Below are 108672 nucleotides of genomic sequence, written 5' to 3'. Positions count from 1 at the left end.
AGTTCGTAAGTAAACAAAACAAAGTCGTCAAAGAAAAGTAACAATTGCGGTTCTTGTTTTGTTTTAAATTGGTTTTCAACCCGAAAAGAAATTACAACACCCATTGATCAACAAACCAAAGTCGAATTAAAGAAAAACACGTGTTTGCAGAGGTTTTATGAGTCAGTGAGACAAACAAATGGCGAACAATTTAAAGTTTCTTCACTTAAAGCCATTCGAGCGGCCATTGATAGATTTTTGAAGCAAGCACCTATTAACAAGCCAGGGTCTATCGTCGGTGATTATGAATTTAAGAAGGCAAATGATATGCTAAATGCAGTCTGTAAAAATCTGATGAAATAGGGAACAGTTCGTCCAGTAATGTTGTTCATAAAAAAACTCCCATCATAAGCGAGCAATTGCAAAAGCTTTTTGAAAGTGGTCAACTGGGAAATGCAGATACAAAAGATCCTAAACAATTACAGCAAATCGCGTGGTTTTACACATACCTGTATTTCGGGAAGAGAGGAAGAGAAAACCGACGTAGTCTCACTCCAAAGATATTTTATCCTCCGCCAAACACCCCAGGGTAGACGATATTTTGAGCTGCGAGGAGAGTTTCCGGGCGCGATTTTGTCGACAAAAAACCACCAACGCGGCGTAAACGACAACACCGACGAAGCAGACGGCAAAATGTTTGTCAACTCCTTTCCAGAATTTAAAAATGGAAAGGACTTTGAAATTAAGCTTAGTTTGAGCTTAATTCATTTTTTCTTCTACGGTTTGCACGTTTCTGAGACTGCGCAATGTATGACGAGATCACTGTGTAGCTTTGTTTTAATTGATGAATGAACTTTGGTGAATGAACTTTGCAAATGCGCCAGTTTGTCAAAGCGCGCGCGATTTAGCATGCATCATTGCACGAATGTATCAAAATTCGTGAAATAAAAATATTTTTCTGCTTGATAGATCGATTACTGAGGTATGCTAAAACAATTAGACGGCTCGCTCTCGGTTTCTATCGCCTTTGATAGTTGGCTCGGGGCTTCGCCCCTCGCCAACTATCAGCCGATAGAAACCTCGAGCTTGCCGTCTAATTGTTAAATAGGCAGAAGGTGACCCATTCAATTTTAAACTGTCGCTCATATCCCTCTCATATTTTTGGTATGGCGTTGTATTTCGTCCTTCACTCGTTGGCGATGTACGGTGCAGTTTGAACTTAAAATCTGGCGGTAAACAACCAGATTGATTTTTTTCCACCATTTTGAAGAGAAATACAGATAGATTTAAGATGAATGTAAGGGGTGCCGATATAAAACTGGAACCGTTCCGAGTACGAGGAAAACTTTATCATTTTGGTCGTGTAAATGGGGAGTGCCATGCTCCCAAAATTTAAGGTGCCGTGTCATTTCTTTTTTTTGGGCGTGTAAATGGGGTTTTAGTGACTAACTTGTTATTAGGAATTTTTTTTAACTTCGCCGGGATGAGATGTAGGGAGGGAGGGTATGATAGCAGGTTACTTAAAATTGTGTAGACCAAATGTACACCGCATTTTCTCCATCTTAATCGACTTTATTTACTTTAAAGCTTTACACCTTTTTTACGAGGATCGTTTTGGTACAAGGATGCCTCATTTAAAATACAACTTTAAATATTGGCGTCACCAATTCCCCTCCCTATCAATTTCTTTTCATCTTAAATATTATAAACAGACTGGCTTGATTATATAGCAATTTTAAATACATTATTTTCTCTCGTATATTTTCTTTTATATACAACTCCAAAAGGCTATAATCTAAAGTTTTTCGTTACTATCGCTAAGTTACAAAGCTTCATCTATATCGTAAAGATCAATAAAAGTCACAAGTGCTGATTCCAAAAGCCTCAACAATTAACTACAATGATCGAAAAAAAAAATAGTTGATACAGATCTTAAACCGCCCTGTTGTTCACACAAATTATCTTCTTCTTCTCAGTTCAAAAAGTAGTTTCCGATCATCAACATCTCTCCGCCCTCGTTGCAATGTTCTTCCACAAGGAAGACAGTTTTTCGGGAATGATTTGCAACATTGTACGAGGGAAGGGGAGGGCACATTTGAGTGAGCAGGCCGTGATTTCCATTTCATGTAGCGTAAAATAGGAGATCAAACTGTAGGTGTAGCAACATTTTTGTAGCTCTCATTATAGCTTAGTTTTACACAGTACACGTGATAACCGGGATTACTTTACAGACAGACCGGCTAAACAAAACCAACGCGATCGAATGCAAACGAACAACTCCATCTCCCACTTTTGTTACAATCAATATTAAGTGCTGGACAACATTTCACTTTGGAATGAGACCGAAATTCTTTGTTTCTGTTCTGAAACGCTATGGGCCCGGTTACTGACGCAGTCATGCTATTTTGATTCAGTTAAGATGTTTGTGGTTTGCGAAAGTAAATGAAGCGTCTGGAAAAGGTGCATCTTAATACCTTTGTATTTAAATGAACCTATTCACGATGCACGAGTCAGTACCTAGCTAGATTCAAAATGAGTCTATTTGCCATTTCATGAGTCAGTACTTAGCTAGATTCAAGTCTAGAGGCTCTTCTCTTTAAGTACCGGAGCTCGTCCCTCTCGTTTAAGACTTCATTATATAAGGAGTTAGTATATGTTTTGAGTCTACGCAGTGTGTCCAAGATATTACTTGGGTCCAATTCAACTTTTATTTCGTTGTCATATTCGTCGAGCTCGTAAAATTGAGCATTGACGCTCCGCCAGCTACTGGTCAGCCGTGACCGTCTCAAGTTCTCGGTCTGGGACTGGAGCTTATTTAATCCAGGTGAGCCACAGCGGGCAGCGGTTGTATCACTGTCAGTAGGTGAATATCGAGTCTTGCTTTCCGCTGTTTCAGCTTGATCGGTCATTCCACATAATCCTACCGAATCATTATCGTCGTCGCGTTGTTCAAAGTACAGTTCCTCTTCGTAGTCGTTTTCCACGTAATACAGGTTCATTTGACTTTCTCTGAGTTGGTCTCTCGTGTCTTCTAGCTCCACGCTCAGATCTTCTTTCTCCAACTGAAGCCTCGCAACCTCATTTTCGGAAATCTCACGTTTTCGCTTCTCGTTTTGAAGCCGCTTCTCCAGAAGAGCCACTTTGTCTTCCAGCGATTCCAACTGTTTTTCTTCCTTGTTTCTTCTCTTCGGCGAGCTTGTTGACTCATTTCCCTGCTTGAGGCTTTCTTCGCTGTCATATTTCGCGAATGATCTGAGCCCTGCGGGTTCATTCAGCCTTCCGAGGGAAGCACTTTTCCACAGTTTTTCAAGCGAACCCAATTTCTTATTCCTTTTGCGCGAAAGAGTATCTAGGTGGTCTGCACTTCCAAATCTACGCCACCCATTCTCGTGTTCCCATTCTAAGTCCTCGTTTCTCGCTATAAGCAGCCGATTGGTACTTTGAAATCCACGTGGCACTTGTTCAATCCTCGGTGAACTGTCTTCATCTCCACTTGCTCCGTTGTCCGCTTCCACTTCCTCCTCTCGTGGTGAGCAGTCTGCCAGCTCACCTTCATCGCTGGGATTTGAGTCATAATCAGCGAAGAGCCCTGAGCTACTGGAATCACTGAAGACAATGGAATTTCGTCTAATCTCCTCGAGTTCGTTCTTAGTGTTTCTATGACGTTTCTCTTCTTCAATGAGTCTGAGTTTCAAGGATTGTCTCTCATCAAGGTCGTTTTCAAGCTCCGATAAGATAATGCTGATTTCTGCAAAGAAATTGATATTGAATGACTATTGTTCTGTTTAGTAATCCTGTTGTACAATTCTCAGGCCTCTGGGCGCTACAACGTTTCTTGTATCTTAGGAGAGTTACAAATATACAGTAGAACCCCGCTAACTCGAACTCTGAAGGGAAACGAAAATCTGTTCGAGTTAGCGGGGTTCTACCGTCTCAGCAATCGATCTCATGGCGATTTGTTCAGTTAGATGCCAACACATGACATGCAAGATGAAACTGTGCCGATGTCAATAGTACTTTAATAATTCATTCGTGCAGTTTTTGACAATGATTAACAACCTGTTCATTTTCCTGTATATCACCAGTGGCGGTCCCTTCTAAATTAACAGAAACTAAGCAGATTTGAAACAACTTTTTTGGATCCTTCGGTTGAATAAGATTATTGTGATATTGCTGGAGAAGATAACAAGTCAAAGTAAACAACCACTTGTTAGCAGCTGCCATCAATGACTAGCATTGCTTAATTGCGTTAAATCTTTGAAAAATGAGTGAATTTAATATACTCTGAAAACGCAGCAGGAAGAATTTGAGACAAACCTTATTTCTTATTTATCCAGCTTCTCATAGAAGGGTGTCCTTTTTAGGTAGAACTTGAAATCACGGTAAGTTATATTGATCTTTCAGCCGTTCAGACACGATATGAGCTTGAATAGTTCATTAAGTAGATTTCTGTATATTGCTGTAATTTTCAGTAAGAGAGGAGAGCTCAATAAGAGGCAATTATACTTTAAAGTGAAAATTTCCTTTTCAGTTATTTTGATAGGAATTTTCAGGTTGAGAATTCCCGTGCTGAGATCTTTTAAAAAGTGAATATCGAATTTTACCAATTTGTTTTGATCAGCAGTGAAAGTCTGCTGTAAAAGCGAATCTCAAATTTCACGATCAGATATAGTAACATAAACTTTGTGGTTTCCTTGTTATCAGTTGTAATGGACCCTAAATTCGCTATATGGGTCACGTCCACTTGATTAATTTACCCAGTATCTGAAGAACATTTTCAAGCGCACATTTAAAAACGCTCTTTTCGGGCTTTGACTCACCACAGAAATTAGAGTACATCCACAGAAAGAGCGGTGTAGTCGATTCCTGTTTACTTTTGTTAAGATTTCATCACCTTTCAACTTATACACTTAATTGGCACGTACAAATGGCAGACGTGAAGAGACAGCAAAACACCAAATCCAATACAGTATTTCTCTTCACATTTTGCGTTGAAAGTTTTTGCTCTTTTTCAGATATACAAACTAAGGTTTTCAATTTCTAAATATTGTCAAATTTAGCGAAAAGTAGGCAATAGGTTGCTATATACTGCTAATTGAGTAATAAATGCAATAACGGGTCATGGGGCCATTGATTCGATTTATCAAACGTGAGTTAGGTCAGACGCCAAGTTTTCGCAATCTTCCGTACGTATCAAGCCAGCGATGCAATAGGGGCAGCGTCCTGATATGTAAATAAAATGGAGGTACTGTGATCTGAACAACTTTTGTACACCATTACTCATACCTTCCTCATCGTAGACATCATCTCCGAGCAGTTCCCTCGCCAAAAAATCTTGTACTTTAGATTTCAGCAATGCCTGCAACAGATGCCTAAAGCCTTGTTCGCGCCTCTTCATAATATCTACAAAGGTCGCCACTTGGTTCTCCCTACACGTTTTGCGTTTCTCCTCACGAATCGCTTCTACGTCATCCTCGTCTAACACACCAACGTTTTCAAGGTAGTTTAAGAGTTTTGACGGCTCAAGGCATTGCTGCAGCCTTGGGTAATGTCGATCTATCACAGCACAATCTCTGAGGTCCATTGTACCCCTAAGAAGACAAGCAAAACAGATCGTTTTGTGAGAGAATAAATCTTCTGGGAGATTTATTGTCGACTCAAATGATCAAATGACTTAGAGGTGACGCAAGTCACGTGTGCATGATATGACCTGGCCTGTCTGTTTTTGTCACCTATCTATATCAGCCCTCAGAAAAAGGGGGGTGGGGAAGGGGAAATAGTCCCTTCAAAACTGGATTCTTCAAGACGTTTCATAGTGTCTAATTCGACCAATTCGGAAAAGAGTCCAGGATGCTGTCAAATGTACGAGAATGATGAGCAAACGTGACGGGAACGCATTGCAATCGGAAAAAACAAATTAAGGTATTAAGCTCCCTGTCAGGGGTCTTTTGTGTCTAATCTGTCGTGCATGACCTGTACACGAGCCGCTCGCCGAGTCACCTCAGACGGAAAGATAACCTTAACCTGTCGTAAATGATTTGTCTACGTTTGTTTCTGTTACTTAGAAGTTCAAATTTAGTGACTGCGTCACAAGATGTTTTTGTTTTGTCCCTATTTCGAGTTAACACCAAAGGTCTAAACCGGCGCAGTGTCTAGTGTTGTAACTGGTTTTGTGGCATGTACAGACGGAATTTTGAGGTATCGGGACTGACTCAGTAGTGAGGATTATAAACAAGTGAGGATAGCGTGGTGAATTATACAAGGGTGTTCTTTCTACTTTATGAAGCCACAGAGACGAAAGCATAACCTCCGGATGAACGAAGCCAAAAACCGCACTCTAACAATATCATTAACACATTCACGACGAAGATTGAGCAATATCACGCAAAGCATTTTATGCTTGGAAAGAAAAAACATGGATCGCCGGGTTCTTATCTTAAGTTTTTAGTCTTAGTTCGATTAACAGGTGTAATTGTTCCGACTTATACTCAGAACTACAAATTAGGCCGGTTGTGTCGCTGAGAAATGTAGAAATAATTTCTGATGAAGGAAATTATCGTGGCCGAGTGCACTCAAGAAAGCCGCGCAAAATGTTTATCAACCCTTTTAAAGCATATCTTAATATCAAGTGAAAACAACTCGGTCTTACCACCCAGGTTTGCGATATCTTCTCCACATTTTCAGTGAAGCTTGGATCAGACATAGCAGACCAATATATGATGCTGTACAAAATTACAATAAGATTCATAACAACTAGCCAACAATGGATTCTGAAGGACACGCTATCATATCAATTTCAGAGAAAGATTCCTGATGTATGTTGCATCATGGTTTGAAAAAAAATGTGTAACTGAAACGATAAGAGAACTATTAAAGCCACTTTGAAAATCGTGATCATGACTTCTTGAAGTCATCACTGGAGTCATAACATAAAGAGACGGAATCCACACTTACCTTACTATACACTGCACTCTTATGTGGTAAATCCGTGTGGAGTTAGCTCTTATATGTTCTTATCATTCAGGCTTCTGGCCAAGTTACGTGGTGATTTCGAGTGCGTTACGTTAATTCCTAATCGACGCACATTTAAGTGGTTTCCTCTTGTTTTGAAGAACGAGCGGAAGATTTTATATTCCACGCCGCCACAATAAAGGAACTCGAATAGACGGACACACCTGAACGAAAAAGGAATTTGAGCACGTGTTTCTCGAAGTAATTATTCTTTTGTTAACCCTCGCCACCTCTCACTTACTAAAATTCCAAACGGTGCAGTTGTTAATAAACAAAACAACAGGGAAGTCGTTCAATAAATGCGCAAGACGTGACTCGACTATAGCCCATAAAAAGATTGAAACAAATAGCTCTGAACTCAGAAAAATATCCGAAGAAACGTCCGAGAGGAATTAAGATGAAAACTAAGGTCATCTAAACTGAAGGAATGGTTTTTAATATACCTTTCTTACGTATACGGTCATTTAAACCTTGTGAATGAAGTTATTTTCTGAAACTTCTTGCGGTTTATCTGGTGTCCGCGCCCTTCCACGGTTGCTGACGTCATCTTGGTTGGGCAAAGCAGACTCGGCTAAAACTGCAGTAAAAATGTTTGGGTTTTGGCCGACTTTGAACCTCTCTAAATCGGCTCGTATTTCTTGGATCTTAACAGCAAAAATGTAATTTAGAAAGCATTTGTTCTAAAATTATCTGTGCCAGATATAATATAATTATAAAAGAAATTTTAAAACGTCTTTACAAACGCATCTTATCAAAACATACAAATTACCAGTTACCGTAGCCTGCGAACAGCAGACGTATTTCCGGTCGTGAAACTAGAAACTTGAGCCGAAAAAAACGGATGCCCTTGCAGGTTACAGTTACCCCGGCGAAATCTTAGTCCCAACATGACCCCACCAAATGAAGATGGCGTCCTCCCACGCAGTCGCTGTTAGGGGACTCGTATACGAGTCCCCTAAAAACGACTGCGGCTAGAGAAACAGTGAAAAGGTGCTGAGTTTGAACGTTTATGCCACCAATATTTTCATATATAAAACGAACGTTTTAGTTTTGAGCCATAATTTAATGATTTTGGAGACTAGTTTCTTTACAGAACATCTGCTCTTCTCGCCACTGCTAATTGTACGTGGCATTTACATTTTGGGACATTAACTACACTGTGCCGTTTCAACTTCAGACGATCAAATCAAATAAAATTGACGTGAAAACAAGACAGTCAATTTTCATTTCAATTACTGTTGAAACCTGATTGCCGTTCCTACGAATTTAGCTCCTTGAATTTTCAGCCACACCATAAAATTAAATGATTTGAAAAAGTCTAGAAGTACTTAAAAAAAACACGAGTCATTGCGGCCACGTTTATAGCAGTCACTCACAGACGCTCTTTTGGCTCGTCACGCAGAGCGCAGAGTTCTCCTCTCTAAATCTAATAAGCCTTCTGTTTGAAGGTCAGGTATTTTTTAATCCCTCTGCCTATTAAACCGGCCCATATATTAGAAAACACAAAACAAATACTTCAGAACTTAACTCAGCTATACCAATGGTCAGATCATTACTCACTGCTCAAAGTTGGTCTATAATTTAGGGCGGCCACATCAGATTACACCTCTCCTTTCGGAGACCATAAAATAGAGACCTTAGCGCCTGGGCACTAGCTGTCGTTTTATTCTGCTGTAGCTATATATTAATTACAAGAAGAGATGTTACTTTTATTTGGAAGGTTTTCACTTTACGTGACCTCACAATTTTGACATATCCCATCAGTTACATAATGTTATAAAAATAAAACGTAGTTCGCGTTACTTGAACTACTTCGCGATTATCCCAATACACGGTGAGTTTGTACACTGTGGCCGAAATATCCAGGAAATAAATTCAGGAATGGCGTTCAATTTAAGAGAGAGAATGACAAATTCACCTTCTTGTGCTCACGTTCTCCACAAAACCGACTTTTACAAATAATATAAAATCCCCAAAATGCGAATTTACATAATGCGTACAATTCATAAACCTTACATCATTTTACAGAATGCAACACAGTATTAAACAAACGCTTCTACTATTACTTATTGAACAATATAATAGACTTTTTAGAAACATCTCACAAGCCTGCTGATATGACAAGCTCAAACATTTTACAAACTCCCACTCGACTGAAAAACAATTGGGCTTCCACAGACCGAAGCAAATTGTTATTGACCACTATTTCAATAGTTTTATTTAAACAATTTAATTGAATCGACAACTATTTAGCGTTTCCAAACACGGAAAGTTTAGTTGTCGATAACCTGTATGTTTTTAAGGAACCTGGAAACTTGTTTATAGTGCGCATGTGTACATCGTGCAGAAAATGGCGGTCGCTCTTGAAAAATAGACCTTAGTAATCGATGACTTACTCACACAAAGGGCGAAAGTGATTTGTCGATAACAAAACTGATGCGTTTGTTATTGACAACTAAAGTACTTTTTTTTTGTAAAGGGAAACTGCTTTGTTCTCGACGACTTTATTTTTCACCATTTGTAGTAGATAACTTGACAACTTCACACACGAGATGTTTTGTCATCGATAACTCATGTTTTGTCATCGACAACTAAAAAGTTATCGATACAGTTTGCCTCAACTGTGGAGGCCCTAAATTGCTTTACGCTTACTAGGATCTATTTTTAGCCTAGAGCCTAGAGGTAGCCAGTGGTTCATGAAATTTTCTTTGAATTAACAATTTAAGGATACTTTTGCAGGTGCATGTTTATCCATGAAGATCTTCATGGCGTTTACTGGTTGTTGATGTTACAAAGTAGCATGGAGTTTATAGGCGCGTACATTACTGTTTGCCTCACAATCTGACATGTTTTCGTCTTCCGTTGTTATATAATATCCCATTGAAAGATTATTCCCACCTACAAAGTATAGGAACTTGAATGACACACCTGAAGGTATCCGAGCATATATGCGGTAATTGTCCCATTGTTAGCCTCCCACATCCACTTGAAATTTCAAAAGGTCACTGTTTATAGTCAATATTATCAAAACAACGAAGAAGGTATTTAACAATGAAGTGCGGCAAACAAGAAGCTACTCAGCCTATAAAAAGATCTTGACAAAAGACAGCTATAAATAAATGTTGATAAAAACATCAAGAGGAAGACTACGACGTGAAAGTAAACTATTGCAGGCTAGAATGTCAAGTAGGTTATTTTCTGAAAAACACTGTGATGCTAGCGCTGCTGCGGTGGGTAGTGGAAACGAATGTTTAGGTCAGTATATCAATAGAGTTGATAAGTGCTGACATTTCGAGCGTTAGCCCTTCGTCAGAGCGAATCCGAAGGGACATAACTGACGTTCTCGTTGGCGATCTTAAACTCATTACATTTCTGTGCAGTTCTCTGGACCGACATGATCAAATCCACGAGAACGTCAAGACACGCCATGAATTTTTCTTTTTGTCTATGCCAAATACTCGCCATTAATTTGCGTTCCCAGGAGTCGAATACAGCGCCTGGTTTTTTCGACCACTCTATAAAATCAAAATTATCTTAAATAAAAAGATCATTAGTATCAATTTCTAGAAGCCAGGGTTTCTCTGGCAATGCCTACACATATTTCTTGAAGGCACTTCTGTGGAACCTGAAGCCTACAGTATCAGAAACGTTAAAGTTCAAAATGAGCACTGAATCGCAAATTTCACGGAGAAAATTATTGTCTATTGTAACCTACCGATAAATTTCCGCGCGTTCTCATTGGACTCATTGGACATAATTTTTCCACGAGAGAAACAAAGGAAGAACGTCATAGTTTTAGGTCCTAGTTGTTGAAATCTAGCAGTCACAGTTGCATGAAGCAAACTAACCAGCTTGCATTATTTCGCTTCAATCACGCGTAGCCGTCACTGGGAATGACTCACGCATCATTTGTCTTAGTTAAAAGCACGCGCGTTAGAGAAATTCATCAGAGGGTTATAACATAAATAAACTCCTTTCCGGCTTGCTGGTATATTGGATGATAATGCCCTCTGCGTGAAGATTGTCCTCAGACTTTCACAGCATTTATTTCAATGCATGGTTACACTTTAGGAGTTCATCCACAGATTCAAAAGTTGGAACTACCTTGTGCAGAATAATAAACAGCACCACAGGAATGTACCGCCAAACAGCTTTGAATTGTCACACTTCAGGATTTCTACCACAAACTTTCAAAATATTCTTTCATTGTTCCTCCCAAGGAAAAAGCCCTGGGGTGGGGGAGGGGGGGGGGGGTCATCGACAGAATCAAAAGTTAGAGCTACCATGCACAGCTGAGAAACAACATCATGGGAAGGGACTGTTCGGTAGCATTCATTGTTACATTTTAGAATTTCATCCAGAGACTGAAAATTAAGATCAGTACAACCACGTTTTGCATGACTATGGGACTGAGGGGTGAAATAATTATTTTCGCTCAACGTTGTCAATATTTCTGTCAAACATGAAGTGTAATACAATATAGTTTATTAGTTACTTCCAAAGGGTTCTCAGAACTAATTTACAAATATCGACTCTGTCAGATATAAAGTGTCCAACGTTTTCAGTTGATGAGCATTTCAGGACATAACTGTCCAAAAAACTTGAGTCGGTTATACTGCAAAGGAACTAAAATCAACGGCATATTCATAATGATTGCTTATCATGTCCTACTATTACCTTCAACGTGTACATAGTAAACGAAAGTAGATCTTTGCCTATTTCAGTGTAGGCCTAAGAACTAGTGAAAACCTCAAAGAGAGAGGGTTTTGGCGACTCTGTTCGTCTGGCAGTCCTGCTCACTAATTTTGTCATTAACTACAAACAATGACTATTCTTCTCAAATATCCTTCTCTATTACTCCTTAAGATCTTAAGGATTCTTCAAAACTGATTTAACTGTTTCGATAAAGCTTCTAATAAAAGTCGTGTAGTCAGTACGTTCTTCGGCTTTGCCGTCCAGAGTCAAAGCTGATGAATTTGGAGAACGTTTTTCACAGCTACTAAGGCTCAAGTATGAACTGACGCCTCCTCGGTTTCGGCTTTCTCTGGCTCATCTTTGCCGCTTTCCAGCACTTTAAGAAGTTCATACCTTAGTTCTTGCAGTTTCTCGTTTATCTCTGCCAACTGTGCCAGCAGCACTTTAGAAGACATCTTTACTTCCCGGATGCCACTGACGATACGAACTCTTAACTGAAACTCCACCACTGACTCCACTTTTAAGGGTTTTTCATCGATTTTACCCGTTCCGACTGGCTTCAAGTCGCCATGTTTAGTCTCCTTTCTGGTATCTTTATCGATGTCAACTAATGATCGCTTTGGTGTGCTGGAAGTAAAGCCGGTTTTCTCATCACTGAAGGGAGATGATTCAGATGTGAATTGCTCGGGAAGATCGTCATCAATGCGTCTGCCTTTGCGCGATTCGTTCACTTTATTTCTCTCTCTAGCAGAGCTCATCTTCTCACCCCCTTCTCTTTTTGTCATCTCTAGGTGACTCTTGCTTTCCTGCTCAAAGTTTTCTTCCATGTTGGAGTCGAGTTTGGGAAACTCGCCAACTTCTTCTCCAGGATCCTCTTGATGCTTGTTTTGAACCTGCGCTCGCTGGCTGTTACCGGGAACCGTGTGTATAATGGATTCCTTATCCTCTGGAACTTTGTCTTGACGATCATCTTGCAGTAGGCCTTTCTTCTCTTGGTAGGTCGATATCATTAGTTCTTCAACGTCAAATTTGTCGAGTGATTCTTTTTCTGTTTCGTCTGTCGTCTCTCCGATATCAGCAGTGGTGGAAATCCCTGTTGATACCACAGTCTCCACACTCTCACCCTCGGAACTTGTAATCTCTAGTTCCTGTATTGTCTTGGTGTCTTCTAGAGTCACTTCCTGGCTTCGCTCAGATTCTAAGGATACATAGTGCCTAGTTTCTTCTGTATGGAGTGTTACACTTTCTTTCTTCCCCTCTTCTGCTCTGTTGGAAGGAGTATTCTCTGCATCCTTGCTGGGTTTGGTTGATGAGGAGACAAATGACTCTTCTTCAAAATCCAGTGCTTTGACTTGGCTGCTCTCTGGAGATGTGTTTTGTTCAACGATGCTCGTTTCTTTTTCAATTGGCTCGTTTAAGACTTCGTGTTGCAATTTGTCATCAAGGCTATCTCCTTTGGGCGACGAGTCTTTTTCATTCACCCGTTCTGCTGCCGTTTTGTCGGTTCCTCCATCTACAATCGACGTTGGCTGAACGGTGCTCTTGTTCTTCGGTTCTGACACACTTTCTTGCAGGACAGCGTTTTGTACTTCTGTTTCATCACTGGCCTTGGAATCACTTTCTATCTTGATTAACTCGCCTTTTTCATTAAGATTAAAAACTTCCTTCTTGGAAGCTTCTGGTTTTCCCGCTGTTACCGAATCTAGTGCTTTGACTTGGCTGCTCTCTGGAGATGTGTTTTGTTCAACGATGCTCGTTTCTTTTTCAATTGGCTCGTTTAAGACTGCGTGTTGCAATTTGTCATTAAGGCTTTCTCCTTTGGGCGACGACTCTTTTCCATCCACCCGTTCTGCTGCCGTTTTGTCGGTTCCTCCTTCTTCAATCGACGTTGGCTGAACGGTGTTCTTGTTCTTCGGTTCTGACACACTTTCTTGCAGGACGGCGTTTTGTACTTCTGTTTCATAACTGGCCTTGGAATCACTTTCTATCTTGATTAACTCGCCTTTTTCATTAAGATTAAAAACTTCCTTCTTCGAAGCTTCTGGTTTTTCCGCTGTTACTGAATCTATGGATCCGCTTGACTCCTCAAGCGAAAATTGGCTTCCACTTCCTTCGAAATCATCTGAGTCCCTGCTTTGCCTCCTTAGGCTGCCCGTGGAGCCATGCTTTGAACTTTTGGACTTCTTTCCACCGACTCTGAAAAAACCAAACTTTTTGGATTTTGGCGAAGACTCCTGGTCATTCCCTTCAATCTGGGTTTCACTTGCAGTGGCACTGGCAGTGTCCTTTTCCAGGTTCTTTGATTCTTTTCTTGAACTTTTTTCTTTCTTTTCTTTTTTACTTTCTGCAAAAGTAAACATAAATTCATACATACATGCAAACTGACTTTGTTATGGAGTTCATTAAAATGGTAGCAAAAAACATATTTCACATATTTTGAATAAATCCTTTAATCTTCAGTATCTACATGCATAGCCTTCTCATTGTTCTCTTTATATTTCTTATGCTATCAGTTGGGATATTTTCACTTAGCCTGTGAACAGGTTCCCAAGTGGAGTATAGGGCGAAAAGAAAAATTGGCAAGCGGAGCGGAGCTCGATTTTTGTCTTCGCCCTATATTCCACTTGGGCGCCTGTTAACAGGCTAATTTCACTAAAAAACAATTGTAATTGTAATTGGTGTCCATGACCTGTATGGTCCATGAAGTGGTGATAACTAGATTACTGGTCACTATTGGTACTTAAAGTAGGGACCCGTACACTATTCGGGAATTCTTTTCTAATAACAGGGTCATTTTTTCGAAAACCGAGTATTAGGCTGAAAATTCAAAATCACGTCATAGAAACTTTCTGGCATGTTACGTTTTCAGAAAAAAATACGTGTTTTGTTGTTGCGTGTTAAAGAAAATGGCGGCTGTGATGAGCGACATCAGCGAATCCCGAACCAAAAGATAATTTCCTTTCTTGTCTTCTGTAAGTTTTGCTAACATTTTAAGCAGAATTCTTGTCCAGCATAATCAACATATAGCCCATAGCGGTATTCCACATGGACTATATTTGGTCGTCAATTATTGACGCCTTGAAAAATGAGGGTACATTTTTAATGAGAATAATCGGCAAACTTCAGGAATAATCTGGAGAATAATAAGGGGTCACACAAAGTATACGGGAATGGTATAATTGGCGCGAAAAAAAAAACATTAATGTACGGATCCCTAGCTTAAAGTTATCAAGGGGCAATGCACCTACTTTTTAGTGCCACTATGCACAGCATCAATCAATCAAAGGAAACGTCAAAACAATGGTCCAGTTATCGGTTAAAAATTACTCTTTGTGCACTTAAACTAGCTTTAATCGCTTTTGGCTACAGATGGCCAGAATGGAACAGGATTGCACGTTGAAAAAATTGGTCAGTTTTGTCCAATTTTACTTATTTGCACCAGAACTGAAATTGCTATAAACGGATTTTGGTTTGTTCTCGAGGCTGTGCGAGCAGTTTTGAAATACGTGGTGCAATTTGACCAAAACAATGCAAATTCTTCTTGACAATTGCTTTACCTCATCCGCATTTCAAATATATGTATTTCACGTGTTTCACTTCCACTTGTTTGTTCAGGCTTTCTTTTCGTAGATAACTGCGATGAGCATTCACTTATACATTTTAAGCTTTACTGTCAAAGCAAATTTGATGAGCCAGTAGAGGAGGGGCAAGAGTACATTCTCCACTATGTATAGCGTTTGTTGTCCTTTTTTATATCGGCAGAATTGTTCGATGAACTATAGATAAAAATAACCTTTTGAACGTTCTGTTTCATCTTAGATTTTCATCTGCTTCTTACCTTTCTTTGCCTTGTCCTTCTTTTTGGACTTGGCAGATAGCGAGTCAGATGAACCTTTAGAGTCTTTTGAGCTCATCTTCAGTTCTTTTGGCAAAACTAATGCGTTTTTTCCCTTTGAATGTCACACAGCGCTGGTACACAAACTGTAGAAATAATAAACAACGCGTGTTTATTAGATGAAAGCATACATCAACCCTGAAGACATGTATAGAGAGCATCGTGAGAAATATGTGAGGGTGTTAGTTTCTAACAGAACTGTGGTGCTAGATTTACAAGTCTGTCCGCTGTTTCCATAGTAACACACACCTTTAACATATTTCCCAACCTTGGTTTTATCATAGTTAATAAAAGGCAATGGTTATGAAGCCTGACAAATTTCTTTGTTATATGTTTTTGTTAGAATTTTTAACCTTGACAGTGCACAGACGACAATAGATTTTGAAATGTGTTGGAGCAACTGACCAATAGAACCAATAGAAACGTTCCTATTAAGATATTCAATTGTAGTGTGAACATTCAAAGAAAGGATTGTGCACTGTCGTGGCCCTTCCAACATAAACTGCATCACCATTGTTTTCATGGCAAAGTTTCATAACCAGTTCCTCAATTATCAACTGCCTTGATTAGGTAATTTGGCCACCATAATGCGATTCGATTCGCTCTGACGAAGGGCTAATAACGCTCGAAACGTCCGCTCTCGAATCTCTTTACAATGGCCAAATTACCTGATCAACTCAGTTGATAAAACCAAATATTGAGAAATATGTTACCAGGTTAGAGGTTTGCGTAGTTATTTAACGACGGACAAAGACATCCAGGCAAAAGAAAAGCAATCTCTGAAGCCAAAGCACAAGGAATACAGAAAAATAGGAAAGGGGGAAGGCAACTAAGGAAACAAAAAAAACAAAGGAAAACAATGTCACAAACAAGGAATGTGTGACTAGGACTTCGTGACACAAAGGAACGAACAGCTAAATAATAATAATAATAATAATAATAATAATAATAATAATAATAATAATAATAATAATAATAAATAAGATCTTTCAACAGGGAGCCCACGTCACAAAATGTGGTTTTCAGTGAGGCCCTGCATGAATCTAACGTAGGAATACAAAAAAAGAAATTACAAATATAGCTATCTATAAATAAAGAGTAAAAAGGTAAGATTAAATAGAAGAAAGATCCTCACAAGCTTGAACGGGATTCGAAGCGATTTGAAAACAGCTAAGCTTGAAGCTAGTGAAACTGAGCCAAAAAAGAAAGAGCAAAATACGGACGGCCCTATGCGCCACCTAGGCACCAGGGGACAAGTAAAGTAATAGACCGCAGGTTTGCAAGGATTTTTGGAGGAGGTCAGATTCTTTTTTAGCAGGTTTGCAGGTTCTTACTGTCGATGCGCAAGTCTCCTCCCCAGGTTTACTCGTTTTGTTGAGTTTGCAGGGGGTGTCTATGGTGTGCTAGAGGAGTAGCTTTAGCTACTGTGGTGCGGTGTTGTGGAACAGCTTAACAATTGAACTGCGGCAAGCTGGAAGCTTTCTTTTTTCTAATACTGAATCTAACCCGGCTTTCATGTAACGCAGTTTTATGTTATTTGTGTCATACTTTGTATTTAGATAGTGTAGATGGATGTGACTTAAATGAAGTTACAACATCAATGTAATATATCTCGAGACGATTTGTGAGAGGAGTACTCGAAAAAGAGCTTTACAGTACCCGGGGTAAGGAGGGGGGAGGGTTATGTTTCTCCAGTCCACCCCTACGTATAATTAATTAACGATTTCCCCAGTGAACAAAGCAGCTACGAATGTCAGAAAACTGAACCAAAACTATCCAGGATAACGCATATAGGTAGGCAAAACAAACTAAATGCTTTTGTTTATAAAAAGGCTAAAACAGTGAAGCCACAGATACTAAAAACTGCCGTAAAGCAATAATAATAGAGTGATTCTGACACATCAAATCTGCCCTTGGCCTCAGAGAGACCCGGGTTGTTGCAGAGTTTTCATTTGATGCCGGAGGCCGGACGAAAAGTCCGGTTGCTTGCTGTATCATGTCTTGTACTTTGATCTGATGATTCAGCTTTTGGTTCTTTTGAGGACCTTGATGAATAGACTAGTTTAATATTTGAGAGTTTTGAAACCCAAAGTCCGAGGACACCTGCAGATATACAGCATTCGTTATCCACTAACATGCAATTGAAAAACATTTCGCTATCTCCCACACAACCGTATAATATAGTTTAAAACATGGCCAGGAAAATGATTTCAAGAAATGATCAGAGCTATAATCTAGGGATATTAAAGTGCTTCTCGAAAACAACGTTTTAGAGGGTGTAATCTCAGCATTTCTCGGGGGAGCATGCCCCCGTACCTCCCTAGCAAGCTCGCACCTTCAGCGTGAACATCTCTGTCTGGTGCTTTTTAGGATAGATCCGGTACGCTGAAATATTACCGAAAGCCCTGGTTGTTGTCAGATCTAAAGGGTAACTTAAAGGGGCACTGTCACGGCGATTTTGCTGTATTTTTGTCCAAACTGCTCAAATATTTGACGAAAAACCTTTTCGCTAACATGAAATTACTCTTATATTAGAATACCGGAAAGAAAATATTAAGCGATTTCTCCAAGGAAGAACTAACTATAATCAGTTTTAAGCGACCTCTCTAAAACACACAAGAAGAACTTGAAAAATATGGCCAATTTTTTTAAGTTGCCATCCATTTCCATCCCAGCCATGCGCAGCCAAACATAATTAATACTAGTTTCTGTGCACTAGCAGGGTTATTGTTAACAAAACTGAACTATTATTTTAACGATTCCACCGATTCAAATATGTTTTTGGCCTATCAAAGTGACACTAAAATAGGTGACACTGCCCCTTTAACAAAACTAGTTTGCGGATGCCAATTTCTTGACGATATAATATTTTACAAACTAACTAGTGAGCAACTCTGCCGGTATATTAATCTTCTTGGTTCAAGTTTGTTCTACTGATAACAATTCCTGTAACTATAAAGTAAACAACTGGTCTGAAACATGCCAAACTACATGTGCGACTGAATGCAGCTTAGGGCGTAGCTGCCTTTACGCGAAACATGTACTGAGTGTGTACCAAATTTAAGTAGTTTATATTATTTTCCGGATTTACAATCGATTAAAAGGAAAACTGATATCGATAAAGGGAAAAGGCAATGTTGTATAATCTCTATCGACACCGGCATTTTTTCGTTTCAGTTCAATACTGTCGGGCGTGTTATTTTTTTACTGTCTGTTTAAGTCAGAAACCTGTCTTTCAATTTTGTTCCCGTTTTCAATTGTGAGGCTGTGACTATTTATTGCTCAAAATTCACTGGATAGTGATTTAGAAAAACATCGCTCTTGAGATAAGAATCCACGGCCTATTGTACTTGTACCAACGGTAAGAATTTGCTTGAAAATCGGAATAGATTTAGAATTGCGTTTACGGCGAACGGCAAACATAAGTTTCGCGTTTACGTTTTCTGGAAAAAAAAAGGGAAATAGATGAGAATAGTGGAATATAATTCTGGTCTTGCATGATAAAGGAAAGCTACTCAATTTTACCGAGAGACTGATAAACATGGTCACGTGGTCATTTCTGCCGTTTGCGTTTTCCGAAATATGTAATGGAAATCTGACTACAAGAAGGAATTGGGTGTTCGTTTCAAATCTTTGCAACGTGATAAAAATGCAATGAAGAAAAATTGAACTTCCTGCCTAAAATATCTTCTCTCTACTTACATTCTTCCAACTTTCAATCAATCTCAGTCACCACTCTCCCACAATTGATCACACTTCGCAGTTGACAAATAAGAATTTGTCTCCTTCGGCTAAGCATCGGATTGACTTTGTGCATACTACAGAAAAACATCTTGGAGCGCTACGCGCTTGGAATATTTATATGCTCCTAAATTTAAGAGAATGAGTGAGAGTCGGACCAATTCCAAACTACAACTAAGTGATAGCTGACATCTAGCTTGTGGCCATAGCTAATGACATGAAGTTTATTGACATACCTTTTGCCATGTACAAAATGCGTGCCAAAAAAAATACAGCTTGAATTCCACAGAATAATAGTAAACTCAGTCACAACTATTTTCTTGAGTGCATGTAGATAAAAAGAGGCCAAAACTACCAAATTTCTCCTTTAATATTTATTCGGCGCTCTTTATTTGAGGCCTTTCGTGTAGGCTAATACAGCTTTGATCTGTTCGGAAACTTTAGCTGGAAATTTAAGTTACAGAACGTTTTAGGAAACGGAATTTTATTCCCCGAATTTACAAGATGTTATTGGTTCTACGAAAATGCTAGCTGACTCCTCTTTTACGCTAATTGGTCGAGTCCAACAATTATCACATAAATAGAGCTAAACTGCCTCTCGCCACCGAAAACCCGTCGCGTGCAAAAGTATTGATAAACATTCCTGTTTTATGTCACCTTTGACAAAAATTCGTCGGGCCCTGAAGTAGGAAGACTCCTCCTTTGAAGGTCGGTAAGATTCAAATGTCCAAATTTGGAGGACAAAAAACGGTATCCGCATTTGTAAACACAAAATTTGCAAACCTTATAATTATTTATTACTGATTTTTAAGTATCATTAATTATTAATTAACTGTTATTTACCTAGTAAGAGTAAGCCGTTTAACAGAATGACGGTCGGCTAGAGCGCTTATTCCGCCAATGGAAAAGATGAATTGAAGCACTCCGTCACGGCACCCAACGAGAACATTAACAACTGGCCACTCCCGAATGTCGTTGTCTGTTTTCCAAGATCATTTTCAGCCTTTCAGTGAGATATTTTGTGTACCCTAACACAGCTTGAGCTGTTCGGATTCTTTACCTGAAATTTACTAAGTCCCAGAAAATTTAGGTAAAGATTCTTATCCTCCAATCGAACTTTTTTTCTTGCTGTTCGGTTGGCTTTCCGAATTTGTTAGCTTACCTTATTTCACTCTCTGGAAGACATTTAATTTTTCGAACGGCTTTGAAAATTAAAGCCCTTAGTCCTTCCATGTTACAAAGGTTTTAGGTGACCAAACAGCAAACAAAACACTAGTGAGTTTACTTCACAACCCCGTTCCAATTTCTGAGGTGATTTAAGCCTTAAGAACAAATATTCACCGAAATAAACAGCGTCGTGTGTCCCTGAGCCGAGACCTATACACATGTCAAAATGTGTCACTTATAAGCTTTTATAAAACCACGTCTTGTCGCATACAAGCGAGCAGAAGATTGGAAAACTGTCAACATAATTTGCATTTTTTCTTGCGCATTCTAACACCTCTGAGAAAGCATTAGTACAAACATTCTCCAAGAGCTGGTCTTGATATTAATATTTTGAGCGAATCAGTTTTGCGTTAAATTTTTCTTTTTCCACAAGTTGCAAATCCTAGAACTCTTTGCTCCACCCCGATTTTATCTGCATCTGAACAGAGCAGCTTTATAATTTTTGCAATGAAGACGTTCTTGTGCATTTGTCTTTTGGCATATTACACATATTCTGCCCTCAGTGGTGTCAATTAAACGAATGTTTGGTTTATCAACAGAGTTGATAATATAAAGTAAATCAGGACCACCTTAGCCCCAATAGTGACCAGCATCTAATTTCTCCTTACAATGTCACTGCTTGATTAAACACACAGGTTTTGTTTCAGTCTTGACTACCATTGTTATTCAGTCGTGGACTTAAAACAATAGCCCACTCGCCCAAAGTGCGCCATTTTCAAACTCAGCAGCCACAAGCAGTCTTCAAGTCGAAAAGAACAGAGGTTCTCGTTTACCGATTTTGAAAATTAAAACGGGTTCTGTTCTAGAAAGGCCCCATCTTTCTTTTACCGCGCGTCAAAATATGAAAGCTGATGAAAATATTCAGAAAATCGCTGTCAAAAGTGGCGTCTATACTGAAAACGACCGATTTTTCCGAATTTTCGAGTTTAAGAAACAGCCTTTATACTTCCTTATATTCCTTCGTTTAAGGCTTAAAGTGTTCATACATCATTCCTTTCCAAAAAGCCGTGTGTCAAAGTTAAGATTACAACTTCTGAAAAACGGAAAAGCGTGTTTTACCAGCCCTACTTGACCAATTTCGGCCCTTTCTCTTCTAATTCTGGGCTATTCAAAGCGCGCTCCCATTCAAATTTCCCTCTTTGACGACTATGAATAATTAATGATGTCCAGGCATTCTGTGCGATGTGAGAATACAAGAAATGATCACCAAAGATAACATTTCTTGATGTCAGAACAAATTCTCCCAACCAGTATCATAAGAAATATGGGAAGACTGAAGAGTAAGGAGAAAGTGCATTTTGATAATGGTTAAAGAGATTCGAGCGCTGACGTTTCGAGTGTTATGTATCAGTCAATTCCAGCTGTGCCCATCCCCCCTCGGGCAATAGTGGGGCATTTTCCCACACTGTCCATCCCGGGGGTCGGGCATTAGCCTTCCACCCAATTACCCCAGGGCATTTGACCATCTCACTTTTTTCACCCTACAGCATTGTCGCTTCCTTAATGACAAATTCATCGGCAAATTATTTAATACAGTAAGTTTCTTATTGAATACGTCTAGATAGGACATAAAAAGGGACGCTAGAGCTGTAAAATGACCTTTTTTTGCACTAACTACGGGAAACAAGACCCATCTAGGATTAATTTGGCCTGAATTAGCTTAGATTTTACTAAAAGTAAGACGAGAAACGAAGAAAATAAAACATTTTTGACATGTTTGAGCCACCACCCCGGGGCATTTGAACAACTCTTTTGTCCCGGTGGTGGGACATTTGCCAGTTTATTTTCAAAAAATCCTAATTCCCGGGGGTCGGCCCAGGGGAGGGGGGCGGGATGGGCACTGTTGGAATTGACTGATGCATTAACCCTTTTTCAGACTGATTCGCTCTGACGAAAGGCTGATGACTTTTCGGGGCTAAAACGCTCGAACGTCAGCATTCGAATCTCTTTACGCGGTACGGTAGTCAATTTACCTTTTTTTTTGAATGTGTAATAAAGGGTAACGCCAAGCACTTCAACCGAAAGGAATTTTTATTGATTATTTATTCATACAACTCACAACTCACAAGAAAATGTGGTTGATAACATCAGGAGTCTACGAAATTGTTGCGAGTTTTGCTTTCTCCTTTATTTGTTTGTTTGCTTGTTTTAAGAAAGGCACAAGACATTCTCCCTTTTAGTTGGTACCTTTTTTGTCCAACATTTCTTCCTGTTAAAGACGTTGCAACTTGCAGGAGCGCAATAACGATACAAGTGGAAACACATCGGAGGCAGGGTGGCCGAGTGGTCATAGGAGTGGACTTGGGTCCCGGAGGTCCGGGGCTCAAATGCCCTCTCTCACAAGTAGCCCGATTTGTTTGATGGTAGTCCCCCGTTTCAAATCCTCGGCCACGCTTTGTAAAGAGCTCACTGGTAAGCCTCCCTGCCATGCGCGCCAAATGAGATTTTTAAAGATATCTATGTTTAGTTTGAATTATTTTTAAGTAGATCTACTCCTTTCAAAACCTCTATTTTCACTGGACCCTGATAACCTGCAGCTGCATTGTTTTTTTAGGCCTGGGAACATTGTTCTGCTGGTCGTTCTTTTGTTATTTCGGCCAACCATGTAGCACGTTGAAAACGTGCAGGTCGCACCTTATTTCTTTCCGTTTTTCTTAGTGTCCCCAATTAGCATCTAAGTGCTAAAAAAAAGTTGACACCGCTCTTGTTTCCTTTTTTGGGGCGAGTTAGGTTGGCGGAAACAAAGGCATGCGACAAAAAGGCGTTCATCTGAAAGATAATGGATGCTGGTATCATGATATGCCAAATAAACACAACCAATTGGTTTACGTGCGAGCGAAACGAGGAGGAATGCGTGACGAGCCTAACAAGCGTCCAAGTTACGTAAGAGGCTGCATTTTGAAAAATCTAAAATCAATCAGTCAATCCATCCGCCAATCTTTAAATCAATCATCTATTTTTCGGAAGCTGATCGGTGGCCTTCTGCCTAAACATTAGTGTTGAAGATTATTTAAGGTACTCTTTACGTTATAAAACGTAACGAAGTAAAAATAAACAAATAAACTTCTCTCTGCTGTAGCAGCTGTGGGCTATAAGGGCTCGCGCGTGTTCGCGTATTTCGTTTGTTTTATACTTGAACCCGAGGAAAAATAAGGGACTTCTCTTGGACTTTGGGTTTAAAAACAATCGTTCAAGTGATTCTTAACTAGCCTCTTACAACTGCTGTGCTTTTATTCCTTTCAGTATGTTTATCTTTTGCTCAAGCAACATTCCAGTAGATTTGATTTCCCCACGCCAATTGGTCACTGAGTGAAGTCAAAAACACGCAATATTCAGGGTTTAATTACATTTCTTTGTTTACAGTTTATAATGTAGACAAATGTTTTGAGGTCAGTGTGAATACTTGGTTGTCAAAATTTAAAATATCCAAGAAAAGAATGTTAAATTAATTCAAATATGCTTATAGAGTAAGATTAACTGTGTCAACATGCCACTTTGTCAGGAGAAGTGTCTGTAGCTGATACGCGACATCAGTTGTATCAAAAGGACCTTTTCCTACCTCAAATAGGAATCGGTTTCTCTTGGATATTCCTGCACAGTAACTTATTGCCGGTTATCTTGGAATCCAGGTTTTCTCAAACAAATTTGTCTCCCTCGAGTTTTCGTTTGCTGTAAGTCGCGATGAACCATGTCTAATGTGTCTGTCGTTCTACGGCAGACAGTAGCCGCCGATTAGCATGCATGTTGCAAATGCATGTGTTTATTAAACTCCCTAAGATGCAGCCAAGCTCCGCGTTACACGAACAAACGATGTGTGCACCCTATCAGCCTAAGTTACTTTAGGTTCTCACTTTAAAAAGTAACCTTACCTTGTGAAGAACTCTGCACTGATTCGCAGATGGCGCGTAGCTGTAGCTGTACTGTGTAATAAATGTATACACTGAACAGTCTACACCTCAAGGACCCCTTGCTACATGTAAATGAGTCTAAACACAGTAAATCATCACCTCCTCGCTTGAACAAAATGATCAGGGACTGTTTCTATTTCCTTGAATATCTATCGAATGTTTTCTGGAAGAATAATCGTTGTAAGAATTCACCGCAAATTATTCACACGCAACTTGATATCAATCACTGAAGTAACTTCTAGACAACCGAGTCAAAACAATCCGATACGAGTTGGACCCCTGGAGTGGGTAAAAGGTTTGAACAACCATTTGCTCCCGCGCAAACGGTTTCCCACAACGGGGGGAGGGGGACTTCGGGTAGTCCTCCGATTTAGAAGGATTTTACATTTCAAACTGATGCCCTTTCCAGAAATAGGCATTTTTGTTAATACTGGCTATTCTAGAACTTAACTCGATCTCAAAACCTTGGAGCCCATGCATATGCAATGGCCCCGTTTTATAAACATTATTGAATAATTGATGTCATTGATATGTTTGCGGCTCTTCTGATCATACATCCGATCCAGAAAAACTTCGGTAAGTTATGTTTCTGTGCTGGTATTTTGAAACTGCCGTGCGTTTGCAATAGTCCAGAGGTAGTGAATCGATAGACATCGAATTTAATCACCAGTTACTATCGATTTATATATCTGCAATCGATAACAATCAAACTTTTAAAACAGAAGTTTTTATAATCATTACTGATTGTCAAAATCAATAACGATCGATAATCCATCTTGTCATGATTTCATCGATAGTTTGCAGTCTTATTTTTCGATTGTGTAACCCCATTCAAGATCAGGGGTCGCAAGAACGTCAGATCGTTGGGCGGTACCCACCCAGCTAGAGCCCATAAGTATAAATTTTAGAGAAAACTTATCACCTTGAAAATGTGTTAAATTATCGTCATTTACCGAAACACGTGCACACGTATAATTAGAAATCATCGAGGAAGCATCGATACATTCGGTTTTGGGATAATCGCCCTTGCAGAAACCTTGATTTTTCATTAAATCTGTCAAATGTTTCGGCTCTCAATTGTTTCGTCGAGATGATAGTCGCTAAAGAGCCTTGAAATTACATTTTCAAAGACCTTGCTGGAGATGTTTCGCTTTCACGGCTGCGCTCACTCTTTCCAGAATTTTTAAGCGATCGAGAAATATATTTTATATAGAAAAATAGTACGGTTTTGTTAAGTAGTAAATAAGTATTAGCTGTCCGATCAGACTTGCATTTGGTTTTACGTTTTAGCAAATACTGTATTGCACTTATCTGAAAATAGAGGGTGGAGCGAATGGGGGAAATAACGTTAAACAAAGCAACAGTTTTCTCACTAATTTGGATATGCATGAGCATACTGTGCCCCATAGACTTGCCTCAAATCGTCTTCGTATGCGCTGAAAGTGTGACCAACAAGCGACAAAGTTTTGCGCCTGACTGGACTCCCACGAAAACAGACTTTGAGAAAGTCTAACTGTGCCAAATCGTTTCCAATTATCTTTATATGTTTTCTAGTAAAATAACTTGGACATCCGAGCACTTTTGTTCCCATATTTAAACAAAAGGACTATTAAACTTTGGAATCTTTCCCTGACTGAACGTCAATATCGCACCATTCGATGGCATTAATGATCCCCTTCTTTAGTTCTATCTCATATCGGAAGCATACAAACTACTACTACGAATAATACAGACTAGTACTGAATCAGGCATTAGTTTGCATCGGAGTCAACAAAACACACTACTGAACTAAAACATGAGCAGCGTCAACGGTTTCTCGTTTGCTATCAAGTGAAAAGTCCACGAGCAAAGCCTCGTGATGCACATGTTGAACGTGGGCAGTGAGGCAATGTGTCACATTCCTGACATCCATTCTTAATGCTCGGCTAGGTGCCTTAGTACCGTATGGTTCCATTGGCTAAGATCATGTTGATCTTGTGGCAATATTGCAGGTATCGGCCAACTTTAGATGGCTGAGTATTGAGACAATGGCACCGGCTGCCATCTATTAAATGGCGTAGTATTGATGAGCAGCCAGGAAAGATTCCAGAGTTTAATGGTCTCATGATACAAAAATAATAGTCGTTTATTTTCAAATCTGAGGTGAAAAAAAACTGGGTCGTCTAAGTTATTTACCATGAAAAGACAGGAAATTGGAAGAGAATTGACATGTACAAGCATGACGGTCATGCATATTGATCGAGGTGTCGAGAGGCATCTATTTGTGAATTTTTCCATAGTTAATGATGGCCATTTGAATGCTGCATTCAGTTTCATACTGAAGAGTGTCAACATTCATGCTGTACTGTAATTTGAAATGATTTTTGTGCTTTTCTGGTATAAAATTCAGTAAAGAGCATTTTTGGAGTCACATGATTGGTCGTGAGTTTTTTATGCAAAGGTTGAGATTCCTAACTTGTATAACTGAAAGCGACGCCGGGGTCCTGAAATTATGGCCACACGACTTAATTTTATGATAATCGAGACTAACAGTCGTTGTCTTTCCATAGCTACAAGGACATTGCTATAGAACATCTCACTTTTGGTTTAGTTTATAAGGATCTTAGGGAGACAGCCACTTTAGTTGGATCTGGACTATCAACTGCAGTACTGACTGAAAAGCCCGGGGGGGTACTCCCCTATATGGGCTATACGGGGACGTGCCGCTGGATAGGGTATGGTTTTTGGCCTCTCTGTCCTGAACAGGGTATATAATTTCAAACGAGTCTGCCCTGGACCCGTCCTAGACAGGGTATGGTTGCAAGACCGTCGTCGAGTATTTGGCAATCCGAAATCAGAGACGTTAGTCTGTATTTATTTTAGTGAACAATGCTTCACGTCGATTGAGTCTCCACTTATGGTTCACCGCTGTTAATGCGAAATTTTGGGATTTTTCGTCATCACTTCTAGGTAGTGTATTATTTTATCTGTTGCGATTGGTATTCGCGTTTCAATGCGTGGAACATCACGTCCGGTAACTGACAGTGGGCCTTTAAATGTTATTACTAATGGCAATAAACACTTGTGTGACACAAGAGCTATGATGTTGTCCTTTGTCCTAAATAGGGTCTTAAAATAGAGGTCATTGTCCTACACAGGGTAGGTATTTAATCTTATTTTCGTCCTAAACAGGGTCAGGGTTTCAAACCCCCAGCGGCACCCCTATACCCAAAAATGGGTCAAGTGCCCACCCCCCCTCCCCCGGGCTGAAAAGCTCTTCACATACTGTAGTCGACATTGTTTTAATCACGCCGAATGCATACATTGTGATTCAGTGTAATGAATTCAATATAGCAATGCGTGCAAATAAAATAAGTGCTGGTCGACCACGACTGAATTAAGTTCGATGTTTGAATCAACTGTCCAGCTAAAGTCGAGCTCGATACCACAGTACCTACCTCGTGGCCTAGCCGATCGCACCCTAGACACTTGAGTCTGCTCGCGCGCGGACGAAAGTGACAGCAAAAGGGGTCACACGCAAAGATTGTGTCACGCGAAACATCACACCAGTGAACCAACAATATCAAAAAATGCATTATGGGATTAGGGGATCCCCCTACTTTCCACGTGCTTTTAAGTCCCGTCGAAATGCATTTTACACAAACGTATTGAGCTTACAAAATGAGTATTTCGAAGTATCGAAAATTTATCTTTTCCTTGGGTCAAGAACTATCAACGGAAAATTTAAGTTCCTTGAAGTATTTATTACGAGACTTGCTGACAACGAGCCAAACTGAAGGCATCAACAGCCCTACAGATTTATTTGTTTTGCTTGAACAAAGGAATGAGCTTGGCAGCGGCAACTGCCATCTTCTAAAAGATCTGCTACGACAGATCAAGCGGCAAGATCTGGTGAGAAAATTAGAGGATTTTAATAGAAACCAGATCGCTGAACATAACCATGCTGAAAATGACGAAACTGTGCCGAGGAACGGATCAGTTCGCGCTGTAAACACGGAAGACGTGCAGGATTGTGTTGACGAGGGCGAGCAAGCTTCAGTGTCTGAAAGTAACAACGAGAATGGGTCGCGCAGTATCCAGCTCGCTGGACATAACCATGCTGGAAATGATGAAATCGTTCCGAGAAACGGATCAGTTTGTGCTGTAAACAAGGAGGAGATGCAGGATTGTGTTGCCGACGGCGAGCAAGCAGCTTCTGCAGGATGTTCTGCGGTGTGTGAAAGTAATGGGTCGAGTGGTGAGTCAACATCATTGCTAAACTTTTCAGAACACATTTTGATTATTGGAGCAGGGATGGCGCATGCAGTGCTAAGAGCACTCGCCTCCCACCAGTGTGGCCCGGTTTTTCCTTTCCCGGACTCGGCGTCTTATGTGGGTTGAGTTTGTTGCTTGTTTTCGTCCTTGCTCCGAGGGTTTTTCTCGAGCCCTGGGTACTCCGGTTTTCCTCCCTCCACAAAAACCAACATTTCCAAATTCCAATTCACCCTGGAAAACACGGTCACCTTTGAACGAGTTCCCAGAGAGTTCTTTGGTGCTCCGTGGGCAAAAAAACTACATTTAATTTACATTTACATGCAAATTTTAATAGGAACGTATAAATAATGACAAGCCAAGTGTGACAGACAGTATTTTGAGTAGATTGGTTTTCCTTTGTGTGAGGCCACTTGATGATTTACGTCACTGACTTAGAACAATAGACTATTGTTTTCAGTTTAGTTTTGTCTATTTACTTATGTAAATTTTCCTCATTTTCTTGATAATGATGACAGGATGTCATCGAAACGTCGAAATCTCTCTGCGTTAGTTTTTCTGATTAATTTAAGATTGGGCAATGTTATTTATAATGAAAGCGCTCTAGCTCTGTGATCGAATTCTTTAATTGAACACGTGAATGAAACGATATTTCGGATCATGTCTAAAGGTATTTTGCTTGTTTGATTTTCATACTTAGAGGAAAAATAGTAGTTGTGTACGCTTATGTAGCAAAGAAACAGGAGTTAGAAATATACTCATGCTATTAATAATTAAATGACGTCATTCCATTTTTAGCACACAGTCACGCGATAATAGACAAATTTCAGTTTGTCACGAAGAAGTTTAAATATAGAAACGTTCGGCCAGAGAATTTTAACGTACCACGCTGTCAAAATCATGATTACCTCAAGTGTGTTAAGGCTTCGCTTGGGTGATAATTTGTAAGAACTGTATAGTCAGTATAGTCAGTATAGTCCCATGCCTTTATTGCATGAACCAACTGATATTTTCTAGAAGAAGTCTCTTGTCAGGACTCGTCTAATCTTTCTGAAACTTGGCATACACAGTTACTCGGTGATCGGATCAACATTTTCAGCTTACACCTGGTCTTGTTCTTCTCTTATTTTGCTCTTAGTAAAGGCATGCATCAGTTACATCAAAAGTTTGTTAGGGTCGCATCACGTCTGTCGCTTGCATGCTTAACATCGGTCTCAACCAGCGAATGGTAAATTCAGGGGGTGCTACAAGCACGGTTTTGTCTTATGTTAGCAAACACCCCTTTTCGAGTAGACCCGAGTAGTCGTCGAACACAGACACCTTGCTACCAAACTGAGGCAACGCGCGCCAGGTTCCTCTTACTAGACCACAGAACAGGCGTTGTTTCTGTGAACGTAGCCTTTTTTTTTTTCGGCTTTTTGCCCTCCTCCCGTTGCGCGTGATTCGCCCTCCGCACTAACAATATTAATAAAATAAAATGACTTTTTAGTTATGAGAATCGGAAGTCTTGCGCTACGTAGTACATTAAACTTCCTTTGACATAGTCTCAGGCATTTCCAGGCGTTCAGATAGAGTGTGGAGCGGCGAGAGTTGGCGCGTAAACGAATGAAGATTGCGAGTGGGAAATAACGAGAAGGGATTGGCGAGAGGGGGAAATAACTCTCGCCTTCTCTCCCCATTCTTCTCCTTGCTTTATTATTTGTGCGCATTTTAATTCTTAAGATTTTGAATTTATAGGGAGTTCTCCTGGGGAAATTATGTCGGTACAAATTCAGGTTATTGTTTATTTGTCAATGTTCTTCTCACACTAGTGATCGCGTCTTCATTTCTCTGTTTAGGACGTCAAGTGATGCTAAGGGATGTCAGTGCTGACATAATCGAGAAACTGGGCTTTCTGCTAAATCCTACGTTATGTGTTAAGAACTGGATTTATCTGGCTGGAAAGCTAGATTATACTTATGGCCAAGTAAGTAATTATAGACTATGCCCAATGCAAAGCACTCAAATGCTGCTGTATGACTGGGCCACAAGAGAGGACGCCACCGTGTTGAAGTTGGACCAGGTTCTCATGGACATTGGCCGAGCAGACGCAGCAAAGGAACTGGAACTGGTTTTGGAATCTACTTCTTCTCGCTCTACCCCAGTGTAGGAGGCAAACTTTTCATCGAGCAATGCGCAATGGCTTAAGTTTTATTCGCCAGTCGCGAACATTTCCTGTGCAAAACAATGTCTTAAAACAGTTTCGACCGAACGACAGAAAAACATTAACAATTAGAAAATTTCTTTAATTAGGTTTTTACACTTATGATTAGTGTGCATGAAACTTTGCTAAATCATTTTACGATTTATTAATAAATTATAATTTTTTAAACGCACGGTATGTGAGATTTCGCAATAACAGTTCAACGAATCTCATGGCCAACTGTTAATATATGAAGGGTTGAGTGTTGAATTTAATCAGCCTTCAATTTAATCAAAGAACATTACGTTGTTGTTGTTTCATATACTCCAAAGCATGTTTTCCGCTCTTTTGATGACTCGATAGTTTCGCCTTCTTTTTTTGACAACTAAGCGTAAATCAGCGTGAAAAAAAACAAAACAAAACAAACAAACAAAGAGCGATGTTCTCTGTCTGCTTTCTCTACAGTTTCAAACCGCGCAAAAGTATCCCTGTGTTAGTAGGCACCACCCATAAGAAACCCGAGTATCTCCAGATGCGCAGAACGTACTTATACGCAGTAACAAAAGTATGCACCGTCCTTAAAGTTTTTTAAATATTTCAGTTCTCTATTTAGACCAGTAGACCAGCAGACATCCTCTTCCTTTTTATATAAGAACATGTTTTCTTTATCAGACTGAATTGGTTCTGATATACAGGTGCTTTATTGGCCAACTTTCAGCCTGATGTTCTTAATCCACTCGTTCTTATATAATATTTGATTAGATCTTTTACAGATCCTGCGTATACCTGCAGCATTTTTGTTGTGCGGTTCCTTGCTTATTGTTTGCTTTTATGTTTTGGACCGTAGATCTTTTTAGATCCGATATGAAGAACCTTTTAACATGGTTTGGCCATGTACCTGAGAAAGGAAAGTTTTGCTTTTCTCATTTAACTTATTTCGACAGCGACATGATATTTCAGTTCTTTTGTTCATTGTTCGTAGTCACGCGCTATGACGCGGACGGATGTCTGAATTTGGGCCCATCCGAAATCGGCTACCACGTGCATTTGGTAGACCACTCGACTCGCGTTGGTGTTCTACTTTTTGCTGTGCTACACCGTGCTGACGAGAGCCAATCAGCTCGAAACAGCTGTCCACGATTGCCGCATTCTGTTGATTCTCGGTTTGGTCTCTATCATGTCGCTGTCGTATGCCCAGCTTTGCAGAAATTTGAGTCCGGGAAATAAACTCTCTCTGAGACTTCAGCCAGAATTAATTTTTGTTTGTAGGAACAGAAACGAAGAAATATACTTCTTTTTAAACTATACCGTGGGGCATTTGAACAGCTCGTTTCTTCCGTCCGTGGGTATTTGGCAGTTTGTTACAAAAGTTAAAAGTATGCTTACAATAACTGAACGCCGGGTTTTTCCCCGGGGGCTAGGATGGAGAGACCGTGTTCTTGATGCTTTTCTCTAATCGTCTGAAAGAAGAAAGGCTGCGGCTTTTTGAAATATACAAAACGGCTTTCCAACTGCCGAACTGATGTAGTTACGCCGCTAAAAGTGACGGGGGAGATCGTACCTTTTAGGGGTTAAATTTCGTGGTTTGGCGTTACCTTTAAGGGGTAAAAAATTGTTCGGATCATCCCCATGCCCACAAAACAAAATTCTGGTACCTTTCAGGACCGGGTTCTTTTCAAAATTTCCGACGATCACCCCCGTCACTTTTGTATGGGAATCCCCGGCCCCTCTCCCCACCCCTTGGGCTAAATGGCTTCGGGGGCAAAACTGTACGTTTGCCCGAAAAATAACGCCATTGAACGCTAGCTAAAAAAGGATTGAATCACAATTTAAACCTTTCAACGACAGTGTACGTTGCTTTCTTTCTATAGTGAAAAACAAAAATATTCTGTTACAAGTAGGTGGCATGATCGTCGACGGTTGAACTCGGACGTACTTAACTGCACTGATTCCGCATTTCAGAGATCAAAGGAATTAATGAAAAAGCGACTTAACCTTTTCTCGTTTCTAACCCCGTTATCGTTGTCACAAACACAACTGAGACCAGAAGAACACTCAACGGCGAGTAGTTCCTTTAATTTTAAAGCCCTTGCGATATACATATAGACCATAGTGCCTCCCATACGAATTTATTTTTTTGAAGCCGAGATTTGTTTACTCCAACCCCACTCTGAACCCACGTCGTTTCTTGGCGTATATGCATTTTTTGCATAAGATTTGTACAAAATATGCCAACCCGACCAAAGTTCAGTTAACTTCCGTGGACAATTTATGGAAGAAAGATCCAGCTTGTTCAGCTCCAGACGCTAGGGAGTCTGCGGTTTACTGCCGTGTTGTGATTGCTGTTCACGTGGTAACATTTTAGTGATAAACTTTCAACAACTGGATACTCAGTCTTTTCTAATCTCTTAAGCTGTTCTTTTTAAGTGGAGGTTTAGTGCCACGTAACAAGAAAAGTACATTTCCGAAATTTTTTTCGTTCCTTCACTAATCTAGTACATCAAATCTAATCCTTTCCTGTTTACCAACGGGGCATTTTTCGCAGTAAGAGAGAAAGTCAATTTTTTCAGACTTGTTTTTTTTTTATCATGGACGCTATTTCTCTTTATTTTTTAACGTTTCTTTTAAATTCTGCAGGGAGAAATTGGTTGGTAATCAGACATCTCGTCAGGAAGTACTCACTGTTCAGTTCAGTGCGTTTGTGAGTCTTAGGTCCCGTTCAGACTAGGTGCTCTTTCCGGTGCTCGGGCACTGGTACTAGTCTGAGCAGAGCTTTTTGTCGGTTCCCGAGCAATAATCGCGGCACCGTGCCCGGGCACGGGCACTGCCTTCAAGGGTAGTACTCGGGCACCGTTCCTGCGCACGGGCACTGGTGTGAACAGGATTTTGCCAGTTCCCACGTTTTTCCTCATGCCTCCTTACGATACAGCAAGGAAAATGACAGGCGAAAATTGACGAGGGAGAAACACGATTGCTCCTTGGGCACCAATGAGTCTGTACAACGTCCTTTTTAGTTGCCGAGCACAGAGCCCTAGCACGGACACCTAGTCCGGTCATACAGGATGAACATGCATGTGCATAGTCACGTGGCAGTATTTGCATACCGCCTTATATTATAGCGCACTGACACGCACACTTTTGTATTTAGTCACGTTCAGCTCAAGGTGACGCCACTATAGTTCACTTTTCCTCCCTCGCAAATCTTGGCTCAACACGGTAAGTAATCTGTACTATTCTGTTATTTTATATTATTGCAGAATAATGTTAATTTTCTTCCATCCAATCCACAGCGGCGCAAAAAGTTGCCCTGCTGACATTTCAATAATCTTCGTATCTTCTGTCCTCAGCAATTTTTTCCTCAACACGATTATTTTTACTAGTTCTTAACCTGTAAATTTGCGTTAAAGGCGTGTTCCTCACTACGTTAATACGGGTTGACTGAAGACAAGTCAAGCTCAGTAAAAGATCGATTTGCAAAAGTTGGCGGCTGACCTGCCGTTGAACTCTTACTACATGCGAGACATGATCGGAAAGCCGATATCCTCTCTTTCTTTTTAAATGGAGCGAAATGTGCTTACACAGTATATTTTCCAGTTTGCGTAACTAATATTGGAAATAAAATAACGGTAGGTTTGTAATCTTTTGCTCTGATGTCTTATTCGATACGAATAACAGTTTTATTTGATTGTTTTTCTGACTTAACGAGAACTTTCTAATTTTGTTCGAACTCACCGGTATAGGGAATATGGCACACGATGAATTTGTTGACGATACAAACATAAATATATTTTCTTCGATTGTTGAACGTCGCGGACGAAATTAAACTTTCTTGTGTTACAGTTCTGGAAAGCTGTGAAAGACAGGCAGATGTGTAGTACTGATTGATATACGCTCATATTTATCGATATATATAATATACATAGACAAAATGTGCTTCACAGCCAACGTGTAGTTCACTGGGGCGAAACAACGAGTTGTCACTAATATTAGTTGACCTCGTGATCATGACAACGGACCATGAAGGGCGATATATTCTGAACATTTTTTACTATTAGTTCTATTATTTCAAAACCTGAACTGCTTTTACTTGTGAAACGTTAGAAGAACCATTAAAGATTTTCAGATTTCTAACCAAGTGTTAATTTGTGCATGGTCAACGTAAAATTCTTTGACAGTCACGTGACAGAATCATGTCTGGCTGTCTGATATATTATCTTAGCAGTGTTCGTGTTTAAATTTCAAGTTCTCGTCCGTTGCTTATCAGAGTGAAGCGGAAAACGTATGTAAAGACGTCTGTGAGCTTTGAACAGCGACAGACAATTGTGATGGACTTATCACCAGAAAAAAATACAGATCTCCATCTCAATAAAGTGATCTTCCAGTTTGCTGGGATGTCAATAACGGATGCAAAGAAAGCTTTAAAGTTTATTTGGAACGTTGTAAAAATCGAGAATAAGAATATCAGCTTATTCAGTTCACTAACAGCACGTTAAACGGCTCCAGTGAGCCTGATCATTGAACTGAGGCCCCATTAGTGGGCTCGGGATATCCCGTATCCCTTAATATTTTTGGCTTAAATATCCCGTATATCCTTATTATGGTCCGGACTTGTGTCTGACGCTCGATATCCGGCGGATTCACTTTTCTCAATATCCGGTATCCCGGCCCTGTTGTAGTTCCTTTATCCCTAAAAATCTGCCCAAACTGAATATCTCGTATTCCAAATAAATGAAGCCTTACCGCCGAATGTCATTGTTTTTATGTCATCTTTAAAGACTTTAAATATGGCGCAAAATGCTGAAGTGGAGTCAATCGATAAGTTTTTGTTTTGGCAGGAAAGAAAGACACTTCTGTTCCCACATTCGTGAGTCCTTGATGCAGGCTGTTTTTTCTCATTACTGCCTTTACTACCGGTTATTGAATGTTTCCTTTCAATCCTGTAGGGAGAGTTTGCTACGTCATCAAAATATGTTCATGGGGAAGTAGGCGTTCATTACAATCCACGCAAATCCCTGATTCTCTTGTTGAGTTAACCGAGTCATTCAGGTTAAACCTGCCGACTGCTCGCGGTTCAGTCGAGTACCGGTACAAATTTATTTAAACGCGCCCTTACTGATACTCTTGGTGGGAGCATTTAAAACTCAGCGTTTGGTCTTTAAGCCGGCCAATATCAACAACAAGGTGGGTAATTTAGTAGAAAAAAAGAGGTTCTCAATGGCTCAGTCCGGTTCATTACATGGTTATTCCAGAACGTTTGTGCTCGACTCAATAAATTTACACAGCCACAAACATGTCTCTCATCACGTCCGGTCCGAAAATAATTTACTCCTGTTTTCGACTTGTTTCAGTTTATAAATTCCTTGTAACGGCCCCTTTGTAGCTTATGTTAGGCGACTGAAAGTTGTGTTCTTCAGACTACATTAATAAAGACTAATTTTAGTTTGATTTAATAAGAAGTTTGCGTATTATTTTCTTCTTCCCGGCCGGAGTGCAAAGTTCAAAACTGTCTCTGAAAGCCGACTATTTTTTGTGCTTTACATATCATGACTCATGGCATTGGAATGTGCTTATACAAGCACCTTTTCAACTATGCCAAACGATGGACAATTTTTTCCTGACTAGTCAGATTGCAATTAGCCCTGCAGGAGTATCAGCCCGCCAAATTATGATTTATATAATATTCTTGGGTTAGCAACTCTTACGCACAGCTAATACAGCAAGGCAAGGACGGTGACTTCTTTATGTTTTATTCAGCATAAATCAACAGAGTTCAATAACAGTTGCAGCCCCCCGGGGGGCATATATAAATGGCAGGGTGAAAGTTGTTCCTTTCAGGGGGAGGGGATTGCATGGCAGTACAGTGTATGGAATATAATGTATGGCGAAAGGAATGAGAATTTGTTCGGGGTTTCTTTTTTCTTAACAAGCCGGACACAGGCGATGCATATTTTCTTAGATCCAGACCGGAGTGCTTTACATAACTAAGTTGGTGAAGGCGAGATCTAACTCCTCTTTGTTTAAACACGTATATTATTTTAACGCCTACTTCTAATTTATGCAAAATCAAAGTTTACACTAAAATTAGCATAAAAGAATCACCAGTCATGGTTCGTTGGCCCATTCTGATCATCTCAAGCCAGCTTTGAACTCCATGATGCTGCTTTATAGATGAACCAGTAAAACAAAGGCGAATATGTTTATTCATTTGATGAGAAAGTCGAAACAGAGTAATATGAGGGGTTAATACGCGTAAAGCGGGTGTCAAACAGCATCAGACATGAGAATCAGAAATACCAGATAAGACAACAAAAGGTCAGCTGAAATGAGGCCAAATTACTTCTAGTTTCTGGCCTAACACGATCCAATTTGTGAGTTAGAATTCGAACTGCGGTCAGTAAATAACTGAAAATATACGCCAACCATGTCTCCGTGGTTCTTTTCATTGTAAAAGGAAACAGGGGCAACTCGGCAGCCACGTGAGTCCTTAAAATATAAGGTTAATTAAGTTGTCGCATTGATTTTTGCTTTCAAAATCTGTATAAAGTTATTAATGAAAATTATGGTGAAATTAAAATGGAAAAATGCCTCACCTAAATCTTGCGAAGACGCTTTCTTTAAACTAACAAAAATAGTGCAGTGCGGAAACGATGATTGCCTACGCACGTCGTTCGTTTCCGCATTAGTCTGAAATGTCAGCTCAGACTATTTTTTTCCGCATTCCAGAGATCACACTGCTCAAGGTGGCATCATAAGCACGCCGACAGAGCAGGTGTGTATTTGGTTAACGTGGATCGTGGCACGATCTCCCATATACTTTATAACCCATGGTTTATATCAACACGTTTCTGTTGTTACGTATATGGCGAAGGTTGTCCGCAAAATACAGTAAGTAGCTTTTTATAGACCCCTAAGGAAAGATACTGACACTATAGCAGTCTCTTATACGAATCTCTTCTTTTTTTCGTTCATTTGTACAAAATTTCTGGCACTACTTTTACAGATCTTTTCAAAGCGTATTCCCTTCAAGAGTTAATTTAATTTCTTGGAACAATTTAAAACAATTTTTGGGAACGAAAATCTTGCTAATTTGCCCTGGAGGCCCTTAGAGTCTTGTGACTTCTTGCGATGCCATGGTTGCTGCCTCTTTCCAATTTCCCCTCACGACTTAGCGCTTTCCGGCTACAGCGTCACTGCAGAGTGTCCAATTCTGCGGGAGGGTTTTCTAGCCTGCGAACGCAGCCGTATTTCCAGCACCCTAAATGTTCTCACGATGACTAATATATGGCGTGTCATACCAAAACAAAACGGTTCCGGTGATAATCAATCTCTTCCTGTCAAGGACTTCCCAATCGGAAATTCTTTTAAACATGTTTGTGCGCGCTTGTTAGAGGTCATGGTGGTGGCCCTAGCCGCTTTCCACACTGTTTATAGTTTTGCAAATATTTTATGTGCAGAAGTGAATCCTACTTTAAAACAAACCCGTTCTATTCATAAGTTTTCTACGCTAACCGAGACTGAATTTAAAACACAATCAACTTTACGTCGACGGAGAACTCGGGGAGAAAGGCATGGACAAATCGAGAACTTTTGTTTCAGCTTCAAATTTCCGAAATCTGTTGCATTCGCTCCCTGAACCGGAATTTCCGGTATTTTTTAATTAAATAGTATATTGGCAAACAGAATCAAAATACTGAAGCTGCATTCAAGCATGCAGTTACTGAGTGAAATAAACTCACCATGAAGATCACGTATCGCACCAAATGCTGACACTCGGAGTAACTTTGTCGCTTTCATTTTGAGGGTCTTAAACTTTAAGTTCATAGCTTGCTGGGGTGGAATTGTAGTTTTAATTTGGTTCAATTCTGAAGAGAAAGTCTATCAATCAGAATTGAGTTCTAAAAGAAATAAAAACAGTTTAGTTTTTCTTCAAGGTCCAGGCGTTCGGAACAGATTCGACAACTTGAAGCAGTTTATCACCTGTGCAATTGTATGGTTTCCGAGCTAGGCGCCAGGAAACCTGCCGGCTCCCCTGCAAAGTTGTGATTGCAAAGCCCGTTACTTCCTATAGGAAGTGAGATTTAAAAAGACGCTTTGTTCGCCGCGCTATTCCTTTCAAAGTTTTCCATTTCAGGCGGAAATCCCTGTCATTCTTATTTTCAATGTTTCAATGTCTAGAGCCTTTATGATCAAGGTGCGGTGACGATAATAAGTAACCTGTTGGATTTGAATAACTGTGAAAACCTGTGGAGGTTAGTTTATAGCAAATATCGTATTATGTCTCAACATTTAATCCAACCAACTCCTCTCTTTTCATTACGTTTGGCAAAAATGCCTTAGTTTGATGATCATAGACAATAGAACCCAAGATAGAGGTTCCATGAAGTTTCCTTTCACTGGAACACCACTTCCCTCGTGTGCGGGCCGTTCTATTGCTAGAGCTGTTTACTTGTAACTGGCCAAGTGGAAGAACGTCAAAATAATTAACTCGGTTTCTATTGGGACCATTTCTACTTCAACCATTTTTCAGTCACCTCACTGCGGTGTGAAAAGAAACGTTTCAGTTTAAACCAAGAATTCAAGCGTTTCAGCCGGGTTCAGTCAGGGTTGAAAAATTTGGCTAACCAAAGCGAAAAACTCAACCAGCGAAAACAATTTTAAAATCCTAATAGAACAGAACATAAGTAATTGGCCTGCGTGGCACTGAGGTTCTACAAAGCAGGAGGGAATCGAACGAGCGAGGTGAGCGTGGCCGCGCGGGGAAGGTGCCAGCACTACACGTTTCGTATTCTCGCCACTCATAGCTTGCCCTTCTTCCGGCCTCAGTATCGTTTGTCTGCCTTTGTCTCAGTCGCGGTAAATGAAACATTTGTGGCGTTTGTACTGTATGAAACATTTTGGAAGACAAATCTTTTGTAAGTTGTACTTTAAACCGCTCGTGTTTCAATGTTTGTTTGTAACTGCCAAACCAGGAAACACGAAGACAGACTTATCGCTGTAATAGATCATTTAACCACCCACAAAGAAATCGTTATTATTGGGCTCAACCTCCGTTCCCAGGGCGTTTTCCCTAGCTTGCGGGTGGAAGCGAGGTTGTATAGGGCTGTAAACACGTTGTGATGAATAATTCAATCTTTATTTTTTACAGTTCTGCCGCCGCACCACTTTTGACTATCACATGATGTTGGAGCGGATACTGCTGACAATTGCCTGTTTACAAACGCTATCAAGTAAGGAAAATAAGCTTAATCTGTATCTGTTTTGGGTAAAGGTCAAACAATTCTAAAGTTTTTGGTCACATTGCAAAATGGTCTTAAAATGAGTAATTTCTCGCTCAGAGAGCAGAAGCCAGAAACATTGACCAGTGGAATGGTTGAACCGGCGTAACTAGAGGTTGGGGGTGGGGGGAGAGAAAGGAAGACCATGTCCCCTCCTAGGGTCCAGTCCCGCTCGTTAGTCATTCCTCCGCCACTATGGGGGGGAGTCTGTTGGAAAGCCTGTGGAACCACAACAGAAATAATTAACGACTCGTAGCCTGCAGAACAGGCGTGATTTTTGGGGGGGTTTTCACGCGAGCGGAGCGGAGGCAAGCGCGAATCACGCACGGCGCCCCTCGCTTGTCTCCGCTCGCCTGAAAGACGCAAAAGATAACGCCTGTTCTGCAAGCTAGAGAACCCGAAAAGAAGTGGATTTGGCCTGCTTCGGTTTGTGGTCGCTTGTATATTCTTTCTATCGGCTTAAAAAAATAACCTTTGTTTCAATAAGCCATCCGTGGAACTAGTTGCCCATAAGGTTCATTGGAAAATATTTTGTTGGATTTTTTTCGACAACCAAGCCATTGGACCTCATTTCGTGAGCGAGCATAAGAGTGTCAAGATTTACTGAGCCTAGGCAAAAACTTTCAAGCCACCTTTTTACTACCGATCGACTACACACGCAATTGTGATCCTCTAAATCAAAGTATAATCAATTGAGATCGATTACTCGCCATTACCAGATTTCTATCGGCGACACTGATTTGGACAAATATTTCCTTCCTTTTCACATCACAACAAAGCTCTAGATTTCTTATACTTGAGGCCACTTGCAACGGTCTTTGTCCAACTTTCCATCTGCCAACTTTGCTTTCATACGAAAATTTGTCCTTGTTTTTATATTTCTCTGCTACTGGCCCAGCCAGACAGGCCAGACGGGTGCGGGGGAAATGGCTTGACGAAAGTTTTCAAGAACGGCTCTTGAAAACTTTCGTCGAGCCATTTCGCCGGCACCCGACTGACTGCTCCCAGGTCTCCAAGGATACTAATCGCCAAAACTGTGTGCAAAACTTTGTTGACCAGTCACTCTCGCTCGACTTAAGACTCTGATCACGTGCGCCGGTCACACCATTTTATGACGTCATTCGTGTGTCTATACTCTGATCACAAACTCCGCTACACCAATCAAAACGCGAGTTTTACCCTGTTCAAGTTGTTTTTAAAAAATTAGAATAGAACGTACCGTCGCATCTTAAGAATTAAGAATTATTTGTCTGAACGGCGAATTATCAGCCAACATTGTCTTAAAGACCAAAGATTCAGACGCCGAGAAGAATATAAAATGGCTTCCCTTGTCTATGAGGCGTGACATGCATACTATTAATTTAACTTTCAAATGCTTGAAGGGATCCCCCCAATGTTTAAAAGATCATTTTAAGGCTTTTAGAACTATCCACAACACGAGGGGAAGTGGGAAAAACTTAATGCTTCCCAAAGTGAGAACTGAGACTGCAAGGAAGTCTTTATATTTTAAAGGATCAAAACTTTTTAATGACATTCCATATGAAATGAAGGATCTTTAATTACTTTTAAAGTTAGTGGCTGTATTTAGGATTCTTAGGTTCTTTTCTTATGTGCAGGGCCCTTATTGATATTAGCATTTTATGCTGAAGATGTCACCCTGTTTAAATAACTTATTATTTATTTATTTATAAACATTATTTAAACAGAAATTCCAATTCAGCGTAGCTGGTTTAAATGGAGATCTGTATAAAATAATAAGAATAAATAATCAAATATAGAAATGAAAGCAAAAGTCATTCAAAGAGTTCATGAAGGTGAGAAATTAACTAAGGTGATTTAGATGTTTCTTGACTCTCAGTTTAAAACATATTATTATTATTACTATTATTATCATTATTATTATTATTATTATCATTATTATTATTATTATTATCATTATTATCATTATTATTATTATTATTATTATTATTATTATTATTATTATTATTTATTACAACATCAGATGTCAGTTAATTCAATATTAATTTAACTGCTGCGACTATAGTTGGTTTTCATTTTTTACCAGTACTCAATACTTTGTTCACCATTTGTTTATCCTAGATGTTGTGGTTCAAAGTGCGGCCTTATGTCCAGGTGATATGATCACAAAACGTGATAAAGTCACCAGAGAGTATGAGTGTGTTCCTTGCTTGAAATGTCGGGCAGGACATGGCTTGTCGGTCAACTGTGGTGACGTCATAACTCCACAAACACCGATAGTATGCCAACCGTGTGTTCTGGGTGAAACGTACTCTTCTGCAAACGAGCCTGGTGCTTGCAAGGATTGCGAGAACTGCGGCAAGTATCGAGAAACCAGTAAAACTTGTACACTGACTTCAAAGGCGGTGTGTGGCAAATGTAAAGTAGGGGCCTACCCAGATAGCCTGCTGTCAATTTGCAAACCTTGTTCTTATTGCTGTAATGATGGCAAGGACATTGTTATTCCCGCATGTCAAGTCCCTGGAGTAGCAAAAGGTATGCAGTGCACCTATCTGCGATCGTGCCCTAAGACCGCAGCAAAACCGGACTCTAAAACAAGCCTCAGCACAGCCTCAATAGTGCCAAGTCGTTCAGCAACGGTGACATTATCGACCCCGTATCCCACAGCAACGACGATAACTGCACAAGGAAATCGAAGCAACGAAGAGCAGGGAACTCAGTACCGAGGGGAACAAATAAAAAGCGATGCCACATTTTCCCCATCGCAAATGGTTGGCGTTATTGTTGGCCCCGTCTTAGGGGCATTTGCTGTGGTAGGCTTGTTAGTTTGGAAATTTAAACCTAGCATCAAGCAAGCGGTTAAGAAGATACACAAGGCAGCGCCTGGTGATGCCGAGATCGAGAGCGGGATCCCGTTACAGCACCTACAAAGTGAAGACACTGGCAGTGAAAAAAATGAGTTACAAGCACAGTTGGAGCTCGGAAACCCTTTAGAGCAACGACAAGGTGGAGCTGAAACAGATGAGTTGCAAATGACAGTGGCTCTCCCGAATGGAGACACATCCTCTCCCGTCCAGGAGAGTGGAGATAGTCCGGAGCCTCTTCCGGTGCAGGACACCCAGCCACCAAACGGTTTGGATGGACCCGGTAAGGTCTATCCGGTGCAGGACACCCAGCCACCAAATGACCTGGATGGACCCGATAAGGTTTGTCCGGTACAGGACACCCAGCCACCAAATGGCTTGGATGAACCCGATAAGGTTTGTCCGGTGCAGGATACCCAGCCACCAGGTGGTTTTAACAGAAAAGGTAAGAATCAAGATTGAAATCGCTTTCAAGTGTTTTGTATTTTTTTGAGTATTTAACTATCCAAAAGTGTAAAAATAGCACTTTAGTACCTCGGGATGATGGGTGTGTGTGTTCGCTCTGACGAAGGGCTAACGCTCGAAAAGTGAACACTGGAACCTCTTTACCGTGGCCAAAATCCCTTTTTTTTTTTTGTAATTGAAAGACTTTTATTGATTTTTCAATAATAATTAATAGATACAACAATTACGATCACTCACTACAAACTAAGATACAATCGAAGTAAGCCCTCTCGATGAGTTTTTTTTTTCTCTTAGGACAACCTTCGTCAATATAATATGTTTAAATAAACAAAAAATAAAAAAAAGATATAATCAAGAAACAAATAAAGCTACAGACTACAATACTCTAACAAAATATTTTAGCTCGGTTTAATTCAAAACCATTATCAAAAACATGAATAATTTTACATCATCATTGTTTGATAATGGTGTTAAATTAAACCGAAATATTACGTATCTTATAAATCTATCTCCTGGTTGTTGACTCAAATTTTGAGTACTGCAGGATGTTCCTCGGAGTTTCTTTCGTTCTTTAAAACTGTTGATAAAACCAAACATTCGTATCCAAGATGTTTATTTAGTTTATCAACACCAATAAATTTTAGACGCCTTTTTCTCGTTGTTAAAATAAAACCTCTGCTATGTATCTTTTCAGATTTGAAAAGTTGCAGTTGCCGTAAAGAGCCACGTCCGGCAAACATTGGTAATGAAGCCCACAGGCACACCAATTGCAAGGTGCAAGTGACCACTAAGGAGACAACCAAGGTCACGCACTTTGTTACATGTGATTCTGAGCACGACCACGCGACTATGGTATAGCAAAGAGACAAACTGAAATAGAAGATCAATTAAGAAATGACTAGCTGTAGTTGCTAAGCCCTGGGTATCAGAGGTTTTTTCGCGAACTTCTTGAAGAGGATGTGCAAAACACCATGGCCTATGTGTGTCTCGGATGTAGATTGTTAGAAGTTATCGATTAACTTACTTAGGCCTAGATCCGGAAACAGAAAAAGAGCAGGGATGGCACACTGGTGAAAGCACTCGCCTCCCACCAATGTGGCCTGGGTTCGATTCCCGGACTTGACATTATATGTGGGTTAAGTTTGTTGTTGGTTCTCATCCTTGCTCCGAGAGGTTTTTTGTCCGGGTACTCCGGTTTTCCCCTCTCCTCAAAAACCAACATTTCCACATTCCAATTCTATCTGGAATGTTTTTTAAGATAAGATAACGCCACCTGAAAGAAGACATTGAGATTGCGCGCGGTTGTTTTTGGGAGAAAGACCTCTGGTACTCTGGTACGCGCGTTTACCTTGTTAAAAGTAGGAGGCCCCATTAGGGGTTGGGGTGTGTGTTTATGGGGTGCGGGAGGGGGTAGGGACGGGTTTCGACATATCCCCTGGCCATGAATACCTCAGATGTAATCACGGCGTTGAATATTTATTTTAACCAATAGTAAATAAAATAAATAGACTTCAGTCTAAAGGCCTTCACTTCTGTTCCTGACTGATCTAGCGGTGGACTCCAAGTCTAGTGGTTAATAACTCCTATCCCAACAGCACCTAATGGGGCTTCAGAATAGGTTGACTTAATTTAACAAACATGATTTCCATGACTCTGACGAGGGAAAATTCAGTCTCAACAATACCGTATGAAATTTTTCCAATTTAAATGAAGTTGTAGTCATGGTTGTATAAAGCTAGTTTTTCATACCCATGGCTTTTTTCGCCAGAAATCCTCGTTAATTATCATCAATATTTTATGCCAGCTTTTTCGGGTGATCGTGTTCTTCATAATGGCCATCATTTTCCTTGCTTTGTATGGGAAGGGGAAAAAGCGGAATAAAAAAAAAGAAAGTAACTAGGTTGATTAAAATAAATAAATAAATAAATAAATAGTAATAATAACAATAATAATTAGAACTAAGTAATTTTTTGAATCGTTTAAGGGGAATTCCTATAAGAAATTTGCTGTGTTGTGCATTAGAATTTTAGAATGTTTGTTTAAACTTGTAATTACTGTTAACGCACGAGAAGCAGAAGTAGGTGATAACCTGCTTTTACAGACTTTTCCAGTACTCGTGGGAAGATCTTACAAAACTAAAGAAGTAGTTGAAAAATAGTTTCTTTCTATCTGACAGAAGGTTAAAAGCTGACTTATGATTTAACTGAAATATTGTAATTATTGAGAATGATGTAATATACAGTAAATGACACTGAATAATACATCGGTCTTATTTATTCATCAGGCTTAACATATTCCATCACATTTATTTCCATTGTAATTACTCTAAGGAAAGTAAAACGAGATCATACTTGATGAAGTGCCACAAATTAATACAGAGGAAATGTAATGGTTACAATTATTTAGTTATTTATTTTTTTCTTTTTGATAATTAAAGCTATTTCACAATTCAAAAAAAATTCTTTGGTATCTTTTCGTTGTTCATTGTCAGTCCTGTTAACAAAACTCCTTTGGAATACGCGGCAAGGGAGTTTTTTTTTTTCTTAACATCTTAAATGGCAATAATTATTAAGGGAGTTACTTTCCAATAGTGCCCTAACGTTAAACGCCTGTGGGCTTCTACTTTTAACAGTTTCTGGGCGTTTGAAACTTGTCATGAAACGCTAGAAGTCGTTGTCCACAATATATATCCAACCACTTTGTGCCGACAGTGGAAAGGCGAATTGTTTAAGTATATTCAAAACCAGTGAATCGTGAGCTCAACGCCGGGAGGTGCAAGAACAAATACTACCCAGTTTTCGAATAGCTCATTCTACAATTGTGTGCTTAGTGATCTGGCCTTGGATTGGAAGCGAGGCTGGGGTAAATCCCGCAGCCTCGCTTTCAATCCAAGGCCAGGGCACTAAGCACAGAACTGTAAAATTGCTGCGGCTATACCTAGTCAAAGGACGTCGCCGAAAAGTACCATCGCCTGGTTTGGTGTAAACTAATTAACAAATAAAGAAACAACGTAGTAAGAAACAAGAATATCCTGTTACAAGTCGGTGGCATGATCGGCGACGGTTGAATACTGCATTAATTCCGCATTTTAGAGATCAAGGGAATTAATGAAAAAGCGGCTAAACTTTTTCTCGTTTCTAACCCCGTTATCGTTGTTACAAACACCACTGAGACCAGAAGAAATATCTGTATAACGAAGTGGTCGGATTATGTATCAGTCAATTGCATGACTGCCCCTGACCCCTACCCCCCTCCCCCCCCCTCACCCGTTTTCCCGGTGACCCTGGGAATAAGCATTTTTTTTTAAAAACTGAATGCCTCACGGTGCAGTTCAGTAGGTTTTATTTCTCCGTGTTTGGCAGTGACCATTCATTCCTTCTCATTCTTCTTCTTTTTTTACGTATCTATTCGTTTAGCTGGTGAACATTAAACGACATTATTTTGAGGCAAGACGTTAAAATCACGAGACCGTCAAACACCCAGAGTAGACTAATGCCCGAGCCCAGGGATGGACAAAGTTGAAAAATGCCCGGCTAATGCCCGGGGGTGGGTGCGGGGGCGGACGGCTGATGCATTGAGCGGGTTAGTTTAAATCTATTGGGATGAAACGGACGCCGGCGGCAAAGCGGAGTTCAACTGTACTCCTCGGTATGTATCAGCGTATTTATGTTGTACCTGTTCCATTTGTACGTGGCTTGTCCCCAAAAATACTCAACGGCGAGTAGTTCCTTTAATTTTAGAGCCCGTCACGTGATAGGCATATATACCATAATGTCTGTCATACAATTCGGCTCCAATTCACGTCGTTTCTTGGAATATATGCATTTTTTTTTTGCATAGATTTGTACAAAATATGTCAACCCGACCATAGTTCAGTTAGGTTCCGTGGACAATTTAGCGAAGGGTCGAAGATCCAGCTTGTTCAGCTCCAGACGCTATGGACATGGAGTCTGCAGTTTCCTGACATGTGGTGATTGCTGTTCACGTGGTAACTTTTTAAGTGATAACCTTTCAACAGCTGGATACTGTCTTTTCTAATCTCTTAAGCTGTTGTTTTTTACGTGGAGTTTTTGTGCCACGCTGAACGGGAAAAATACATTTCCGAATTTTTTTTGTTCCTTCACTAATCTAGTACATCAAATCTAATCCTTTCCTGTTTACTAACGGGGCATTTTTCGCAGTAAGACAGAACGTCGATTTTTTCATCCCTGTTTTTTTTTCTTTGTCATGGATGCTATTTCTCTTTACTGTTTTTATACGTTTCTTTTAAATTCTGCAGGGAGAAATTGGTTGGTAATCAGACATCTCGTCAGAAAGTACTTACTGTTCAGTTAAATGCGTTTGTGAGTCTCAAGTTATGTTCACACTTAGTGCCCGAGCACTGGTGCCTTGACGGTGGGCACAAAATGCAAACGCGTGCACACAGGGACCCGGTACAGGTCTACTTCAGTGCCTGGATACAAGGTTTCGACCTTTTACTTGAGCAGGGACACCGTGCCCGAATTCTGGCGTGGAGTCTTGATAAAAGGGTGCATCACATTAATGCTCAGCGAGAATCGCACTCGGGCACCATGCCCGGGAGCCGAGTGTGAACATAGCCTATTAAATCCGGTCATACAGGATCAACATGCATGTGCATAGTCACCTGGCAGTATTTTGCATACATAGTATTATAACGCACTGACACGCACACTTTTGTATTTAGTCACGTTCAGCTGAAGGTGGCGCCACTATAGTTCACTTTTCCTTTCCCGCTAAGGTGTACATCTTGGCTCAAGACGGTGCGTAATCTGCACTATTCCGTTTTATGTTATTCCGGAATAATGTTAATTTTCTTCCATCCAATCCACAGCGGCGCAAAAAGTTGCCCTGACATTTCACTTATCTTCGTATCTTCCTCAGCAATTCTTTCATCAACATGATTATTTATACTAGTTCTTTACCTGTAAATTTGCGTCAAGGCGTGTTCTTCAATTTTACGTTAACACGGGTTGACTGAAGTTAAATCAAGCATGGAGAGAGTTGCAAAAGTTGGCGGCTGACCTGTCGTTGAACTCTACACTACACCATGCGAGACATCAATGAAAGCCGATTTCCTCTCTTCCTAATTAGCTTTACACAGTATATTTACCAGCTGGAAATAAAATAACGGTAGGTTTGTGATCTTCTGTTCGGATATTTTATTCGATATATATGGAACAGTTTTATTTGATTGTTTTTCCGATCTAACGAGAACTGTCTAATTTTGTTCAAACTCGTATAGGGAATATGACAAACGATGAATTTTGCCCGGGGAGAGACTCTCATATTAAAGGGGCGAGGATGCTCGTCGTCTCGCTTAGGGGTGTAAATTTCGGATTTTGGTCTCACTTAGGGTGTTCTGGGTAAAGCACCATTATATTTAGCCGTGAAGGTCTCGTTTAGGGTTGCACGCGAAAAGTTACTGTATTTTTTACTTATCTGTGTTTTAAAATGGTCTCTTTTAGGGGGTCAAAAAAGTATGGGCCATGCCCAGATTGGTCTCCTCTAGGGGTTTAATTGAAAATTTTCGACGAGCATTCCCGCCCCTTTCATATGAGAGTCCTCCCCCCTCCCCCCCCCGGGAATTTTGTTGACGGTACAAACATAAACATGTTTTCGTCGATTGTTGAACGGCATGGACAAAGTTAAACTTTCATGTGTTACAGTTCTTGAAAGCTGTGAAAGACAGGCAAATGTGTAGTACTGATTGATATACGCTCATATTTATCTATCTATATAATATACATAGACAAAATGTGCTTCCAACGTGTAGTTCACTGGGCCGAAACATCGAGTTGTCTCTTACTTGACCTCATCATCATGACCATGAATAGCGATACTTTCTGAACAATTTTCATCATTTGTTTTATTATTTAAAAAACCTGAACTGCTTTTACTTGTGAAACATAAGAAGAACCATTATAGATTTTCAAATTTCTTACCAAGTGTTCATTTGTGCGTAGTCAACGTAAAAATTCTTTCAGTCACAGTCACGTGACAGAGTCATGCCCGGCTGTCTGATATAAGCCGTATCATCGGGTGGATCGAGAATAATTATTTTAGCAGTATTCGTGTTTAAATTTCAAGTTTTCGTCCGTTACTTAACATAGTCAAATGGAAAAATTAAGCAAAAAATGTTTGTGAGTTTCAGACAGCAACCGGAACTAGTTCAATGTTCTTGTTGTTCACCAGTATCCATTACACTGGAGTCCAGATCACCTTGTAGCGTTAGGACGCGCCGATCGAAGAAGAGTCATTCATTTTCCGGTCGTCGTCCGAGGCCCACGAATTCTGTCTTCTGTCTAGGTTCTCTAGTTTAAAAGGGAAGTCCGTGACAGATAATTGTGATCGACTGTAGTCAATAATCCTATTTTGTGATTTGCCAAGGTAAAAAAAAATGTCCCGGCAACGGCGCGAGTGAAACCTGCGAAGAAAGCCCACTTTTCCTTTGCGGCTCCCTGCTGATGTTAAACGGAGCATAGTGATTGGCTCTTGTACCTTGGACATCAAAACACCATTGCAACTTAACAACACATGGGCGCTTCGTGCGATCTTTTTGACGTATCCATGTATATTTACCACGGGAAATTTACCTTGGAAAATGTTGGTCACACTCACTACTGCTGTTTCCCCGTGGTGAAAGGGTCATTTACCACGTTAAAAGTGCCCCGTATAACCGCACCCACTGACGCTCGATATAAGGAGGAGTCTCTATTCTCAATATCCGGTATCGTTTTCACAGCTCATTTATCCCTAAAAATTTGCCCAAACTGTATATCGACGTATTCCAAATTGATGAGAATTCACCGTAGTTATTGCTGTTACGTCATCTTAAAGATTTTAAATATGGCGCAAAATACTCAAAGTGGAGTCAATCCCCGGGGGGGGGGGGGTACTCCCCTATATAAGGTATATAGGTATGTGCCGCCCCAAAGGGTATGGTTTTTGAGCCGTTTTGGTCTGAAATAGGGTATAGATTTTGACAATTACGGTCTGAAATCGGGTCGGGTTTTTGAGGCGGGGAACATTTACAAAAGCTTACAAACATATTTTTCTTCTCAGTACGTAACTGGAACGACTAACTGATAGCGAGAAAAAGAAATAGATAAACTATGTCATTCCAGCTTACTTTTACTCCTTGCGTCAACTTCCGTTCGGCGCTGATGCATAATTATCAGGTCTAAAAACGGGTATAAATTTTAGAGGTCAGGTCTGAAAACGGGTGTGGAAAATGGCATGTTTAGGTCTGAAATAAGGTCGGGATTTGAAGACCCGAGCGGCACACCCCCACCAAGAATTCCGGGGAGTATCCCCCCCCCCCGGGAGTCAATCGCTAGCCTTAGAAAGGTCGGCACACACGAGGGGACTTGTCGCAGGGACTGTTTTCAGGGAAAAGTACAGCTGTAAGGTTTACACGACAGGACGGGTCTCGGGTGCAAGTCCCTTGAAGCGGGGACCTGTTACACATTGAAATTGCAAAATTTAGGGCGCTTTCACTGAAATTTAGCCTGCAGTGCAGGCGTTTTTCATGACCGAGCGCTGAATAATAAATTTAGTTCGCGTATTTTAAGGAGGCTGAGGAGGGGGCGGAAATGAGAACGAAAAAAAACTATTATTTAGTATTTTTCCTTCCTCTCCCCCTCCCCCCTCCTTAATTTCTCAGCCAGTCGTCCTCTCCCTTAGGGTCACTTTTGACTCGCTCCAGCCCTCTCGCGCTTCCTCGCCCAAGATGACAGCAACGAAGGATTATTCAGCGCTCCCGCTCCAAAAATACGCCTGCATTGCAGGCTAACTGAAATTCAGTGAAGCGTAGAGACGAAAAAGGAGCAGTCCCAAACAGTCAAACCGAAGTTACAAAATAAGCCGCAGAAAAATTGAAATGTACGACGTACACGTCAATAAAACAGCACATTGTCGATCTATAAAATTAGTCAGTCATTTACAATTTCGAAAAGGCTTTTTTTTTTAGAGTTCGGTATACTACTGATTCAGAACAGAAAAACAACAGCTATTCAAACAAGGCGTTAAATACAAACAAAACTTATGTTGAACACTTGTTCAACCTCACCGTCGGCCGCCATCTTGAAACGGAGTTCGTAAGGGGTTATGGGAGCGAAAATACTGAGGTTTATTTTCATTTGTCGCAGGGCTTAGGGATTGTCCCACGAACCACACGCAGGGACCAGCATAATTTGAGGGGCCAAGTCCCCATGACTTGTTCCACGAGTTCAAAACGTGTTTAAAGTGGGACGTAAAATCTTGAATTCTCAGCAGCCAACGGTTCAGTGCGGTTCAGCCCGGAGTACCAGTACAAATTTATTTAAACGCGCCCTTTAATACTGATACTTGCGGTAGGAGCATTAAATACTCAGCCTTTGGTCTTAAGTTGCCAATATCAACAACAAGGTAAGTAAATTAAATAGAAAAAAAAGAGGTTCTCAGTGGCTCAGTCCGGTTTATTACATGATTATTCCAGAATGTTTGTGCCCGATTGGATGAATTCACACAGCCACAAAGGTGTCTCTCATCACGTCCTGTCCGAAAATAATGTACTCCTGTTTTCGACTTGTTTCAGTTTTTAAATTCATTGTAGCTACCTTTGTAGCTTATGTTGGGCGACTGAAAGCCGATTTTTTTGGTGCTTAAAATCATGACTCATGACACTGGAAAGTGCTTACGAAGTACCTTTTCAAATATACTAAGCGATGGAAATTTTTTTTTCCTGTCCGGTCAGATATCAATCAGCCTGCGGGAGTAACAGATCTGGAGGCACTTAGAGTCGTGTGATTGTTGCGCGACTTCGCGCTCTCCGGTTACAGCCTCACTGCAGATTGTCGAATTTCACGATGTAGAAAAAAATCGCTAAAGTGAAGGCAATTTTTGCACCTGTTTTTATTTCAATGTTCTTACGATACTTAGTAAGGCGTGTCATACCAGAAGAGAACGGTTTAGTGATGGAGGATATATTTCAGGTGACTGAATCAGTCTCTACCTGTCAACTGCGGACTTCCCCCTAATCGGAAATTTTTTCAAACATGTTTGTTTACTCATGGTTTGACAAGAGCCGCTTTCCACTCTGTTTATAGTTTCGCAAAGATTTAATGTGCTCAAGTGAATCCGACTTTAAAATAAACTCGTCCTATTCATAAGTTTTCTACACCAACCGAAACTGAATAACGCAATCAAGAACGTACGTCGGAGAAACGTGGGGACTAGACCTGGCCCGAGTGGGCATGGACAAATCGGAAACTTTTCGGGTCGTTTCAGCTTGTTTGACGTTTTCTTAACCGGAATTTCCGGACTTTTTAATTGAATGGTATCTTGGCAAACCGAATCAAGTAACTAAGAAAGCTATGTTCAAGCAGTTACGGAGTGAAATAAACTCACTATGAAGCCACGCATCGATACTCGGAGCCGGTAACTTTCAAGTTCGCAGTTAATTTGCCGAGGGCCGGGCGGAAGAGTTTTACTTGGTTCAATTGGAAAAAAAAATCTATAAATCAAAATTGAGTTCTAAAAGAAATAAAGCAATTTCGTTTTTCTTCAAAATCCAGGCTTCAGAACAGATTTGAAAACTTGAAGCGGTTTAAAACCTGTGCAATTTTCTCTTTGCGAGCTAGGCGCCGGGAAACCGGCCGGCGCCATTGCAGAGTTGTGATCACAAAGTCCGTTACTTCCTAACGGAAGTGAGGTTTAAAAATGCTTTGTTTGCCGCGCGATTCCTGTCAAAGTTTTTCATTTCAGGAAGGAAATCCTTGTCATTCTTATTTCCCGTGTTTTCCTTTATGATCCAGGTGCGGTGACGATAATAAGCAACCTGTTGAATTTGAATAACCTTGAAGACCTGTGGAGGTTAGTTTGTAGCAAATATCTTATTATTTCTAAACATTTAATGCAACCAACTCCACTCTTTTCATTATGTTTGGCAAAAATTCGTTAGTTTGATGATATGAATGACAATGGAACCTAAGATAGAGGTTCCATGAAGTTTCGTTTCAGTAACACCACTTCCCTTAGAGCTGTTTATTTGTAACTGGCCAAATGGACGAACATGAAAAGAATTAACTCGGTTTCTATTAGGGCCATTTCTACTTCAAGCAGGTTTTCTTCACTTCGTTACGGTGTGAAAAGAAACGTTTCATCCAGTGTTTCAGCCGAGTTCAGTGACGGTTAAAAAAATGTGACTAACCAAAGCAACCAGAGATTTTCTTTGTTCTACAGAACGCGTAAAACTCAACCAGCGAAAACAGTTGATCCAAATAGAACAGGCCCCGGTTGTTCAAAGAGCGGATAATTTTATCCACTGGATAGATCGCTATGCGGCAAATAAATGTGTGCAAGAATTTCCTTATAGTTCTATAGTTTGTGTTTAGAGTAGAAGCGTATGTCTAATTTAAGCATGGGATTGTGTGGAAAACTTGCCAGAAGCGTTGTTTGGAGTACATTTGCACCACTGGATAGTGACTTATCCACTGGATAAAGTTATCCGCCCTTTGAACAACTGGTGCCAGAACAGTAAGTGTTGGCCTGCATGACACTGAAATGCTACGAAGCGGGAGGGAATCGAACGAGCGCGCAAAGAGAGGGGAGCGCGGCCGCGCGCGGAAAGGAGAGGAAGGTGCGCCAGCGCTAGCCCTACTCGTTTCGCGTTTTCACCAGTAATTTCTCGTGCGTGTTCGCTTGCCCTTCTTCCCCTCAGTATCGCTTGTTTGCCTTTGTCTCAGTCGCGGTAAATGAAACATTTGTGGCTTTTGTACTGTATGAAACGTTTTTTGACGACAAATCTTCTATAAGTTGTACTTTTAACCGCTCATGTTTTAATGTTTGTATGTAAGTGCCCAAACCAGGAAACACGAAGACAGACTTATTTCGCTGTAATAGATCGTTTAACCACCCACAAAGAAATCATTGTTATTGGTCTGTCTGTATAAAACACGTTATGCTGAATAATTCAATCTTTATTTTATAGAGTTCTGCCGAAGCGCCACTTTTGACTATCACATGATGTTGGAGCGGATACTGCTGACAATTGCCTGTGTACAAACGCTATCAAGTAAGAAAAATAAGCTCAATCTGGATCCGTTTAAGGGTAAAGGTCAAACAATTCTAAATTTTTTGGTCACATTGCAAAACGGTCTAAAATTGAGTAATTTCTTGCTCATAGAGCACGCGCAAAAAAAATTGAGGACGGTGCCTAATAATAAAGAAGTTTTTTTGTGCGGTTTATGACTATGCGGGAAAAGCAGATCTTAGCAAGACCTATTGGAATCCAAAAAGAAAATTGGGGGTAACCACGCTTTTTTTTAAAGATAATTAAGCAACAATATTTCTAAAAAGTGCCAAAATATAAAGCGATGTATGAGATTTTTTTTTAAATTGAAGCTTAATTATTTCTGAAAAATGCATGGTTATCCCTTATTTTCTTTTGAGATACCAAGAGCACTTCCAAAGTTCGGTTTTCTCCGTATAGTTTTAAACCGCGCAAAAATGTCCCTGTATTAGCAGGCACCACCCATAGGAAATCCGAGTATCTCGAGATGCGCAGATGTATGCGCAGTAACAATAGTAGGCACCGTCCTTAACTACCGGAATGGTCGATGGGCGTAGCTTGAGGTCGGGGGAGGAGCAGGAAGGGAGACCCTGTCCCTTCCTAGGGTCCAGTCACACTCGTTAATCATTCTGCCGCCACTATAGGGGGAGTCTGTTGGGCAGCCTTTGGAACCATAACAGAAATAACCAGGTGTCATTTTTTTTTTTTTTTTGCGTTTTTCACGAGAGCGGAGGCAAGCGAGGGTCACGTACAGCGAGAAGGGCGCTGTGCGTGACTCGCGCTTGACTCTGCTCGCCTAAAAAACGCAAAAAAGCCTTTTCTTTATATTCTTTCTTTCGGCTTACAGAAAGAACCTTTGTTTCAATAAGCCATCTGTTGAACTGGTTGTCCATATGGTTCAGTAAAACATATTTTTGACATTTTCGTTTTTGGATTTTACCACAACCAAGCCATTGGACCACATTTCGTGAGCGAACATCAGATTTACTAAGCCTCATAAAAAAAACTTTCAAGCAAACTTTTTGGCTACTACACGCACGCAATTGTGTTCCCCTAAATTTGAGTATAAGGGTTAAGGTCAAACAATTCTCAATTTTTTGGTCACGTTGTAAAATCAATGGTCTTTATCCAATTTTCCATCGGACAGTTTTGCTTTCCTACGAAAATTTGTCTGTGTTTTTACGTTTGTCCGCTACTGGCCCAGTCAGAAGGGTGCAGGCGAAATGGCTTGACGAAAGTTTTCAAGAACGGCTCTTGAAAACTTTCGTCAAGCCACTTTGCCGGCACCCTACTGACTGCTACCAGGTTTCCGAGGATGCTACTTGTCAAAACAGTCAGCAAAACTTTGTTGACCAATGACTCTGGCTCGACTCCAGACTCTGATCACTTGCACCGGTCACACCACTCGATGACGTCAATGGTGCGTCTATAGTCTGATCACAAACTCGGCTAAACCAATCAAAACGCGAGTTTTACACTGTTCGTTGTATTAAAAAAATAGAACATAACATAACGTGCAGTCGCATCTTAAAAATTAAGAATTATTTGTCTGAAAGGCGAATTATCAGCCAACATCAGATGTCAGTTTATTTAATATTACAGCTGCGACTATAGTTGGTTTTCATTTTTTACCAGTACTCAATACTTTTGTTCACAATTTGTTTATCCTAGATGTTGGGGTTCAAACTGCGGCCTTATGTCCAGGTGGCATGATTACGAAACGAGATGAAGTCACCGGAGAGTATGAGTGTGTTCCTTGCTTGAAATGTCCGGCAGGATATGGCTTGTCGGTCAACTGTGGTGACGTCATAACTCCGCAAACACCGATAGTATGCCAACCGTGCGTTCTGGGTGAAACATACTCTTCTGCAAACGAACCTGGTGCTTGCAAGGATTGCGAGAACTGCCTCAAGTATCGAGAAACCAGTAAAGCTTGTACACTGACTTCAAAGGCGGTGTGTGGCAAATGTAAAGTAGGGGCCTACCCAGATGGCCTGCTGTCAATTTGCAAACCCTGTTCCTATTGCTGTAACGATGGCAAAGACATTGTTATTCCCGCATGTCAAGTCTCTGGGGTAGCAGCAGGTATGCAGTGCACCTATCTGCGATCGTGCCCTAAGACCGCAGCAAAACCGGACTCTAAAGCAAGCCTCAGCACAGCTTCAACTATGCCAAGTCGTTCAACAGCGGTGACATTATCGACTCCGTACCCTACAGCAACGACGATAACTGCACAAGGAAACCGAAGCAACGAAGAGCAGGGAATTCAGTACCGACAGGAACAAGAAAAAAACGATGGCTCTAAAGGTGCCACATTTTCCCCATCAAAAATGGTTGGCGTTATTGTTGGCTCCATCGCAACAAAAGCGGTCTTTAAAGCGAGCCTCAGCACATCTTCAACTGTGCCAAGTCGTTCAGCAGCGGTGACATTATCGACCCCGTACCCAACAGCAACGAAGATAACTGCACAAGGAAACCGAAGCAACGAAGAGCAGGGAACTCAGAACCGAGGGGAACAAGTAAAAAGCGATGACTCTAAAGGTTTCACATTTTCCCTATCCGAAATGGTTGGCGTTATTGTTGGCCTCATCTTTGCATTTGCTTTGGTAGGCTTGGTTTGGAAATTTAAACCTAACATCAAGCAAGCGGTTAAGAGGAGACACAACGCAGCGCCTGGTGATGCCGAGATCGAGAGCGGGATCCCGTTACAGCACCTACAAGGTGAAGACACAGGAAGTGAAATAGATGAGTTACAAACACCGGTGGATATCAGAAACCCTTTGGAGCAACTACAAGGTGGAGCTGAAACAAATGAGACACAAATGGCGGTGGTTCTGCCGAATGGAGACACCTCCTCGCCCGTCCAGGAGAGTGAAGATAGTCCGGAGCCTCTTCCGGTGCAGGACACCCAGCGACCAAATGGCTTGGATGGACGCGATAAAGTTTTTCCGAGGCAGGATACACAGCCGCCAGGTGGCTTTGAAGGACAAGGTAAGAACCAAAACTGAGATCTTTTGTTAAGATTTCTTGTTGTATTTTATATCTTTTTATCCCTGATCGTTTAACAAGGTACTCGAGTCGACAAGATTACTTGTCCATTCGGAGCATTGAACTATCCAAAAGTGTACAAATACCACTTTAACACCTCGGGACGAAGGGTGTGTGTGTGTTTTTTTTTTAACGGGGGGTGGGGGAGGCTAGTTTGTAAACAGTGGTGCTGCGTCAGTGGGGAGTAGAAACGAATGTTTTGTTTATCAACAGAGTTGATAAGGTAATCTAGCCTCTGTAGAACAGACTCGCTCTGACGAAGGGCTTACGCTCGAAAAGTGAACACTCGAACCTCTTTACGGTGGCCAAATTACCTCATCAACTCTGTTGATCAGAAACCATACATTAGTATCCAAGATGTTTATAACAACGTTATTAAATTTTAGACGCCTTTTTCTCGTTGTTAAAATAAAACAAATGTTATGTATCTTTTCAGATTTGAAAAGTTCCAGTCAGTGCCGTAAAGAGCCACGTCCGAGAAACCCTGGTAATGAAGCGCACAGGCACACCAATTGCAAGGTGACCACTGAGACGACAACCAAGGTCACGCACTTTGTTACCTGTGATTCTGAGCACGACCACGTGACTATGGTATAGCAAAGAGACAAACTGAAATGTAAGATCAATGAAAAGATGACTAGCTATATAAAGGTGCTAAGGCCTGGTTATTAGAGGTTTTCTCGCGAACTTCTTGAAGAAAATGTGCAAAACATCCATGGCGGATGTATATTATTAGTTTTTAATATCAAATTTTTTAGGGCAAGATCCGGAAATTATTGTCCGAGATGTTTCCAGAAACAGATAGTGTTTCACAGTGGTGAGAGCACTCGCCTCCCACCAATAGACCTTTATCACACGCGGCCATGTTGAGTCTCAGGAAAATAAAAAGCTTTGTTTTTGCACGGCAAGCCTCGCACTGAATTCCCGTCTGGCCGAGGCTTGCCGTGCAAAAAACAAAGTTTTTTATTCCTCCGAGACTCACATGGCCGCCGAGTGATAAGGGTCTATGTGGCCTGGGTTCGTTTCCCGGATTTGACATCTTATGTAGTTTGTTGTTGGTTCTCATCCTTGCTCCGAGAGGTTTTTCTCCGGGTACGCCGGTTTTACCCTCTCCTCAAAAACCAACATTTCCAAATTCCAATACGATCTGGACTATTTGTTTTAGATACGATAACGCAGCTGAAAGAAGACATTGAGATTATGCGCGGTTGTTTTTGGGAGAAAAACCTCTGGTACTCAGTTTAAAGGTATGAGTGTTTACTTTGTTTAAAGTAGGAGGTCCCATTAGGGGTTCGGGTGCGTGGGTATGTGGCGGGGGGGGGGGGGGGAAGGGATTCGACATATCTCGTGTACCACGAATGCCTATAACAGTCCGTATCTCTGGTTCGATATACTTTCGAATACCAGATTTAATCACGGGGTTGAATCTTTCTTTTTTCAAATAGTAAATAAAATAAGTAGACTTCAGCCAAAAGTAAACAATAAGCAAGGAAACGCACAACGAAAACGCTGCAGGGATACGCAGGATCTGTAAAAGATCTAATTAGCAAAAAATATAATTGACTCAAATTTCAGCTGTCCAAGGTTGCCGCATTCTGTTGATTCTCGGTTTGGTCTCTATCATGTCGCTATCGTGTTAAGTTTTCTACGCAGTCCGATCAGCCTTGCAGAAATTTCAGTCAAAAGGCCTTTGCTTCTATTCTCGACTGATCTAGCGGTCCCGGCGCCAAGAGCTCCTCCCTTAGCTCATCCCACAAAATTCGCGTTTTCTTCCTCGTTTTTTCTTTAACACAACTTGTAAAACAAGTCTAGTGTTTAATAACTGTTATCCCAACAGTACCTAATGGGGCCTCAAAATAGGTTCACTTGGCTGACTTTATCAGGCGTGATTTTCATGACTCTGACGAGGGGAAATTCAGTTTGAATAATAATGTATGAACTTTTCAAATCTGGATGGCCAGGCTTGTAAGCATGGTTGTATAAAGTAGCTTTTCATACCCATGGCTTTCTTTCTTGATTGTGTCGGTCAATTTGCCAGAATTCCTCGTTATTTATCTTAAGGTGATCGTCTACTTTATAATGGCCATGATCTTGCTTGCTTTGTATGGGAAGGGAAAAAAAAGCTAAATAAAAAAAAAGAAAATACGTTGATAAAAAAATAAATAAATGAATAAATAAAAAAAAGGTAATAATAATAATTAGAACTAAGCAATTCTTTGAATCGTTTAAGGGGAATTGCCATAGTGAATTCGCTGTGTTGTGCACTGAGAATTTTAGAAAGTACTCAGTTTTGCCAAACTTGTAATTACTGTTAGCGTACGAGAAGAAGACGAAGGTGATAACCTGCCTTCAGAGACTTTTCCAGTAGTCATTGGAAGATGTTACAAAGCTGGAGAAAGAGTTGAAAAATAGTTTCTTTTCTATCTGAGAAAAGGTTAAAAGCTGACTTATGATTTAACTGAAACATTGTAATTATTCTAAGGAAGGTAAAACAAGATCATACTTGATGAAGTGCGACAAGTTAACACAGACGGAAAAGTGCATGTGGAATGGTTACAATTATTTAGTTGAAAAGTCTTTAGCATTGTGCTTATGATCAGTTGTTTTGAAATCCATTTTTGGTAATTAAAGCTATTTCACAATTTAAAAATATTTTTTGGTGTCTTTTTGTTGTTCATTGTCAGTCCTGTTAACAAAAATCCTTTGGAATACGCAACAAGAGAGTTTTTTTAATTCATCTTAACTGACTAAATCATGAGACAAATGGCTATAATTATCAAGGGCTTTACTTTCCAATATAGTGTCCCAACGTTAAACGCCTGTGGGCTTCTACTGTTAACGGTTTCTCGGTGTTTGAAACTTGTCACGCAACTCTAGAAGTCGTTGTCCATAGTATATATCCAACCACTTTGTGCCGACGATGGAAAGGTGAATTGTTTTAGTATATACAAAACCAGTGAATCGTGGGGAGCTCAACGCCGGAAGGTGCAAAAACAAATACTTCCCAGTTTTCGAATAGCTCCACTGGAATAGCTCATTCTACAATTGTGTCCTTGGTGACCTGGCTTTGGGTTGGAAGCGAGGCTAAGGTAGATCCCGCAGCCTCGCTTCCAATTCAAGGCCAGGTCACTAAGCACAGAACTGTAAAATGGCCACGGCTATACCTGGTCAAAGGACGCCGACGAAAAGTACCATCGCCTGGTTTGGTGTAAACTAATGCTGGTTATCAAATGCTCTCTTGCGATCATTTACAGAGCAAATTCGGTACCTCGCCAAAAATTACCTGTGTTCCCGCGCTTTGGGGAGGTAAGGGAGAGGTGCTCTCTTATACAGATATGCAGTACCATAGCTTTTGGGGATTTTTTCGTCTGTTTTACACATCCTTTCAGCCAGAGCCTAGAACTCTTTTTGGTCAGCGTTCAAGTAACGTTTTCAAAACCACAAAGCTCTGGCGAAGACAGTAAACGAACATAATGCGCATGTCTATTATGTCACCGCAAAACTCCACCCTATGTAGACTTCTAGAATAATACATTACGGGAATAAAAAGAAAAACAGTTGTTTTCAATTATTAAGTTTAATTACGTTACCTTTTGATTGGCAGATAAATACAGACAAAAATTTAGGGTTTTTTTGCCTCATGGTTGCTGAGGAAATAAATGTAACTTTTCCGATTATCACATCAATAGTTGTCTTACCATTACTTATAATCAATGAAAAATATGTATTTTTTTTAACTATTCCTATCAACTCATAAGAAGTTAAAGCCCGTAAGTATTCATTTCTGCTTTTATTTTAACCCTATTTTAACCGGTACTACAAAACTTGTTTCGTTGCCGTATTAGGCGAGTTTAATAGAGACCTTTTTATTCTAGTAAGAGGACGACTACGACTGCGAAATTTGACTTCAAGTTTGCCGCAAAGTACCAAGAAGACATTTATCCCATGGCCAGGAGCTGCTTCGTTTAACTCTTTGTAAGCTACCGGCAAACTTGAAGCAGTTGTTTAGAATGATGATAGCAAAAATCCCTTCCGTGATTCCAAAAAGACGAGATCATCTCCGTTTCGAGAACGTGATTACGCCACTATGACGTAGTCTCCGTAGTAAATAAAGATTTTAAGAAGCTACTACGGCGACGGCAACAAGAACGTCACAAAACAATAGGATATAATGAGAAAAACAAAGGCCCTGCACGTGCGTTATAAATTTTGGTACATTTCTCCACCTTGCTCGGCCAAACAAGAACGTGAAATAACCAAATTCAAAGTTTTGTGGAGAACGTGAGCACATGACGGTAATTTTTTTAATCTCTGTCTCAACTTGAACGCCGTTTTCACCTGTTCTGTTACTGGATAGTTCGGCCACATTGTACAAGTTGAACGAATTGGAATAATCGCGAAGTAGTACAAGTAACGCGAACTTATATTTTCAAGCGACGATTTCGTTGGCGTTGCCGTTGTGGTTTCTTAAAGTAGGGAACTTAAGCCGCGACGAACGAAAGCGTCACTTGAAAATATATCTTTATTTCATTTCTGCTACTTCGCGATTGTTTCAACTAGTCCAAATTCTACAGAAATGGCGAAAAACCCTTGAACCAAATTGGCAGGAGTGTCGTTCAAGTTAAGAAAGAGAATAAAATATTCATTGTCATGTGCTCACGTTCTCCCTAAGACCTTGAATTTGGTCATTTCACGTTGTTCTTCTTCAGAGGACGGCAAAGAAATGCACTAAAAAGTAAAATGCACGTGCAGAGAGATATTTTCTCTCATTAAATCTGTTACTTTGCGGCGTTGTCGTTGCTGTCGCCGTCGTCATTGCTGACGACGCGACCGGTTATCTCATTTTCCCGCCAAAATGACACTAGTTCACGCGTGCACTCTTTCTCTATCGGGAAACTCTCTTGCTCGCACTAGAATCTAAAGGTTTCTAATGGAGCTGTGCGCTGGTTGAACAAACCCAGAGCTGCATATAGACAGCGAAATTAAAATCAGACCATCCCACATGACTAGACCGTAGCAGCTATCAGAACAAATAAAAATCGCATAAGCCTGGCCCCTTGGAAATCAAAATAAATTAGACAATCCAAATTACGAAAAACGATATCCCGATGTTGAAAAGCTAACGTGCAACTTTCCCTCCTTTGAGTCGTTTATTTAATCAGTTCTACGTGTCTGTTTGAATTTTAAACCACCAGAAAGTAGTCAAGAAATAAATAAAATAGTTTTGAGAAGTTAAGATTACAACGGACCAGACAGCATTCTAATTAGTGTGAGGACCGATTCTGATGTGGCTCACCAAAGTAGTCTCTTTCCCTGATTTCATTTATTACAATTTGGCTTTTCATTTCCCCAGTACTGTTAATTTTAGGATGGGCATTGATTTCCGTATAAGTGAGCGAAGTAACCGTCGTCCTTCCGCAACAAAACTTCTGGTTTGTCCAGCTCGATGATCTTTCCTCTCTCCAGGACCATGACGCGATCGTAGTCGATAACTGTACTCAGGCGATGGGGGATTGTGATGACGGTGCAGTCCACGAGCCACGTGCGAATCACTTCCTGGATTAGCCGGTCGGTCCGGTAATCCACCGAAGATGTCGCTTCATCTATTATCACGATTTTGCTTCTTTGGAGAAGCGCACGCGCAAAGGAGATCAGTTGCTGCTCGCTGGGTCCCAGTGCAGCGCCACAGTCCACAAGGTCTTGGTACAACTGTTTTGGAAGGCTCTCCACCCAGGACTTCAAGTGACACTTTTCGAGTGCTTCCCATACTTCCTTCTCGGTGTGGTTCAAAAATGGATCAACGTTCATGCGCAGTGAGCCCATGAAAAGAATTGGTTCCTTGGTAATGATTGACATGCTACGCCTGCTGGCTTGGAGCTCAAGGTTACTGATTCTCACACCGTCCACTGTTATCTTGCCCCCGCACTCCGGCATTCGAAATAGCGCATGTGCAATAGATGACTTTCCCGCGCCTGGTCGCCCAGCGATGCCAAACTTCTCTCCAGGATGCACGGTAAAGGAGATATCTTTCAGAACTCGCGGCCCTTCTCTACTGTAGCTTAACGATACGCACTCAAAGTTTACTACGCCATCTTTAGGCCACGGTACAGGAGGCTGCATCTCAATACCGTATCCAGGCTCCGGCTCGATCCCAGAGCAGGCCAGGTTACGATCCACAGCGCTCATGTAGTTCTCCACTTCCAGACAGCGTTTGATCCCATTCTGTGACATGTCATGTGATAACTGCAGCACGTAGATCAGCGACAGGATGGTGAGTGCTGAAAGCAATGCATTCTTATCAGTCTTACTGAAAAAAGGGTTTTTTTTCTATTAGAACTTAGAAATAGGCGACTGTTAGCATCCTAATCAGCTCCGCAGGAGGGGCATAATTTTTGATTGAGCACTCAGTGAAATCACTGGTATCTTTATTTTGGAAATACTGGTATCAGTTACAAAAACGTTTAATGTTTACAACGGTATTATCAAACAATATATGCTCTTGATGGGCATAGAGTACAGCGGGGATCTAGGAGTTTTTAAGAGGGGGGAGAGGGAAGGGCGCACTGGCGGTACCTCTTCCCTGTCAATAGTGCCCCTGATAGTGCATAGGACACTTCTTCGGTTGCAAGGGCTAACCACAATTGTATCTCTTACTTGGTGCGCGCGAACCGTTTGGCGGGAAACTTAAAATTGTTTGAATTAGAAAAACCGTAGACAAGTTTTTTGTAATGAAATGGCTGTGGTAAAACAAGGAAAGCAGATTTTAATCTGAGTTGACGAGGGGTTATCGCAATTCTAAATTTTTATGGTAATGTCTTCCTGCTAAATCAGGAATAGTTGATTATTTTTCGCACCTGCATCCAACCTGACATAAAATGCACCAGCAGTCACCACCATCATGAAAACCACGCACACCATGTCGAGGCGAAACCCGACCCAGCCTCCACAAGAAATGTTTGCGGACCATCCTTGACTGTGGGAGTCCTGGTAACTAAATTAACACAAAATGGAACTTGGTATTCTAACTTGACTTAAAGATCAGTAGAGCAACCTTCTAAAAATCGTCCTATTTCTGTATTCAAGTCTAGATTTTACCAAACTGAACGTGGTCTAAAGGTTAAGAAGAAAACGCCTAAGCCGTTGTTTTGCAAACGATCCACCAGCAGAATTTTAAACTGGATGCATTATTCTGCAACAATTTTGCTTCTCGTATTCTTGTTTAAAAATAACAGAACACGCGTCACAGCCATTCTGAGAGAACAGTCATAGAAAAACGAAGTAGGTCTAGAAAGAATTTGAACCGTCCAATTTCTTTCCTGGAATAACAGAACAAATAGAATGCGTCCTACTGAAACGTGCATGCGGAATAACTTGAAAAAAATAGCTACCCATAGAGGTCCTCTGTGAAGGTCTTCTGCATGCTGTGTGTCCTTATCGTCACCAGTCCCGTCAGCGTCTCAGAGAAATGACACACCACTGGCCTACGGCAACTAATCTCCAGTCTTCTGACTTGGCGCGCGGTCTTGAGGTAATAGTCCCAGAAAATGATAAACAAGACAAACAGCGGAGCTCCAACAACAATCACACAAGGGTTTAGAACAACAGGCAGGAGAAAGGCAGATATCGCAAATAACACCATCTGCATAGCGCCTAAGAACACACTAGGAAGTAACTCGTCCATGCAACCGATGTCTTTTGAGAAACGAGTCAAAATCCCCGGATTTGTGTCAACGAAGGAGACTGGCGCTTGGAGGACTGAGACGAGCATCTTTTGGTGAAGACGTTCAGAAGAGCGCAGTGTTGTGGCGAAGAAGAAGGATGCACGAATGATTGACAGCATGAAGACTCCACCCACCATGGCAGCGTAAATGTACCAACTGGTCTGATCCAAGGCCAGCAGAGATGCGGAGTCACTCATGCGCAATAGCCATATATCCGGGACAAGGATAGCTCCTGTAAGGGAAAATTAAGTCCACAGTTCTGTGTTTAGACTTCTTCATTTGGTCTGGTATAACTTGCAAGTGCTTGCTCAGAATTCTTCAAAAAGAAATTTTAGATTAAAGTCTCTTTTAGTGTGGCACAATATGCGCCTGAAACTAAGACCACACATTCGGAATAGTCAGCATTATCATACGTTTATAAATCTTGCGAAAAAGAGCAAAGGAAAATTATTCTCGAACGCGTCAGAAAGGAGGAAAAACAAGGAAATTTAGCGTAAAGCACGAGACTACAGTGGGAGGGGAGAGAGGGGTCCCTTCTACTTGAGCAATCACTTTTCAATATTTATCCTCCTCGATAACCCCTCCCCCACCCTTCCCTTTTTATGCTTGCCGTTTATGCGCCGATCAAATCGAAACTTCAACATCCCCCCCCCCGGGGAAAACCCCAGGCATTTGACTATTTTCTGTGCCCGGGAGTGGGGAATTTGACGGGTAAGGCCTTCCCGGGGGTGGGGAATTTGACCTTTTCTGGGTGGGGTGGGGAAAATTGAACCGGAAGTGTCAGGTTTCAAATCGCTTTTGGGGGGGGGGGGGGCGTCGTAGTCGCAAACAGCTATAAACACGTGCTTGGACGAGATGGAAGAGTTTAAAGGAAGAGATACAGCATTACAAAGAAAGCTTACAAAAAAAGGTCTTCAAAAGTGAGAGTGCTTAAATATTAATTGTTTTTATAGATTGTATATAAACGATGTAGATTTTTTATACAATGAGTCAAGCTGCGGCTTTGTCCCGCAGTGAATAGTGAAAGAAATAAACACTGTCGAATGAAAAACCGCTTTGGCTTAAAATTGCAGAATATCCTGCCACTCGAACAACATTCTGCGTAGCCGGCTAACTAATTAATATGTATTTCTAGTTCTTTCATAAACGATGTAGTTTTTTATGCAATGAGTCAAGCTGCGCCTTTGGCTTTCTCCCCTTTTGTGTCTGCAGAGGTTTTTAGAATAGCCATAAAACAGCAGTGAACAGTTAAAGAAAAAAAACATTGTAGAATGAAAAACCACCTTTGCTTAAACTACAGAATACATTGTCCGACTTAATAAATTCAATTTCCAATCATTAGTTTCAATGTTAAAGTTGTGGTTTTTGTAGTAACTCATGACAGGAGCCGACAACGATTGTTCTTTAGGAGGGGCATTTGACAGACAAATCCGACGATAAGGTAGGGCATTTGAACACCATTTTGGCCCGAGGGGGCGGGAATTTGAACGATCCAATCTTCAAAAGTTCAAATGCCCGGGGCTTGCCCGGGGGGGGGGATGTTGAAGTTTCGAGTTGATCGGCGCATTAGACTATCACTTACCTTGAACAGCAAACGTAAACAACGCAAACACAACAAGAAATGGAAGACAGGCGCCGTTCCTCAGGTAGTTCCAGTAAACAGTAAATGACACAGGTCCCATCATCTCTTCCTCTTCAAATAGATTTGTCCGTGTGCGGTACTTTTCGGAGATTTCTTCTTCGATCGCGAATTCCACAGTCTTGTTACTGGGACATTTTCTTTCGCGTTCCCGTGATTCCCCAGGAGAATGGAGCTTCACAGACCTATATCCCATAACTTGTGACGTCACTTCGTTTATAATGGTGCCAGCACGCATGGTCAGGATTTGATCCGCACGTTCCACGTACTGTAACTGCCGGCTCACAAGAATGCGGATTCGCTTTGAGAGCAGGCCACAGACGCACTTGCCAAAAACCTGCTCAGCGATTCTTGGCTCTACGGCGTTCAAAGGATCGTCCAAAAGATATATATCAGCGTCCGAATAAGCTGCTCGAGCGATGCCAACACGAGCTTTCTGATCTTCAGACAGAGTGAAGCCGTTACTTCCCACAATTGTTAGGTCGCCATCGGAGAGCTTATCGATGTCCCTTTGCAAGTTGCACGCGTTTACTATCGCTTGATATCTGAACGGGTTATACTGCTTCCCAAATAGAATATTTTCTCGAAGGGTGTCGGTAAAAACCCACGGTATCTGGGGCACGTAAGCGATCTTTCCAACGCTCGAGATTTGGCCTTCAGTTGGTGGTAGCTCCCCTAGAATAGCCGCTAGCAGAGAGGATTTCCCGCAACCTGCGGGACCGTTAATGAGTGTCAGCTCTTTGGTGACCGACCTGAACGTAATATTCCTCAACGCAACCGATTTATTCCCGCCTCCCCAGTGACATGATACGTTTTCAAAGGTCACGTGAATATCAGCTGACGGGTTATCCGGGATATCAAGAGACTGCTGCTTGACGAGTGCGGGCTCGTACACCGGAACACTCTTTCCGACTTTAATGTCGTTGGAAATCTTGGTCAAGTCCTCATTGGAGAGATATTCAGACATTTCTGCATCTGTCAGATCTAAGAAAGATCGAATCTTTGAGCGCGTTCTTTTTCTGCTGTAACTGCTTTCAGAGTAAACGGATTCCTCGAGCTCTAGAAATGTTTGTATTCTCCCGAGTGAGCCGCTCGCCGCGCCGATGAAATTGACGCCGGCGGCGAAGGTTGAAGAGGCAGACAGACGGATGGTTCTGACGAACGCGAGCACCATGAAAATGCTGTAAGCGCTGAGCTCGACGCCTGTGATTATCATGGTTGTCAGGGAGATGAAACAGGCTACAATAGAGCTGGTGTGCAGGAAGGTGGCGAACGTGGATAGAATGGCACTCTTTTGCCGTACATACTGGAGCTCCTTCCTATAAGGGACCAAAGTTAACAGCAAGTCACAAACGAATGAAGCTTAAACAAATCAAGTGTTCTATGACACATATCTTTCGTTTTAGTTTGACATGACAGTACCAGTACGCACAGTCTTATTACCGTGGCTCTCCAGTCCTCTGCCCGATCTTCATTCCAGTCAGGGCTGGGTGGAGAGCACATTCCCAGTGAAGAATTGTTTTGTCCCATGCGCATGCGCGCAGTGTTTTCGGTATTGTTCAACAACCAAATCTGACTTTGCCAAAGTACAATTCTTCTAGTTAATGTGTGCATGTCAGAGATATACAATCGCGTTTTCGGCAAACGGCAGACGCGTTTATGTTTCTTTTGAAAAAAAAAACATAGATGAGAATTAATAGAGAAAAATAATTCTGGCCTTTGATGCTAAGTAACGCAAAACTATCTAGTCTTGCTGAGAAACTAAAAACAGCGAGCGGCAAATATAAGGTAAACATGGTCACGTGGTCATTTCTGCCGTTTGCGGTTTGCGTAAAGGTAATTCTAAATCTCTTTATTATTTCTAAGATGTTTATATTTCACTGAAGAAAACCTTTCGCGTTGAAACGATCGAAAGAAATTTTTTCGCAAAACTTCTGGGCCACTAGATGATCATTGTGCTCAACGAGATTTTACCTATTTACTTGGAATAAATATTGACAACTTTATTACCTGCGTATTTCCTCTACTCTGTGCTTGTAAGGCCATTCCCACGTGTTCATTTTGATCGTGCGGATTCCACTCACAATGTGTTTTATGGTGCCCATTCTCCGCTCGGTCCAGCGGGCTATGCGCAAGCGCAGTTTCATGCAAACATCCCACATACCAATGTAATAGGCCAGAAGGAAGATCAAGAATATGATCCCGGATACGGCCTGGAATCCAATAAGGCGCCAAATCAGGGCTGTTACAGTGACAAGCTCCAAGAGCCCCTGTACAATGTAGCCCACTTTCTGGAAGACTTGATCAAGGCGCTGTGCATCATGGGTAATCAGTGCTATGACGTGTCCTGGTGGTACACGCGAGAGGTCTTTGAGGCGTAGTCTGTAAATCTTCGGGGGAGAAACAGAAAGAGAGGTAAAATACAGGACTCTTTAAAACGGACTCAAATATTTACGGCCTTGTTTAAGAATTAAAAATGCGTCACTCTTTCCGCGAAAAAATGAAAACGGTCCTTGGATTCTGAACTGGGCCCGAGAAGAAACTTTCACTCGAGCAATTTTTTACAGAAAGTATGATATTCGTATAAGATGCAGAACGATCGTTAATCATATCCCGACCAATATCATGCATTTGTATTTAGTATTCTAACCAAAAGAGGTCTTCAAACCGTGCAACAGGACCACACGAAATAAATTTTGAAAAGCCGACTATCTTTAATTTGGGATTCGACCAATCACTGATACTAACATGGTCAGTTACCTCTTGGACAATAACCAAAGGCCTAAATTAAACTTTGATATTTTGAACGCCAATTCAATTAATACTATATCTGTATAAATACCGTACTTAATTCGCTTTCAAGCAATAACGTGTAGCATACACATTCCTTTATCATACAGCCTAATCTCGACAATTCATTATTATATATTTATCAAATCACCTTCTTGTAAATGACCCCGATAGCTGCGGCCCTCCAGCGCATGCCCATAAAATTCACCTTGCTTTGATACTGATTCATGACCAGGATACGAAACAGCGAGCTGCAAAAAAGTCCGCCAGCATATGTATACAGCCAGCGGTTTTGGCGCTCTGCGTCAGGTCTCAGGAGTAATGATAACAAAAGGCTAAGAAACAAGGGCTGTAGAATGTTGCAAGCGACACCAATAAACAGTGAAATTCCCGCCAGGGCGTAATCACTCCAGGGTAGCACTTTCGTCATGGCTCGAGCCAATCGCGCTTTCCTTCCCCTGGTGTGGGAATTCCTCACCTCCTCCTGCCATGCCTGCTCGAGTTTCTCTGTCAAACTTTTAGATTTGTCCTCGTCGAGCAGAGGATACAAGTCGCTATGTTCCAATACTCGCCTGTTACCGATGTTCATTAGACTGTTCATCCAGGAGAAGAACAAGCGCGCAAAAATTCCCGCGCGCTCCTTCGGGTTCTTCATGAACAGGGAGTACTTCCATGTTTTATCAAACAAAGAGTGCATCCTTGAATGTTTTTCTGTTTACGATGAAAGAAGTATAGGAAAGAGCTTTAATTAGTTGGAAAAAACACTAATTGTGTATACGTTTTTGAGTAAAAACTGTGCAAATGGTTTCACATTAATATTTGCAACCATTTAATTTCGGCACGGGATAGATCGTTCCATACTGATGTTTATTAAGAAACCAAAATTAACGATAGTATAAAAAGGTGACCTTGGAAACCAAAAAAGTAATGAGGCTCGTTTTGAACTTTTACATGCAGTACTAGCTTTAAGCCCGGTGGTGAAATTCAAAATGCGACAAAAAAGAGATATACTTCAATACGATCATCTCCACCTTCCATATTCTCCAGTCCTAATGGAGAATTGGATTGCGTGCTCTGCCTTTCCAGGCTCTTCTATCGTCTGATGCTCATGTTATCTCCGTCCACCTTTATTTGACATTTTCAGAGTGAAATTTATTATGGCCGGAGTTAGTTTTTGTGGACTGTCGTACAAGTTACCGTTGGTACATAGCTATCGTTTAATCTCGATTGGGATTCCTGTTCTTAAACTTATGTTTGGTTCTGCTGTGCGACTGAACGCACCTTATACATATGGCGGGAAAAACAAAAGCTGTATTTGGAGCAAGGTGCTCTTCATACCCTCCGGGAAAAAATATAATTTGAGCTTCCTTCAACGAACAGATGCGACATACAGCATAAACGGTCAGTAGAGCATTGTAGGTCAGGGCTTAGTATATCTCAATTCAAGAAGGGATTTCGTCGTTTGCTGAACTAAGAAAAAAAAACGACTATAAACTGAAGGCGTTGCATTTTCAAGAAAATCTGTGTACACATTTTCGCGGCTTGGATTTTGCGGGAGATTTTTTAAAAGATAATTGGGAGATAATTAAGATGAATTTTATTGTTGTTTTCTGTTTTTTTTTCTCTTCCCTCTCAGTATATTTTAGTTGGAGCCTGACAATTCAGCTGAGAAAATAATGAAAAAAAAAGATTTTTATTAGAACAAATGAGTGTCTGTTGAAGGCACTTCTAAAGTGAATTGACGTCATCGAGGCAAGATCTTAGTGGTTATTTTACGTATAGGCATGTTGAGAAATATTAACCTGATTAATTGAAAGTTTTATTCCTTTTTAACTATAAATCGTCCAATTCTTTTAAATAAAAGTATTACATGGTTTGCAGTTATAGGTTAATTTATAGTCTTCTTTACCATGGCTAATGTCCAGCAACTTAAATCATCTTTTTCAGTATTAATTTGCACAAAAGCGCCGACAAATTTTGTTTGCCTGTTTTATGATTTCGTTGTAATGGCGCGTGCAATTTTGTTCAGAAACAAAGAGGAACAATGCATTTAAACTGGAAAATACGATCACAGTTATTTTTTGGGGATCTTAAAGTGTAGTTTGGAACACATTTTGTGTGAATTTCACCATATGAACACTATACCAACATATCTCTTTCAAAATTCAACATGTTCTACCAATATTAACTTAATTAAGACAAAATCAGTATACTTACATCGAGGAAGATTCATTTTACAGCCATAAATTTTTCTCCGTCATTCTTTAAATGAGATCGAAAAAGAAGCTGTGGGAAAAAAATCAGATCTTTTCATAAACATTCGCACATTTGATATCAGTGGGAAGGAAATTTACATAAAACCAAAACCTCATTATTCCGTTTCGCATCAAAATTTTATGGATTATATATAGTTTATGATTTTGTCTATTAGTATTGATAAAAGACACCGCCACAAAATAAGTCAAATTATACAGGGCGATTCGCAATTTCTGTATTTTATTTTGGTAACAGGTGATCCGTCTGAGGCCGAGGTTTGAAAAACAAGCAAAAATGGCTGTAAATTAGACCAATAAGAACACAAACAAAAAGCAATACAATTTAAAGTTGAGTGGTAAATGCGGCCTAAATAGTCGAAACACAATGAACTGCGTACAGCCGATTCCTTGCCAGGCGATTCTCATCTTAACTTGAATTGTATTCGAAAACTTCTGAAGCTACGTCGCAATCCTTGTTATACAAGTTCTTTATATTTCGGGTACACCGCCCATTTTTAAGCCAAAAGACTCTTTTCTTCCTTTAAACGCTTGTCTAACTGAAATACAATCTTTTTCAGTACTTTATTTGTAGTTTCCAAAAGTACAATTCTTGGTGGCTTCCAGTTTAATTGAACGGGGACAAGGTTGTCAACAGAAAGATCTTGATAAAAATCAGTAGGTGTTAATAAAACTTTAATAGAAAACTAGATTGTTTGACTGAAGACAACATAAAAAGTTTTCCTCAAGGACATTCGATTCAGTTCAAAGTAAAATATTATGCGATGTCTTTATGTTATTCAAACATGTATTGGAACTTCTTTTGCTCTTTTTCAACAGTAGCGGAGAGTTTAGCAGTTAAAACTGTTTAGCTGTAAAATATTTTTAAAGGCGTAGTACCCAGATTTTTATAATTTCGCCTTTCTAAGCCATTTCAGTGATTCTAGAGATAATTCACTGATATCACCAACCTCGCCCGCTAAATCAGATGGCGCCTGAAAAGTCATCACTTCTAACAGAAACACCCCATTACTTTCCTAATTAGAGGAGTTCCTGTTCGGCTTGCCCCCAGGTCTTATCGGTCAATTACAGTATGAGTGAATTGAATTGAGCGAAGCTATTAACTGTAATAACTTTGAAGTTTCAATTACTTGTGCCGTTAGGCCACAAGTCTAGAAATGGCTGGCGTTCGAATTCTTTTTCGTGCCACAAATTTCCACAGGTACCCAATCTCTATGAGGGACGACCTTGGGAGGACTGTGGCTTCAAATTCAGGTAAAGGCTAGTTCTAGCCTCTTGTTGTGTTGACGTTTCCATACAGGGAGTCTCCCACATTGGCGAGTTCGATGGTACTTCACAAACTGTATTAGGGTTGGTCCAACCTATTTGAGTGGTCTAAATTTTGCTACTGAGCTCGGATAATGAATATTTTCTTTTATTTCAAATGTGTTTTTAGAGAAAAAAATTAAAACCCTCGAAATTTTTTTGGAAATTTTTTTTCTGGCCTACCAATGCTACAATCGTAGTGAAACTGTTGGAGAGTTATTTCGGACCCATGAACAAATAAACAGAAAATTCGTTCTCTACATCGAAGGGTAGTAGTTTTTTTGTTTGTTTGTTTTTATTATTATTATTTTTACTTCAATCTGTCTCAACTAACCGAATTTCTGTTATGAAACGGTTTTACTCGTGGGATAGTGGGATCAGCGGGATTTTACGCGTGAGCAGGATTCGGATCCAGGCTTCTAGGAGACCCGTTCCAGGTCTCGCTCTGGTTGCACAGTCACTCGCTGTACGAAAAAATTCAGCGTACATCTTGAATAAGAGTTGTCGTATTTTTGCTTTGCGGTGTATGTGTATGTTTAATACATGGATACAGATCTAAAAAAGAAAGACGCAGAGGGAGCGAGCAGCGACGAGGAGGAAGCTTTCGAAAGCGCAGATGAGGGAGAAGAAGGCGTGAAAAGTTCAAAACCGCCACTCGCCACGTCAGCTGGAAATGAATCGTCAAATTCCACGTCGAAAGAACCGGTTGGCAATAATGATAGGTCCAAAAAAACTCCTGTTTCTTTAGGAGATGATACCAGTTCGAAAACCGCAGAGTTAGAGAATCAGCCTTCTAAAATGGATCAAAATGTCGCACAGGAAAAGACAGGCCAGGAAACGCAAGGAGGAGATGCTCCTTGCAGAGTTCCAGATGAGAACTCTCCTTGTTCAGATGAAATTGGACCGGACACTGAAGTGTGCCATAAAACACTTGTCGAGGAACACGCTGATAATTTGTCATCAAACGTCTCTGAAGACGAAACAAAGACTACTGAATGTAAAGGAGATAGTGACGAGGAAAAGAGTGACACAATTGAAGCAGACAAGAACGAAGATGATCGGGGACAGGATAAATCTACTGCAAGCCTGATTGAATCAGGAGTTGAAGAGAATACAGAGATGAAAGATAATGATGAACAAAAGCAAACGTTTGGGAACGTAGATAAAGAACCGCTTAAAGATGGCGTCAAATCAACTGACAGTGACAAAGATGTAAAGCCTGATCGGTAATTATCTGAGTTGTGTGTCTGTCTCACTTCTAATTCTAATTAACAATTTAGATTATGAGCTCGAGATTTCTATCGTGTGATGCCCGAATCAGCTATCACGCATAGAAATCGAGAGCGAATAATCTAATTGTTTTTTAGTATAAATCTACTAGTCATTCAAAACTTAACAAGTAAATTATCCAAATCCTCCTCACAGACACTTCGAAAACTTGAAGAAGCGGGCTGAATTTTGTTGACAACCGCTACTCACTATCTATCACAGAATAGATAGCGGGTAGCGTAGCCAATCAGAGAATGGGATTCGTAGTAGAACGCTAGTAGATTTATACTAATTCTAATTGTAAAGTCTGCAAAGGGCAATTAACCTATCACCACAGATGTGCAAATGTGCAGGTGCAAGTGTTTAACCCTTTCACTCCCAAGATCTGAGAGCTGATTCTCCTAACCAGTGGTCATACAAAGCTTTTTTGGCTTTTCCTGAGAATTTGGTTTTGTATCAAGACTATCCCCCAGTTGATGATTTTCGAAATTCTCATCACCTAACTGCTTCACATCATATGAAAATTGTAAGGAGAATTTCTTTGTTTGTCACTTCTGGGAGTGAAAGGGTTAAGTGTAATACAAGGTACAAATGTTAAAAAGTGTCCAGGGTCAGCGTCATTCAGACATGGTACATGGCGGCCTTTTTAAATGCCTCTACTTATTGCTCTTCAATGATATGGTTTAGTAGTGAATTTCAGTCTCTAATTGTCTATGCAAGAAAACTGTGTTTATACTGGTTTGTTTTTGCACCAACTTTGATAACTTTGTTACAGCCATTTAAGGGTTACGCACATGAAAGAGAATAGCGACTATCTCTCAACATGCCATCTGCCAACATGCTACCGGTATGTCAGAAGCTGAAAGACCACCCAAATTCTAGTTCAACCGTAAACAAATCAGTACTGTTGTGCTTACATTTAAGATTGAGTCCTGGTTACGTTGCATGCTGAAAGATGGCATGTCGAAAGATAGCCACTATGCACGTAACATTTGAAATGGTAGTAAGACTTTGGTAGTTGTACATTAGTAGAATTTCATACACTACGAGAACAACAATAACATTTGATCAAGCAAATAAAAAAATTCTGTCATACACACTTGAATGATGGTGCTTGCAATTGCTATTGCATATATGGTCTATGCAATGTATTGGGATGGTCTGAGAAATTAGGGTTTTGTAAGGGTGGTGCCTACTAAGGAATTTTTGCGGTGTTTGTGACATTGGAAATAGTATTTCTTAGCAAGGGCTATTGGAATCCAAAAGGAAAATTAGAGGAAATCATGTATTTCAGAGATAATTATGCTTCAATTTGGAAAAAAAATGCAATTGCGGTGTTTTAGAGCTTTTTAGAATCATTGTCCCTTAATTCTGTCAATTATGTGGCTAGCCCAGTTTTCGTTTTGGATTTCAACAGCTTTTGTTAATAATCTGTTCATGTTGTCCTTCAGCAGCATGGTTAAAAATATATAAAAACTGTTCAATTGAGGCCTAACACTGCTGTTTAAAAACTAAAAACTAAAAACTGAAATCCAAGCTTTCGCCGATCAACGGCATCATCAGGGCATCATCATCCCTGATGATGCCGTTGATCGGAAAAAGCTTGGATTTCAGTTTTTAGTTTTTAGTTTCTAAACAGCAGTGTTAGGCCTCAATTGAACAGTTTTTATATAGCTTTTGTTAAGATCTGCTTTTCCCACATGGTCATAAACTGTGCAAAACTAATTTAGCACGAGGAGGCATCGTCCTGTTGGTTTACAGCTTTAAATACTTTCCAAACTTTTAAAATGGTAATGATAATCAGTATAAATGATTTACCTTGCCAATAATTATGTGTGGAAATTACCGTGATGTCTAAATGCTGTAATACTGCCATAAGTTATTATTGGAGGCTGACGTTGATATCAAACGCTGTATCAGTCTTTTGAACTCTTCTGACATTACATACACTTGTCTCATGTATTAAGTTCAACACAGAAGCCAGCTCAAGAGACGTCAAGCTCCAGTGGAGGATGGGGTTGGGGCGGTTGGACCTCAGTGCTGTCTCAAGCAACAGCCTCTGTGACGTCAGGCCTGTCTTCTGTCATTGAGACAGTAGAGACATCATTGGGTGTTCCTGACCCAGAAGAAATGGCACGTAAAGTGAAACAGGAAGAAAAAGCAGTGAAGGAGAAAGTGGAAGAAGAGCAAAAGGGAGAAACCTCTGAGGAAAGCAAGAGTGAAAGTGCAAAAGAAGGTTAGTACTTGAAACACAAGGTTTTAATTGTCTCTGTCAGACAATAATTGTACGTTACCAGTGGATTGATGTTCACTGGTTGGAACACCTTTTGCCTATTTACTGGGACCAGGGTGGTATAGATATCTTTTTGTGGGGAAGATGGGCTTTGTTTTCACTTTGATATTAGGCAGCAAGGCAAATGTCTCTTTTTGTACTTGCAATGTGCCATGTAATAAGTAACAAAATTGTCATCAACCTAAATGCTTCTTATCATATCAAAGGAATCCAAGAAGCCATTTTTACTGCTTGTTTTGCAGCCAGTAAATTGTGTTACGTACAGGGATTGTTATTGTATTTCATCATTTCATTACAAACTCTTGAACCTTGTAGTTTGGTAAGTGATAAGTGTTCTAAAGGTTACAAGTGGTTACTCAGTCCAGGCTTCTGCCGTCATTTTGGAGACACGAAACTGTGCTCCACATTGTCTGGCTTTTCACACCTGTAGGTGTTTAAGTGGCTACCAGCAGTATTCTGTTAGGGGTAACCCTGCAATGAATTAGGATTCAATCTGTGGGGGAGTAGTAATGTTCCTTGTCACTTCATGAATGGACTACCTTGGTAGCTTGTGTACAAGTTGTCGTACCCTCCACATTGGCTTCTTATGGCCTAAATATTAGTTTGTCTAACCTTAACTCTTTAAGCTCCATTATCCAAATTTCAATTCTTCTCACTGTTTTCCATCCATTTGTTAGGGTACTAGTTGGGAAAATTTGTTTGAAGATCAAGACAGTTTGTCTTTAGTGATCATTTACTTCATTCTCTTGGCCTACATGTATGATTTGTAAGGAGAAATTAGAGACTGATCACCATTGGGGCCTAAATGACTTATTAAAGACTCACATGTACATCATTCCATATTACATTTAACTAGAAATAGTGTTCACTAGAGCTGCCCCCGGTTTTGAATAATTGTTTTTGACAATTTGTACTGAATATAAATATTGTGTATACGACTGTCGTAAATTTGACATTTGAACTATTTTATTGAATTTAATATTCATAGAAATAGTCAACACATTGCTTTGTAAATCTGACAATGAAATCTATGACAATCATACAATATTGTATTTCAACATTGTTTGTGTAATATTTGGCCAAAACATGAAAAAAACATGCAACAATGTTTGCTAGAAAATGTCATGAATTACAATCTAAACCAGATAATGCAAATCTATTTCAATCATGTAATATTGTATTTCAACTTTCCAACACCACCTTGCGCACTTGCTAAGAAATTACTCGAGACCATGTGTGCGCCTAGTTTCATCAAATCGGGAAACCTTCCCATACTACAAACACATTTCTTACTTTTTTTATTAAAAGATTCCTTGTATATATACATGCGGGGAATTCTAGAGTGCCTCCTCGAGGCCAAAACCCTGCAGGGGCAATTACTGATCAGGTTTATTCTCTGCCTCTGTCAGCTGCTGGTGAATCATTCTTTTCTGCATTTGGTGTATCAAGTTTGACAAGTGTGGTCCAGAGTACAGGGATAGAGTTGATGTCAGGTGGGCTCGATGCTTTAGAGTTCATTGGCAAAAAGACAATGAATGTTCTGGCTGAGGGTGATCCTGGGCTGAGACAAAAGAGAGAAAAACTTACAGGCCAAGGGCCAAGCTTGTCGCAGGTAGTGACGTGTGTTATGTATTGTTTTATCTGAGGATGTGTTACTGTGGTCAAAGAAAAAAAAAGCATTTTGTTGGAAGTTTTCAGTATGTCCCTCACGTAGATTCTGCATAATAAGTGGCAATATTGGTAAGGAGAGATGTGAACAAGTAGTCACGATGGCAGAGATCTTTGGCCATATTGCCCGTTCCAAAGTTCATAACAGGACTGGGTCCCAGTTTACTTGTTGTTCAAATTGGGTCAAATGAAGAAATGAACCCCATTACCAGAAAGATCACATAAAAATTAGTACATTTACCAAGTTTGGTTAATTGTTTCATTACATAGTAACCAGGCTGTGACTTGTCAAAGGTCGCACAAATATTTCCATACAAATGTCTCTAATTCTGAGATGGTGTCTCCCAAATCCATACAAAGTCTCCAATTTTCTGATTTTTGAAAGCCTCCTACATGGTTACAGTCTAACGATTAACAGAACCTCAAACTTGGTAAACTGGCTAATTTAAATGTAACTTTCTTGTGATTGATGGACCCCAATTTCTGATTTTAAAAATGAAAATTTAAAAACTGGTCCCAACGATTCAAGCAGTGAGAATAATGTATTTTTCTAGAAAGTGACATAGGCATACATCAGGAGTCGAACCTTAGACCTTCCGATTACTAGTTCGGATTCAAGCAGTTTCCAAACTTCTATAATGTTATGTACATTGTATTTGTATCCAAATGTGAGTCATTTTTTTATAGTTTGATACTGTTGCTTTTCTGCTCCTTTTATATAATTTCTTTCAAAGTTATGCACTTAATTTGTACACAATATATCAAAACTGATAATGATTGACAATCAATAATAATTTCTATTCAGATGTTAAAGGAGGCTAAGGAAGTATCTGAACAAAAGGCTGTTGAAGCTGAAGGTCAAGGCGAGGGGACCATGCCGACTGTAGACCTGTTTAGCGAGTTTGACAAGTTCCAAGGTCTTGCTCATTTGGAAGCTTTGGAGATGCTGTCACGTGACAGTGAGGCCAAGGTCAGTTGTGTTTAGTGCTTGCTGCTAGTCAGAACATGGTTACTAAATGCAAGGCTAAGCAAAGTCAAGATTGGTCTCACTTGGATTCGGGGCCCAGTATTTATGTAGCAGTCGTTATCACGGAGGGTGAGGGTGGAGTCAGGCCCCCTTTTTTCTCTCACTTTTTCTTGTTCCCCCTTCCCTCCCTTCCTCCTTTGAAAAACTGTTCCCTGGTTGATAGTTTTAATGATACCTCAACAATCTGAGTTCCTGTAAATTCGTTTAGTCCAAAATTTTGACTTTGATTGCCTTCAAACTGGTCCTTAACCGGCCTTTGAACATTGACTGAGCCCTACAAGCGTTTTAACGCAAACATGGTTCCTGTAGATTCGTTTGAATGGGAGATCCCACCTGCCTGGGCTTATACATTATTTTCCTGTAAAGCTAGTTTCAAGTAGTTTGTGGTTCCTCATCCATATAAATTCAAACGAGAACGAAAAACAGCCATTCTCTTTTGACCTCCACTGTGAGAGGCGGCGTGACCGAGTGGTTATGGCGCCAGACTTGTAATCCGGAGATCCCGGGTTCCAGTCCCGCTCTGACCGTTAGCTGGAGCTGTTTCTCGGTAGCCCTGAGTTCAACTTCTCGGCCCTGCTTGTAAATAGCCAGCTGGTCTGATCTGCCTCCTGCCAGCTGGGATTCTTAACCATGTTATGTTGTGTTTGAAATATGTGTTTCTTCCTGTCTTATTTATTTATAACAATTTTATTGAAGAAGAAAAAAAAATTCAAAACGGTTACAACAAAGAAGAACCAAATTCCCATATTGAAGTTGTACCCCTATATTTACAAAGAAAAATCCAAAAAAAAAAAAAGTAAAATCTCTGTTTGTTTCATTTTTCCTGAAAATCCCCTATCGGGGAGAGGATACTTAAGTATATTATTATATTATTGATAATGTAACCGCTCTCTTGCACGTCCGTGTGCTTTGAGTCAGACGTCGATGAAATTCTAAAAAAAATATTCACAAAGGTTCGGACTTTCCGTATCGCTCTTGTTGGAATTCTCGTTAACTTTCGTCTCGTTCTCGCCGGTTTTAAGTCTGAATGCCTTCCATTTGCCACAACTGGCCGGCCGGACTGCCTAGTCTGTAAACTGAATGCTTCGTTTTGAAGGGATGATTCTTCAAAATCTTGAAAAATTACGACTCCAAAACTGGTACACGCTTTTTTGAACAAATTCGAAGGACTTCAATAGAATTGATCACTTCAAAGCGGTACATCCCGTGTACGAACTGAACGCTCTGGCCAGCCGATTTTGACAAATAGAAAGCACTTTAACTCTCTAAACGTAAGGCCTAGCAATATTTTTCGCCCTCAAAACATCGGTAACTGTATTACTGGTATGAAAAGAGACCAAACCTTTCTGTAAGCTTCCATGAGTTTTTAAGCCACTTGCGTCACATTGAAAAGTGTGAAACGGTTATTCGTCAATTGACTAACGGAAGTGTTGCGTTTTTGCACCAGCTGGAATCTCGTGTCATTGATTTGACGGAAGAGGAACTTGCTGCTGTCAAACCCCTGTTGAGAGCTGTGGAGGAGGTTTTTCACATCGACGACGATGATGCTGATGACGAACTTGCCGAAGGAGGAGACTTCAAGTCGGAACTTATTGAAAACGTCAAGTCGCTCAATTTGCCGTTCACAGCGGATAAGATTGTGACGACTCAGAAAAAAGCGCGGGAATGGATAAAAACTTGCGTGCAGGAGCAGGACCACTCGCCGGGAAGCAAGGAAGGGATGGATATTTATAACACCGCCGTGTCAGGTTTGGCGGAGCTCACCGCGCGAACCGTTGAATTGTTTCACAAGTTTACTGAACTTTTGCTTCATCAGGCGGAACAGCCCGCAGAGACTTCGTCTCTAGTAAGGGCGCAGTGCGTCCGCAAGATGACGGACGCGGTTTTGGAGGAGATTTCTGTTCTCGCGACTCACTTTGCTGGTTGTTTAAATACTGCGGCCGACGACTCTGATAACCCGGATTCAGTGAGTTCGTTGATAACAACATTGTACCTTGATTCGTCCACAAGCGCGGACTATTTGCGGAACTCTCTCAAGCTGCTTAGACCTGTCTTGCAGCTGTCTTCCCTGGACGAGAAGAATGCGTCATGAATTTGTACACTTCACTTGTTTAACCTGTGGAGCAGTCGTTTCTTTCCTATCGTACGCTTCTCGCGCTCGCTTGGAAAGGAAACAACTTCTACACAAGTTAGAAGCCAGGTAAAAATATTCTTACAGTGCACCGCGATCCAGCCACCTTTCTAAAATGAAACAGACAGCAGCGAATATTCGCACAAAGTGAATCCGCCATATTTCCACATATAATCACTGTAATGACCTGTTGTATCAAAGGACCAAAGTATAAAGTTAACGTGTAAAAGCAAGATATAACCTATTACATATGAAAATATGGTTCACCGGCGAGTGGTTATGACGTCTGCCTTGAATGCAGGAGACCGGGATTCGAGTCCTCGCCAGTGAACCATATTTTCACTTAATACGTAAAATCTTGGTTTTACTCGTCAGCTTTCTAAAATCCGCACACTCCAAGGACCATTGTCCGTTTATAGGGATTGATGTCTTCGGTTAGAGAGAGTTATTTTGTAGGGACCTTCTCCAAGTATTCGCTTTAGAAGGGTTTCTTTAAAGAGGGTCGACTGTTCATGGTAAAAAAGTATCGCAAAGTAGCTTCATTGTAAGAGAGGGAAATATCCAAATTATAAAGTTTATCTTTATAAATTTATTGCTATCAAATACAGATTATAGAAAGGGAATAAAATATTTTGGTACGCCTGATCGTCGTGTCTCAACTGTTCTTTAGCCCTCTACGATGGTCATACATTTTTTAAATTTTTTTGGTGGGAAGGGAGTGGGGGTGAATGTCGTAACTCTCTTGAACTGCCAAGTTCCAACAACTGTCACGAGTTTCCCAAGGGTGGTACCTACTAATACAGGGATATTTCTGCGCGGTTTAAAACTGCGGAGAAAGCAGAACTTAGCAAGTGCTCTTGTTATCCAACAAGAAAATTGGCGGCAACCATATATTTTTCAGAGATAACAAAGCTTCGATTTGGAAAAAACGCAATGCATCGCTTTGTACTTTACTGCTTTTTTAGAATAAATGCTGCTTAATTAACTCTAAAAAAAATGTCCCACTACCCCCAATTTTCTCTCTGGATTCTAGTAGCCGTTACTAAGATCTGCCTTTCTTGCAGTCATAAACCACACAAAAAATACTTCTGTAGTAGTAGGCACCGTCCTTCAAACAGTTTTTTTAATTTTGGAACGTTTCACGAAAGCGCGCGAAATGTGCCTTTCGCACACATGGTAAGAGGTTAATTAGGAACGAATTCAGACATTCTACGATTAGGCCTTCTTTTCGCTCAATGGTATACAAGGTAGCTGCGAGGGCGCGTGTGAGATCTGCTTGAGGCACGGAAGTGCAACGTCCAAGTAGAAAGAAAACATAGAAGATACCTTTTGCACGCGCTCGCGTGTTCCTTATGATGCGAAAAGACGGACTACTCGCATTCCGATAAGCAAAGCAACACAGTAAACACGAACAAAATTAAATCAAAACGGTTTTATTCACTGATTCAAATCGATGTACATTTCGAAACTCTTAAAATATATTGGAAATCGTTACAGCGAATTTCAGTCCCTATCAAGAATCGTTTCCGTTTTACAGTAAATTACTTAATATGCTCGGACAACAGCTTGCGTGAAGTCGTCTCCAAGGCAACTGAAGGAGATAGGGGATGGACTAACAATGCAAAGGAAATTTATTTTAACCGTTCTACTTCTTGGGCCACTGAAATAGAAGTTGATGAGCATTAATTCCTTTATGTTCAGTTCCTGTTTCTACAATGGTTTTTAAGATGAAATTTTGGGATTTTTAATTTTAGTTTTTAAAATTTGGCCACTCTTGAAGTAAAAGGGTTCACCTAACAGCACTGTTAGTGAAGCTGGCAAAAACAGATCAACACACTTTCATGTTTATAATGTACAATACTTGTTACAAAATCACACTACAACACATGGTAAGAAATTCTTTATTTCCTCACTTCCGAGGGAAATACATTAAGACAGCAATACGCTGTCGTGAAGCAATCCTTTGAGGTTACCATCCGTTTTTGAGCAAACTGCTCAAAGCGTCGCTTCGCTCGACATGAGAAATATCTCTGTTAATCGGTTGTATTTGACGGAAGAGATTCAGTAAAGCATTCAATCAAATGATTTTAAAACAGCGTTGGTCCAACACAAGAGATCTGAGGGTAATATTTGGCCATTGTTGAATGCATGTTACAATGTTAGGAGGTAGGCATTAAAACATTTCGGTTGTTTGAAATAGATCATTCACTATGGATCAACTCAATAGGCAAAATAATCGATGGGTATGGACCGTAGATCATTGAAGCTCCTCACGGATATAAAATGACACTAAAAGGTCGATTTAACGCCAATCGTGAATAAGGGTAATGATTAGATGACATGGGACCGAGGTGAATAGACAAAGCCGTTTCCTGAGCTGTTTCATTTACCGGTACTTTTTTGGTCTGTTGCAGTTAAAATGAACAGAAGGCTGTTCGCGCAGGAATGTCAAGGTACAGCCCTGGAACAGAGTGACTATTTAGCATCACCCTTGGTTTCATTTATTTTATTGTCAACAGATTCACTCGACACACTAACGCTCCCCTTCTCGCCTGCTCCCACACCCTCTATCTTAAGCGAGTCTTTCACGAAAGACTTCGCCTCTGATTTATCAGTCCTTACTGCCATCTTATTAATTTCGCTCGCCTCTTTCTCCTTCGTGATTTTCGCTTCGTCCTTGTTGTCTTCCTCTTGTTTGACGCGTGTTTTCCCTTCGTCCTTGCCCGGAGATGTTTGGTCGGCATCCGTGTCCGCGTTCTCCTCTTTGTCATGTTCGTTATCATCATCTTCTGCCTGACCTTGATTCTACATGGCACGACGTGGAAGCAAAACAAAGCAAACCACAAATCGCACCAAAAAAGTACAAGGTGAAAGAAAAACAAAAACGCGAAAAACGTTAGTTGGTATAAACATGCTACGCACGAGTTACATACAATTATCTGCCAGTCATCTCCTTGCCTAGCCTGTGTACAGCCGCCCCCTCCCCTCAGGAAAAAATGGGGGGGGGGGTCTCTCCCCGATTTTTCCTGAGCGGAGGGGACGGCTGTACACAGGCTACTCCTTGCCCTAGTCCCCCACACAAGTTTGTGGAGAAGTTCACGATGAGATGAAGACGGCCTTACCATAGGCCATTTCCAAGTTGCTGTAAACCTCACTGTGAAAGCGAGGCTAAGTGCAAAACTTTTCATATGAAAATTAGTTTTGTTTGCGTATGAATGAAAACTAATTTTCATAACAAAAACTTTGCACTTAGCCTCGCTTTCATAATGAGGTTCAAGGCAACTCGGAAATGGTCTATTGTACTGAGCTTTTGTGAACTCCTTTTGACATGCGATGGACCTACACAAGCCGATTTCAGTTCTGTACGATCTACTGATCCGTAGACTAGGTTCATTTCCTTGAATAATAATAATAATCTTTATTGAGATGACTTTTTCATATACAATATGGTTTTCAAAAAGGATTTTCAAGTGAATTTGGAAGGGCGATGTCCCTGAGTATTAGGGTTTGCGTGTCTTAAGAAACGGAAATGTAGATTAGCTGACAAAACGACTTGATCATAAAGAGATTAACGTTAAGGTATGACAACAGTGTCAACAAATTTGCGACGTACGGAACGATTGATTTGAAAATGCAAGGGATTTTACTTGGTCTCTGGCAATACAGACTTTGGTGTATTTCAAATCTTCGGCTAAGAATCTGCTATGTTAATGAAATGGGAGACTGCACACCATACAAAAAAGAGAGGAAAATTCAAATCTCACCTCTTTAACATCTTGGTAACATAACAAATGGTAAACCTGCAAAGGAACTGCGATTTTCAGTACAAACTGACCAATAACACGAACCCGCAATGGTGAGTGAATTCTATATACACAAGACATATATCTTATTCGATGGTTTTACATATAATACGCGCGGATATTTTGCCAGTTGCGTAATAGGAAAATACGAGCAATGAGCGAAATGTCCGCGCGTATTATATGTAAACCCATCCAATAAGAGATTGAATATTCCACTACATAAAGATTTTGCTATTTTGGCTTCGCTTTTTTGGTAAGAGTGTTGAAATACACCCGACATTTTGTCTATCAGTTTATTGCGTGTGCGAATGACGTAAATAACACAGAAAGCCATTGAAATGTCTTTGTCCGCATCCGCTCTATTGTAAACCGGTCAAACCAGGGAAGAGTTGCATAAAACTTCACAGCGGGCGTAAATGCTATCGTCAGACGTTAAAATACTTAAAGTGACTGGGCTGAAGGTCTGGCGTTAGCAGTTACATCCGACATTAAATTTTATACAACTCACCCCAGGACACTACAGGTATTACGGTCTCGTATTTTGCGCGTTCTCTTGGCCTTATTTGGTAAAATGACATAATAGTGGAATAATAAAGGGTAGTACTTGCCTTGCCATCAATGCGCACCGCAGCCTTGTAATGCCATTCTTCGTTGGTCTCTTCCCAAAACAGCTCGAACTTCTCGCAGCAAATGTCGCACTCCTAAATAGGAATAATAATGCTTTAGTGCAGGCCAATCACTAGTTACCTGAGAGTAAAAGGTAACAGATCTCCTTACCGCTTCATTCTCGGTGTCATCACTAAGAACAGGACAGCTTCCGTCTCCTCCGCTAATGTCCTTTGTTTCCTTCAAAGGGTCAGGTGAGTCTGCGGCCCCCAGAGTGACATCAAAGAATGAACTGCGAGCTGCGGAAATCATAACAGACAAGTCAGCTACACAAGTATCATAACTACAGCTGAGAATGGTGGTATTCTTCCATTCAGGCAATTGATGTCACGACTGGTAGGAGCAGCAAACATTCGTCCCACAAGTCCATTGCAAAAAAGCTCCACAAAAGCAAGAGAATACATTCCGGCTACAAATAGGTAATTAAACGCGTCAATTAAAGAGTGCTTTCCGTGGAAAGATTCCAAATTTTTGAGTAAATGACTACTATTTAAGTGGACTGCTTTGTCTGTCAAAAAACCCACGAGTGGCCGAAATGCAAAGGTAAAACACTTCAACAACAATAAGAAAAAAAGAAACTTCAAAAACAAAATAACGATTAGGATTACACTAATCCACACACACACACACAAAAAAAAAAAAAAATCATAAGTGTACATTAAGCCCGTTTTTTTTTTTTTTTTTTTTTTTTTTTGTTGTTTTTTGAAAAAGAAGGGAAAGAGACGGAGAGAATAAAAATAAATAAGAATTCCAGCGCGCAGAAAAAAAACAATTTGGGAAAAACATGCTATACAAGCTATTTTGGGGATTAGGGAAAGGGTTGTAAATCTAAATATTGTAAAACACTATAATAATATGACTAAACAGCACCTCTCTCATCAGGATCTGAAATCTCCTCAAAGTTCAGCCAATCTTTGACAATGAAATACCACATTCTGTGAAGATTTCTTCTGCTGTCCTTCTCTCGCCTGTTCTTACGGAAATGCCAGTCCAAGTGCTCGCGGTAAATCTTGGCAGCTTCACCTGGAAACCGCAGTCCACAAGAGGAACACTGTGTGCCTTCATAAAGGCTACCTATTACACCATCATGGCGCCTGTGAATTGAAGTTTAATCGGTGAATTTGAAGGAAGTGGTGTCCACGCAGTGGTAATGTTAGAAGTTTGGACACTTAAATAAAGTTTGCTGTACCCTCGTTATAACGTAACGTTTTAGCCTAGAAATCTAGATTCCTGCAAATAAGCTCTATTTTAGCATACAGATTGGACACCAGGTACAAAATGAAGTTCTGTAGCTATTTTTGGACCTAACGGAAATAACTTCTTCTTCAAAACTGAAACAATGATTTCTTTTGTCTTCTGTTTCAACCAAAACAAAAGAACGTACCGGATGCTCAATTTGTTTTGGAAAAGAAATCTGCTTTAAATATGAACTATATTTTTTTCCTACATGATAACCATTCTGCGAGCCAGATAGATTTTATTTGGAGAAACTGGGATTTTTCAAGGCCAAATAACCAGATCAAAGTATGCCGTTCTCGCAACAAATCCTTCTTCTACATTTGTATGCTTGAGATCAAGTGGATACTTTGTCAACCCACAAGAGTAAAACCAACTACGTACACAACAGGATCAATACAGTCTACCATTATCACGCAGCACTTCTGTCCATGAGAAGAATCATTATGGGGGACCAAATAGCAGCTGCACGAGAGACTCATAAAGTTACCTTTTAAGCTCCTCTGGAACAAGTTTTATCTCAGGAATGGGTTTCTTTTCCATGACTGCTGCTAGTATAGGAAGGACGGAAGAAACAGGACGAACAGAGAGGGGTTGGGGCGGTTGAACCTCTGCCGGTGGGGGTCCTGGTGAGGGTGCCGCATGTTGTGGGGATTCAATGCCTGGTTCAGGAGTCACTTTGATGATGCCAACATGCATGAGCCGCCGGAACAGATCATCTACTGCTCTCTTTTCCATCATGGTGTTTGGAGTGTGAGGTGTAACCTGTTCAGCTGTAAATATAAAAAGATATAGAAGATATTACACGGCGGCGCCAAGATATGAATTTTATTTTCAAGTGGTGAAAACAATATTTTATGAACGAGTGCAGTGAGTAACTAAAATATTGCTTTAAACATGAGAAAATAAAATTCATATCTTCAAGCCACTGTGTAATTTTCTTTTCGCTTGCCATTTTTAACCAACTGTATGCATAAACAACGGTGAAAAAGCGGGAAATGATGTAATCAATATCCTCACTAGTGAGGATATGGAAAATACTCCACTTGGGTCCCGTATGTAGTTTCATAATTATTATTTTACAAGTGGTGTATTTTCCAGTAAAACAATCCTGTCTATATAATAAAAAATAACAAACAAAGCAGGTTCATTGATACAGTGGGTGGGCTTCACTGGACTTTGTACCGTCAAATTTTACTCACTGGTTTTATTTCCTCGTGAAACCTAAACTGGAGATGACATCTCTTTCAGCTGGTGGTACATGTAACTTCTGGTGAATGTCCTTGTGGCTATATAAGTGGTGGTGATGCTTTTTTTTTTATGCAGGAAAGCACAGGAAAGCACTGCTCAATAGCTTTCAATTTAATTGCAATACTTTAAGGGAATTAATCCACTGACACAGCCATGTTTAAGTAGGAAGGGAATCTTTTCAAAATATTGAAACTTTATTTTTCTGTCAAAGTACTCCACTTACTATTCTAGTAATAATCAAGGATCAGTCCCTTGACATTACTGACAGCCCTGAATTTGGCTTAAAGTTTTAGCAAAAGCATTAGCATACCTCTGTCCTGTCTTGGCGGTGTCCTTGGTTCAGGGATGCCTTCCACAGGCTTTCCGTGCATCAACATAGGATTTGAACCACCATCTAGCCTTGGAGGACCTTCAAATCTGACAGGAGGCACCCCAGGGTCCATTGGCATAGGCCTGTCAAGTGAATGCCGATCAAGGTCCATTGGGGGCCCTCTGAAGTCGTCATTATGTCTGCCCATGTGGGGTTCATTGGGTTCAAATCTGGGGCCATCATGCCTCATTGGTGGACCTTGAGGATCCATAGGTGCAGGACCTCTATGAGGAATTCTGGTGTGCTCTTCAAACATGGGCCCCATTGGTCTGCCAGGAGCTGCATCTATTGGGGGTCCTTCCATGTCCATAGGCACTCCTAAAACAAGCAACAACAACAATCTTTATTTTCTTAATTTTTAACTATTTACAGTTGGACTGGCCCGCAGGTAGCCAATGTTAGTCTTGGGTTTAAGAGACAAAATCAATGCTCAGCTTTGCAAATTTTGTAACAGAACTGAGAAACAAATGCAACAATATGAAAAAGTTACACCACAAGTTAAACTAAAACAAACAAAAACAACATGAACATAATACTCCTAAAATCTCCTCACAAAACTAATGAAGAAATAAAGATAAAATACGTACGTAAAATATTTCATACTTTGCCTGTGCACAGAGGACTAACAAATGTCTTCAACCCTTTTTAGTGATAATGATTCTCATGATTTTCAATGATATAATATGCACTGTGTTTAAATAGCAGGATGAGCATTATTAATAGCTTGTTTGAACGTAATATTTAGAAGAGCAGTCCTAACGTGGAAGTTTAGTCCCCCCACCCTGACCCTCGGGTAAAATCATTCATTCAATTAATGAGGTAGATCTTCATCAGATCTCTATGATTTCCTGTCCAGCATTCAATTCTTCCGTTCCACCACACTCGTACTGCATCCTGTATCCTCCATGGGACAACCTTAGTAAGTGCTAACTGGCCTGCCCCAACACCATCCCTCATGTGATGGGTACCAAAACAGAATGTGCTGTGCACACTCTCAAGCCACCCTCTGGCTATGAGCTATGACCAACAAAACTTCAATTTCCCTTTCTTGACAATTCTGATATACATGTCTTCTCTTTATACATAAAATTTTGATTTGGTAGATGCTGAAGAATTCTGAAAACTTTTACTTTTGGAACTTGATTGTCACACACTTTATAACACAAAAGGATAAGGGGGTTAATTTCTAAAGAAACTGCAGTGTTGCAGTGGGGAGTAGACTTAGAGAAACAAATGTTTGGTTTATCAACAGAGTTGATAACTAAAGGTACATGTAAATTGCCCACCAGAAAGGGATTTGAGTGCTGACATTTTAAAAGTTAGTCCTTCCTCAGAGTAAATCTTATGAAGGGCTTATGCTTAAAACTGCAGCACTTGTATCTTTGAGTGCTGACATTTCAAGAGTTTGTCCTTCCTTAAAGCAAATCTTACGAATGGCTAATGTTTGAAATGGCAACAATTGAATCTCTTTACAGTGGCCAATTTACCTTTAGTTATCAACTCTGTTGATAAACAAAACATTTGTTATAACGTCAAGAAATACTTCACCTGGCCTAGGTGGTATCATGTGCCTGGGTTGATGTTCAGGGTGAAGTGGTGGCATATCTGGAGGGTGCCTCAGCTGTTCAGAATGTCGCTGAAGCTCGTACAGCTGATGCAGTTTATCCACAAGATCATGATGCTGATCGACAGTTAAATCACCAGATCGCAGTCTCCTCTCAGCCTTAAAATCAAATTGTCATTGAGTGTTACATGTAATCTCCTCTCAGCCTTAAAATCAAATTGTCATTGAGTGTTACATGTAATTTTTTAACCATTTTTATACTCCATGCAAACTTGACATTACTATTACAACTGTAACAAAACAAGGGTACTACTCTGGACATATAATTATTCGTTTTGTTGCATTATTGTCAAGTCTGTTGTGTAGCTGTTTTACACTTTACCAAGTCTACATTGTTGTTGTACATTGTGCTCTTTCTGATGCATTATACATGGTGTAGCACTTGCATCTTGACTTTCAGCAAGCTTTGACATGAACAATACAGTGTATGTACAACCCTCACAAGTGTGGTCCTTCTGGCCAATAATTATTTATTTCTCAAGAAATCAGTCCAGCAATGAACTCCTTAAATTCTTGACTCGAAACTCAAAATACCAGCCTCAAAAGTCTCTAAACTTGACTCAATTCTTGAAAATGGACTGTCAACTCACATTTGAGCAGTCCTGTACATTAATCCCCCCACCCCCCAAAAAAAGGTACTGAAATTTTGTGGATAAAATCCTGTCAAGTTTGACTTTAAAATGAAGGCTTTTGGGGAATACTTTCCTAAAGTGCTGTTAGTGTTAATTTCATATTACAAGTTGTAATTTACAAAACATAATGTGGGTATTCTAAAGAGAAGCTGATCACTCTTGAGAGAGAAAGGATCCAAATACAGTTTTAGCAAAGGGCAAAGTCCTTTGTCTTGTATAAAAGTCGGTCTCATTATAGTGTTAAACATTTGTAGGGTAATACATTGTCACTGTGTACAGCATTAAAGCCATTTAAGACAAGACTGTTATGGAAGGGGGTGCTCCTCTATATATGAATACTTACCCTTCTCATAATTTCATTCTCGCGATCCAACTGAAGCTCACGGGGAATTTCAAATGCAGGTGTCCACTCTCCATGGTGTTCAACAGGTGGTGCATGTGTTCCAAATTCACCCATTGCACCATGTGGTGGAGGGCCAAAGTCAGGATGAAAATGACCATCGGCATGAGCAGGGAACGGCGGCTCACCCCTGTCTAAAGGATGTAACATGGGCGGAGGAGTCATTCTTCCTGTATTTGGAGATGCTCCCTTTCTGTTCCGCAGTTCATTTATCTCCATATCTGAGAGCAAAGGTCTTGGTTTCTTTGGAAGAGGCTCTCCTACTGGCTGTTCTCTTGGATCATTATGAAAAGCAGGGGGATTATGTGGTTCCCTTGGAAGAAAACGCTTTTCCTCTCTCATTCTAAACTCAGGATCTTGGTGAATCTCGGCCCTAGAAAACGGTGGTTCAATATGTTCCCTGTTTTCAATTCTATCTCTCTCATGTCCTGCATGTGCATGCCTTGGTCTCTTTTCAGCAATTCCTGGGCTTCTAGCTCTAACAATTTCATCATGATCACTTCCTCTTACGTACACAGTCTGACCTCTCCTCCATTTGCCGCGGCGCAGAGGAGGCTCATCGTGTGGCATAAAACCCTCATTTCTGTGTTCTACATCACTGTTCCAGTCCTCCCTAAAAGGTGATGAATCAACTGGTCTGTCAACAGTATGTCTGGAGTCTGGTTGTTCCACCCTTCTCGCAAACCGTTGATCATTTTCAAATCGTTCAATAGCAGGGTCTCTGTTCCTGTCATGACCTCTGCCCCTCCCACCCCTCCCTTTCTCTTTTTGTCTTTCAGCAGATCTTCGCCTCCCCTTGCGTGATTTTCCCCTGCCACCAAGTGTCTTTGGAACTGGAGGCTCATCTGAAATGTTCTCAAAACCTGCAGAGTGACTTGACCAGTCACCAGAGTTGCGCCTTCTTTGGTTATGCTTTGGTTTGGGCTCCCTGTGAACATCACCATACTTTGGGCTGCCTGTTACCTTTCTAGCAAGATTAGTTGTTGACTGGACTGGATTTTCCACAAAAGTCATGTGCTGAATATTCCTAATTTCATCCTTTTTACCTAATTCTGAGTCTGGCTGTGAGATAAGAAATTGCTCTGGAGGTCTGCCAAGTGTCTGTTCAAATTGACGACTGTTATTGATAGGTAAAGGTAAACTGTTATTGCTTTCAGTAAGCGTCCTTTCTTTATCAATCTCAGGTCTACATGGCATTACACCTCCCACCATAACTGGTCTTGATTCTTGGATATGATCAGGTTCTTGTTCACTGCGACGAAGACGTGGATCTCGACTGTTAAATGTCTTCTGAACACTTTCTGTTGGTTCTGCTTTGGTTGACACTGGTACATTACCAGCTGACTTGGGTGGCTGTTAGAAGATAGCAAAGTGGTACAGAAATAAAAGTTACTTTAATTTTTATTGCCAGATTACTTCAATAAATGTCCCCTCTAGATTAACCAATCCCTCAAATCAACATCTCCTATTAGGTGGTCGATTATTATATTAGCATCCCCTTGATGAATCCAGTTTTTTTCTAAATACCACAGAACTTTTATTAAAACTATGGCACTCTACAAGCTACGAAGAGTCTACACTCGTTTTTTTTTTTTACCACTTACCATTGTGAGTGCAATTCAATATAATTTTATTTAATGAGCCCCTGAAAGTTAAAACCTCGATCATAACTTGAGTTTCTGCACAAAAACAATGATAAATAACTGACAGATACCACATACATGTCATTCTCTAAGAACATACTTGAATATAACTTTTGGACTGTGGGGGCCAAAATTATCATAACTTGTGTTGATTTTGCAACTGTATAACTACAGTAATTACTGATTACAGAGTTCCCTGGAAATCAAATTCAAATCACTGGATTAAAGAATTGCATACCCCATTACTGGTTACAGGGTCTGGATCGTCAGTCGTCAGTCGCAGATGAAGAATGTCCTGCTGTTGTTGTTGAAGAAGCAGCTTCCGTTCTTGTTGCTGTTTCTTGAGCAAAAGATCCCTCTTCATCTGATGCTCCTGAATCTCAAGTTCAGTCAGTTTCAGCTGCTCCTGCTGTAACCTCTCCAGTTCAACTAGACGTTGGTGATGACCCTCAACAATCTGGTGTTCCTGTGGTGTTGATATCTCCGCTGTCAATGAGGAAACTCCACCGCTGTTCTCCGCCTGTGTAAAGTTCATATATTGACATCATAATATCCTTCCTTGGTTAAACATTTGCAAATTGCAAAATGAACAAAACGAATGAAAGATAAATTGCTGATTCTCATGATCTCCTCGCTTAGTCATGACTGATACTACAAGAGTGTTCCAGCCCCCAAGTACATGCATGTGTAACAAATACAGTCATATGCACTCGATTGAATAACGATTGTTATGTAAAATGTATAAACCATGTACAAAAAGACCCAAAAGCTTTCTGGGAAGCATTAGGCATACAACCTCATTTGCATTCTTCATGTTCGAAAATAAAAGCAAAAAAAGAAAAGAAAAGCATGGTTAGTAAAGCTTAAAATTTGCATATTTCTCGCAAACAAGGAGAGGAAAATACCATTATGAAAGATCGCGCCCATTGAAACTGGTTGCCTGAAAAATGTGGGGTATGCACAAAGCATACCACTGCTGGCAGTCTCTTTTGAATGAATCCTTAAGAGTGTTTGTTTCTTTGCTTACACAAGGAGGAGTTTAGTTAAGGAAATGTTAGCAGTGCCATTTCAAAGCGACGTATTACAATAATAACATTGAATACAGTTGATTTAGAATCACTTTATTCAAAATTTTCTCTTCCAATCTAGGAATCTTGCTGCCATGCCAAGTCAACTGTAGTTGCATTCCACAAGTTTTCACTTGAACAACACCCATTGCTGTGATTGACGTCCAAAATGAAACGCTTTTCCATATAACAAACGACATTTTTCAATGATTTTTCAATGATGATTTCTATTGGAAATATTCACATGCTAATTAGATCACTCTGTAATTCCATCAGGTCACATTGTTTACGATTCACATTTTGCACAGGAGAACATTTTTTCAGTTGAGTGTAGATGATGCATAAGTGATTTACCTTTTTCAGAAACTTGGGGTTTACGTGTATAGATGGGCTTGGTGGAGGTATGGAGGGAATGGGCCAACCTGGATCATGTTTATTTACAGCAACATCTAAATCATACAACAGCTTAGCTGGAAAGTATGGCGACCAGGTGTGACGAAGCTTGTAAAGATCACGGCGAGTCTTCTCATCTGCCTAAAGACCAAAATAAAATGGAAAAGCTTAGTTGTTTTGGAAAGTCAAGCTCTTACTACAGTACCGTGCAAATGTAAGTTGACAGTCTCGACTCGAAACTCGATCCTCGATCCTCGAAGCTATCGAGAATTGAGTATCGAGGTTCGAGGCTCGAGTTTCGAGTATCGAGTATCGAGACACTCGAAGAATTTTTCGAGGATCTCGATGGCAGATTTCGAGGAAATGATTAATTTCTTGACCCTCAAACAATAAGAGATAACAAAAGCCATTTTCGTATGGCACTTGCATGTAGTCTTTTCCTAGTTTGGTCGAAAGTTGAAGTAAATCAAATCAGCGGCAGTATAAAGTGTTCGATAAATCTGTTGCGGCGCGTTTCTTTCTTCCGCGTATTATTTTTTAAAACACATCCGTTCGCGTTGTTGTGAAATTACATGCTTAAATTTTTCATATGCTTCACCAATTCTTTTTAATCAAACTTCCAACTCAATGAAGCGAACTAAACTACAAGATTAATTGCGGCTTTTTCGCAGAATGTAACAAGATCCCTTCTGAAATTCGTTTGCTGCGCAAGCAATACGCCGCAAGATTATACTTGATTGTACTTGAATCTTTCGAATGAAAACTTTGAAAAAAGCATTTCCTTATTTAAAAACACACAACATTTACAGTAGAATTCGGCAAGGAGCCAGGGAAACTTCAACGTGGCCGTTCGCTTGCCTTAGAGCAGACTTTGAAAACCACCGAATGTTTACATCTTGCGTAGCGTTACAAATTTGCATAAATATTACCGAAATAATCTCAAAAAGCAATGTCACGTTTTCTTCATTTTCTATCAACTGCAGATTTCGGATTGTAACCGTCTCTTCCTCTGACAGATGACTGGATTACTTGTTCACTAAACCCAGTTTTAACAGTGAAGGAAGCAAAACTAAAAGATTGCGACTTTTTCGGCCGCTGTTTCACAAGCTGAGAATGGAAATACGCGCGATCGCTTTTAACCTTGCTAAACCAGTACGCTGCACATAATTATGCTTGATTGTACTGAAAACTTTCGAATCAAAACTTCGAAAACAGTATTTCCTTGATTTAAAACACAACACTTTCGGTTGTAATCGACAAGGAACCGAGAAAATGCTTGAAGAGCGAACTCTCTCTAGCTCGAGCATACACGTGCGCACATCGCTCCAACAAAACGCAAACACATGCAGTTGGCTGTCTCTGCAGAGTTGGAACTGTGGCCTCGGATAAGACGTGTGAACAACTAATCACGCGAAAAGTTCTTTGTTTCCCTGTCTCGAAACTCGATGCACTCGACTCGATACTCGATGCACTCGACTCGAGCCTCGATACTCGAAGCTTTCGAGTTTCGAGGATCGAGGATCGAGTCTCGAAGTTCGAGTTTAGAGGGACTGTCAACTTACATTTGCACGGTACTGTATTTGTAGGGTGTGTGTGTGGGGAGGGAGGAAGGAAACTATGTTGTAGTTCAATTTTATCCTTGCTGCATCATACAGTACCGCCTAGAACTATAGACCCATTTGCCGCGTCATTGCCGCGGGACCTACTCGCGGGTTTCCCTCAGTATTCCCGCAGTAGGACATTTTTTTTCCTCGGTTCGGTTGCAGTATGGCTCCAAAGTTGCCGCGGGAAAGTTCACCTAGGTAAAACCTCGGTAAAGAAAAGACGCGGTAGAATTTGAATACGCTTTTGTCTCCTTTGCTTTGTGTTTTGGTGCGTCAGCTTCTAATGGCAAAATCTAGGAATGACGATCATGTGCGATACACATACGATTCTCGGCCCTTGAAGGCTTGAACCATTTGAAGAAAATGAGAATCCGTTTTCGAGTATCCGACCACATTTGAAAAATCCTTCGAGGAAGATTCTGATTTAATATCTCAAAACTCGGTATACCCAAAATATTTGAAGACTTCTTGTGGACAATGCGCAATATTCACTATCGAAGCTTCGAAGCGTGCAGATTTGCTCAAGGAAAAACAAGCAAACTTGAATTTTCGACACAGTCTGTGGAGTTCCGTTTGTAGGACCTTTTAAAATCATTTATAGATTGAAAACAAATAATATTTCGGGATGTTTTGTGAACTACCCAACGCCATTTTGACTTCAAATTACTCCTTCGATTAAGCACCGATTCTTCGCACCTCGAACACTTACAGTATAAATGTCTTCACTCACGCTAACGCTTATTTTAGAAATGCAACCAGTCCCCATTGTTCTTTCCCGCGGCACGCCTCATCTTTTCGCCCGCGGCAAATTTACCGCGGCACACTGTACCTCGTCTTCACCGCGGAACGACCGTGTTTTCACCTAGGTGGACGCGCGGCCACTACCCGCGGTAAAGACGAGGTATGCCCTAGTCCCGATGGGTCAATAGTTCCAGGCGGTACTGTAGATTACCATATGCACACAAAAGCAGAGGAAAATAGTCAAATTTAACCACAACACCTTTACATTTCTAGCAGAGTGCTTACAATATGAAGCTTATGATTTGAGTATTGGTACAAGACTGGTACTTTTGCAACTGAAGTTACTTTAAATTTATTACTAACACTAACTTCATAGTTGAATATGAAGGTAATCAAAAGAATTAAGAAGTACATGAATTATTAAGAATGTACCTTTTCAAATACACAAGTGAATGTTTCCTCTAAGATTTCAGCCACAAGGTGAAGATAGTTCCCTCCAACATTCTTGACAATGGAGTCGAGGAGATAAAGGGATGGCAGTTTGTACTGTTGCTGGACCTGTGACACAGACAGCAGAAAATAATTAAATGCCGTTCACTATTGGGGCATGAAGGGGTAATTTACTTGACTGGACCAGGAAGTGATTGCTTTGTTAACAATGCAATTCATGTTAGTCCTTCAAGGGACTACTAATTGAAGGGCTTGGGGTAATACTGACCAATAGCGCATTTCAGATCAAGTTTTGTTGTGTAAGCTCAGATTCACAGGAGTTTTTATATGTGACCTTGAGTTTCTTCAAGAAAATTGCTTCAATGTTTTATCCGCTGCTTTGTGACAGAAATGGAAATCTTGCCTATAATCATAGGTTTTTACCGCACAGGAAGTGTAAAACAGCAGATAAAACATTGAAGCAACGTTTCCGGAAGGCATTCAAGGCCACATGCAAAAACTGTGGTGAATCTGACTTGAAGCAACAAAAAACAATATAAATTCACTATAAGTTGGTTACACCCCAAGCCCCTCAATTACCCAAAAATAGCCTTCATTGAGTTTAATCGCAAAACTATTCCCTTGTGGAATAACATAGTATAAATTTAGCAAGCATTTTTTTTCTATTTTAGTATCACCCTGAAGATGAATGCATAGTCAAAAACATTAAGTGTTCTTTACAATAATTATAACCATCAAGTCTCTCATAGTGACCACTCCTAGTAAGCGACCACCTCCCATAAGCGACCACTTTGTAAACAACTGTTTTGTTTCTCAGTTAAATACTGTTTCAAGAGCTCTCTCGTAAGCAACCACCTCTCAAATTTCTTAAGAAACCGCGACCACTTTTTAGGCAAGAAATTTGGCATATTCTTTTGTTTTCTGTTTCTGGTAGGCGACCACCCAACATAATCACATATGATCATTAGTAAATCATTACTCAGACGTGGCAAAAGTTCAAATGTTAATGATGCTACCCTGGACTGCTGACAGATAATAACAATTTACAGACAGAGAAGATGGCTACAATTATATCTGTAGGTTAGCAGGAATTGTTACAGTGATGTCTTCCAAAATGTTATACAAAGTTTCAGGTGATTTTAATTAACATGAGACACATTGACAAGTACTGTACACTCTACTGTACTTTTCTCAAAACTTGTTGCATGTGAAAAAATTAAATAAATTAGTTTGCATTTGCCTAATTTCAGCTGATAAGGTAATATTTTTATGTAATTAATTGATCAATACAGCATTAGGCTTATTTTGTTTATCTTTCCTGCAAGCAACCACTTTGTCATTCCCCAAGGGTGGTTGCTTAAACACGGAGCGATCCTATAAGACCAGGCTGAACGGTTCAGACTGTCAATCAAAAATCCAAAACGTGCGTATCGGATTGGTTGATTACCAAAAATCTTATTTTAGCACGTTCAAGTTCCCGCAACTTCAATTCGAAAGGACGTGACGAGTTTGCGGAAAAGCTGTTTTAGTTCGAATTATTTTGTTCAAAATCAATCCAACGAATATGGCTACAGGAGAAGAATTTAGAAAGTTAAGTTATCCGTCTATTTTGAGATCGGAAATTCATTTAACGGCTGATAAAATCTCATCCTTTCGAGATATTTCCGAAATGATTAGGATAAAGTTCGTAAACAAACTCTGTCTCGAAATAGGTTGTTCTTCTGAAACCGGCTTCCGAAATGGAATCGCTTCGATCCTTTGTGTCGTTTAGTGGGGGAGAGATAAGTAAAGACACAAAGTCGCGGAAACGAAGCCTAAAAGAAACAACGGAGCGGGAAACGGAGGAGAAAAGTGAAGTGTCTCAAGCGGCGAGTGATCGCACGCAAGACGACGGAGCTGATAATCCTTTTGAAGCCGGCCTCTCTATTGCTTACTGTATATAATAAAACTTAGAATATATTAGGTACTGGCTAATTTTAATAATGATGTGAGAGCCATTGCCATTATCATTCCATCCATAAGATACATGAGAGCAACATCGGGTCGTGTTTCGTTTATATCTTTGGTGATTTGTCGAATTAGCAAATTATTCAAATATGCATGATCAGGTACGAAATGTGTTTAGATGTTTTTATTTTTGACTTGTGCATAAAAGTTTAGAATTTATTGCTGCCACTTCCAGCGGATTAGTAGAGTTGGTTTTCACGTACGTGATCGATAGATACACAAGCGGTAATAAACTTGAACCCGACATGACGACTCGAGCGGCCGTTTAGCGGAAAACATTTGCTAAATTTTGAAAATCCTGCCAGTTTTGGCAAACAACACAAACTCGTTTTGGTTATCGGCATGTTCAGATGGAGGGTTACAGATGTCCAGTTCGTCACAGGCTTCAGTTTATAATGGTTTCGATCTTTGTACTGTGTATTTGAAAGAAGGATTTGGAATTTCGAGGTAAGTTTCGATTGCGGCAACGAAACTTGATTATTTCCGTTATTATCCTTAATCTCGCTAATTGCTGGTGTTTTACAAGATATATAGTTAGCGTTTAGCTTATTTTTATTGATAAATCGATTCCCTCTTCGATTTTACAAACGATAGTTCCTCTCTCTTTTTTCCTCGACCGTTACCGACGTCATCCACCATTATACTGATCCGTTTGGAAGCCAACAAAGCGCTTCAAAGGGGCGTGTCCTTCCCTTTTATAGGATCGCTCCGTGTTTAAGAGAGAGTTGTTTGTTAACCTTTTAAAAGTTTTGACATTGTTACAAGCAAAAAATGTTTAACCCACTGATCACCAGCAGTTTCAGGAGGTTTTCCGAAATTCGGCCAAATTTGCAAAGTGGTTATTTCCAACCCCATGTGCAGTAAAAATACACAACTTACACGGCAAAAAAAAAATCAACACCTAAAATACACTAGTTGCCAATTAAAAATTTTCCAAAAAACAAACTTGAAAGTAAAAATTTCCCAAATTTTGATGAAATTTGATCCTCAAACGCGATCATGCACGAAATTGCGGCTGGTTTTGGCCAGCACAGTGATCAAGGGGAAAGTGGATTTTCGGGTGAAGAGATGCACAAAAACAAATAACAAGCTAACAGCATTTTACATTCACCTTAGCAAATACAAATAAACACAATAAAAACAATGTCATGAGTGTAGGTTTGGGGATTGAGATGGTACATTCAGTAAAAAGTTTTGTAATAATACTGGCTGTTTTTAGGTGTAAGGTTTTAGTGTTTGCTGCCTAGAGGCGTGAAAAATATAAAATTATACTGACTCAGAAAAAAAACTTTAATTACATTTGATAATTTAAACATTAAGCTTCTAAGAAATATTGCCACAAATGCAAGTACTGTTTACAACAGCTTAATAAAATACTCAGTTAAAATACAGGAACATCTATCCACTATTTCGCTAACGCTGCATTATAACTGCATATATAAAGACTTTAAATACACGAAGGTAATTAAGCTTTAAAGTAAAAATCGATTACCCTAAATGTAATATTTTTATCATTCAGAAAGTGGCGTTGAACTGTTTATGTAATACATAGGAAGAGATTGATTTAAACACGTACCTGGCTGATGCGGTTTGCGATCAGCTTTGTTATACTAGACCCAAACTGGCTGTTTTCTTCCGCTAACATGGTCAGCACATTAATGAGCGGTTTAGAATTAAATGTCAAGTCTTCCAGAGATGATTCATAGTCTTCACGGATAGATTCTTCTCCAGAGTCCATTTAGGCGACAAAATAACGTAAAGGTAAGAGGACAAAGGCAAAAATTAACACATTTATAACGCGGAAAAGTGGACGAGAAAATTCAAGATGGCGGTTCAAACGTTCAGCCTCGTTTTGAATCTTTTGCTTATCAAAGCACTGTGGGTAAAAAAACATGGCTCCGCCCCAGTCTTTCGACCGCGCTCTCAAAGTACCTCAGTGGCTAGTGGGCAGGGCATGCATACCGTAGAGTTTTTAACTCTAAAAGCCGTTTCCAATATTATTTTCCCTCTTCAATCTTTTTGGACAGACTTCTCGCGTCGTTCGTCGTTCGTCGCTCGCTGTCGTAAGTTCGTTAACCACTTTCGCGACTTCTCCCCTTAAAGTGCACCTAACAGCACATCTTTTTATTCGGCGAAATAAATCTACTTTCTTTCTAAACTGTTCCAGCGAAAAAAATTTTTGAATTGGTTGAATCCTCGATTTTCTATGCGCTTTTGAAGTTGGGACTGTGTTGTTGCATTACCGCGTTTTAGGAAGCCTGGGACGAGCGCTGGTTATAACGTCACGCCAGGGACCACGCGATATCGATTGCGTCTCTTTTCGGGTTTATTTCTTTGCGATTTACTCCACATAGTCCGTTTCAGAACGTGTTCGTCTTCTTCTTTACGGTTATCAGAAGAGTCCAAGAAGCCCGAGGAGTCCGAAGATTCTGAGGAGATCGAGGAGGATTTAGAAGATTTGGATGACTCCGAAATGAATCCTCGAAGAAGACCTCGTGCCGACCCGGAATGAACAGCCAGATACGAAACACTTTACATTGTTTCATCAGCAATACTTCTTTTTCTAAACACTACAAGTGTTAAGCTTTCGAAAGAGACCAAAATGAAACCATTTGGAGAGGAATTCACAAATATATGAAATTTCGAGTGTGATAGTTCTGTTTGTTGTGAATAAATTTTGCGTTCGCGAGGTGCGGACACAAACAGCGCGCTTGGCGATTTCTTTTACAATTTCCATTCTACTTCGCTAACACTGTTTGATCTGTATACTAGAACATTTCAGTTGATTGCTGGATGCCTTAATTTTACTGTGCGAAACGAATGAAAGTCAAAATAATTTTTCGAAGTTATGAAGTATTAAGCTTAAGCGCTTGTCGAAAATTCGCCTGCAGCGACATTTCCTCTGATGTTTTGAAGCTTAAAAACGTTTTTTTTTTTAATACTGCACATCAGCAATACATCCTTTTCTAAATACTGCAATTGTTAAGCTTTCGAAAGAGACCAAAATGAAACGATTTGGACACGAATTCGCAGATATGAATTTTCGAGTGTGATAGTTCTGTTTGTTGTGAATTAATTTTGCGTTCGCGGCAAGGGACGGACACAAAAAGTGCGCTCTGCGATTTCTTTTACAATTTCGATTCTACTTCGCTAAGACTGTTTGATCTGTATACTAGAACAGTTTAGTTATTTACTGGTTGATTTCTATTTACTCGGCGAAAGGAATTGTAGTCAAAATAATACTTCAAAGTTACGAAGTCCCTAAGCGCTTTCGAAAAATTCGCCCGTTGTGACATTTCCTCTCGTGTTTACAAGGTTAAAAGCAATTTTCTTTTATACATCGCATCATGAATGTTGCTTTTTCTATCCAGTACATGTCTGAAGCTTTCGAAAGAGACCAAAATGACACCATTTGAACACGAATTCGCAGAGATATGAATTTTCGAGTGTGATAATCATGTTTCTTCTGAATTAATTTTGCTTTAGCGAGGCGCGGACACAAACAACGCGCTCGGCGATTTCTGTTATAATTCCGATTGTACTTCGCTAACACTGTTTGATCTGAATACTAGAACAATTTAGTTAATTGCTGGATGCTTTCTTTTTACTCTGCCAAGCGAATTGAAGCCAAAATAATTTTTCAAAGTTATGAAGTCTTTAAGCGCTTTCCAAAAATTCGACCGCAGCGACATTTCCTCTGATGTTTTGAGGCTTAAAAACGTTTTTTTTAATATATAGCCCATCAGCAATACATCTTTTTCTAAACACTGTAAGTGTCTTAAGACCTATAGAAACGAAAGTAAGACGAAAGGATCGAATGAAGGGAAGAAATTGGTTTCACAACATTGGAAAATATACAAAGAATCGAAGATTTTCTCACCTTCCCGATTGCTTCGGTCAGACTGAGGCACATCGACTGGGGCTCCAACGGCATGAATTGTTGGCCAGACAGTGAATTCCATCTCATATTTTATTAAATTTGGCCAGGATGGTTTTACTTGGCCAGGTAAATTGTGGACCTGTCTTGTGAAACAGTCCTTCTCAAAATGAGCGGAGCAAATGTGAGAATATTCGGTCGGTTCCCACTTCACACGCTTGAGTTTTGCAAAATCCACCCATCGTTTCTGTCTCTTCAAGGCAACGGAACGATCGTCACCATAATATGGTAGTAAATGGAGACCTTTCCCCTTTTCTAGATTTGGTTCGTTACCACAGCCTCCAACAACACATCGGGAAGGCATATTAGGTCATGTAATTGCAAAACATGAGTAGAAAGACTGGAAAGCGAACGATCCTTCGTCCCTGGCGTGACGTCACAGAGCAGCTCGATCCATTCCCCGCCAAAACACGGCCGCGCAACAAAAATGGCGCGATTTTCAAACCTTCGCTGAAGCACCGAAAATCGAGGATTCAACCAAATCAAAAAATTTTTTCGCTGGAACACTTTAGAAAGAAAGTAGATTTATTTCGTCGAATAAAAAAATCTACTGTTAGGTGCACTTTAACTGAAGTCGACTTGTGGCAAGTCTAGGCATGATATATACCGCTATGACAATCCCCTCCCCCTTCCAACAAAGTTTTGCCGTTTACCGTCGGCGTGGGTGGTTAACCTCTTGTACTTGTTGGGTTGCTTAGTAAATCGTGTTTCCCACGGGAATGGTTTTCAAGGAAAACGAAAATAAAGAAAAAAACTGGGGTGTAGGGAGTAGGAGGTTGGAGGGGGAATCCACCTCCGACACTGATCTCGGTACGATCGAAGGGTCATCTGCCAGTAAATTGTCGGGGTTGACGTCACCTTCCAAGCTAAACTTTGGCCGGCCGAAAGCAAGTACCGCATTACCGCTTCGTCATTTAAATTGGAAAGGAAAAATCCTCAAAGATGCTCAAAACGATTTATCACCAGCAAACATTACAGTGTATATAAGTACGAAAATTATGATCATCCGGTGAGTGTAGTCCTGAGAAGGACTGTTTGTGGTGACTTTGACTGACGTTTGAGCGGAAGTCATCTTCAGAGTCAAGTGAATTGTCAGTAGCAGGCAGTTCGTGGGTAGATTAATTGATTTTAAGTCAAGAAAAGTTAAGACACGCCTTTGGAAAACCAATGCGCACCCGCTTTGCTGGTCAAACTGCGGCCAAAAAATCACAATGACTTTGCGTTCATTGCAAGGAACATGTATTTTGTATTAAATAAGAGCGTTAATTCCCTTTAGCAGGCAGTTCGTGGGTAGATTAATTGATTTTAAGTCAAGAAAAGTTAAGACACGCCTTTGGAAAACCAATGCGCACCCGCTTTGCTGGTCAAACTGCGGCCAAAAAATCACAATGACTTTGCGTTCATTGCAAGGAACATGTCTTTTGTATTAAATAAGAGCGTTAATTCCCTTTCGGGAACGTCAGTAGGTGGTATATACGTCTCTGGTTGTTAACCTGATTGGTCAAGGAAGTCCAACTGTTATTGGTCGTTTGTCAGAAAGCGGTGATGTTATTGGCTGTGAAGACTGTAAGAAGTGATTGGTGCGTTTACAGTGTATATATCTTGTATCAGTGTATCTGTGTTTAGCGTTATTTGACTATAATTTTTAGTGTTTACTGTTAAAATGGCCAATTTTTTAATGTTTACTGTTTCCGGAGAAACTACTGTTAGGTGTTTAGAGGGTCATAGTCTTTTAGCATTGTAAATTCTCATTTGCTCTTCGAAAATCAGTTCATGAACTTTGAGCCTGTGCTCAAAGGGGCTGTAGTCTCTTTTTTCGACCCATGCGCAACAGTATTCTCAGTATTTTCACTGGGAAACTGGAACATCTGGACGACCAGATATGGCACATATCCATGAGCTTTTGACAAGGAAGGAATGGCATTGATCTGTCATTTTCTGTTGAGCATTGTATCCTATTTCAAATTAGAGTGAATTACAAAGATCGAGCCGCACACCCCCACAAAGAATTCCGAGGGGTACCCCTGGGGGAGTTTGCCTTCCTAAATGCTAAAATAACGTCATCTAGTGCTGTTGTAAAGCACATAATAACTCCATTTTTCTCTCTTGAGTAACCGCCACAATATCTCATTTCACAAAAAAAATTGTGCACAAAGACTCGGTATACGTATTCCAACCTCGTTCCCAGGGCCTTTTCCCTAGCTAGGGAAAAGGGCCTTGGGAACGAGGTTGTACGTAGGCTCGATTTCCGCCGTCTCCCGGGTCCGGTCTGTGATGAGTGCGGGCTCATTTTCCCGAACAGCGGCTGGTAATCGAGCCTAGGTTGTACGTATTCAAGAGATCATTTCAGATCTTGATACAGAACACACAGGAGGCAAGGTTTTCACGATTAATTTCGCAATTCGCGAGTATCTTGCCCCCAAGTAATTTAATTTGATTGGCTGTTTCGAAAAGTGTCAGTCCATCAAAAAAAGTGAGCTGCTGATGTTGCTTAGAACAACACTAGACAGTTCGTGCGTCATACATGGGCCAGGTTTCGTTTCGCGGCTCTCTCGCGGCTCATAGTCTCGATCTCAGGGGAAAGATTTTCCAAGCGAAACGAAATGAAATCATTACCTGATCTCAGTTCAAGTCACAAAGTTCAGATCGCAAAGAAGTTCTCCTTAGTTGCTCATAGCTGGAATTTCGAATGTTATCTGAAGCGCGGCCACGGTACTCGCAGTGGCTGAGGTCACACTAGAGGCTTTACCATGGTAAAAATTGCTTTACTAAGGTAAATTGCGCAACCACCTAGTTACCGTAGTAAAGCTGTCAAAGTCATAAAAAATAGATTTGACGCTTTCCATGTACACTTTTTTGCATGATCAGTAAACTTATACGTGACGAGTACACTAAATGTTGACATGTCGCGTGAGTTCACTGATCGGCGGTAAGTTACTGAACTGTGACTTAGCGCGTAATAAAATTATGGATCAACAAGAGAGTTGCATTTTCAATTGTTCCCATTTTGCTTTTAATTCTGCTGCTTAGACGAGCACGTAGAATTCACTTCCTTCTTACATACAACTATTTAGATCTTGGGACCAAAGAAAGTGCAGCGGTTTCGTTAATTAACCGTAGACGGCAAAGGCACAGACAAAAAAAAACGCGCAGGCAAGCCTGGGTTTACCCTCGACCACAGGGATGGTTTGAGGAAATGTATAATAACCGGCTCCTTCGAGCAGTTTGGAAAGACCATTTCAGGGTAACACGGGAAACATTCGACTTCATTTGCCAGCTCGTTGAAAGGGACTCAAACACACGCACGAATGAGCGGGAAAATAAATTTCATGTTTATAAAAAATATGAATCCACAAATGTATTGTAATTACTGCGTTTGTCCAAAAAGATGACAAACTGTCAACAAAATAAGCATGGTTTAGATAGACAAGAGATGTACCCACCTATTTTTTTTGGTAACTAGATTCTTATCTGGGGTCAAGTCAACTTTGTTCTTGCCGCTGTTGTCAGGGCAACTTACCAGAGTTAGGTTTACCATGGTAAACTGAAAATTGGGGGTCACACTTGCGGTCCCGTTAACCATGGTAAACTTGAGTTTACCATGGTTAACTTTCTCCAGTGTGACCTCAACCAGTATCAGTATCAAACACAACAAGTTACGTTTAATGGCAAGAAAACAACAATTAAGTTTAGTCCGAGGAAATCTAAGTTTTGCCTACTCCAGCGGAAGGAAGGATTTTCGTTTTTAAGTACATTATAGGTTACACAACTATAGAATTCAAGGATTTATTTGAGCACAGAAATTTAGCCCATGAAAGTAGAAGAAATGGAACTACTGCATCATCCTTACGGCTATACCAGAAACTAACATTACCAGAAACTCCATACGATACCGAGGAGCAATAAGAGTGGATGAGAGCAGCATATCTCAAGCAAGGAATCGACAGCCAAAAACTGAAACGAATTCGGCAACTACAAGCGCGCAACTACTAACTAAATTTGACAAAACTGAATGCAAGGCTGGCACTACGGCAAAGAGCAGATTTATTAGTGGCCACTAATAAATCTGCCCTTTGCCGTAGTGCCAGCCTTGCATTCAGTTTTGTATTTTCACGTTCAAGTGACGCCTGACACGAGGTCTTTCACAAGAGAGATCCGGCAAAATTACCAGCAAGTTAAATTCCTGCGTTGTGTGGACCTCTGCGTTCAAAAGTTTTCTTTTTAAATTTGACATTAGCAAGTAAACTTCGATCCCATTGTAGCTGTGATCAAACAGAAGGGAAAACGTTACGAATATCCCTGAAGGAAATTTGATTATTATTTTTAATTTTTTCAAAAAAAGATTAAATCGAATTTAGTTTAGATTTGCATATAGTTAAAAAGTACATAGGTTTTATGGATTGTGGATACAGCTGTCATCAGATGTGTACAGATTCGTGCTAAAATAAAGTTAATACAATCTTACAAGTGTCGGACTCTTTCTTGAATAAACGTTAAAGCACGTTTATCAAAAAACTTAGAAAAGACGTTTTGGCCGAAAATCATAGATTTAGGCCTTCGTTGGTTTAACAGGAAAAATAAACAAACGCCTATCTAAAAATATGTTATTCAATTCAGTTCAGTTCAGCTCAGCTCAAAGACTTCCGGACGCCTTGACGGTCATGTTGGCCCGGCCGAGCATGTAATTTATATGCAGTTTAACTTGTAAAGGTCACAGATTTTAGCCACTAAGAAGAGTTTTATAAAATGAAATGTCAGTTATGTAAATTCGCACAGTGCATTACGACAAAAACTAGGAGACAAGAGCCTCGCCCACTTTGAGGTTTCGGTTTGGAGATCAACAAGTGCGGCTGTTCCGCTGAACAGGATCTGAGGATTTGGGGAAAACACTAAAAAATCAGTGACTTTGGCATCGGGTCGCCGAGATCTCAAGACACTGGTAGGAAAGACAGTTAACTAGCTAGTTTGTTCACCGTCCAATTGATGTGTTGGGCAGTAGTAACTGTTGAAGTAAATATGTGCGATATCTATGTCGTTATTTGCCCCCAGATATGGCCCACATTTCGGAGCATGTTTATGTCATGTTATCTTTAGCATGTTATCTGTAAATAAGGCACGTGCTACCTTCTGATTTCAAATTA

At 40.4% G+C, this 108672-nt stretch overlaps 9 protein-coding genes across 20 annotated transcripts in view; 5 read left to right on the top strand and 4 right to left on the bottom strand.

Moving 5' to 3' along the window:
• Positions 1-1651: 1651 nt before the first annotated feature.
• LOC146451526 (uncharacterized) lies at positions 1652-7166 on the bottom strand. 3 transcript variants are annotated; one of them, XM_085098985.1, is made up of 4 exons: positions 6934-7166; positions 5266-5570; positions 2544-3727; positions 1652-2496 (listed from the first exon to the last, which is right to left on the bottom strand). In XM_085098985.1, exons 2-3 carry the CDS (start codon positions 5561-5563, stop codon positions 2544-2546), a joined length of 1482 nt encoding a protein of 493 aa, XP_084955111.1. In that variant the 5' UTR covers positions 5564-5570; positions 6934-7166; the 3' UTR covers positions 1652-2496. The 3 variants fall into 3 exon arrangements, 2 of the variants coding, with proteins under 2 accessions (XP_084955111.1, XP_084955110.1); XR_014859999.1 differs by lacking the exon at positions 6934-7166 and having other exon boundaries at positions 1652-1950; positions 2255-3727; positions 5266-5991; XM_085098984.1 differs by having other exon boundaries at positions 1652-3727; positions 6934-7165.
• A 4287-nt stretch (positions 7167-11453) lies between these two features.
• On the bottom strand, positions 11454-27912 carry LOC146451525 (uncharacterized). Of its 4 annotated transcripts, none has more exons than XM_085098980.1 (3): positions 27894-27912; positions 15524-15666; positions 11454-14029 (listed from the first exon to the last, which is right to left on the bottom strand). In XM_085098980.1, exons 2-3 carry the CDS (start codon positions 15597-15599, stop codon positions 11997-11999), a joined length of 2109 nt encoding a protein of 702 aa, XP_084955106.1. In that variant the 5' UTR covers positions 15600-15666; positions 27894-27912; the 3' UTR covers positions 11454-11996. The 4 variants fall into 4 exon arrangements, with proteins under 4 accessions (XP_084955106.1, XP_084955103.1, XP_084955104.1 ...); XM_085098977.1 differs by lacking the exon at positions 27894-27912 and adding an exon at positions 24418-24682; XM_085098978.1 differs by lacking the exon at positions 27894-27912 and adding an exon at positions 19283-19591.
• Positions 27913-27932: 20 nt separating this feature from the next.
• LOC146451524 (uncharacterized) lies at positions 27933-32194 on the top strand. Of its 2 annotated transcripts, none has more exons than XM_085098990.1 (2): positions 27933-28697; positions 30574-32194. In XM_085098990.1, the coding sequence occupies exons 1-2, from the start codon at positions 28117-28119 to the stop codon at positions 30854-30856; spliced, it is 864 nt and encodes a 287-aa protein (XP_084955116.1). In that variant the 5' UTR covers positions 27933-28116; the 3' UTR covers positions 30857-32194. The 2 variants fall into 2 exon arrangements, with proteins under 2 accessions (XP_084955116.1, XP_084955115.1); XM_085098989.1 differs by having other exon boundaries at positions 27935-28693; positions 30546-32194.
• A 1784-nt stretch (positions 32195-33978) lies between these two features.
• On the top strand, positions 33979-60233 carry LOC146451522 (uncharacterized). 2 transcript variants are annotated; one of them, XM_085098988.1, is made up of 5 exons: positions 33979-34105; positions 40035-40116; positions 42265-43452; positions 44167-45143; positions 59511-60233. In XM_085098988.1, exons 2-4 carry the CDS (start codon positions 40065-40067, stop codon positions 44328-44330), a joined length of 1404 nt encoding a protein of 467 aa, XP_084955114.1. In that variant the 5' UTR covers positions 33979-34105; positions 40035-40064; the 3' UTR covers positions 44331-45143; positions 59511-60233. The 2 variants fall into 2 exon arrangements, with proteins under 2 accessions (XP_084955114.1, XP_084955113.1); XM_085098987.1 differs by lacking the exon at positions 33979-34105 and adding an exon at positions 35684-36070.
• LOC146451523 (uncharacterized) lies at positions 37613-58887 on the top strand. 3 transcript variants are annotated; one of them, XM_085098982.1, is made up of 5 exons: positions 37613-37774; positions 39065-39138; positions 54463-54546; positions 56215-57534; positions 58028-58887. In XM_085098982.1, exons 3-5 carry the CDS (start codon positions 54495-54497, stop codon positions 58186-58188), a joined length of 1533 nt encoding a protein of 510 aa, XP_084955108.1. In that variant the 5' UTR covers positions 37613-37774; positions 39065-39138; positions 54463-54494; the 3' UTR covers positions 58189-58887. The 3 variants fall into 3 exon arrangements, with proteins under 3 accessions (XP_084955108.1, XP_084955107.1, XP_084955109.1); XM_085098981.1 differs by lacking the exons at positions 37613-37774; positions 39065-39138 and adding an exon at positions 51807-51899 and having other exon boundaries at positions 54465-54546; XM_085098983.1 differs by lacking the exons at positions 37613-37774; positions 39065-39138 and adding an exon at positions 53093-53345.
• Positions 60234-61158: 925 nt separating the features above from the next.
• On the bottom strand, positions 61159-72074 carry LOC146451521 (ATP-binding cassette sub-family C member 4-like). The gene is made up of 7 exons (XM_085098949.1): positions 71959-72074; positions 69893-70452; positions 68962-69341; positions 66895-68270; positions 64980-65544; positions 64446-64582; positions 61159-63869 (listed from the first exon to the last, which is right to left on the bottom strand). The coding sequence occupies exons 2-7, from the start codon at positions 70436-70438 to the stop codon at positions 62956-62958; spliced, it is 3918 nt and encodes a 1305-aa protein (XP_084955075.1). The 5' UTR covers positions 70439-70452; positions 71959-72074; the 3' UTR covers positions 61159-62955.
• A 1702-nt stretch (positions 72075-73776) lies between these two features.
• Positions 73777-82352, top strand: LOC146451520 (protein FAM114A2-like). Its single transcript, XM_085098948.1, has 5 exons — positions 73777-74545; positions 76556-76824; positions 78291-78493; positions 79355-79519; positions 81024-82352. Exons 1-5 carry the CDS (start codon positions 73863-73865, stop codon positions 81666-81668), a joined length of 1965 nt encoding a protein of 654 aa, XP_084955074.1. The 5' UTR covers positions 73777-73862; the 3' UTR covers positions 81669-82352.
• Positions 82353-83592: 1240 nt separating this feature from the next.
• LOC146451519 (uncharacterized) lies at positions 83593-101442 on the bottom strand. The gene is made up of 13 exons (XM_085098794.1): positions 101171-101442; positions 97570-97695; positions 94754-94933; positions 93571-93852; positions 91633-93042; positions 90582-90756; positions 88974-89351; positions 87903-88185; positions 87047-87270; positions 86288-86415; positions 86119-86211; positions 85472-85507; positions 83593-84512 (listed from the first exon to the last, which is right to left on the bottom strand). The coding sequence occupies exons 1-13, from the start codon at positions 101330-101332 to the stop codon at positions 84183-84185; spliced, it is 3807 nt and encodes a 1268-aa protein (XP_084954920.1). The 5' UTR covers positions 101333-101442; the 3' UTR covers positions 83593-84182.
• Positions 101443-108296: 6854 nt separating this feature from the next.
• Positions 108297-108672, top strand: part of LOC146451517 (uncharacterized) — a 16519-nt gene continuing 16143 nt past the window's right edge. For 2 of the 3 annotated variants that reach the window (XR_014859980.1, XM_085098873.1), the window contains exon 1: positions 108298-108470. The gene's annotated coding sequence lies outside the window, so the exon portion shown is untranslated. Of the gene's footprint in view, positions 108471-108672 lie in introns of all 3 variants that reach the window. The other variant, XM_085098874.1, reaches the window with a different exon arrangement.

This window comes from Pavona decussata, unplaced genomic scaffold (genome assembly GCF_977016875.1).
Source record: "Pavona decussata unplaced genomic scaffold, jaPavDecu1.1 SCAFFOLD_386, whole genome shotgun sequence".
Lineage (NCBI taxonomy): Eukaryota > Metazoa > Cnidaria > Anthozoa > Scleractinia > Agariciidae > Pavona > Pavona decussata.
Note: the sequence above shows the minus strand (reverse complement) of the source record. Positions and strands in the feature narration are given on the sequence as shown.

Bases quoted from the DNA above. Each gene is read 5' to 3' on its own strand.
- LOC146451521 (XM_085098949.1), bottom strand. From the start codon at position 70,438: ATGCACTCTTTGTTTGATAAAACATGGAAGTACTCCCTGTTCATGAAG. The intron at 68,271-68,961 runs GTAATAAAGTTG...GGTCCCTTATAG, and splicing joins AGAGTAGAGGAAATACGCAG to GAAGGAGCTCCAGTATGTAC. The intron at 65,545-66,894 runs GTAAGTGATAGT...TTTCCCTTACAG, and splicing joins GTTTACGTTTGCTGTTCAAG to GAGCTATCCTTGTCCCGGAT.
- LOC146451520 (XM_085098948.1), top strand. From the start codon at position 73,863: ATGGATACAGATCTAAAAAAGAAAGACGCAGAGGGAGCGAGCAGCGAC. The intron at 76,825-78,290 runs GTTAGTACTTGA...TGCCTCTGTCAG, and splicing joins GAGTGAAAGTGCAAAAGAAG to CTGCTGGTGAATCATTCTTT. The intron at 78,494-79,354 runs GTAGTGACGTGT...ATTTCTATTCAG, and splicing joins AAGGGCCAAGCTTGTCGCAG to ATGTTAAAGGAGGCTAAGGA.
- LOC146451524 (XM_085098989.1), top strand. From the start codon at position 28,117: ATGAGTATTTCGAAGTATCGAAAATTTATCTTTTCCTTGGGTCAAGAA. The intron at 28,694-30,545 runs GTGAGTCAACAT...TTCTCTGTTTAG, and splicing joins TGAAAGTAATGGGTCGAGTG to GACGTCAAGTGATGCTAAGG.
- LOC146451526 (XM_085098985.1), bottom strand. From the start codon at position 5,563: ATGGACCTCAGAGATTGTGCTGTGATAGATCGACATTACCCAAGGCTG. The intron at 3,728-5,265 runs GTATGAGTAATG...ATTTCTTTGCAG, and splicing joins TGATGTCTACGATGAGGAAG to AAATCAGCATTATCTTATCG.
- LOC146451519 (XM_085098794.1), bottom strand. From the start codon at position 101,332: ATGGACTCTGGAGAAGAATCTATCCGTGAAGACTATGAATCATCTCTG. The intron at 93,043-93,570 runs GTATGCAATTCT...ATCTTCTAACAG, and splicing joins ACCCTGTAACCAGTAATGGG to CCACCCAAGTCAGCTGGTAA. The intron at 86,212-86,287 runs GTAAGGAGATCT...ATTCCTATTTAG, and splicing joins ATGACACCGAGAATGAAGCG to GAGTGCGACATTTGCTGCGA.
- LOC146451525 (XM_085098980.1), bottom strand. From the start codon at position 15,599: ATGAGCTCAAAAGACTCTAAAGGTTCATCTGACTCGCTATCTGCCAAG. The intron at 14,030-15,523 runs GTAAGAAGCAGA...TTACTTTTGCAG, and splicing joins GAAGGACAAGGCAAAGAAAG to AAAGTAAAAAAGAAAAGAAA.
- LOC146451522 (XM_085098988.1), top strand. From the start codon at position 40,065: ATGATGTTGGAGCGGATACTGCTGACAATTGCCTGTTTACAAACGCTA. The intron at 40,117-42,264 runs GTAAGGAAAATA...TGTTTATCCTAG, and splicing joins CTGTTTACAAACGCTATCAA to ATGTTGTGGTTCAAAGTGCG. The intron at 43,453-44,166 runs GTAAGAATCAAG...GTATCTTTTCAG, and splicing joins AGGTGGTTTTAACAGAAAAG to ATTTGAAAAGTTGCAGTTGC.
- LOC146451523 (XM_085098982.1), top strand. From the start codon at position 54,495: ATGATGTTGGAGCGGATACTGCTGACAATTGCCTGTGTACAAACGCTA. The intron at 54,547-56,214 runs GTAAGAAAAATA...TGTTTATCCTAG, and splicing joins CTGTGTACAAACGCTATCAA to ATGTTGGGGTTCAAACTGCG. The intron at 57,535-58,027 runs GTAAGAACCAAA...GTATCTTTTCAG, and splicing joins AGGTGGCTTTGAAGGACAAG to ATTTGAAAAGTTCCAGTCAG.